Here is a 104,480-nt window from a genome sequence, read left to right on the forward strand (position 1 = left end):
TCTTTCTCGTATCCTTCGTAGTCTTGGTGTTGCAGGATTTGGATGACAGTTCATGGAGCTCTCTGTTTTGTCAGCTCATTTCCCTCAGGTTTGCAACACAGGTTAACATTATCCTTAAAGGTTCCTCTAATGAGTATTTAGCAGGGGAAAAGCTAAGCTCCCTGGCACCCTGTGTGTCTTAATTACATGAGTGTGTCACTGTGGTGACAGTGGTGTGGGGACTGACAAAGCGTGTGTCATTCCACAGTGTAGGGGAGACCTCTAATGAGCTTGTTTTTCTGTCTGGTTGCGTAGCTGTTGTCATTAATTGCGATGTGCTAGTAGCACAGATTACACTACGAAAAGTAAAAAAAAAAAAGTTTTGTTTGGATTATTCAAACAGTGAAATGGTGGTGAAATATCAGATAATCAACATCCAGAACGTTGCGTGGAGCTGTTACCCAGTTTAGATTTGTATGTTGATCTGTCTCTTTTTAACTTGGGTTTAACTTGCCAAAAATGTTTTGGAGCAGGTTAGTGTCGGAGACTGTTTCTAATCCTCCTAGTTAGTCCTCACCTCCCCTTCATGTTCACAGCTTATTAATGTCTGTTGGTGATGGTCTGTCCCAGTGTTTGATGACCAGATCAAAGGTTGCGCGACAGTTCATCTTCTGTGGACATCAGCAAACGACAGCAGGTGTGTTTTTGTGCCCGCAATCCACTGTAGTTCTGGTTTGTTAAAGAACTGGTTTAGACTGACAGCTGAATGAGGTCAGTGTCTATCGCATCAGTTTAACGAGCACAGCTGTTGGTGAATAAAATAGGCCCAAAAAATAAAATTGAAATTAGTTAAGTACACGTATAAAACTATAAAACACACCTTAATGAGTGTCATTTACTCTATCAACCCTTGCCATCGTCTGTGTAAAGTATACCATATACTGAATGTCTGACAGGTAATTCTGTTGCTTAGTGATGGTGACATCCTGGTAAAGAGCCTTGAAAAAAAATGTTTGACAAAGATTCAATAGATATATATCTGAAGGGCACACTCCTCACAGCATCTGTTTTAAAACATGCTCTTTTTGTGAAAATTTCCCTGGAATTAAAACCCCAATGATAGAGATTTTATATTTATTACTTTTATCTATAGGTGTGAACCAAAATCTTGGCGTATGCTTGTTGTCTGTATGGTAATGCTACATCAGCTGTTCCTAAACAACACACAAGCACACGCATTGAAATGATGTTTTTTACATAACCATTACTTTACAAGTAACTTATTCAAGTTCAATCTCTGAGCACATTTGTAAAAGTTAGCCTGTTTCGGATTCTCAGATAAGATGATTTTAGAGGGTTTTGAGATTAAGATAATTGAATGCTACTGTTAATAAAAATGGAAGTTTTCATTTTGATATCTTTTCTGATTTCAGCTATTTTCTCTCTTGCTAATGTTAACCACTGCTGTCATATTCCAGTGACAGTTTAAATCACCATGAGCTTCGCCTATATGATAGCCACTATATAAGCAAAATTACATGAGGGTGTGGTGTGGTAGGGTAGCTACGCTATCACACAGTTATAGACAGTACAACCTTGAGTGTGATATTGTTCCTTAATAGAAGTTTAAAAAATGGTGCTGGGGGGTGGTCTGGGGCAGCAGGGGGCAATACAGACAATCTGACAGGCCCTCCCAAGTGCTACTCAAATTTTGTTTTAAAATTGATTCTAATCAAATATATACTATATATATATATATATAGATGTCCAAGTGCAAGTGAATGTAACACGTTATGTCCTGCCAGCTGCTGTGCTGCAATGCTTTGTCACCACAAGCCAAGACTTTTTTATAAGTCACGCTCCATGTAGCCCTTGTTTTTTTGTTGAAATAATATTACTCATGCCTACTGATTTCCATGATCTCCAATTCCTTGAGTACGGTATCAGAGGTTTTCTGGTGTAATACGTGAATGGCTCTGCCTTTTTTGCACACATGCTGGTCGGAGCTGGTTTACTCCAAGGGGAATGTTGGTAAATCAGAAGCTGTCTGTTCCAGCTGTAACCCTCCTGGGCTGCAGACGGCTTTTGCAGACAGCTTTTGGACCTGGCTGAATTTTGCTCAGGCTTTTGATAAAAGATTTTATTTGACCATTAGAGGGTTAGGGTTGATGATTGACAGTACAACTGTAGATCTGAGCTTTAGATAGAGGTTGCTCAAAGTCAATAACATGTCATAAGCACTTACAGTTTGCTAAATCATATTACCTGCTTACATCTAATTGTATGATATCTTTAAAAAAACGAATATGTTACTAACACAACAAACTCTATTTTCAGATTTATTAAACTAAGTGGTTGTTGACAGTTCCACAGTAAACTTGTTGTTGTTTGTCATCACATTTAAATAATCAACAAATAAAAAATCTATTTACTAATTATTGTGGGAAAACCTAACTCAATTTATTGTCACACCAGCTTTCAGACTACCTTGATCAGAGTTAGCCTGGGGATTTTTCTGAACTTTACACACCTGACACACTGCAATGTGATAAAAGTTCAGGATATTGGACAGGATGGATCATTAAAGACAAACATGATTTATTATTATGACAGCATTCATATTTTCAGTCTGTGATAAAATCCCTTTCATCATGACTGAAATTTTTTATGCTTTTTTTGAAAAGAAAATTACGTCTTTTATGACTTTAGCTGGTAGCTTGCAGAGGATCATTCCAGGAAAAATCTCATTGGCTCTTAAAAGCAAACTGGACGTTGGCTGGGGTAATCGACCCTTTAATGTATTTTTGTGTTATAGTGAACAAATACGATATCATTCATTTTGTGGGAATCATAAATATCCACATTTAAGAACAAAACTTGTATTGTTTTGGTGAAAAAAAAATAGATTGAAACAAATTTGGATTTAGTTGATAAATTGAATGTAGTGCTTTCGTCTCGTTGTGATTTTATGTTTTTTTTTGTATGCTTCAAGCCATTTTGTATTTTTAATTATTCTATAGATGGAAAAAAACACTAATTGTATGGAGGACTGTAGCAGCCATGTGAAATGAGACATGTCAACAAATATGCTGTTGGGAATAAATTTAAAGAGAAAATGTGAAAGAGAAATGATCCAGAAATAAATATATTGATACAGAAATAATTGCATTTTGCAAAAAAAGTAGGTGAAAAATGCAAAGAAAAAAGTTATTGAAGTAAATGCTGAGTTAATGCTATTATATAAATATATAAATAGATGAAAAAATAAATTGTTAGATGAATAAAGTTGAAAATAAAACAACACAATAAATAGATAAAGTTAACACGCTATTAAATGAAAGTTAAAGCTGAAAGTTAAGGCAGAAATATAATTTTATGTCGCATTTTAAACGTGTTAATTCCTCAGTTAAACTTTTAGATTCTTTTTGAAGCTGTTATTGATATATTCACTTATTATTTTAAATTTTGGCCATTTCAGTTCTCCATAAATTGTGCTCATCGGATCATGAGTTACAAAGCATGAAAAGCTGCTATCCTAGATCAACGTTAGCACCAAGGTGTGTGAATGAGGAGAGGGGGGCAAACTCTATTTGATGAGCTAACGAGCACTTTGCCTGAGGCACCATGACACCTTTACTTTAACTGTGGTAGACGACAAAATATATCAGAGGCAGGTGGATTTCATAATCGTCAAGCTAGTTGTGCTGATATTTTGCTTTTAGCAAGGAAAGGACAAAGTACTGGATGTTTCCATTTGTCTTACATGTACCTTCTAAGGCTTTTAACAGAGTGCTTTGTGAAAAGCGTCTGTTGCAACCTTTACGGGGCAAAACATAAAGCTGTGGAACACCACGCAAACATCATGACAGTAAAAGCAGAAGCACCCTCTTTCAGTTAAGTGTATTATATAATCTCCACTCTAACGATTCTAACCCCCAAAATGCATTATTAAACAAGGAGCTTTGAATATGCTGTAATGCACTTTGACCATGATATAAACTGTGTTTACAGCGAACACAGCTTTACCGCATTCCTTCTCTCAATTACACATTATTCACAGAATATAATGACAATGGTGACATGACTCTTCAGTAATATGATTAATCAAACTGACACCTCTGAGACATCAAGAGGTTGTTCATATAACAGTTTAAAAGCACATTGTAACCTGTCACAGTTTTATGTTTTGATAATCTTGTTTCAGGTCTTCTTTTTTTGTTTTCAGGTTTCTGGTCATGTTTTTCTCCCTGTCACTTAGTCTCACTCATGTCACCTGTTTTATTGTCATCAGCTGCACTCACTCACTAATCACCCTCCTCAGTATTTAGTCTCCCAGTTGGTTCATGTTCATTGTGGAATCCTCACCTATCCTTCATGCCACAGTTAAATCAAGTTGCCGTTCGCATTGTCTTGTTTTTGTATTGCTTTGTTATTTCATAGTTTAGTATTTTTGAGATCTGGCTCTGCCGCGCCTTTTGTTCTTGCTCCGCTTTTTTTGTTGATAAATCTTGTTATTTTGAAAGAACTGCACCTGGGTCCTACCTCCTTCCTGACATAACCAGTCCGAACCCCACAAACCAAGTCTGCTGACAATATTCCCCCACATACCCTCATTGATTTAGAAGCTACCCTGGAACAGGCAGCCACTTTATGTTGCACAGTGACACACAGTGTTGCAAAATTGGGATCCTCGTAAATTGCTACATACAGAATAAAAGGCCAAGGCGAGCAAAGTGCCAAAAGGTGAGAAAAGAAAGAGCTCCACCTATAGCTCATAAATAAAATGAGTGTCACTTTAATTACCTAACAAGTGTAAAATGCGACTCAAAGTGTCTCTGCTGCAAAAAGATGGATGTCCTGTTTATGATCTGACTCCATCTCCTTAAACTCTGTAACTGCAACATTACATCAGTTATGCATTTGTTACTGTTTACAGTGTTTTATGGTTTGTCTTTATTTTGTTATGTCATTCTTCAACACTTTAAGGGTTAATCGGTGATTGCTCAGCTCCAGTGTTAGATCCCTGTGTTACTGCAGTGGTTTCATGCAGATCTCAGATTATCATGTGGCATTTATTACAATCTGATCTATCCAGTTTTGACCAAGTTGTTTATCAGAGACATGTAGGTGTGACCAAATTAAGATGACACTGAGAAAACAATTTATGCATTTGGCAGGTCTAAATTTTTAATGTTGAACAATATATACATATACAGTATATGTATTATTTTTATTATATATTTTAAAAATATGTTTATTATTTTTCGTCCATTCTGTGTATTTTTCCATAATCACTTCATCATACCAGTCATGGTCAGGATCAACACAGAGACAAATGACTATGCATACTCACACTTACTCATAAGGTCAAAGTATAATCAGTAATCAACCTAAATTACCAGAACTCCTGCCCAGTTGATATTTGAACCAGGAAACTTGCTGCTGTGACACAACAGTGCTAACCACCATACCATGTGAAGCCCTCGACTTTTCTATATTCAATGTTTTTTTTTTTTTTTTTTCTTAACTCACAATTCCCGAACTCTTGATGTGGGTTAACAACACAGCTTTATCTTTGGCAGATTCTGGATTTCTCTAGTCTAATAGTCTGGTGCTCGGTAAATCCATCACTTAAGATACCTGCCCCTATGCAGCCCCATAGCAGATTCACAATAAAGGCTCAAAAACTGTTCAGATACAACGTTTTCTTCACCCACAGACACAGCTGAAGTTTTGATAGATCAGCACGTCAATGTCATATCTCTCTATTTGTAGTCCTACACGATGACGTTCACTTTCTACGTGTTTCTGTATTTTTGGCCACAAATGCTCATGAGTGGGTCTGAGGAGCTGTTGGAAGGTGCTAAATCATGGATATCAGTGAATTAGCAGGTTTCTTTTGTGCAAGAGTCCTCTGGTTTGAGACTCATTCTGCGGGACATTAATTCTTAGACAACTATCATTATCATTTTATGCTTCCCTCACCCATCCTCATTCCTCACATTTCTACTGTGCTCTCATCTACAACTGGTTGCCATTTGGGCATTTAAATGGTTAGGGTTAGAATAAATGTACACGGTCAGGTCTACCTGTCATAAAATACATGGTTAGATAGCCATAAAAATATATATGTTTATGGTTTGGACAATTTTCAACTCATGCCTCACTATTACCATTATGTAACATGAGCGCTGCCCATTCGAAAACAGAAGCCTAGAATTATGTTACCATCATGTAATTTCTAACCAATGATGATGTCTTGGACAAGTGAATGCATGTATGTATTACATGACTTGTGGTGAGATTCTGCGACCCTTGTTGAATTATGAGGATTTAAATAATAACTAGTTATTATTATTTCCCCTGGGAATAATTGAAACGCTAATTATGTAAGACCATCATTTCTAGTAGACTGGGTTGTTTATAAAAAAAACTATTAATGTGAGGGTATTGTAATGCCCCTGTGCTTTGTAGCCTCATTGTGTTAATTATATCATGCTGATTGTTATGGTGTGAAAAGAAAGTATTGCTCAGTATTAGTTCAAATCATAAAAAATTCTGCATGGGGAGTAAAAGTAATTTGGATTGTTTTTTTAAAAACATCAATAAACCAATCAAGCAAGCGTGAGCAGCTTAAACCAGATGGTTACAGATGCTTTGAGCTGTACATGAATGAAGAATTGAATTAAAAGACTTTTTATCATTAGATTTTTCCACATGCTGTTGAAAGCTCATTTAATGAATTTGGGAGAAGGTCAAGTCAGAAGCCTTCATAAAGAGCACCCGCGGACACCGATTTTTGGGGGTGGGGGGACAATGAAACGTGGAAGAATTTCATATCTAAATGTCAGCTGGTGCTTATAAGCAGAGCTTTAATCATGATGATCTGGTGTATGCTTACATGTGTTTGTGTGTGTAAACATTAGGAGATGTGCAGTGGTAAAATTAAATGTGATTTTATTAAGCTTAAAGGAAAGATTCTTCATAGATAACATGTCCTTGCTCCAGCCTTTATAAATCAACAGCCATTGAAAAGAAAAACACATACAGACGCACACACTTTTGAACCACACTCTCACAAATAGAGCCATTCAAATGGAGGGAGATTTTTTTTTTTCAAAAAAGAACACTGTATGCTCACAATGACCTTCGTCTCTCTGTGCCAGAGCAAATAACTCATGCGAAATGAAAAGCAGTGGCATTGATTTAATGACTATGTCTCACTAAACACACACTATCACTCTCTTCCTATCTCTGTTTCACCTTTTTTTTATGTGTGATTGCATGATTTCCGTGTCAGTTTTTGTATGTTTGAGACTAAGGGAGCAAAACTAGAACAGACTCCAATTGGTCTGTGACATAGCAACTCTGACCTTTGAATGCTTTTGCGCTTAATTTCTGACAGTAGAAGGAGCCACATTCATTTTAACACTTCTAGAGATGTCCTCTTCTAACCATCCCCGCCACCCACTACACACACCTACTGTACCTCTTTGGGAGGAGAGATGAGGAGAGAGAGCTGGAAGGGAGGGGTGGAGAAACATTGAGAGGAGAAAAACAAATCAAAGAGCCATGAGCTGCTTGAAATTAGCTTGTTGAGGTGTGAGAAACGGAGAGAGGGAGAGAAAAGATAAGCACAACAAAAGCACAGGGTGGAGAAGGACTTCAGAGAAATTATCTTGCTTCTTTTTTTTGTAACGAGAAGTGGCGAGTCTATGACAGTTCTCCTCCAGAGCGCAGCATTAACCAGAGTCAGAGGACTACATTTTTCCTTCTCTCCACAAGGAGAGTTACCCTAACGGAGCTGAGACAAGACACCACACGTGACAAGAAGCATTAAAACGAGATTAAAAGGGAGCAAGGGGCGACCGGAGGGTGCCAAAGAGATGGAAGCTAACTCCAAAAAGCATCGATTTAGGAAAGGTCGGAGTGCCACCTTCAGCATTGACGGCTTTAACATCACCATAGGTAAGAATCTGAACAGCAAGCAGAGCATGAGGAAAGTGTGTTTGCATGTGAGCTAAATGCAACAAAGTATGTGTGAGAGGAGCAGAACACATGAGTGAGACAGAGCGTGTGGCTGTGCAATGAAGCTTGCAGCACCAACACAACATCGTTAAACACATCACATTTCAGCCTCTCTGCACAACTTGACACTTTAGTCCATTTAGCTGAAGTTAGTGCTTGTCTCAGTACTGCAACTACACCATGGAAACAAGGGGACTTCAGACTAAAGCTGGTTGTGGCTGACGTCATCAAGAATTCATTCAATTGTCTTGACAACCAGAGTTGATGAAGTTGTGTGCCACTTTAGCGCTCTCACAGGGGAAAGTGATGGAACACTGTTAAAAATAAACTGATCTAAAGATTTCCCGTGCTGTCTGCATAAGGACAATTGTGTCCTGAAAATTGGCTGTAGTTAACGTGAACTGTAGTTTGGCAACTCTGTTATGCAAACAGCAGTGTGCAAGTTGTGATGATAAACAAAATGTGCTGACGTTGTTGGAGGCAGTTCTGTTTGATGGAATTAGAAAGTGTGCTAAACTTCGACTAAAAGTCTCACCTTTGTTCATGGTACAAAATGAAAACCAATTTTAATAACTTGTAATAATCACTTTTGAAATTTTTTTTTCAAGTGTAACTCAGCACTGGATCAGATAAGGCTGAATACTGTGGCTTTACTTTTGGCGACACCCCTATCTGTGTTGCACGACAGTGTTTTGATATAGTTGACGGTAAACACTGTTTGTAGCTTGAAAGTCAACCTGAGACAACTTAAAAGTTGAAAAATTTGTCTGGATGCATTAAGGCAGTAAGTTGATTGCTACTGGTTATGATGAATATTTTAAAAACCGTATTGTGCAGTTCATTAAAGCTGCAAAAATCTGTAATATGTTAAGAGCAGAGCATATGACAGCGTCTTGTGACAGCGGTTCCCCACAGAGATCAATCCGCTGACAATTATCACCCAATTTTAACACAAGAGTTATTGTAGCCTTACATTGTATTTGCATCTTTTTAGCTAATTATGTTGGTTTTACAGCCTGCAGCTTCTTGTTATCATCAACACATTCTAATCTCACAACAGCAGAATAAAAGCATTTTTTTTTCAATGACAGCCTGGACCTAAACAAATATGAGTATAATTGAAGGCAGTATAAAGCAGGAATGTAGTTGGCTGTTTCTTTGTTTACTTAGATTGAGATAGCTAAATAACTGGTTAGTTATAGAACTAGGCACCAAAACTATTTTTCTTAGGTTTAGGAAACGACATGGATGTAGTTAAGATATTACAAAACTTCTATGTTACTAGGCAAAGTTTTCTCATGCGCAACAATCTTCTCCTTCGTTTTTCCTGGTTACCTGGGTGTCATGTCCCATTGACTGTGATGAGTGTACCGCTTTCTGTCTTTGGACAGCTTTCATATACTTAGTCAAACGACAGTTTGCCAATGTAAATATCAGGGGGTTACTCGAACAAATGACTTGGTTTGTTATTTCTCTGGTGAGATCAGACAAAGTTTTGCTTCATTCTTTGGGCTATCGTCAGTCTCTCTTTTGAACGCAGCAGGCAGCTCTTTGCAGTAAACAAGGTCAACTAAGCTTACGCAACCCACCTAACAACAAACAGTAAAATAGAATAGTGAAATAGGGAAAGTAAGGCAGATTTTTTTTTTAAGAGTACACAGAACTCTAACGGCCTGGAGCTTTTTTCAAGGAGCAAAAAGATTATTTCAACCAAAGGCCTTTTGCATTTCCACTACTTATAGGATATAAGTAAGCTTATTAAGTCTGGGGAGGTAAGCAAGGTATCTCCTTGTTGTATTCTGCGGGGGGTTGTCATGCTGGTCAACAAGAAAGTGCACTTTAGCTACATCAATTCATGATCTGTTAATGTTTCACATTTCTATAGGTCGTTGATGTTTTTTTGTGTTGAATTTGAAAGTTGTATTTTCAAACAGTAAAAACTATTCCTGTGGTACAACTTAAAGCTAACAGATTTCCAAGCAATACTAGCAAATAGTAGAATGAACGTTAGATTTGCTGTAATAGTTGTCAAAAGGTTTGTGATTACATCAGGTTAATTTAGAAAAAAAAAAAGTTTTTTACTAACCTCTCCCTTGGGTATATTCACAATATGTGAATATACCGTGTGTGGCCACATTTTCATCATGGCTTCAAGTAACATTATACGAAACAAGAGAAATAAATAGCTAGTGGTCAGCTTCCCAATCACTGCTCTCTAAACTTTGCATTTGTTTGTCTTGTGATCAGTAGCCTCCCAATCATTTCCAGTATTAAGCTGTTCCACAATGGTCTGCGATCTGTATTCGTTACATCATTTTTCAGAGACTGTTTTGTACTTAGAAACAAAGTGAATCAGTTTATCAGACGCCATTGTGGATAATGACTTGCGTGCATGGTATATGTATCGAAAACATTAGTGACTGAGATTGGTGATGGAAAACAAAAGAAAAGAAATGCAGAAAGCTGAACCTCTTCCAAAAACTGAAATGACAACAAAAGCTCTACAGTCAGTAAGTATGACTGGCATATTGCTAACGCCGGTTTATTTTTTTTAATGTGACAATATTGGATGGAAAATATGAAGTTGGTGTGCAAATGCCTTTACCTCGCTTGCATTTCTTTGCAAGAGACAGATGTGAGCTGGCACACACTACCTATGAATCTGGAATTTTTCTAAAGTCTGGCAGCTTTCATCGAGATTTCTCTGTCAGTGTGTTTGGAAGTCTCCCCAAGGCAACCTCTTGGTGTTGGCCTGGTAGCTACAAAATTAACAAACAAGCTTTAGCATGACATTTGCTTAAAAAAAACATTCCTCTTGGTTAAACTATGGGTCAGATTTCATTTTAAGAAAGAAGAAAGTTTTAGGATTTTCAGGGACATAGGACAAATCAGGAAGAGAAATGTAATAAATGATGCATTTAAAAAGGCATTAAAAGCTGTTTTCAAATATTTTTTTATTTTTTTCCCAGAAAATCCACTTTGTATTTCCTGCTTACAAGGCTTACAAAGCCTCTTATATTTTAAAACAACCTTATTCACACGTGCCCATGCCATGGCCATACTCCATATATGCATAGATGTTGTCATGGTAACCCACAAGTGTCACAATCAATTGCTCAATGGTCCTATGTTTCAGACTGCACAGCATCACCTCCTCTGATGCGTGACTCCTAAGCAGTGGTGCCTCATTGCCTGGCTTCACTCGTTGTGTTTTCTCCTCTGTTAAACTTTAAACCTCAACTATAGCTGGCAGCCTCTGCTTGGTTTCCAACTGAGGTGTTTTGTCATGTGTTAGGCTTATTAGTGCTGCTGATGTTACAAGGCTCATGCAAAGAAAAGCAGCTTCAGCTTTTCAGGTCTTATCTAGAAGTAAAGGACATCTGGGCTTTTTTTAATGCAGATTTAGGATTTTAATGTTGCTGTTAAGACCACTTTATTTTTTTTTAATCTAAATTCATACTTCTGTTAGGTTATGTCTGAGTTTGTTTCTATGTAAAAAGGAGCTTTTTCCTCTGTGCCATTTTTTGAACAAAGCATGATCCTGTTGAAAGAAAAGTTGTCATTACTGACTGTCTGTTTTCTTTTTTTTTTGCAATAGCTGTTGTAAAGACTGTTGACACTTGACATGTGGGTCTTTGTCTTTCCCTAGATGAATTATCTCCCAGCATTTCTTTGTAAAAATCTGAAGTGAACATATTCATGTATACCGTAAAAAAAGTTATCTATTTTACTAAGTTCCTTTCGTTGACAATCTAATTCAAACAATGGAGACCATCATTTCAATTTCTTCTAGTTCTGTTTTATTCATATTGCCCAAATTCCCAACAAAGCACAAGTGATCTTAAGGCACCTTTAAGTAAAGACGTTATTTCTCTGTAGTAAACCAAAATCTATCTGAAGAAAGCACATAATCAGTGAGAAACTATTAACAGTATAACTTGTTTTATGAGTATTTGAAATAAATATTTTACTTTTCTCCTGTATTTGAGTAGCTTGAATATATTTCTAGTTTTTTATATATGTATATATATGTACATATACATAGATATGTATTTATACTTATCATTTATGTATTTTTCAATTTTGAAGATCTATTCCTTTGTGCATTGTTTGGAACAAGCAAGTGTCTTTGAATGTCTACCAGGAAAAAGTGTTTGAAAATGTGCTTTAAATATCAAATAAGCCTTGCATGGTCAGATATCTTTCTCGCTCTGATTAAATAGCCTTCATAACGGATATTGTTGGCAAGATGGTGGTGAGTTGTGTGAACTCTGACAGAGGCTCTGTTTGCAGAAGTTGCACAAAGGCTTTCTAGCGACTTAAGGACAGAATGCAGTTGCTGGAATTGGAGCTCAGGGACAAGGATAAGTTACTTCATGTAAGACAACTTCATGTCCGCAGCTCTCACACAATCTGAATATTTACAAAAATCATTCGCTTTACAACTTGTGACCTCCTCTGTAATGTCCCCGAACCCAATCTTGGATACCGCTACCACTCTTCCATCGTTAGCTTCAACCGATGCCGGATCTGAAACCATGCCAGCTGTCGGCATAGATAGTTCAGTGAATGTAGAAAGCGATTGGCCCGACCGGTGCAGATCTGGAGGCCTGCCACCCAGGACCAGTCACGACCCAGCTGGAGGCTGAGTGCATTCGGGCAGGAGCTAAACCCAAGACTCGGGTATTTACCTCTACACCTAATCCTCCACTATCCTGGTCTAAGTTAGTTTGAGCCGTCAGAGGCGTAGGAGTGCGATGACGACACAACCTTACCTGGAACTTTCTAATCGCTATTCACCTCTATCTGAGGCGCCAAGCCAACCTTCTGACACCCACTGACCTCGCCCTCGGTGGGCCAGGCAATTATACTTTTGCTTACAAGGAATGTTTCCCGAACTTCATATCACCGTCACCTGAAACTGAACTCACAGTTTACTCATGACAAAGCCCTCTTCCCAGTGCCGCAAGTTCCTGATGGAAGCTGTCACCTGCAGATGCTCCACAGGTTCTGCTCCATCTGAGACAACAATTACCTCTCTGGCTATCAAGCCTCCAACCGGTGCTCTTCATTCACACCCACAGTCGGTAAGCAATTTGTCTGTTCAGCGTATTCTAGCTCCTTCGAATCACCCTAAGAAAGGACAGCTGCCTCAACCTTAACCACTTTTCCTACCATCGACTCTGAATATTGGAGATTCTATAATTAGGAGCCTACATTATTTCATGCAATTATCCACTGTTATTGTGGTGCAGCTGCTTAAGACATGTTGAACAAGCTTCAGGATTTGTTGCCATCTCTTCCTTCTTCCATTTTGCCAGAACAAATGACACTTCCCTTCAACAGTCTGAGGTGACTAAATCTCATTTTACCCAACTGCTGAATTATCTGAAACATTGTGGGGAATAGTTTTTTTCTCTCTGGTCCCCTCCCTGCACTGGCTTGCTTCAGCAGACTTCTCAGTATTCACACCTGGCTGCAGTCCTACCGTAGAACACATAATGTGGACTTCATTGACCATTTTAATCTGTTCTGGAACCATTGGCCTTGTTTTAACAGACAGTATACTCTTAAACAAACAAGACAGAGGGATGATGATGGGCAATATGTAGCATACAGTGCTCACTCACTCATATGACTGAATACCTAGGTCCCACACCTCCTGTTCTGATCGACACTCCTCCTGTGGTTCCAATGGTATATTCTGAACAGAACACTGATGATTTGAAGAACTTTCCTTATCTTATCCTTTTAATTAAACTTTCTGTATTCCTGTGGTTATCTCCAGTAGACACCCTGTAAAGCAGCCGAGGCAACACATATAATATTATTAATGTGAATATTCAGTCAAATATTTACTTAAAGCAAAATCTGAAGACAATCGGATGGGGACTTCTAAACACAAGATCCCTTTCCTCTAAGTCCCTAGTCATAGATAAACTTATTACAGAACATAACAGCTCTCTAACAGAAACATGGCTTCTTGAAGATAACTATGTTACCATAAATTAATCCACTCACACCAATTTACATATAGCTCGTAGCACTGGTGGGAGGAAGAGTTGCACCATAGCGAAATCATGTATTAATTTAAGATTAACATACCAAGCCCTCAATGGCCCAGGTCCTAATTATCGCAAAGATCTCATTATTCACTATCACCCTACAAGATCACTCCGCTCTCACCATTCTGGTCTATTTGTTGACCAGAATTAATCATTAGGACTAGAATGTGAGGCAGAGATTTTAGTTTCCAAGCTCCCCTCCTATGAAACCAACTACCCGCTTGGGTGCTGAACACTGTTACCCTCTCTGTTTTTAAACTGAAGCTCAAAACTTACCTCTTTGGAAGAGTCTATTTTTAATTATTGCTAATGTTTTAATGTGCCTGGGATCTATTCCTTTTAATATACCTTTGTTTTTTTTTCTTTATACACTTACAACTATTTATTCACTTATTGATTCATGTATTTATTGTTGTTTTTTTTTTACCTCTTGCTTTTATTGAGTTTTCTTAAATTATCTTTTTACTATGGCTGTCTTGCCTTGATTTTGTTTTTTTCTTGTAAAACACTTTGGGCTACACTTGTGTTTAAAAGGTGCCATATAAATAAAGTTGAAGTTTAAATAGTTCCACAGAGACAGTGTAGTTGGTCACAGTTATACGCATTTTTGATTTCCACTGTTGCCTTATGTACTAGTATAACCCCACTCTTGGTAATTCTTGGTAATGAAAATTCTCCTCTCTTAGTTGTTGTCTCGTCTGTCTCTGGTTTGGAATAGAGAACAACTAATCGCAGAATTACACAGAATTAAACATCAGTGGGTACATAGACTTTACACACACACATAAACACACACAAACTACTTCTGTTTCCATGGTGAAACCATAATCCTGTTTTTTTTTTTTTTTTATTCATTTTTTTTAAAAAAGAAAACATTTTGTTGCTGTCGTTGCTGGATCTTACATTCCCCATACTGTAACCCCATCAATAGTTTTCCCTCTGTCTTTTTGTTAGACCCTCTGTGCCTGGTGAATTAGCACGTATTTCAAACTCCATGCCTCTATTTTGCTATACATGACAATACAGCATCATGGCGTGGAGTAGACCTTGTCCTTACCTGACACTCAGAGTAAGCTCACCTCTGTAAAAGGATGCTGTAAAAGGCTCACTGTGATCCTCATCTTTCCATCTGTGTGGCTTTGCACAGTAATAGTATACTGAGCATCCACTAACCATTACTCCAGTAACTACAGTCATCTGAGTATATGCACAACCCACTAATGTCCACATTGCAGCTTTTCAACTTGGCTCTCTTCAAAATGAATCCATTCTGTGTAACTCCAGTTCTCAAACAACTGCAGCAGGAGACTGTTATCTTGTTAACTTGGCCCTTCGGTTCACAGAGCATAACTCTGGTACTGTGCGTAAGTGCATAGCGCTTTAGTATCTGCAGTGCCACGTTTCCTCTTTGCTCTGCGCAAAATGAAGCCTGTTCTTCTTCATCAAATTTTTATTGAAAATTTGAGTAAGCAGCTCCAATTGCTTTCTGCAGATTTTGGCATCAAGTGAAGATGCATTTTTGTGATGAGGGCAGAACACTTAGATAGATACCAGAGCTAGATGTCGAGGGTGATTTGTCTGATGCGTTGTAGGCCAGTTCAAAATCCTAGAGTGTTAGGGGTATTGTTGTCCTAAATATAGGATTTCAGGCCAACAGCAAAATAAATTCTGAGCTGAAAAATTATAAAAACTTGTTGAACAGTGTCACGTCACATTCAAGTAAAATATGGCATGTAATCTGAATGGGGAAAAAGAAAAAACAAAAATTTGTTGAAAACTTTAATGACAGACAAAAGCTCTGGAGTGAGAGTGTGCAAGTATGATTGACATAATGTGACATTGGATTTTTTTTTTTTCAGCGTTAACATGTTATAACTAACATTGGATGAAAAATATGGACTTGGCGTGGAAAGGCCTTTACCCTTCAAGGCATCACTTTGTAAGAGACCTATAAGACGCAAGAGATGTATAAGCTGAAGTACACAACAGGAAATATATTGTTATGAATGCCATTAGCCACACATTGTCTACACTGATAAATTTCAACCTGTTCTCATGTTTATAAGCGATACATTTTTTTACTTTAATACAAATGTCGTAATTTGCTTTAACCTGCAGTTTTACCACAGAGATAGGGGTTTAACTTCAGTAAGGGACTGGTATTGCTGGACTTGTTTTGCTTTCTCTTTGCATTTGAAGCCCTTTTTTGTGTAGGTTTATGCAACAAAACTATTGGGTTAGGCTATTACTGTAGCATTTTATGTTCTCACTTGTTGTTTGGTTAGGTTTAGGAAACAAAACTCAGCCATGTGTCAGAGCAAGTTATGAAATTAGACTACATTGAGTGAAAGAGGCATGTAATGAGTTAAAATTACATGTTGGTACCACAATGCTTTTTCACATATGTCTTAGAAGCTGTTTCTGATGCACATCAAATGTGTCACGAAAGTACATAGACGACATGTAGGCTCGAAGTTTCCCTTTGCTGAACCACCTTTATGCTGGCAAGCAAGATCAAAATAGAGGTGAAACAAGCTATGAGTCTAGGGGCAAACCAACAGCCACCTCTGACCAACAACACTGCTGTCTTTCAGCTGAGCCTCCTTTGTTCAGCATGTATGTGTCACCAAAGATGAACAGCGGCTTGGTTAAAGAAGATGTCCTTTTTTGCTGATATGTGAACATTACTACAGAAAGCAACAAGTGTCTCCTTATCTGACTTTGTTGACAGGGTAAAGAACTTCAATTAACACGCACTTCTTTCACAGTAGAAAAAAAATATTTTTCCTGAAACAAAACAAAAACAGACTGAAAGCAAAAAATTACTTACCTACCCTTACCAAAAGGCAACTGATGATGAAAGTAATCATAGCCTAAAGAAAGCAATAAATGATAGGCCAGTGGAACAATGCTTACAATTAGCAAACAAACCATGGTCTCTTTATTAGGAGTCTTGTATTTGTTCTGCCTGCTGCTATCTTTTTACTGCCCCCACAAGTGAGGCCATGCTCATTTAATGTATTTCTATGAGTTCAGCTTGATTGCTTTGGTCCTTTGCTTCTGCTGCCAGTTATGAGAGATGGTGAGCAATGAGGGAAAAGCCTATCTCTCATAGAAAAGTGTTTGTTGGCGGAATGAGGCATCACGTTCAAAAAAGTACAGATCTGTCCCAAAATTGTGGTCAATTGTACAAAAATAGACATTGAGAGTATTCAGGAAATGTACTGACTTTAGTCACCCATTTAAGGCAGCATTGCTGTTGTCGTTAAGACGACCTTCTTATGTTTGTATCAGCCATATGGTCGAGGTGCTGCATTTCCAGCTTGAATTGAAAAAGTCATCTGGTGTATGCACTGTTTAATGATGTCCAGACTCTGCTTACATAGCACTCTACCAGTATGATCTGTTGTGTAGTAGGGCAGACTCACAGTTAAACGAGCAAACACTAATTTCCTTTATGAAGATGGGAAACGGCATGTTGATTTCAGGCCTTTGTGGAAGCATAACAGAAACCCATCCTGTAGGAGAGCATTGGGGCTATTACACAATGTTGTAATGGGATGTGCAGTAATGTAGAAGATGCTGTTATGACAATGTTTTCACAAGCTAATATTTCTTGTAAACTAACCTATGAGTGCCAATTATGATATGTGCATCTTTGATATACTTTCTGTAGTCACATTCAATGATTCTTCACTTGAATAAAGAGTTTATTTGGTTGCCACTGCAGAAATTCTCTACTGCAGCTAGTAGGGTGTTTTTATGTAAGGTGACAAAAGAAACCATGAATTCCAAACTCTCAGTTGATTAAACTGGACAAGCTTTCGGTTTCACAACAAGAATTCGTTCAAATAAAGTCAGGTAAGGCAATTCCAATCAAGGCCATTTTACTTCAGTAGGTAGAAAATGCTTTTAAACATACCTTCAGGAAACAGCAGCAGCAGTGGAAGCTCAAAGTCTACATACCCCACATATTGCACCTCTTGAGTGTCCAGTACCAGTTATGCAAACTGGAGCCCACTCATTCAGCACTTCACTAGACTTATGCGACATAAAAAGATGGTAAATCAGTAGGATTTTATACTATGATGTATTTCAATGTCCAAAATGCTTTCTTGGAAGCAAATATTAAAGATTAAGCTAAAACATATGAAACTAGCAAGACATCTTTGTCTGTGTAGTCAGGCCTACTCCCTATTTTTCTTTAAGTTACACTTGTGTTACTCTTCAGTATTTATGTTTTTCTGTCTTTATCCTTAATTTATTTATATCATTAGTCTTCCAGTATTATTAGCTATTTCTAAGTGAATCATATGAAATGGCCTGATTAAGAGCGGGATTTTGAATAAAATCCATCACACATACTAGGTGATTGGGTCACACTTTGTGACATATGAAAGCATATATCTCCCTCGCTTTAACCTTTACCTGACAAAAACAATGCTAAATACAGTAACAGCAAATTCACTTCAATGAGTTATTGTAACTGCTCCAGGCTCAACAAGAGTGACCTCAACATACTTTATTGACTTAAAAAGAACTGGACTTTTGTAATAAAAAATAAAAAAATAAAACACACACTTAAGGTGAATGTTTCATGAATTCAAGCTTTCTAAATCTCCAATCTTGGCAACTGTTTTAGAATAACTTGGAACACTGACCTTTGTTGCTAAACTTGTTCATCTTCCATGAGCTACTAATTGATGTATAAGATCTTAGCATAATCCCATTAACGCTTTGATCCTCAATCAGACGCCGCTTGTTTGCTGTCCTCATGATTTTATTTTATTAATTCAACAATTTGATGTATCTCAAAATGCATATAAATGTCCTGTTCTCTCAAATTATAATACAACTATGCAATTTTTTAAAAACAAAACAAATACTTCAGTTCAATCAGTCCTCTATGGTCCATAAACCCAAACTGTTCCACTGAGACATAAACTGTCTGACATCTCCCACCCCTCCAACTGCCTTCCTGAAATTACCCAGGAGGAGGTAGTGGACATCATCAGGAGGGTGAAACCTTCCACCTGGGTTTTGGACTCCTTTCCAACCACTACAGTAAAAGCACACATCTCTGGATTAAGTCCCTGATCACCTCTGTTATCAACCACTCTCTTCAAGCTGGTCATGTTCCTCTTGCTTTAAAAAGTGCCATAATTATTCCACTTGTCAAATAAAAGCCCACTCTTGACCCAGATGTCCAATCAAACTACAGGCCAATGTCGAATCTCAAATTCAGAATCAAAGTACTGGAGATAATAGTTGCTACCTTCAAACAAAACAACCTATTTGTTTTTAATTTATAATGCACTAACATTTTTATAATGTACAGTGCATTAAATGTGTTATTATTATTGTGATTACATAGCTATTTTTTATTATTTTGCATGCATATGTCGCGATGTGTTCATAAGATTTGAGTGTCAGGATATCTGCTTTGAGAAATATGTTTTCATCATTTGTTGCTCTATATCATATCACCCATCACAGAAGCATCAGCATTGTTCACTGAAGCTACTGAAAGTAAGCAGCTGGGTGTAACATACCGTTGCTCAGCTGAGTGCAGGAAATCGTCGAACAGCGTTTATATCGAGATGCATCTTAGGTCTGTCCAAAATTTTAATCACGCAAAACTGGACAAAACAATCAAATGTATTTGTTTCAGCGATTCATATTGTGGTATGACACCAATATCAATTAGATATAGGCTTTGAATCATTTCTAAATCATAGTGTTTTGGTTTTATTTACATTTTACACCATCATTTTGGAAACAACGTTGTCTAAAGATACCTCTTTGTAATTTTTGAGCTCCATCACATCCTGATTATTCAGGCAGGTCACATGAATTAGTTGCAGTAAAATGGAAAATGAAGCTTCTCACTTTAGCCTGCTTTGCCTTCATCAGCACATTAATGCAGTAGAACAACTTTTTTTGTTCACAAACTCACCTTCATTTACTGTAAAACTGTCCTGGTTTCATGAGTACAGCCAATTAAACTGAAAACCTGCCCATGTCATAATGGCCTTCGCAAAGGAACCTGTCTTGTTAAAACCCAGAGCCCGGGAGTTCTGTGATGTTCTTTTCTGATGAGCTGCAGAGTTTATATGCAGCATTGGCCACACAACTGCAAAAAAAAAGTGATCCAGTGAAAAGCAGACTTCTCTCATTGGCTGATGCACCTGATGATATTTCACTCATACCTCAACCTCTTTGATTACAAATGTTAATACAGCACATAATTACATAATGTCCATAAATTGCAGCTTTATTTATTTTTATTTAGCACTATTCAGAAAGGCTGTATTAACTGTAATAATCTCTATAAATTGTTTAATATATGTTTCATCAATTCTGCATTGACCATTCCTTTGCTTGGTAGTGCTTGAATTCATCATGAGGCCCCCCTTAAACTCATTGTTCCTGCTGTTATAAATGAAATTAGGGGATTAATGAGTAACTGAAAAAAATTACAATAAGTAAGATAGGATATTACTGTATGTCAGTGGAGGGGTTTCCAAGATTAACTTTAGTTGACACCCAGAGGTGTTTCTCATATTCTTATTAAGGTCTAAGTTAAACAAATAAATATATAGTATCTCGTGAACATGCTCAGGTGCTACAGCCATCTAGAAAACATGACTGTTAACATTTTCTCTTCAGATCGCCAGTGCTGACATCACAGAAACAAGCTCACAGTGAAGCACTTGCCAGGCCCACAGAATTGGGTCTTTGTGTCACGATGCCTCTGCAGAACACCCAGTGCTGCTCTTAACAAAATAGACTCTCTTCACCATCACCATGACACAAAATAAGCTGCAGAGGTTCTCGCGATGATAGAAAACAAAATATTCTTTTTCAAACTTTCTCTTCTTTCGGGGAAAATTTCAAGACTTTCAGGTTTTCTCTATAGTGTTATATTTCATAGTCAGCATCTAGTGGCCAAAAGAGTAGCTACATAATAAGACACTGAAACACTTAGTTCAATTTTTATGGGCTGTTCTATATTTTGCTGGGATGTGGAGTACCTGATGGACTATTTCATTTTATCTCAGCATCCAGAATGTTCCATGAGCAGGCCACACGACAAAGTTCAACAAGTTGTCCCTTTAATGCACCTCTGCACACTACTTCAACGGCTGTTGCCATACTTGTGTTGTTATGCTGGTATTTTCATCTTGTCACTTTCCACTCTGGTTTAACATTGCTGTAGACTGACTGGGCACTTATATGAACATTGTCCACCCGTTTTACATAGGCTGTATAGTCACTCACAAATTCCTACTGAATGCTTGGTGAGTTTTATGTAGATGACTATACGACATACTTGTAATTATGCACCGAGTCAATGCCTTTATGCATCTTTGTGATGTACCAAGTGTATTTCTGCACACATATATATAACAGCTAAATTATTGACAAAAAAGTGAGGGCAGGAGTGAAGAGTCACATTTAAATGACTTGTGCTGCACATAGTGAATTGAATGTAACATCAATTATTGGAACGTAATTCAAATCACACGTTCATTTGTGACAATTCTTTGTTAATTAAGGGGCAGATAGAACTGATAGATGTTTTTAATTTGCTTTCCTTTTGGAAAATGAAATGATTAATTTTCATATTTCAGAAGCACTTTTGTGCATTTTTCAACAAATTTATGTATAAATATAAGCAATAAAGAACAAAACAACAGCAAAGATGCCACATGCTCATGAAATATTTGAAAGCATGGTTAAATGCTGGGTATTTTGATTATGGTATTCACTATAAACAGTTTTATATGCTGGAATTGTTTGATTCTTTGTTATTTTAACTTTTTTTTCCCCTCTAGTTGCAAATGAAGATGGAGAGAGTTCCACCAGACCCCAGGCCAATTTTGCACGTAAGTGTAATAAGCACTAGGAGTTTTACTTCATAGTCCGCACACTTAATCCTGTCATCTCAAATCAATTCACCTTTCAGATGAAATCATCAAAGGGCCTTTTTACCCTGTCATAATGAGATATTAGCTGCAGGAATTTATGGCCACCTCATTAAAAGAGAGACCAAAGGACATTAAAATAAATATCTTACTGGAGGTTTTAAAAATGAATCTCTATTGTCATAAAAATTAAGTTTAAATTTAAACATATGATATATTTACAGTAACTGATTCTGAAACTGAGGTTTGTGAGCTGATAAAATTCATTTGGCCAGATTAAAATGCAACCAACTTAATAGTAGTTTTAAAGGTATATGACCACTTATTATCCACATGGGGGCAGCATTACCCAAGCATTAAATAATCACCCTCACTTGCATTGATTCTGAAAACGGTTTACTTCCTGTGAAGGCACAACTACTATTTCTGTGTACTAGAGTATTGAACTACCACCTGGCAAATAAACAACATCATGTATGTAGGCCATGTATCATGGCACTGTATAGAATAACTACATACCGTGACTTATGTTGATCTATTATCATTGTTGTTTGTTTGTTTTTGAAGGCTCAAAGTCCCAGAGTGCTTTGTGGAATGCCATCACGGCAGGGATGGGGATCAAAGGCAAAGAGCAGAAGGCCCCCCTGAATGACCCACGGAGTCCTGAGGAGATTCTGGCCGACGATCTTCCTGCAGCAGATGAACCAGATGCCACAGAGAAAACTGCCATCAGGTTTGCTGCTGTCACGCTGCCTCAGTGATAATGCCAAAAAGCAGCTACTGCTTAGTGTTTGCTTAACATCATGAAGTGAATCAAGTGTCAGGCTGCAATGAGACATCGGCCGTGTATATCTCATATTCTCACAGAGAAAGAATTTATGCTCTGTCAATTTACCTTTTCAGTAGTAGCATTCAGTACAGGGTGGAAACAAGCCAGCGTGTACAACTATACACCAATCTCTATTTGCTTTGTATTTGTGGATAAGCATTAGCGTGATTTTCCAGTCTGCAAGATTTAATGCTGATCCTTTGATTGCTGTTCTTGAACAAAATAGTAATTGGTCTGACATTTAGCTTTCTATATTCACTCTCGCACATGGTGGTAATTGCTATGTATGGCTGCTAACCTCAAGGGACTTGGCCATGATTGATTCCACCTTGATAAAGGGGGACTTCAAACCAGCATTAGCATAACCATGTTGTCTTTTAACGCCGGATTCCAATTAACCTTGATGGCTCCAGAGGATGTTACAAATGCCACTGGTAGGAGAAATTGTCAGAGGATACCAAAATTATGCCCAGTACTCCATAACAAAGTTACATTGTGTCTAGAAATGTGTTTTCTGTTTATTTCTAAAGAGATTACCAATTTATGGTATGCTTGATATGAGAATTTGGAAATCCCATCTTACTGTTGTTTGTCCATTTAGATTTTTTTTCTTCCTCTTTGGTTCTTCTCAACGCTATCTATCTCAGATAACAGTGTTGTTGTCCTTGGCCATAGTGAATCCCCAGAGCATAGATCCCTTTTTTCCAGACTTGGGTGGTGACAAGTAGAAAGTGATTTTCCACTTGGCTGGACACAGCCTATTTCCTTATTTAAAGGCTATAGAGTGACGTTTGAAAGGAAAACACAGCAAGAGCAAGACAGCTAGAGGCACCCTCCTCGAAAATAACAGTCAATTTGTCCATGAAGACATATACTTTTTTCAGTGTCATATATAGTTTGATCAGCATAGCAAAGCACCAGTACAAAAATCAATGCAGAAGTCTTCAGTCTTTATTTTTGCAATCATTTGTCTGATAAAATAATGTTTTCTATTCTCACACCTCAAATAATGGTCATCTTTTTGTCAGGGGTATCCTACAAAAGCCAGGGGATGTCTTCAGTCACGTCAGCAGTGGTTAATAGAGGGCAAATCCACTGGAATTGCAGTATTGAATGAATGATAAATAGCGAGATTATGGTACAGAGTGATTAAACCAGCAGTAATCCATAAAATGATGTAACCACAGTGTCACCTCTGCGGCCTGAGTTCGCCGTTATCCTCCAGTCAATGATGATTAGATTTGATTGGTGAATGGAGGATGATCGCATGACTTGTAACAGGGAGTTAAAGGGGAACTCCGTTTTTTTTTTTTTAAACCTAGACCTTATTTCTGCCATGAAATACGTTTATCTACTCACCGAGTAGTTTGGCGAAAGTTATTCATTCGCCTTAAAGTATTGGTGAAATAAAGACAGATAATACCTTATTTAGAGGTTGCATCGTCCCTGCCCTATTCACTCCGTTATATGGCTATACACCGATCGCGAGTTTTCTAAATAGCTTCCGAACAGTTCGCCAAACTGTTCTCGGTGAGTAGATAAATGTATTTCATGCCAGAAATAAGGTCTAGGTTTAAAAATACCGGAGTTCCCCTTTAAAGCAAATGGGAGTTAATGGGAGTTAAAGCAAAGGAAAAAATTACTCTCATACACAGGAACAGCGAGAATGTTTCAAGCTTTTTTGTCCTTGATTTTTTTTTTAGTTCAACTGAACGTATGAACTGAATTCGCCACTAAAATGTTCTGCTGAAAAACTAAAATGAAGTGCACGCTTAGTCACACGGGGAGGCACTAAAATACAATATGGAGACAGTACGGTTTAAACACACGCTGACTCGTCTGTGTGGTCGGCCTCACAATGTTGCTGCTTCTCATTGAGGATGCCTTATGCATTTAAAAGCACTGCCTAGCATCTGAATGGGTTACATTGTGCTGTCGTGCAGATGGTGAAGCCTGTAAAGTTTTTTGATGAAGATTGCATCAAGCTTACTGTTTGGTCACTATTATACCCAAAGTCAGCAAGCTGGTACTTGTAGTTGTTGTTTCTTTATGTACCTAGTTGTTACTGAAACAAGTATCTGCCATAACAATAAAAGCACTTACAGGGGGAATGAAGAACACTGAACTTCTCATTAAATCACCCTGCACCCCAGTGGTCCCTGCCAATATCCAGTGCCAAACATCTTAGGACTCTCCCAAAGGAACAGTGTTCATACCCTGATCAGGTCAGAACTGCTTTGGCAACAAGAGAGAGAGCGACACAATCAGCATGGTTATGTGGACAATCGAGTCAAGCTATGGTTACATCTCGACTCGGCCATTTACTTGGTACACAGTTCTTGTCCCAGTATACACACGGAATCAAGTCATTGACTGAAGTACATTCATCCCTGCAACACTGTGGGCTGTGTCAGAAAATCTGCAAGACATTCTGTTGCTGTATAGTTAAATTCACTGTAGAGTTGACACAGGGTCTTAATTGGCACCTTTTCAGTCACCATTTCTGGCATGTTTGGACATCTGACACAGAAGGAGAACAGCTTTGTAGGGAATTCAGCTGTATTAATTTACACCTATGTCTGACCGTTTTTACGAAAATGTTTCCAAATTGGAACTTTAGAATAATCAAGCATATACTTGCTTTCTTAAATAAGGGCAATGACATCAACTTTAGCCTTATCATCAGATTCACATATCATTAGATTCCAGTCTAATTAATAAAATGTACTGCTGATGGCAGAACCTATGGTATGTAACAATGTTTTGATTGCATTTTTGTTTTATTGGGAACCAATTCACCATGATGCAGTCGCATCATTAACATTCCTTGCATTGACATTCATTGATAATTTAATTAGACCTAAGAAGAAAATTAAACCAGATGTAATGACTTATGGAAACTAATTCACAAACAATGAAAATATATGATTTCTTTTCAAACAGAATCACCGAACTCAGTGCCGCCACATGGAAGTGCAGTTTATGCACATGTGCAGCTGAAACTCACTCTCTCCTCTGTGGTCTGCAGAGAGATTTATCTGATGGTTAATTGGATGCTGTGTGCTGCTGTGAACTGTGCAGTTGATTAAGGCTGCTGTCTCCATTGTGGCAGCCCACAGTCTCTGAAGCTGACCCCTCCTTTGGCAGTAGCAGTGGGTTCACAGACCCCCACCAACATCCCCTGTGAAGCAACAAGTTCCATCACTAGCCTCACTAGCCCGTTAATGAGCCTCCACTGGCCAGAGTGACTGGAAGCAGACAGGAAAATGGCAGAGCCATTGATCTAAATGATTAAGGCATGACCTCACAGTTATGACATTAAGATGTCTCACTGCTGTATGACACACGACACCACATATTTTTAGATATAATTTTAAACAGTATGGTACAGTATCTTTGTGTGTCAGAATGGTTTGTGTTCTTAACAGCTGAAAAAACAAAACAAAATAAAGAATGATAGAATGAGCTGTGCAAAATCATTATCCGAAATCACTCCTGACAGCCTATTTCTTTACTTTATTATCCAAAATATGGATCAATATAAGCATTATAAGTTCTTTCAAGCTTGGTTATTACAAACAAACAAGAACAAAAAATGTTTTAGATAAAGGGTTTAAAGGTTTTTTACACTGACATCTCCTGTTATAAGATCAACCAGTTTTCTCTAATGGCATTCACCAACAGGCTGAGCATACATTAGGGCGATTTCTTTGAAACTGCCCTCCCCTTGCTTCATTTCCCATGACCTTATTCTGTAATAGTGTATTCACTTTGCTCACATAACAGCTTTTAAATACACTATGTGGGTTCTGTGTAGATTATAATCCACTTGCCCACCACATAAGTACTCCTCTCTTTGCAGGCTTTGCCTCTGCTTTGAACATATCCCATTGTTGGATTAATATGCTAATAGGATCAGAGCAGATATGGACTAGAAGGCATGTAGGTGGGAAGCAAATTATTTAGTCTGCACATGATAAATTTGTTGTAATGTTTCTTACTTTGAGCTTGTTTGTTGCAGCCAGTGTAGCAGTAGTTCCTCTGCCTTGACCTTTGATGGAAAAACACTATCTATCATAGACTTCTATTTGTGAAGTCATAACTGTAATTTGCCAGTGACAAGGATGCAAGTTTTAACTCAAGTAAACTACAGAGATATTGTCGCATGCCTATGATTTTAGGCAAAGAATATACATTATTTAATATGCTAAAGCTAGTCATTTTTAAGTGCTTTACACAAGCTACCTCCATAAGAGCTTGTACCTTGTTTATGAACACTAAAGATTTCCAGTTTCTGCATGTAAGCTGTGTAAATTTCATACTAAATGACGACTTGCTTCCCAAAAAGTTGTGACGATACAGAATTGTGTTTATGTACACACGTCAAGGTGAGTGCAAAGAGATCTTCCACCTTGGATCTCTTATACACCAAACAACCAGCAAGAGGCAGCAGGACCGGCACTGCTGTGTCACCTTATGTTGCTAACAGTTATGAAAAAAAAACTTGCACTTAAACACAACGCAAAAAGGACTAGCAGCAGACTGCAGTGTTCAATCTAGGCCTGAGCATAGGGACATAACTTTTCAGTGCAGAATGAAGAAGGAGGCCTTGCATTATTCAATAAGGTAAAGCATGTAAACAGAACACTGTTGGTGGATATTGTTGAGGGTTTATTATTACCTTTTACTATACGTATTTATGCATTGTGCTTGTATAGAGTTAATACGCTCCTTTCTGAAGGAAACAAGCATTGACCCCACTGTGTGAAGGGTTAAAACAGGAAAGAGACTGAGTTGAGTGTGGAGAGAAACTGTTACGTGCTTACAGGGGGAGTCAAAACATGGGGGATGAAGCCTATTTTGGAAAATCCCCAGACACAGGGAGATAGGGAAGAGTTTTCCCACACAGGGAGAAGACATCTGACTGGAGCAGAGATGGGGTATGAGGCTGATATCGGACTAAGGACCAATCAGGAAAATCCAAATCTAAACCATGGCTTTTCCCCAACTTTTGGACCAATGATATTAACATCATGTTTGTATGGCAATATAAAAGTTTGTTTCGCAAAAGAGTGGTACCCTTTGTCTGCCTGGCAGAGAGAGGTCCACAGCGCTGTGTAACTTGAACCTTGAACCATTCAATAAATTCTGAGTTAGACTTGGAGTTTGTAATTCCTCTCTCAGACAAATATACAGATCATTGTTAGTTCTGTTTTTTTCTGCAACATAGTTCAAGCTCAGTTGGGTGTGTTTTAATGTGTTAAGACAGAAACTAGCTTTTCAATTTAAACCAACATGTCTAATACATTGTTTTGTAAAAACATGCTTCTATTAAGCATTTCGGCATCATGCACAGATAAATGATATAGTTAGTGTCACTTTAACATGTTATGTAATTCATTGACTCTGATTAACTAATGATTTAATCAGAGTGATCTATCTCATTGACTAATCTGAGGTAAAATAGTTGTTTATGATAAGTGGTTCCAATCAGTTGTTTGTGTGTTTGTGTCTTACAACACTTCATTTGAAAAAATAATCATTAAAGGCATTAAAAGAATGAAGAATCAAAATAAAATAAGATAAATAAAAATAGTGGCTCAGACACCAAAGGGTTAAATGGTGCAGTAACATCAAGCGAGAAGGACTCAGGTGGTAGAGTGATGGTGTGTTCTCGTGAAAGATACATCTTGGCCTCTTGTGCTCATGTGTGTATGATTGTTTGTATGAAAGAGAAAAAGCACCGCATGTATACAAAAAGGGGGAACTCTGTTGGAATGTGTGTGTGAATGACTGAATGATAGACGCATAGTAAAATCACTTTATTGAACCTAGCTAATGTCAAAAAACATCAAATGTGTGGTTGATTTAGTAAAACACATTTTCATGCCATGAGAGAGTTTAAGTCATAGTTTTGATATTGACAATGACACACTGAGGTTTGACAAAATGAAACAAAAAAACTGTAAGTGTTACGCTTGGAAGTTGCATAACCTTTTTAGATTATGCAGTGTGCATTTGGCCTATGTAGTTGCCCTCCGAATAGATGTCATTTGTGTGTGATGTCATTAATGTACCTAGCTACTCTGTTGTTAGCTAGGCGTTGGTCTATATTTAGTAAGCTTGCAGAACCTACTCTTCTACCCCTAAGTGGAATAAGATAATGATGGCATACCAGGGGTTAGCGAAGAAAATTGAGTATTTGGCAAATCAAAATAGTTTAAATGGTATGTCAATGGATATATCAGGCAGCCTTATATGTGGCTGCAATGGGTGATAACTGTTGCTCTGAGCATGACTGTCAACAGTTACATCAGCTATGAACAAGCACATGCTGACCTTATAGTATGTCAACCCTCTGCATCTGTGAGGTTACAACAAGGACAACCAGTAGATGTGAAGCTGCACGAGATATGTACTAAGGCTATAACAACGGCCCTTTAACGTTGACTCTCAATACAATAGAGAAACAAAATGCCCAGTCGCATTAAAGAAAATCCTCCTGACATATACTGCATTCAAGTTGACAGACTTTCCACACATTTCCCTCAAAACTGCAAATGCTAATTTCATGCTGCGAAAAGCAAATAAAAGATTAGTGATCAATTATTTCTGTGAGCATCATCCTGTGAGGGCCATGAATATCTCTCAAAATTGTCTAGTCCATTGCATTGCTTTTGGCTGTTTCAGTCCAAGTAGAAGACAGAGCTGGCGCCCTACATGTAAGCGTTTGCTATATACAAACAGTATCAATCAAGGAAAAAATAATCATCATCTAATCAAACTCCCAATTCTGGCTGCAGTACCAATTTGAAACATTTTGACCACAGTTGTAAGAGAAGGCCTGTGTCCATGATCCCTCTCAAGTCTGACAGGTTTTGTAATAACCTCTTTATGTGCTGCATCACCTTTGACCTGTTAGGATCTGTCTTGGGGACTAGGTAATAGGACGTTTATTCAAATACATACAGTTTTATGGCCAAGTCCTCTCAATTTCTCCCACCCATCTTTGTATCTCCACTTCTTCCAATGCACAAAGAGAAATGAAGTATAGATGGTGGAATCATATTTTGTGATAGATGATCTCCACCAAAATGTGGTCATTACTGCAAAGGCGCTTGCTATTTTGATGCATAGCTATCCTTATCGACCGGCCTGGAAATTCAAATGAGATTTGAATTTTTCATGTACCTCCAAATGGCTGAGGCTGTTAATGTCTTGGTTCCGATATGTGAGCTTTGAGGGAGCTCGAGCACAGTGACAAGAATACCTCAGCACAGTGTAATTTCCAGCAGGACCTTCTGTCATAGTCATACAAATAATTCATTTTCATATGACTTGATTCATTGGGGTCTTTTTTTTTTTGTTAACACTTGTTCCAGTAATTAATCAGGAAATTACTCATTTTGATTTTCATTACCTGAAGGACACAATTAGTTTAAGCTCTTGTGTTGGTTCATCAGTGTAGAAGTTAAATATGATGTTTGCTATCAGTGTAAACGCTGTTCTGCTCTTGAAGACAATCACTTATGCAGACAAAATGTTACCCCTTTGCCACTGCCAAAGCAAAGCTCATAGCTTTTAACACTTTCTTCTTTCTTGCTTCTCTTCCTGTGGACTCTCTTGATGCTGTCTTTGCTGACGCATTTTGTGTTGTTCTTGTGCGGATGTGCTTCTATAAGGATAGCCTCCTCAGCCTGTTAATTGCTTTCAATTTTACAGTCAGATTACTATGCAACAATGAAGAAGGGTATGAAAATGAGCAGCAAGAAAAATGCCTGTACGAATTCCTAATATTTGATCACATATCCAACATTTGTGTAATGTTCTTTTTCTCCAGTCCAGTAGTACAAATAAGCATCGTGCTACAATGCTTTTTGAAATTTCATTTCAAAATGTGTTTATTTATAAGTTAGTAATTGAATTAAATGAATCTCTGAGATTTATTTAGGTGCAAAGGCTGAAGGCCACATCCCTCTCAATGACACTGCATATACTTAATTTCATGCATCAAAGATGTTTTTTCTTTTTCCAAGTAAATGTGGACAGCTATGAATATTTCATTTAACCCGTCTAGTAATTGTAATAGTATTCAAATTATTCAAAACTATGTGACACTTATTGAGCTCCCAGTAGCAGTAAAACTTGACTTTCGTTTTGTCACCTCAAAATGTCTTGTCCTACTAGCATTGATTAAGCTTCTAGAAAATGATTTCAGTTCATTAAAACCACATCATGAAGAACAAGACTCACTGTTGACACTGTGTGTCTTAAAGAGGTGGATACACCGAGGTTAGATTGACAGGAGAACGCACACTGCGAGCTGAATATTTAGTTTATGAGTGCAGAGACACAACTACGTGAGAAAAAAGACCAGAAAGAGTTCCTCACAGTGAAGTGAAGTGAAACAGGTGCAGACAGATGTCAACCTTCCCCATGACTATGCTGGTACATACTGTAGCTAATAAAGTGTTTCCGTATGCCAGTGTTAGACAAACCTTGTTCTTTGTTCTCAAACTGGGGGACATGAGTATGATTGAACTAGCAAATCTCCCCTGAATCACCCACTATCTTCAGTTTAAAACGTTCTCAATAAAAGAGAGATATAATCTGAGGTAATATAGGACAGTGTTTACCTATTTATAATGATCTATGAGCTATTTTAATCAGGCTTTACCTCTGTTTTGGCTTGGTTTGTTATGAAATTAGATTATGTTGCTTCTTGACTGTGACATGCAGTGGTTTTATAAGGTTGCATGATACACATTCAAGATATTAATGTTAAAAAAAAAAAATAAAAAACTGATGATTTCATACTTTGCTGTTTTTGTTCATTTAGTGCCAATTCAGGAAGTACAGTTTTATCCGGTGAGTTGGAAAAGCAAGGGTGAGGAGGTCAGAGTGGAGGATGGGCGTGTAGGTAGGATTTCTAACACTGCCTGTCCCTAATGGAAAAAAGTTTGTAAAACAGTGTCATCTGACCACCAGGGTTGAAATCTTTTGGGAAATGTTGAAATGGGGTTGGGGAGCTTTGTAATTTACCCCGAGCGTGATATATTATAAATACAAGTGCTGCTTTTAACCAACCAAACCAACTGGAAATCAGTAGAATATTGCCAAGTTTTAGGGAATTTAATTGCAAACAGACCTCCTGCCTCTACATACATACAGTGCCTGCATGTTTTTTTAGACAAAGGGCAGTCTGGTTATAACTGTGTTTTATTCCAACCTAATAATAAAACATTGTATTTTGCATCTGAAATTTACACAGGAGTTTAAGTGCATTATGTAAAACTAAATAGTTGAGTTTACCGTGACAGTTGAATGCATGGCATCTCTGTTTTCTCAGCATGAGGGTGTCCAGGCCTACATGTCTACTCCTGCGATATCTTGATTTACTGAGCACATGTGGAGGAAGAAAGACTGGATGGAAAAGAAGACAGTTATAGAGGCATATGGGCATATTGTAACTAGTGGTGCATGCTTTCAAGCAGTATTTCCAAGAGAGCCTTTATTTTGTTGTACAACTTGTGAGAGTAGTGGATTCTGGTTTTAGAAAGTTTCAGGGTATTATACTCTTGCATGGAAAATATTTTTGTCTTCCCTGTAATGTCCATGTTTCGGTATTAATTTGAATTGGTATCAATGACATGACACATCAGCTCAATGTGCTGAAAAAGCCGTTGCCCTTTTAAGATGTTTGTTATTGGCAAAAATGAATACATAAACTAGCTCTCAAATGGCGAACAGAGGTGACTCAGCCCCACATTGGTGTGTACTAACAAACATCAAGCCTGCAGATTCAGCTGAGTGACAACAACGTTGTCGCTTAGAGTTGCAAGGTCTGTGACGTTGGCTTGCCTCTACACAGTAGTAGCCTCTAACAGCAGCAGATTAACTTCATTCGGTCTCACATGACATCAACCTGCAACAAAGACACATCCATCTTGGCTTTAAATGGTATACGTGCAAAGGCCTCATGTGATGCAAACAGAAAAATTTGACGTTATTGTAGTTTCCCTTCAAGGTTACCTGTTATCTCGGCTCGTTACTTTAGATCTCCTGAGGCCAGCATACCTCCACAGAAAGGGAAGAGCAAAGTGATAAAGAAAACTTGGATATAAGACAGGCAGACAGGAAGAGAAAAAACTGAAAGACAGAGAGAAAGCGACATGGATGAGTGCTCCTTTGAGAACATCAGCAGGCTCATGGCACTCAGACAAACCTTTCTCCTCCCTCCTCGTGGAGGACACATCTCTGTAGATGAAAGCAGGAACCTCTTTGAGGTGGCACCCTGGCATTATCCCTGCATCCTCCATCAAGTAATTGAAAAACCTGAGAGTAAGGTAGGGGGCATGTGGTAAGGGGCTTGTGGCAGTGGGTGGGTTGGGAGGGTTGAGTCATCCTTACAAGTTTTTGACTTAAAAAAAAAAGACAAGAAGACAGCTCAATGACGTAGATGCTTAAAAACATTCAATCACCTGTATAGAATATACGGAGCATAAGAGACACCTTGTGTGATTTTAGAGTTTCTTGCAAGGCAGAGTGATGGAGAACATGTCAATTCAGGTAAATCTTGAAAAAATATTCTAATATACAATGTCCAGAGTACCCAGTACTTTGTACATACTGCAAATGAAGTTGCTTCCGTTATACAGTGGGTAGAAAATATGTCATGATGGCTGAAAGTGTCAGAAAAATCACCCTAAATATGAAACTTAGCTGGAAACTGCTGCACTGTCTTACAGAATGAAGATGAAAATACATTTCTCCACACAACTGCTAGTAAAACATCATATTTGGATACTAGGATGTGTTGTGTGTAAGAGAACCCAAGAGAAGGAGAAAATTGTATTTTATGCATTAAAGTGCATTTGGAAGGATTGAATATAGGCCGGTCCCAAATACACTCAGTGGATCAAAGTAATCTCTGTCAAATCAGTGTCACTGCTCTCTGCATGCTGTTTAATCCCCCTTGGCATGGCTTTTAATATGTTGTAGCGAAAATGTTTTATCTACGTTTCAGATTAATAGACAACAGATACAGAGTGGAAAATATCACATTTAACAGCAAATGTTTTTATGACTTTGAATATTCATCTAAACTTCTGAAAAGTCTTGCTTTGGTTCATGATGTTTACTTTTAAGTTGATAATGAAATAAGTGAAGAATAAAAAACACTGTATTTGTTAGAGAGTCTTTCACGTTTTAAGTCTTTTTCTTAACTAGTAAATTTGTTTATATAATACTGGGCCCTGTCATCTTCATCGTTTCTCCTCCTTAAAGTTTCGCCCTCTTGTCCCTCTGTATCCCCATTCGTTTTCCTCCCTCACCCCCTGCGGTTTCCCACTGGATGAAACAGAACATGGTTTCTCATTATCGGTCAGACTCCTCCCTCCCTTTGACGGGTGCTGTTTCTCCTCCCCTCCCTCTTGTGTGGAGAGCTCGGCAGTGAGCGTTAATCCTGGATTGCGCTGCCCTGCCGTCTGCATCCCGTTGTTGCTGGGAGAGCATGGCACGGCTCCAGGACCCCTGCGCTCACACAGGAGAGAAGTGAACGAGTAACAGAGAGAGAAAGAAACAAGAGAGGGAGAAGGGAAAGAGGTGCAGTTGGACTGTTTCACGACTGTCACAGCTGCTTGAGCACTGCACTGCACAGAGAGTTACTGAGTTTGACTCACACACACTCTCACAGTACAAGGGAGGAAAGAGAAGGATGGCAGGCGGTTTGTCGCAGCTGTGGGTGCAAATGTGAATGAGGAAATCTCTGTGATATTCTGGGTTTCACCACGTCGCAACCCTATCTCCTCTGTGTTGCGTCCAACAGGGATTAAACTTTTTTAAAAGATAATTTGCCATCTGTTGTTGTCTCATCTGGAACTCTTTCTGAAATGGAGTCCCCCACTAAAGAAATCGAGGAGTTTGAAAGTACGGCCCTGAAGTACCTCCAGCCGGAACAGATAGAGAAGATTTGGCTTAGGCTCCGGGGATTGTGAGTATAACCACTTTACTCTTTTCAACAAGTGTGTGACATAAAGTGAGTGTGTATGTTCAGTGAGTATGTTCATACTCAATCTTTTGATCTATGCTTTTAGAATTCATTTTGATATAATCTGCAGGAGTCTGATAACAGATATAGAAAGGATCATTGTTGTCATGCTGTTCAAGTTTCAGTTGCATGGTGGACATGTCAGTGTATAGGAGAGAGGAGGGAACACTGTTAGATTACCTGATAGAAAATGAACTAATGTCTAAATATGTGACAAGAACCCATAAAGATGCTGGAACTGCTCCAGCTAACAGATATATTTGAAGATTGCATAGCCTTAAAATATTTCTAAATGGCTTGTTTCCTTCAATTGAGATTCCGAAAGAAAAGGAAAGCCCACCATGGTTGAAGAATGTTCACACTTCAGCACAGATAATTTATTGATTCAAGTAAATTCAAGTCTTTAAACTCCTGCACACAATTTGTGTTATTTTCCTTCATACAGTATGTCTACTTCCTTTTTATATTTGATCTGATATGCAGCCGTGTCATTTGTTCCATAAATAATCCAAAAACCTCCATGAGCATCACATTTCTCATTTCTGCAAATTTCTTTAGCTCATATCTTTAGAGACACTCTTTTTAAGGGAACCATTTACACTTTTCTAAACTTCCATATGAAGATAACATAAAAGGCTCTCATATTTTCACACAAGTCCTCAAACCGAGATGAATAGAACCCATCTACACAAATTACTCCTGGTCATTTATGTATTTCCAAATGATCACAGAAAATCATCATTCCTTCCAGTCTGCAGTTTGCTGAATACCATACATGCAACCAAGGGTTCTGTTTGTTAAATCTTCTGTGGACCAATGAGGCTGAATAGTCGGAACATCCGTCTCTGAAGTGAGCACATAGATAAAGTTGTCTCTTGTAGCAAGATGTGACCGTAAGTCATTCATCCAAAGAGTGATTAAAGCAGAATAAAGTGACTCTTTTCGAATGACCAAGTTAGAATCCTGACCTTAATCCAATAGAAGGGTTATGGAAGGGCCTGAAGCCAACAGTTCATGTAAGGAAACCTGCTAATATCTCAGAGATGAAGGTGCTCTGTGTGAGCTAAATTTCCTCCTCAACAGTTCCAGAAATGTCTAGTTGCAGTAAGTGACTGCATAAGGCAGTCACATGAGATAGCAAAGTTTCTCTTATTTAGCCGCTCACGCATTTGTAATCGCGGATCATTTCCCGAATAAATAAATAATCAAGCATATTATGTTTCTGTCATTTGTTTAATTGAGTTCCCTTTGTCCACTTTTAGGACTGATGTAAATGTTTTTAATCAAATTCGTACTGAAACTCTGAAAAAATGTAAATTCAAAAAATTCCAAGCACTCCTGTAATACCTGAGAACATTCAATGACCAATCAGCAGTGTTATAACCTTTCTCCTGACACATGTAAGTTGAAGAGTGACTTCTTTTATTATCCATTTTCCATTTTCATCATTCTTACACAGCAGGGGGAGGAGTCCGCACTGTTGCTAGGAGGGTTGGATTATGGTAGAAAATTCTTTAATGTTGTTATGGGAGGTCTGAATGAAATGCAGCTTCCTTCTTCACCGCAGACGACAACTCAGTGAATTAACATGGGCAGAACTGACATGATTTTTTTTTTTTTGCATTACTCCCCTTAGTTTATGACTTTCATACTATGATGTATATCTTAATGTTGTAGAATTTTCCTCAGTCTTTCATTAGCCTATGTTTATCTCTGTCTTGTCCACCATCATCCACTGTCACATTTTATTTCCTCGGATGATGTCATTGTCTCTTCAATTTGGTCACCATAATATCAATCTGTCTTTTTGGAAATTGATGAATAGTGAGTCAGATGACTGTTACGGGAGCTTTTTTAAATTTATTTATTTATTTTTAAATAAGAGATATGCTTTAGTTTGCTGGTTGCTCAGAGGGCTTCTGTTGCATGTCAGAGATCACATCAGTCCTTAATCTCACAAAGAGCCTCTGTGTTAAAGAAGGCAGCCTCCACACATGATGTGACACTCTGCATGTTGTGTGTTCAACAGGAAGACATCAACATTATGCAGTGTGTATGGGTGTTGAGATGGGAGAAAGTTTATCTATATGTGATAATGTTGATGATAGAGATTGGATGTGTGTTTGAAGAGTGTATATGACGGCTTGGTTATGTGCTGCCAGCTTAACCTTGGAGATTTGTTTGGCAGCTGTATGATTTGTGCGCGAGTGTGGCTATCACAACACAATCTCTGGCATAGTGTGCTCCAGAGAGTACACCAATCATTCATAGACAGGTAGAGCATTTAATTTGGAGAGTTCTCTCTTTTGCTCAACCTTGAAGTGAAGCAGTCTGGTGGCATTGTTCATGAACAATGTGTTTGTCTTTCATTACTTCTCATGAAAAATATTCCCATTCACAGCTTCTTTCCATAATGGAATTTGTTGAATTATTGCATTAATTGATCATCTGTTCACAACAGAGAGCATGCTTAAGGTTAGAGCACTGTGGAGTCTTTACAAATCTGTCTGATGGATAAAGAACCTACTCAGTTAAATGAAAAGAAAGTCAACAGTTGTGGAAAGTTATGTACAATGCAAGTACATCAGCTGAACTGAACTATATTCCAGAACAAGTTTGAGACACTCTTTAATCTGACTTTTTTTTTTCATTGCCACTTTTTATTCATCTAAAAACAATAAGTAACTGATGATGTGAGATTTGTTGTTGTAGATTTTTTATTTATAACAAATATTTCATAAACAGTGTTTACAGAACAGACAGGATTCCTACACAGAGTTGAAAAGTATGGAAAGGTATGGAATTTATTTTCAGTATTTTTTAGGTCTAGATAAAGATGGAAAAAAGACAGTGGGGAAAAACTATTTGTGTTTGACTATTTTTCCTTATTCTGTTTTCTAAAGGGGCGAAAAAGAGAATTATAAAGATTAAATTGATCTGAAAACCAGATTGCTTTTGACATAAATTATTCCCAGTATATAAGATGGACGCAGTCATTTAATATTTATTTGGATTGTCTGTTTTAAAGCATTGACTTTAGTAATTTTGCCATCATCATATTGGTTTTTGACACTGCATGTTTTGAGTTTCTGAGAATCCAGAGGCACCATAGACATCTGTGGGATAGGTAAAGTTTTGGTTCAGTCAAAACATCCCCACTACCACACGTGAGTTTGAAATGTTGTGCATTTAAGACATACAAGAGGTACTTTTTAAGATTAATGTACTGATAATTTACTATCTGTTAGCAAGCTGTCATTGACAATTAAAACCAGCCCTAAAGCATACACAACTTCACTGTCTATTTTGCATTAATTGGGCCCATATTTTTACAAAATTAACCTCATGTTGTGTTTCAGAAGATGTGAAACTAGTGAATAAGATCATAAACTTAGTAAGAAAATAGGTAACTTGAATGGACAGCTTGAAAGTCAACAGAACCCCATCTTCTAGAAAAAAATAGAGGTGCGACCCTTAGGTTCCCAATATCAGATGCCCTCATCTCCCTGACAACGCTTTCAGATCCTGTCCATGAAAATCAGATACAGAAACGGTGACAAGGGGCAGCCCTGGCAAAGACCGACATGTAAACAACTTTGATGAAGAATGCGGGGACAACACTTGCTTTGGTCATACAAGGACCGAATATCTTGCAAAAGCAACCTTGGATGGGACCTGCCTTCCCTTTGAGTCGTCAAAGGGTTCGCCAGAACATCCTTGAAGCCAACCGAAAGTCATTCTCAATGTCCTCACGGATTTCCTCAAATTCCTGCATTTTAGCTCCAGCAACCACCAACACTGCAGCCCTTTAGCCACTCGATACCTGTTAGCAGCTTCAGGTGACCGGGGTTGGAGGACCTGTTGAGTAGGCATCAGGTTATTTGGATTATAGATTATATAGCATGAAATAGTGAAAACATTAGAAAATGCTGTTTGTTTAATAAACACAGCAATCGAGATGCAGTCTATGACAGTAAATCTGTTAAGTTATTCAGTTGTTTACCCAAGTCTGCTCCCTTTTTTTACAGCCAACTTTAGTCATTTTGGTTATATATGATATTAAAAAAAAGGGTCATACCTAATGAAAAATTAAAAAGGTGTAACACTCACATAGCTTATTTAAATACATTTCCTTGAATGCCTTTACTTGAAGGACATAGTCCAGATATCCAGATATTCACTTGTAATGGATTGACTACATTATAGTATTATACTTTTTACTTGAGTAAAGGATCTCAATATGTCTCCCACCACAGTACAAGAAAACAAAGTTAATGTTAGTCCTCTAGCCAGTAATTTGAAAAGGAAATACTGCTCATTTCAAGGTTATATTACCCTTATGATGTACAATTTAACTGTGACCCTTGTACTGTATGATGATTCGTGGAATTCTCTGAGCAGTTTCAACCAGTGTCCTCACTGTGCCGAGGACACTGAATGCAAGGAGAAGATCTCTATTGATGACCCCCAAAGCAAGCTCAGTAAAGGAGCAAAAGATTGGACAAAGATTAGGAGGAGAGGAGAGCAGTGAAGAAGGTATTAATACCTCTGTTTCTCTGTTACTTTCCAGTATCCCCACACTCACCTACCCCTTGTACTATTCGTACACTAATCTTAAAATTCATCCTTCCTTCCCTTTTGTTTTCTGTCTCCAAATAAGACAACCATCTGACTGCGACACTTCATCTAGTTTTAATTTGAATTGCTTGATGGGCCGCAGATGATTGATTTATTCTCCTTTTTCACCACAGGGGAGCTCTTAACATTTCTCTTTGGGGGACAGCCTCCTTAAGCTTGCAGTTTTACTCTGTGCTTTAAAAGGTTGATACAGAAAATGACTGAGAAACAAATCAAGTTAAGTGCTGTGACTTCTACCTGACTTGAATTTAAATCCCGTCTCCAGTCCGTAGAACAGTTGTGGATACAACCCCCTCAACTCCCCAATCCCCCACCCACCTCCTCCTCACTTTACTGAGTACCTTAAATATGCACGTAAGGGTGTATGTAGGAACTAAGCTTTTAGAGCTACACTGTTATCACTTCGGGGATGTGTGGGCGTGTTTTAGGCCAAATGTTAGGGTAAGTGATAGTACTTTAGGTGTGTTAATGTGAGGTTGTGTAGGTTTCACAGTGTGTGAGCGTGTGTTTAGTGGTAAAGTCAGTTTGATGTCAGGAGGTGGAGTGCTGTGTATGCTAGTGTGTGCATATGTTATTTGCATATCATCATGCCTTTTAAACCCCTCACCTGCATGACTGAATATAAGCATTTGTCTTTTCAGAATTCACTGTTTGAATTCAACTTAGTAATATGACAACTGTAGAATGGGAGGAAACAAACCATTTAAATGTTCTTATGTATTTGCAAATAACTGCTTTAATTTCAAACTGGTAATCCATCAGAACTCTCTTTTACATATCTCTCTAATCTTATCCTAAATCGCTTTCATTTCGTGAGGTTTTCTTGTGAAATTGTTCATAGTTGGATCCACTGAACCTTTGCTAAATTGTTCTTTTAATCTCAGTAAAAGCCTAAATTGCACAATAAGGTGTAGGTTTGTGAGATTTTGATTGCTCTATTCGTGCCACAAGCTGTGCTCATTTGCAAAGCTTTCATTAAATAGGTAAGCCATGTTGTTGATGCAATACTAATTTAGTTAGAAAGTTTACTGGTTTATTCTGACCCTGCTTTTGTTCTTCAATCATGCAGATTAAGAGATTTAATGCCTCAGTCAAACGGGTTTTATTTTTTTCACCATGAGAAAAAGGCAGACTTTCTGCACTGAAGTTAAACTACAGGACAGGAGCACTTTTCTTGGCAATGATTTGTTCCTTCAGGGTAAAGTATGACAAAGTTAGTCACTAAAACAAATTTTCATGTTTTAGTCTGAATTAGGTAATATAGGTGGTTCGTGCATGACCCTGATGTTTGTTTGTCAGTATCCTCACATGTTTGTTTTTTCTGACAGGCGCAAATACAAGAAGACGTCCCAGAGGTAAGACTTGCAGCTGGGACTCTGGACCTCCTCCTTTTCCAGCTTTTTCCTCTCATTTCTCCTTCTTGTTCATACCCAAGCCTCATCTTCTGTCCTTGTCCTTGATTCTTGATATTCTACCTTTGCTACATCACTGGACCTTGTGGACCTCCTGCAGTTTTGTTTTCTTTCATCATTCTTCACAGTTACGTTTCCTGGAAAGCACTTTGAAAGTCTGTTTAAGTGCAATTTCAATAAAAATAGATTATTGTCATCAACTGTACCCATCTAATTCCATTCCTGAGATCCACATATCATATCTGCAAAAAGAAAAACATGCTGTCATACTCATTTGAATTCAAAAATACTCTTTTCACTCTCCCTTTCTCTAATGTGTTGATTCAAGGGTCAGCCTTGTTGTCATTACCAGCTAAATAACACCGTAATGAATAGAAATTATGGTGAAACAATTTACTGTAAACAACATACAGCACAGAAAAGCCTGACAAATAACTCCAGTGAACTTGTTATCGTCCTTAATTATGAAACTTTCATTTGTTTTGTTCTGTTGGAGATACTCTGGGGAAATCAGGTCCCCGTTAAGTGGGAACTTGGAATTCATTTATTTACAAGGGTGAAAGCAGGAATTAATTAATGTCATTGAACATAGTCATGTGTAAAGGAAACATCTTTCAGGTTGACGTATCAGTACATGATTTAAAAAAATCACTTGGTTTTTACAAGGTCTTAAAATGAGGTAAATACAACCTCAATTTAACAACTACAAATGACATATATTAGTGTTGTTATAATCATTGTTTGTTGTTATTATTATTGTTATTATTCATTTAGTAAGAGCTAAGCTACGACGCAGAAGCAGTGTGTTGATTTATGAGCTTGTAGAACCACCTCTATAACATGAGGTAATTGTTTTCTGCAGAATATTATCACTCCTTTTTTTTCATTGTTGTGGAGGAATTTTGGATGACAGTTGACTGTCACCAAAAACTGAATTAGGTTTATCTTTTTATTTTCTCAACTTGTAAAATACTTTTACGTGATTAGAAGTTTAAGACCTCTGGCAGAAAGTTTCAGGTGATGCTTAACTTGAATGTGTGCAGCTAAATTTGAAGTTTCAGCCTCATCGTGGTTAGTAGAACGTGTTAGTTGGTCTCCTGGCACTCTCCAACTTTGCATCAAAAGGTTGCCTCTTGGTTTCCAAGGTTTTCGATAACAACTATATTCTTTGTTGCAAAGAAATATATTCAACCAAGGCACCTATTTGTAAGAATCATTAGTCATCATCAGTAACAATCATTTTTTTTTCTTTCTCTTTGATATTTTACCTGCAAAAAACTACAGAAAGTCACCAGGCGTATTACTAATATGCTTCCTTCTTAACACTACAGACTGTTAAATCCTAGCATACACGACTCCTTTTTGCACAAGCAAAATCCATGTTTCATGTAAAGAATGCATTGGCACGAATAGGAAAACTGTTACTACTCCACAGAATGGAGAACACTACACAAAATGTGTTGATGAAAACATCTCTAAAACGGTTTCATGGCATTTTCGTGCAAACTGTGGGATTGCCGTACAGTTAGAGTAACTGAACTGAATGCTGCTCATGCACTTATTGACACAGTGTGCGATCGTTCAGAGCGCTATAGAAGCAGCTGTTGGAAACTCATTCGCTTTCCCTGTCACTGTCTCTCTATGTCTCTCGCTCTCTCTGCTGGGTGGATGAGTTCCTGTGTGGAGGAGCCAGGTGATTGACAGCTCCATATGTGTCTGTGTAATTACGGCCGGGCTAATTGGCAGAGAGGAACACTGGGACATTGTCATTACTGACACACCAGGACAACCCCTCACACATGCAGATGGAGGGAGAGATGGCCCTCTTCACAGAGGGAGGCATGGAGCAATAGGAGAGGAGTATTAGTCAGAGTGTATACTTGTGTTTGTGTAGAGAGGGGGTTAAAAGGGATGGAAGAAAGGCTGTAAAACAGCAAGATAGTCCGTGTGGGATTGTATATTCTATGTGAAACCGGTGGTGGTAATAGGACATAGTTTGTTTTTATCTAAGTTATAAGTTATTTATGGTTCACATGGTCTCTCTTGTGTTTTGCTCTTCTTTTTCAACTACTGACAGGTTGTTAAGCTCCACCTCCCTTAGCTACTGTTGCTACGACTGTCAGGTTCACCCTCCGAGCACAACATATGTGTAGTTGACAATGTTAACAATGATATATTACCATTTTAATTTTCTTTGCAATTTTCTGAAAAGTCAGTTTGAGTCAGATAGGTTAAAGAATAGGTTTTAAAGATTGGATAGGTTTGTTTGCTCTGCTTTTATTGGCTGCACCTAGCCTGCTGGGTTAGCCAACATTAGATCTTTGAATCCTTTGAATATGCTGCTTTTGGCTTTTACATTTATGAATACACTGATATCTATGTGCTTTTTTGGTTATTAATTTTTACCTTAAGGACTGTATTATACCGTCATGGAGGTATCTGTCCATGGTGCGCTTAGCGCGCCCGAGATGGCTTTTTCCCTTTTTCTTTTTGCTCATCACTGGACGGATATGCTGTGCTCTAAGAAGCTAACAACATATAATCTCTGGATATGATGCTATGCTTTGATAGGATGCTGATTGATTGAAAGTTAGCTACAGCTGGCAAGAACCAGGAGCGCGAAACAACAATTAATTTCCTAACAAAGAGGACAAAGTGCCGTAAGTAGAGCAATCAATGTTCAGCTCTTTAAGGCAGTCCAACTTTCCACCACTTAAAGTGTCCATCGTAGTAGATTTGTTTAGCCTTCGTATTATATTTACAATGGCAAAAAATGATGCGATCACTTTTTCCATGTTTTCTTGTTTTACATTATTGCTTGCATGCATTGCATCAATAGAAAACGTCTCTTTTAAATACTGCACCTTGCACACTGCCAAAGCCTCTTTGCTAATTAAACAAAGTGTCACTATAAAATGCGTTACCATCTTGACAAATCTGTGTGAAGACTTGTGCTTCCTAATGTGCTGGAAAGTTGTTTGAATGTATTCATTTTTCATAACGAAAAAATAACACTTTTTTTTTGTTAACCAAACAGGCATTAATCACCAACTTACTGTGATTTTTTTTTTTTTCAAGTAGAGCACAAATGCATTTTATTTTTATCTCCTGACCACCTCGGCGCTGCTCTAAATTAAACAGGCTTTTACTCAAGTCTGTAAATATGCTTCAGTGGTCACTTCGTGTTGTCAGCTCCTCTGTTCGAGTCAAGCCTCCAACCATAAATAGCCTTATGTAGTCAGCCCAGTTGCTAACTCTATTGAGTGTATATTTATACAGGATGTTTTAGGCTCATTTCTCTCTCCCAGAGCTGCTGTGTTTGTTCAGATTTCAGCTATGGAATATTTGATCCAGATTTTCTAACACTTTGAGCAGTGTTTCTAACTGTGACTGAAGTATTTAGCTGCAGTGTCTACGTTTGTGTCAATAATTGCGTTTGCACTCTTTACTTTCCCCTGCGTTTCTGGTGTCCCCGAACCTTATTGCTGAGCAAAGCTTTTGGTCCTCTCAACTTAAGATAAATCCATGTCAAGTCACAGGTTCTTAAGGACTTAGAGAGAAGTGACACATACTTTAATGTCACAAGTTTAACTCAGGTTAGGACACAAATACAGGACTATAGATAGAGGCGAAGACTGGCAGTTGGTTTTTGAAGCTTTGAAAAGAAAGACTGAGAGTGCTTACTTACTGACAGACTAACCAAAAAGAACAACAGAACATGAAAAAACAATGACAAACAACAAAGAACAAAGGAAAACCTGCAGTATATGTACAGAGGGAGTGGTTTGAAAATGAGCGGCAGGTGAGGCAATTGGCAAGGAAAACCAGGTGTGACACAGAAAGTGTAAAACCAATGGAAGTGAGCAAAACAACAGGATCCTCCAAAATAAAACAGGAAATGACGAGACATTGACAACAAGGAAAATCCCAATAGCCACACAAAATCCCATTAACCATAACAACTTCGGTGAAAGCTTTGTTCAAAAGCTTTGTCCTTTCCAGTTCTTTTTCCTATTATTCAGAAAATCCCATTATTATTTTAATCTCCATCACTTAGCATAATAATAAGTGACATTTGATTCTCTAAATACCAAGTGGTAGGCAGTTCTCTTTTTCTACAGTATAAACAGCAAAACAGCTGTAAGATAAGAGGTGAATATTCTTTTCTTTAACTGGAGGTAGCAGCGGAAGAAATGTCCAGCCACGGGAATTCATATTTCACAAACAAACAATAAGAAAGTCTTGTGTATTTTTCATGGATGTCAGGCTTTATTAAACCTTGGAACAATTTACATTACCCTGATGTAAAACTTAGAGGACGTGTTCATTAGGAAAATAGATATATTTGTAGATTATTTGTCTCTGACTATGTTTTGGTGAACAGGAATTTCAAGAATTATTTACAATGTCCTCTCCAGATCTGTATGCCAGCGTCTACTCTTTTGGAGAGAACAGCCAGAAAGTAAAACTGAACGGTTAAACAATTTGATAAGAAAACAAAAAAAAAAAGGAAATTCAGGTAATGTTACATTTTAAAGATTTATATTGTTTCTTATTTTATTTTTTTTACTTTCAACATTTTCAACATCTTGCAATATTAACTGTGATCATTGTTCATGTAGGTACAACTGAATTCATAGAACTAATATAGTCTTTGAGGTACTTCAGTGGTTTTTCAGTTTTAAAATCTAGATATTATAAGACTGACAGGCTGGAATAGTTTTAAGCAGCAAATTGACATTTACTCTTAATAGGCTGCTTTTCTGATATGTTTTAGTTGTTTGACAAAAGAAACAGAAAAATATGTGAATTACAGAAGCTTTATTTATAATTTGGCTATATAAATATACTCTCATACTACAGTTTATAAAAATAAAAAAAGATGTCTTTCGCCCAGTGGCAGCTGGGATACGCTCGACCCCTCCACCAACCCTGAAATGGATTAAGCGTGTACAGAAAATGGAAGGATGGATTAGAAAAGACTGGACTTTGGAGCATGTGTGGAGTGCCTAGGCCCATTTAAGTCTAGTTGAGTGTACACTTAACATGCAGAAGTGATTTGAACCCTAACCACATTATCTGGATGTGTTAGTCTCGGCTTCAGAGGCTTGTTTCGTGCAATTTTGGTTGGATGAAAATGTTCACATGCATTTTAAAACGTTTTTTTTTCCTAGTCATGTAAACATCCTTACTATCCTCAATGGTCCATTGAATGTGTAGGTGGGTCAGTGACACAAGCTCGACCTCAGCGCCTGTTGAAAAATGTGAATGTCCCATGAACGGTTTATAAGCCAGGAACTTCCCATCAGTCAGTCAGATCTGAAAAAGCCTCCTGGTCAAAGTAGTACAACGGTAACGCTGTTTAAGAAAAAAAAAAATGTAATGAAAGATAAAAGAAGAAATTGGCACATGTCGAGGAAAAGAAGAGCAAGAGTAACGGAGAAGAGGACAGACATCATCAGGCTGAAAGTAACAAGGGACAATTGAACTCTTTGTTTAATGTCAGTAATTGGGTACCAAATCCACGCTTTGGGTGCTTTTCAAGAATATCCCATTATATGCCATTAACCTGAGCCCCTCTGTGCTCATTCTGTGGTTCAAAGCCATTTATCAAGCACCAGCAACTGGGCTATTTACTGAAAATGATTCATTTGGGGAGCGCTGTTATTGGTTTCATGTTTGGAATACTTACAGCAACAAATACAATTAGATTTCATAAAGCCAATAATTGTAGAAGCAGAGAAACAATGAAGATGATGATAATGGGCTGAGGCAATGAATCTCTAATGGAGGTAAATTACACTGATGATCACTTAAAGGTGGATTTGGTAACTTTGGTTTTAAAAAATATTGTTAGTTTTATCAGATGAGGCGTTTTCCTCCACCCAACAGGAAGGGGAAAAAAACGCTTCTTCATCAGCTGTTCCCTGTTGATTATTACTTCCTACTTATATATATATATATATATATATATATATATATATATATATATATATATATATATATATATATAAAAAAATTATAAAGAAAATGAATTAACAATACTCTAATTTTGATCTCAGTGCTGATAGTGTGCAGACGTGGCACAATAACACAGCTGCTTTTACCAAAACGGAACAGGATAATATTAGTGCCTCATTTTTGATATTATATATTTTCTGAACAGATACAGTTGTTATAAATACGCAAGTGAGTATTTAGTATACAAGTACCTAATTACTGAGATCTTACAGCAGTTGTTCTTACATGACTAAAAATCCTCATTTTGTGTCTAACACCACAAAATGCAGCAACAAACCTGTTTTTTGTGTAATTACTGAAACACTTGGCTATCCTTTGGTTATAAGGTTGCTTCTTTTTTGTTTATTTTATTGTATTATTGATGTCTCAGTTGCTTTTTCTGAAGATCTTTCTCCTCACTTCCTTCACCTAATCACCTATTCTCTCCAACTACCTGATGATTACAGGGGTAATTACCTGACTCAAACAAATCTCTGAGCTTGGACTAATTGCATTCTTCTCAGCCAATCCTTTTCTTGTTCGTCCTCCCTTTTCCCCTCTCTGTGTTTCGCATCAGGTGCTCCTTTCTTTTCTGAGGTAAACGCCTCAGTTAGCATGATTCATACACCATCACAGTTCACTAATCCTAGCAGATGCTCAGAGGGACCCTTGAGATTGTGTATCTGTGCATGTGCACAAACTAAAAACCAAAAACATACATATTGCTTGATGTAATATGAAATAATTGTAATTGTACACACAAATACATGTACAAAATGTATTTGTATGGACATGAAGTTAGATGAATTTTCTGAAAGATTCTAATATGTTTTGCCTTTAGTTTTGCCCAGCAACTCCACATATTGATTCAAGTACAATTACAAATTGATTGTTGTTGTCCTAATAGAGACTGTATCTGTTAGTGTAAGTGCTGTCTTTACATTTTACTACAGAAAAGGGCTTCTACAATGATTATTTCGCCCCTGTTTGCCTTCCTCAGAAAGACATTATTGAGCTAAGTGCATTGCTATTCTGAAGATGGATTACAAAGCCTAAATGATAGGCTTTTATCCTAAGTTGAGGCTGCGGCAGAGATGAACACGTCACTGCCTTTCATGGTGCCAGCTTGCCAGGCTTCCCCTTCCTGCGGTGTGCAGGAGATAAAATTGCAGATTTATGGTGCAGATTGTTCCTTTTAATCTGGTTGTTTGTACCCACCCATCCTCTAACCATCCCACCTCTACACTTGTTCCTGCTGGCTGTTTATCTAAACGGTAGATGAGCAGAGATGCGTTGCTATTTGTTAGTGTCTCTTTGTGTATTTTTAGAGAGTGAAAATATTTGGTCACAGTAGAGGATAATGTGAAGAGAGACCATGTGCATCCTCTAGTGATTTGTATGCTGAATGTGTGTACTCATGGGTGATGCCCTGCAGCTATCTGTGCGTGTGTGTGTTTGAGAGAGAGACAGAGAGAGAGTCGTGTGGGTCTTTCTTTCCATTCAGCCATCTCCTCATTTATCTCTAAATGACCCAGTCATTCCAGCTCCAGTGGAAGTTGTAGCTGAGATTTAGCATATCCAAATACCTGCTGTGACACACAGACTCTCTCATAAACTGTGTTAAAAAATGTGTCTTGAAACTTGCCTCTTCTTGCACAAAAACATTAGATGGAGAATGTCATATTTGTTTAATTTATTTCTGTGAGGTTGGAGTAATTTGGAGTTTGCCAGTGCCAAGGAGCTGCATGCTAAGGAGAATTTGAGTACTATGGGAAAGAGATTGTGGCAGTCTCAGATGATTAGTGTTTCAAAATTATTTACAAACATTTGACTAAATTCCTGATGGTGGGAGTATATCAGGTTACCTTACAGGTAAATTCAGACATACAATAATAGGAGTGAGTAAGATGTTGTGGAACAAATATGCTGTTCGCCACCACTGGATGAAAGTCATGCAGATAATTGCTTGATTAGTGATGTGGCGCTGTGGGGCTTGTTGCTGCTTTGCTCTGTTTCTAAACTGGACTGTGATGGATTAGGCAATGTAAAATGAAACATGCTGTCACTTGTTGTAAAAGCTCTTTTCTTGAATATAGAATTGTGCAATTGCTTTTGTGTCTCTGCAAATATTTAGATTTATGCGTGTGTAGTAAAGCATAAATTAGTTTTCAAGTGTGTTAGCATGTGACTAAACAGTATACCAGTGTCTTCTGTGATGTTATTCTAAGAGGAAAGCAGGAAATCCTTCCAGCGAGGCACTTAGGAATCTGCTTCATGTCACATTTTTTTTCAACACTCTCTTGGACATGCTTGACTAAACATCCTTTCCAGAAAATAAACTGTCAGTACAGTAGGTCACTGTTATACAAATACATTTATGAAGACTGAGACTGAGTGTCTTACGTGCATGGTTTGCTTTAGTGATCATATCTGTGATGCATGTTAACTTTCTCAGGCAATTTCAGTTTATGCTCTGACCAGATCTGTAAACGAAGAATTGATTGATACAATAAACAGAAGAGGAACACACACGCAACACTTGCATAATCAGAATGGATTTTAGTCATCGTCAAGAAGTATGAGGATTTTCCTGCATTACAGATCATACAGAGCATTGTACAGATGCAACGTATATTGGTTTGAAACACTAACGTATACTTTAGTTGTATCTCATGTTAGATTATCTGGGTTTAATTTTTATACATTTTCAACTGTTATTTTCTTTGGGGATTCAATTCACTAAGTATGTGCAGAACAATTCTCTTTACTGTTCCTTAACCCTTCCAATTAGAGTTATTGTATTATATGTAGTCCGTATGAACGCATGTTCAGTCATACTATTATACCTCACTATAATTTAGCTATGAGCAGATATTAGAGCAAGTGTTTATCAGTGAGGAGGTCTACCACAGCATGCTGTTCATTAGCGAAGTTTCTCATCAAACTGGCTGCATCTAAATGAGGCCTCCTTTCCCAGTTCAATAATCTGAAGTAAATGAGTGGCTCTTAGGGTTGCAGCAAAGACATGACAATGAAGTGGCGTCTCCACTGAGCTCAACGATCTTCTCGTCTCTGCTGTTTGTTCCTGCCGAATATAATGAGGCATAATTGAGTCATAAATGGCATGCTGATCTTGGTAACCATGGTGTTTGATGGAGACACATAGTGTTTTGAGATGGCTTGAAGAGGTAGTTTGATTTTGGTGGAATTTTCTTTTGATAATAATTCATTTTATGGTCGTGTCTATAATGCACAGTTATGGTAGTCATAAGACACTGAAATGCATTTGCTGTACAAGGCTTTACAACATTGAAATTGTGTGTGATCCATTTATTGTTAAAAACCTTAAACTTGTAATCCACTGAATTTGGGGTCTGAGGAGTCTCTTTGGAAACTAAAATCTGTTTAATTTCTCTGCACTGTTGGCTGTTCTCAGAGGCTGATGTGAATGTTCAGTTACCATCAATGCACAGATAAGTGTACACTCATGAGCACATACGGCACTTATTTTATATAAATATTATAAATATATATGTGTGTGTGTGTGGGTGTGTGTTTGTGATATGCAGTGTTTTCCTCTACAGTCACGTACCAGTCAGAACACTGAAGAGTTAAATGAATAAAAAGTCAAAAACCTTTTCTAGTTTGAAATGCTAATATGTATTAAACCCAGAAAAAAAACTAAAAGAAATGACTAGAATAAATAAGCCATGGAAAATAAAAAAGTGTGACAGAGCATTGGTTTATGTTAAAGGTTATGCAAAGCAGTAGTGGCTGGCTCCCTTTGCAAGGAAAAGTTTTGGCATCCTGGTCATCCACCCTCTGCCATCCAGACTTTAGTGACTGCCCAAATATAGGTTGTCACCTCATGTTCTAACCTCCTGGTGACTTCTTTCCTGAACATAGAATTACTCCCTTATAGACGAAGCATGTGCTTGTGTTGTGTTATTATGTTTTGACTGTGATTATTGTTTGAGGTGAGGGGGGCGGGGTTATCACCTCTAATCAGGAAACAAGCCTTTTAGATCACATTTTAATTTGTAGAATTAGTTGATGCAAATACTTTAGCTTCTGCAAATCTGATATTTAGCACAGAAAAGGATGCCTTACATTTAGTTTTTTCCTAGAATCTGAAGTACTGTCGTGTTTAGTGCAATGATAAGGACTCTAAATGGGCTTCTAAACATATTGGTTGAAGGCAAAAGTCTGAATTTTCCTGACACAAAAGAATGTGATAGCAAAGCTATTAGTGGATGCACACTCAACTTAATGTAACACCATGCTGACCCATACTGGAGCCTGTGTTTGCTTTGAAAATGGATTTAAAGGATGTTTGAAACATGCCTTGCTTTGCATATATGTCATGATCACATTGCATAATTTGCGCAGATTTATAAGCTCCACTTCAATGCTGCAAGTCTCCCCCTCTACTACATCCCAACGGTGATACATTGGATTCAGATATGGTGACGTCAGAGTCCTCTGAGCTTTCCTCAGTTTGTGGTGGTGTTCATAAAAGCAGCATAAAATGGCTAGAAAATTATGTACTGGAAGCAGCCATGTAAGTAGTAGTCACCTTTGACCAAAAAAAAAGAAAAGGAAACATGTGCATAGTCAGCCACAATACTTACAGGCAAACCAAAGGCCAAATGCCTACCGGGAAAAATGAACACCATTACCCTAAATCCCCCAAACAGAACTGTTTGGGTCAATGCTTTCATGCTTGTGCATTCAATTCTGAGCTGATACAACTGGCAACATCTGCAGAAAGAGGCGATTCATCAGACCAGTCAAAGTTTTCCACTTCTAACAAAGTGCCTGTTGGGTCAGAGAAGCTGATCCCAATCTCAAGTCCAGCCAAACAAAATGAAAGCCCAAACACACACTTCCAAAAATTATAACTGCTGTATAGATGTCAGGAAATTCTACCCTGCTTATCTGTAACTGCCCGTCTGTTTCTTAAATGATGATGGAGGACAGCACAGTGTATCCTGCAATACACCCTCTTATAAAGTGAGGATGAAAATTAAATCAGCAGAAAGAAAAGTAATCATAACCATACACACAGCCCACACAAATGTAAAGATGTGACTCTTTAGTTGAAGATGCTGCCTAAATTCTACTTGTATAAGAGCATATATGTGCATATGTATAATGCAAGTCTGTACTATTTCCCCTTTTTTGCACTGATGTGGCCATCATTATTGTCATGATAATGTTGCTTTTGTCAAAAATGAGCCATCTGTATGTACCCACAAATGCCAGACACATTATCAGGAGGCATTCTTGTGTGCATGTGCTCTCTGAGTGGATTTGTTTCACTCTATTTAACCCAACATAAAATGGTAACAGTTTAGAAAAGTGAATCTGTTTATCCACAGAATGAATACTAGGAAAAGATTGTTGTGGGAGGAAGCAGAGTCAGAGCACTGCAAAACTTTCCCACTTTTCTGGTTTCAGACAGCTGTCTTAAGAAATAAATCGTTTCAGCAGTGGGGAGAAGGGGTCTTTTTCTTCTTTGAATGATAATACATCAAAAAATGTATTTCTGCTTGGATTATTTAATTTATTCTGTGTTGCTGAGATCCAATAATGTGAGTCACAATATAGAGTTGTAAATGTTTCGTTGCGTACAGAATATTTATATGAGTACTTTCTTTTTATGTGTGTCTCGGTAAATCCCGAAGCTCAGCCTTTTTTTAGATATATCTAGTATTCATATTTTAGCAGGGACCATATCGGCTGCTGAAAAGTAGAAATTTCCATTCTTGAGCTGCCATTCACTCCAGATAAAGGATGCAGTATCAAGGTGTTTTCTATGCATGTGGGTATACAAAATCTGTGTTTTCGTGGACTGTGTGAAGTGGTGCATTGCCAAACAAAGTGCATTCTGATGTCCTTGTTTGTTCTCTGGATGAAGGACAGACCGGTGATGACCTCAGTCACCACAGTGCACCACTTTTCAGCTTTTATTGATCTGTCCGAGTACTTTTGTGCTCATATGTGTGCCGAGGACAATTACAGAGTCAAATGTTATCACGACTCTTGCTTCTCTTTTTATTTCCCATTGTTTCCCTTTCTTTGTGTTTTAGAATTAACAAGATTTTGTCTTGCATGGCTTTCAGTGATCTGTTTACCAATAACATCCATCGAGGTAATTCATCTTAAAAGAATGGAACGCTGCATTTTGAATTCAGCCTTTGTGTTTGTGTTGTTACAACTAACACTAAGGCAGCTATAGTAGCTTTTACTATAGTCATTGTTATTGCTGTCGCTGAGAGTCAAACAGATACTCTCATTGAAAGTGCTACATTCACTGTTTATATCTTTAACCATTCACAATTTGACTTTGTCACCCTTTGTCTTTGTCTCTTAAATGCAACTCTTCTTAATACAGTCCACCAAGGATATTCATATCTGCTCCTCACAGGGCTTCAAGGTCTCCCACAAGAAATGAACAAACATATTTAAGTCAACCATGAAAGGACAGAGAAAGTCGATTGTGATGTGCCGTTCCTTCAACAGTTTCCTTCCATTTTTCATGTTCTTCTGTCAGGGTCATTGTTAGTCTTGTTGTTGTTTGTGTGTTTTGCCAAGGTGTAATGGAAAATACACATTTTTATTGTTTATTACAGCAATGAAGTCAGGTTGTGTTTGCATTTTCAACCAGATATATTTGATAGCAGTTATTGTCAAAACTAGCTCTCCCCCACATACATTCGTCTGAAAATGTATGAAAAGTCTGTTATGGAAAAGTACATTTCTCATTGTTATCAAATTGAAAGTACAAGTTCAAGCACTAAAAACGCAATAGCATCTAAAAATAAAACAAAAATAAATATATAAAAAGTAGAAAAAAAGATAAGGTGCATTCAAGCCAAAACATTGCAATGAAAAGATTGCACCTGTGTCTACTAACGTGAGCCAGCACTCGACTCTAACATGGTCTGTCATCAGTGATTCTGCCAGCTTAAGTGAGATTACACTAAAATTAGCCCTCTGCCTGTTTATTTAAGCTTCAGGGAGTAAAAAGCTTCAGGACTCCTAAAACATACGAGCATAAGCCCCTTGAAAGAGACAGACACTGCTCTGATTCAGCAGCTCCGATGCTCTATTCAAAAGCACACACTGGGATAGTATGATGCCAGCTCTGTTTGGTTTAAGGTGAACAAGTAAAGTTCAAATGACAGCAGCATAATGAACACAGAATTCACAGGAGGGGGAAAAAGGTAGATGTGCCTCTTAACATATCATTGTAATTATATATCAGCTATATAACAGGTTCCCCTTCCCATGCCCCACGGTAATTTGGTCCACTTCCCAGAATCCCTCATTACTACACACAGCTCTTAGTACAAGTATCTCTGGGAGTGTGACAGTTGTGGTTTAACCCCAACAAGTAGCCCCTTTATGCATAAAGAGAAAACATTGTCTGTTATAGACATTTTTCTTTACTTCTACTACTCAATAGAATAAAAGTATATATTACTTACCAGATTGCATTTTGTCTGCTCATAACTCTCTGTTCACACAAAACAGATGTGTGTCCTTGATGCATGTCCATGCACTAGAGCACTGTGTGACCCTTAAAACCATGCGCAGCTGACTTGTTTTGAAGAACACTGATCTTTGCTACGCCTGAAATTGCCTTGAGCAAGTGCCTTCTTTTACTTTCACACTTTTGCTAAAATGAATGCACACAACGTAAAATGGAACCAAGAAATCCAAGATAACGCCATTCAAGGAAGCGAGAAAAAGATATGAGGAGAAGAGACGAGATTGGAGTAAATGTTGGACTGGATTTTTTTGAAGGTTGCAAACTACCAAGACTTAAGCACGAGAAGAACCTATTTGAATGTTTGTCTGAAATTGGACTAGGATGGCTAACTGAAGTGGAGTGAGCACAAAGAAAAAACAGGCTGCAAGACAGATGCCAGCTTATTATGTCACTTGTTGCTATTATTATTCTTGCATTAGTATTTCAAGCAAGCCAGATAAGACATAAGCTTTTAACATTTTAAATTTTTTGTTTGACTTAATTACCTTTGTGAACAGCAAAATGCCGTAGCAGAAACATAATGGCCCGAAGCATAGAGAGTCTACAACGAGCAAGTTTACAGACATTGCCGGCAGTGCATCAATGGGCAAATCCTTAAATCAGTTCAGGAAAATATTTGAATGAGTGTTTGGTGACAAAGTTGCATCACAAATCGCAAAAAGAGCAGTAATTCAGTGAAAGATACTTTAGCCAAGGAATGAAGTTGCAGTTGTTCAGAGCCATTTACATTTTTTAATTTTTTTTCGCTTGCATAGATAATGTCCATGCTTTTTTTTTTCCCCTCAGTGAAGGACATGAGTTGAGTTGGTCCACAGATAATGTACAAAATATCATTCATGTTTCAGCTTCTAGTAATGGTTAGTCACTCTCACTTGCAACCTATCACTATCTGTCAATGAAGCAGGCTTTTTATAAGAAATAATTTAATTTGAGTTAATCTAATTTACTACAAAGTGGGGAAATTACCTCAGATCTAACTGGAACCTGCCAATACACATCAGGAATTGTCCTCTATTTTGTGTGAGCTACCTTTTTTGCTCTCCATAGTCTCACCTTTTCCCAAGTCACCCTTTGTTTCCACAGCATAAGAAAAGCTTTTCTCAGATCTCAGTTGCCCTAAAATTGTTGTTATTTCTCATATATAATATGCTGTGTAACCATCAAGCTGGAAAAAAATCCCTGTTGAAATTAAGAGCTTAGACGTGTCCTTTGGCAGTGACAGCGCCTGCTGCTTGCATCCATTATGGCATTGGCTAATCAGTGCAGGGAAGACTCCTAAAAATAACATCTAAAACCAGTGTGAAACCAGAGTCTTACACAGTTAATCCATCTTAATAATATTCTTAGACCAGTAAGTAGTTTGAAGTGTTAAACATCAACAGATCCAATTTCCAAATGTGTCAGTGTTCTATTTTTGGTTGGAAAGCTACTTTTGTAACCATTATAGTTCTGGGCTTAGCATGAATATTCTGTTCAGCATCAATGTAGTGAAATTAATGTTTTTATACACATTTGACCTTGTATGCCCGAAATCTCTCTCTTTTTTTTCATTAAAGAAGCAGAGAGGGGTCAAGTAATTTGCTCAGGGACACCTTGGCAGCAGTAAAGTAAGAAGGAACCCCCTTTTTCCCATGCTGTGATCCATGGAGTCAGTTACCAGCTGGGATTTGAAGAAGTGAAACATATACTTTGGAATTACTTTTGCAAACTCTGCCGCTTCCCTCAGCTTCACAATTTTATGAGGGGTGTGTGTGAGTGTGTGTATACTTATTGCATGTGTGTCATTGTGTGTGTTTGTGGCTGACAGAGACACACAGAAAGCCTTCTTAATCTCCCCACGATATGACTCATCTGACATGGGAATTCAATGAGCTTTGAAAATCTGGTCTTAACTTATTAGATTATAGTAATTGAATTACTGGCATTTAATGACCATGTTTTGAACTGGGGACATGGCAGACAACTCTGAATAAACAGACAAAATACAACCAAAACATAGACCCATTTTACATAAAAAAATATTTTGAAGCTTGATTGTCACCTCTTTTCCTCTTTTAGAACTTGTAAAAGTAGTTGAGGTCGTACACTATATTTGAAAATAATTCGTAGTCTTGTGATTTATGGGAGCAGTTTGGTTTGTGTTGTCACCCTGTGGGATACAGGAGGGCATAGACCTAAGTAACTCTGACAAGAGCCAAATCGATATGGCCAGACGACCGAGTCAAAACATTAGACAAAACGAGACTAGAAGGGTGGACAGGGATGGGTTTTCATGCGTACCACAAGGCACAGTCAAAGGTATAGCAGTCTATGAACTCAGAGTTCCGAGTGGTTTGAGCCGCCTGCAAAGGGCCAGCAGGTATTCTTCCCCATTCTTCTCATCTTAAAACATGGATGAGACATTTGATATGATTAATGTCTGAATTTCTGTGGTTCCCCTGCGCTTCCGTATTTAGATTTGTTTGGGTGATGGTAAAAAGGTTTCATATAAGTAAACACAGTTTACAATTTGCTTAAACAAAGTCCACTTTTAAGTGCAAACAACAGAGGCTAAGAGAAGTTTTGGCTGCAGTTGCTCATTTTGATGTCATTTTCTTTAGATCATGAGTTGATTATTCTATTATATCATGATAACAAAGCTTATTCGCTATTATAGCAATTCCATTTATCTTGTTTTCTCCCAGAAAAATCAACCTTTTTTTTCTTGAGGTCACAACATATAGTAAGATGTTATCAAGAGAAAACAAGCAACAAGCTCTGCTTTCTCAAGATCACAAGGTGATTATAGTTGGCTTCGACATGAGGAGCTCCTGTGTTTACAATCCATTGTTCATTATTGCTTCCGTGACATTTAGGGATCATCTATAAGATTAAGTAAAGACCTGTGTGACTGTAAAGAGTTTATTAAATGTATGCCTGTGAGCACAGTTGCTGGCATCTGTGGTCATAGATAAGAGTTTAACCTTCTTTATTTCAGCCAAGAGTTGCCCTTCAGATGATCCCACTGCTCGTGATGATGGGGGAACTTAATTTTACTAGCCTGAACTAACAAAATATATTCACCTGTTGTATCAAGAAAACAAGCCTATAATATAATATAGAGATAATTCAATTGTGATCATGAGAAAATTATATTAAAAATGTTTTTCTAGCATTGCCTCCTTTTAGATTCTGTACAAAAGAACTAAAACATGAGTGAGAAGTTGTTCCTCATTCATTCATGTTAGTTTAGTCTTTATTCTGGTGTTTTCTGTGACAACAGTGATTGCTATTCAAAAAAGTCTCCTACATTTAAAACTTGTGTTTAGGAAGATGTTAAAAGTTCTGCTCTCTACCAGTTCCTGCTCAGACTGATATCTATTAATGAAGTAAAAGTGAAATACATCACTTGAAAAGGATGTCGTATGCATGAACTTTATTTTATAACTAAATATTAATTCAATTAAGTGAGCCATTAATGTGCTCATACAGCAAGTTTGTTCTTTTTAACTAAATCCTATCCTACTTGGGAAAATATAGTGGTTAGCTGACAAGCTTACGTTCATGTCACACTATCTAACTAAAATGGTTGAGGAGGAAGTTAGCGCAGCTCAAACTATGCAGCTCAACCACTCAGTAATGGAAGATTTTTTAAACATTCCCAAGCCATCAAATCATTGTCTGTGCAAATTCCAAATCTGTAAAATGTCACAATAAATGACCTTGTAATCTGATTTATAAGAAAGAGGCCTTAAAATATATAAATGTTTTCAATGTTGTAATCCTCTTTCCTGTAGCTGGCGCTAAACATTGCTGTATATGTGATCAGATACAGATATACATGAGAGCGTACCCACAGAAATGTTGTGTTGTCATAAGGTTATAGTTTTGCTGTCTACCATGTTCAGAGCTGAAGGTTTTCAGTGCAGATCAGACCTTTCTGTGGTTGAAGTATGTAAGTATGCCAAATGTTATCCATCACTGGCCACTTATTATTCAACATTTATAATTATTTTAAATTGTTTATGATAGACACTAATTAAATTTTTTTACAGGGGACTACTAAGAGCATTAAGTCAACCTGAGACATTGTTTTCCACCAACTTGTGAAGCTGCCAACTAATGAAATCTCACGTTGACAGTTTTTATTTCAGTTTCCAAGGTAGTCTAAGAACCATTGTGTTAAAGATCCATCTGTTGCTCTTTGAATTTCAAGTGATACTGAATGAGCTGAATACTAAAGAGCTTGAAATATTGACAGGTGTCCAAGCAAAGTTTCTTTATCTTAACATTTTATCACAGTACACCTTGATTTACAATTATGAGTCATCAGCTACAGCTCAAACTTTGTCTGCAGTTTAAAAGGTGCTATTTAGTGTGTCAGTAAATAGCTCGAGCCATGTGATGCATTTTAATCTGCCCGATTACATAATTTATGGACTGCATCTTGTTATGGATTATTTTCCAGCACTGACACGTCATGGGAGCAAGCACATTTATTATTGCCACAAGTACTAGGGGTATGGTTGCTGGAAGGAAATGAAGGAGATTGTTTTTATCTTTATAATCACTGACAACAGAAAATTCATGGGAAAAAAATGTATTTGTTGATAAAGAGATGGTTCATTGTTTGTTCATACTGCTGAGACACAAAGAAATAGGGTACATTTAGGACGGGAGGTTCACATGTTGTAGATATATTGTGGTGTGAGTTGCTGCAGTGGCAGGACAGTTACAGATTCAGACTGAGGTCAATTAGTACAGATGGGTTGTTTTGTGTCAGGCCACTGAACTTTGATTATGCACCAAGGTTTCTGTAATTCCAAATGTCTGTCTGTTGCATTTTTACAGACGTGACTTTCTGTGAGGTAGATGCAGCTGCTCCACTCTGCTGGCTTTGCTAATCAAGTATAACAGAAAGAACAAAACAGGCATATTATCTGGGTGCTGCGTTTTCAGCTTCTTATGCAAATATGAAGTACAGGTTTCTTCATGGTGGTGATTTTAGATCAGCATGTTAGTCTCAGGGTTTGATAAATTAAGAAAATACAGATAAAGTCAAAGATCATGTTTTGTGTAATAAAGAACAGCAAGTTATTTTGATATGACACATACAAATTTGGTATTTGTGGCATATTGCTGAATTTGCTGAGAGGATTTCCAAATCTTTCAAGAAGCCACTATTTTGACTTTCACTTGAAATAGTATGTAAAATAATTATGTGTTTCCTTTATGATAAGGCGACCATACAGTTGCAGATTGTTCTGTTATGAAAGCTATTTCCCTGCGATACAGCTACTGATTTCAGGTGTTTTCAAAGCGAGACACAGATGCAGTTTATCTGCCAGAGTATTTTTTTTCACCACCAGCACAGTGTCAGACAGACAGTTGATACTCGTAGTTTTTGATAAAGCTACCTCGATGAGTTTGAATATTTTTGGATGATCACACCTTACAGCACCTTTGTACTAAAAAAGGGACCCGCTTGTTAAAATTTAGACATTTGTGTCTCCACCACTACCAGTTTTAAATCGACATTGGAATAGAAATTTAAAAAAACAGTAGACAAACAAACAATAGTTGTACAGTCATTGTTGAGCCCATTAAATCCTTAATCACGTGATCCCAAGGTGGTGTTTATGTTCCGTCGAGCACACGTTTTTATCACGAGTTTGTTTGTTTGCTTGCATTTAACCTCATCTCCCTTGCTACCATTTCTTAAACTAATGCTAATTAATGGAATGAGTCAGGGACTGGCAATGTTAATTAGCCATGTCTGCTTTTCTAGTTTCATGCATGTTTTGTGGATGTTATCATTATAAGTAATTGTGTTCATTACTGCTGGCCTGAATATGTCAAAACGTTGCAGCTTCGACTGTTGCCATGGTAATCAATGTCAAAATCTCTATGCAAATGCTGCACGTTTTTTTTCTTTCTTAATTATTATGCATGCTTTACAAGAGAACTCATGATCTTAGAACTCATCATCTGACAATCATTACACACGTTTCATTACACATCAGCGATATTTTTTGTTTGTTTATCTCAGGCTAGAACATTTAATATTGCTGTGTAGTCATCACGTGGGACCAGTGACCACCTGATGGTTACTGAGTTTGGTATTTCTCTGACATAGTATTTACTGTCATCATGTAAAGCTGCTTGCATGCAGAATGAATACGCTTTGTTAAGCTGTTTTGTTTTATTTCCCTACAGAGCAAATTATTTCCTAGAACCAGCAAATTGCTTACTGGGATTAAAGGAAATGTAGTTTGGATTTAGAGAGGCTTTTGATTCTCGGAGTTGCAACACAAATACGAGTACACTTGCTCATTAAGTCACGAATAAGAGTACAACTATTTCACCCACGCTTACCGTTTATGTGCATCAAATGCAAAACGCGTTTTCTTTAAAATGCAATGCAAACATACAGCTTCAAATCTGCTAAGTCTAACGACTTCTGTGTCATTTTTTAAAGTGCTGGACTGGAATATCGTGGTGTCTTTTTCCTTATATGTTACTGCTGAGGAACGCCACAGTCACCACTGTGTCGACAGAGGTTTGTAGGTAGTTTGGCTGAACGTCTCCGATTGCTCTTGATTTGCCAAAGATGGAGTAGTCTTTTTATTTCTGTGAATGAACAGCCACTGATGAGGGTTTTTTGTTACTGAGGAAAGCCTCCCCTCTTATGAACTTAATCATGTTTATGTCTGCAAAGTTTTGCATGAATTAAGATTCTTGGTCTGCATTGAGAATACATAAATAGTTAAGAAAGACAGTAAAAGTCCATATGGCAGATGAATGCTCAGCCTTTTAAAATGATGACTTGGCTGCCAATATATCAGACACCCACCCTTTGCTGCTGCCAAATGGTTCATTGCCTCTCACTGACTCAATGTATGCATGCTGGAAATTGCTGAAGCTGGTTTTCTCATGGCTTTATGTCCACATAGGTATGACCACTGAGTGCAAGTGCATTTGAATTAGTGCTAACCTGATCCTATAGCTTTTCTTATTACGAACTGAATTTTCTAAAGTGAGTCATATATCTGTCAAGTTTCTCCAGTCTGCTTATTTTTTCAGACCTCTCAGAGTCTTTTGTCCAGTGTTTGAAGATATTCTCAAGGCTCATATCATTTGTGTACTTTATTGCCTCCTGGTCTCCTTTCTGTTCCATTCACATTCCTGTGACTCAAAAATCAGTCACAACAAAACATTTTGAGGAATGTCTTAATTCCAGAAATGCACTTGGAGACTGGTCGCACATCTTATTAATCTACACTGGTTTTGATCAAAAGCTCAGAAAAAGTGATGCAGTATTTTGATACTGGACGCGACCACCCTCTCAGTCCTCATTACCGTCCGTGCCTCCTCCACTTGTATCGCAGGTGAGTCGGCCTACGGCATAAGAAGGAGAATCAAAGAGATGTAAAAATCAGGAAATGTGATGATAGGCCGGATTTCATGAGAACAAAGCATTTAGATTATCTCAAAGAACTGAACCAACGGTTATTCTTTATCTAATTTTGAAATAAGGTTTTTCCAGAAGAGTATAAGAGACTTTCCTTGTTTGATGTGGCTGCCGAAGGTGTTAGTGATGTGAAAGGTGAAATATTATCTCTGTGTACAAACTGTGCTAATAATCTGTCCTTTGTAGTTTTAATGGCCTGAACATTTTATTCTGCATTTCAGCTTTGTTCATAGAAAATAAGACAAAGCAAAAAGCAGCTCAAAAATCCCTTTTTTGTTGGTTTGTAGAAAAGATTGATGCTGACCAGTAAATATGTTAGTGTCTATTTATCAAATGAGTCGTAATTTGTTTTGTGTCTGAAGTAATGATCGCTTGGGTCTTTGTGCTACTCTAAAAAGAAAACCTATAAATTAATTTTACCTTCTTTAATATGAACAAAGGACTTTGATTCAGAGCATTGTCTATCTTTCCCCCTCGCTCTTTGTTTCCATTGCTCATGGCGTTACTGAGAATGTTTTACTTCATCTTGTGTGTTTGATTGGCAGACTTTGACATGAGTGGGCTGCTTTCAGCCAGCCACTGATCTTTTTTAAGGTTTCTTCTGTCCCACGCCATTCTTGTCACATCTGTCATCTGCAAACTCCCACAGGACAGGCTTTGTTTAGAACCGATATTAGACCTTTTTGAAGGAGTTACCAATCTCGCTCAGGGAGTGCTTACTTGCAGTATAACAATACTTGCACATTTATTTTGAGCCATTAGGAGCAGCAAAAGCATTCAAAGTGAACCTGCTGTAGCTGTTCTCACTTGAGATTGAATAGCCACCAACGCTCACTGTGGGTGTCACAATAACGTTTGTATTTGCATAAAATTTAGGCATTTAGCTCACATTCCGTACCAGCACACAAAAACAAGGGGAAGGAGGACCTCAAGGGAATTTTAAAAGGGTTTGCCGGCGTGTTCTCTCTGTCGTTGAAATATATCAAAACCCAAATTCAGAACTTCTGAATGTAGAGCAAGGCATTTAATTTCTGATTTTTCCTTTCTCTTAATGCATTCTTTATAATTGGTTGGTCTTTTTCCATGCAAACCATATACTCCCCGTATATGTCATAAGATTTAGCACAATGTGAAAATCAACTTAGAACTTGTTTACAAAGCAGTCACGGTTCTTTATTTTGTCAAATGTTAAACTGCAAGACTGGCTTAAGAAAGGAAACTATGTATCAGAAAAGATGATCCAAATGTTTAAATGCCGTAGTAAATGCCGTAAATGTTTAAAGTAGTTGCCGTAAGCACATACATTTTTTTTTAATATCCTGAACAAAATTATCTTTTTAAAAATAATTTACATCTATTATGATTGAAAAAACAGACAGGTTTAAACTCTTTATAGCCAGTTGCGAGTATTTCTCTTCTTGCTTGCAGAAGTATAAGAATGTACAATGTACACCTAATTTTACAAAAAAATACCAACAAAAGTTTGGATGCTGTGTATAATGTAAATCAAAACAGAATGCAGTGACTAGCAAATCTGATAAACCAATGTGTAATTCATAATAAAATGTAGAAAACATTTGTAGCAACACGTCTTTAAAAACTGGAACAGGACCATGTTGATCACTGTGTATCATCTCGTCAACTTCTAACAACGGTCTCTACACATCTGACACCTGAGGAGACCAGTTGCTGGAACTCTGGCAGAGGAACGTTGTCCCATTCTTGTATGATGTGGGATTCTAGCTGCTCAACAGTCCTGGGTCTTCTTTATTGTATATTGCATTTCATGATGTGCTAAATGTTTTTGAAAGGTCTGGACTGTAGTATTCAAGTATTGCAAGGCCATCATTGAGAAAGATGTTGTGTGGATGGAAGCAAATGCTGCTCTAAAACCTGTATATACCTTTGACCATTGATAGTGCCTTTCCAGATGTGCAAATTGCCATTTCCATAGGTATTAATTCACCCCCACACCATCAGAGATACAGGCTATTGAACTGATAACCGAGAACAAGCTGGATGGTCATTTTCCTCTAGTCTGAAGAATGAGGGGTCAATGATTTCCAAAACAAATTTCAGATTTTGATGACTCTGACCTTTTTACCTCAGTCCATTTCTGATTGAGCTTTGGACCAGAGAAAATTTTTTACTGAACATGTTCACATACGGCTTCTTCTTTGCATGATAGAACTTTAACCTGTCTTTGTGGATGGCACAGTGAACTGTGTTCACAAGCAGTGATTTCTGGAGGCGTTCCTGAACTCATGCTGGGATTTCCATGACAGAATCATATCTGTTTTTAATGCAATGATGCCCGAGGGCCCGAAGATCACAGACATGAATATATATTTCTGGACTTGTCGCTAGCACGCAGAGATATTTTCCGATTCTTTTAAGGATATTATGTACTGAAGATGATGGAATATTCAAAGTTTTTGAAATTTTACATTAAGTGAAATTATTCTGAAATTGCTCCATAAATTGTAGATAGTTTTTTCCAGATTGCTGAATCTCTTCCCATCTTAGCCTCTGAGACTCTACCTCTCTAAGGTGCTCTTTTCATATCCATATGTTGCCAATTAACTAAATTAGCTGCTACATGTTCTTCCATTGTTTTGTTCTTTTTATTAGTAACAATTACTTGTCCTGCCTTTTGATGATCGCGTCCCAACTATTTTGAGATGTCTTGCCACCATTAAATTCAAGATTAGTCCATATTTTTCATTATGTATAAAAATGTCTCACTGTCAACATGTGACATGTTTTCTATGTTCTATCTTTGATAAAATATTGGTTTAGGACATTTGCAAATCATTGCACTCTGTTGTTTGTACAAAGCATCCAAGCATTTTTGGAATTGGGGATGTGCATTTTGCATGCTTTTACGTGTTGTTAATTTACAGTGAGAAAATTTGGTGCCTGCCTGACCATTTGAGTAACTAGAGGGAATGCATCGTTTTATTTCTTTAGGGGAAAGACAGGTATGGCTTTGATACCCCTCTCTATGTTGTCAGTGGTTGCCTCAATCAGGTGGTTATATTTCAGTAGATGGTGTAAATCCGGTTTGCATTGTCAGCATCTGACAGTAACAAGTAATAAAATGATGGCAGATATTTGGACCCTATTAGTTGGTTTGGTCTAGCCCCTCACAGCACACTTTGGCTGTCTCTGAGAATTGAACAATGCCCACTGAATCTAGCAAAACTTCACATAAGTATAAACTGTGATTGTACAATAGTTGATATGACAAAATGATTTGGTTAGTTAACTTTGTAATACCACCCACCTAACATCCCTTCACTGACAGCATTCAGCTGACTTTTTCAAAGGAACTTAATATGGCTTCCATGTTGAGTATAATGTGGCTGTGTTTAGTACTTTGCAGGTTTCATTCAACTTTCAATTTTTTTTAATCAAATATCAAAATGAAGACACTGCAATCACTGAAAATACAAATATATGAAATACAAATAAACAGTCATTTTTCATTCAGTTGCAGCCTACTTCTTAATCAACAGATTTGTATGTTGCAGAAGAAAACCAATAGCTTGTAAAACAGAACTGTCAAAAACTGTGATGTCTCCACAATCAATAAAACACTGCTGTGAGCGAAACACACAATTGTTCTTTGTTGTTTTGAGACCTCAATTCCATATTAAACCATGATTCTGATTGCTCTGTCACCCCATCTGTCTCTTCAAACACTAGATGTCTCTGGACTTGGGTATTTTATTGATGAGTCTTGTTTCTGCTGGAGTCAAAAATCACAGTGGAGGCTGCAGAATATGTGGTACCACAGCTTAACTGAGTCATCATGTTTTTACAGGCCTTGTTCAGCTTATCAGCCCAAAAACCTGTGTGTTTCCTGAAAGTACGCTAATCTCCCTGGTTGATTACATTGACCCCAGGCCATTGATTACTCACCGTCAAGGCTAGAATGTCATTGGAACACAGGCGGTGACCAATTTTCGCATCCTGGCACTGCTCTCATTCCCTCTCTGCTCAACCTGCTCCATTTATCCCCTCCTCTTTCTACTGTGTGGAAAATTGGCTTTGGCTGTAACTTCTCAAAGCTGAAATTAACTTGTTTTTATGATAGTCAGGGTTGTATATATTTCTTGTTTTTTTTCCAGTATATATTTACTGAGTAGAAATAAATTACAATTCTTAGAGGAGGGAGAAAGCTGTTGCTACGTTACCCTCCACTGTTTAATTTCCTTCTATGTCACGTTCACTTCTGGCAATCATAACAGCTGTCGTGCAGTTCAGCACTGTGGAGCTCCACTGTACACTGCCAGGCAGCTCTAGTTTTATACCAGATTGCTACCGTCCTTTAATTTCTTTTCCATTCTTCTCTCTGAGCTGGTCAGTTGAGGGCATAGAACGAGAGGCAATAAGAACAGAGGAAAACACTCTCAACCTGAATTCCAACTCTAATCTCCTCTCTGCTCTCTCCTCACCCTCTCAAGGAAAACAAATAAATCTCATCTTCAAATGTGGAAGCAGACAGCTGGAGGCTCGTGTTTTTGCTTCTCTCTGTCACTGGCCTTCTTAACCCAGCGGCAACTCCAATTTGACATTTTCTGTAAATAATAAGGAAAATTCATGGTATATTTTTGGGGGATTTTGATAATATTGGATATTTTTTTCTTCTTCTTTTTTTTTTATGTTTATTGTGCAGGGCAGGGTTCGAGGCTGTTACAGGATCATTTGTAGTTTATTCATGAATTAACACTTGCTCACATATGAGATTTACCAAACCAGGGAAATGAGCGTGTGGTCACATAGAGGAAATGGAGCAGATAAGCTAAAATGTTCACAACTCTCTGGCTCTGTTCAGAGAGAGATTGTTTATTGGGTCTGCATGTATTAATTGATTTAATCTTTTACCTGTGTGTCACTAAGAGCTTTGTTTAACTACGTTCAAACATGACATTCTTTTTTTATGGTTCAGACTGAGATAGCACACATAAATGAAGAAGTTATATGGAGGCAAAATTTATTAAAAAGGGAAATATTTTGGACTTCCATAATAGTCATCTATCATCACAGTCTGCCGTCCACTCCTAGGATATCGTAAACTGTTTTGTTATACTGGAAAATGTAAGTATATGAATGTAAACCTGCCAGTCCATCTCAGCTTCCTAATAAACACCATCAGTCAGTTGTTAATGTCAACACAAGGTTTGCAGCAGATACAAAGCTATATGGATTTATATCTACAGTAAGTTCAGAGATGATTTCACCTTTCAGGGGAAATGTGTGACACATCTTTCCACCTGTAAATTCAGGCACCTTTTCCAACAACTGCAAAAGTTACCTGCCAATTAAAAATGGGCAGTTGTTTGAATTAGTCAGTTGTTTTTTTTTCATTTTTTCTCTTTGCCGGTGGAAATATTTCTTTAGAATATTTTCAAGATTGTTTTTAAATCCTCTGCCAGAAGACATCTTTATCTGAAGGGCTCAGAAAGCTATTAAGATCTTGACGTGATAATGGCACACACTTTCAGAGCAAAGAGAACAGTCGGAGGTTTAGATAAGACAGACTCCACCTTTCACGTTATAAAGGTTTAATCCTTGGACCTAATTTGGAAAACCTGTTTTTGATTTCATGGATTTTAAAGTGTGATTAAGATAAAGGACAAGCTGACCTTTTTTTATGAGACCAATCTGTTTACTGCTTGTTTATTTGTGTTGCTTTTAGCATTAGTTTTATGTTTAATTTGCTTCTGTATGCCAGTTTTATCTATTTAAGCTGTTTATAACATGAGCCAAAGTCTGATTGTTAAAATCTGTCGAAAAAAATCAACAATATCCATGATATACTTTTTCACATGACTGTATACGCCTGTTTTATGGCCCTCAGAGCACCAGCTCAATCCAATACCCTCTCCATATCTTTCCACCATTTTCAACAATCTCTCATGTATATGTATAAGCAATACTCTGAGGAGAGTAGTTTGAGCAAAATTTCCTTTAAACCAACAGTCTCTGTATACATTTATGTTAATATTCTCTCACCAGAGCCAGACTTTACATTTATATTTCAGTTGATGCTGTGGCATTATTCAGTATCACTGCTGCACTGTATGTGTCTTGATGCCAAATACTTTCTTAAAGTCGATTTAATATAATTGAAGAACATTTTTACTTAATGAAGACAAAGATAGAGTTACATCTGCAAAAAAGGTTGTCTTTACAGCTTTAGTCATGGCAAGAAGAGGTAAATCTACTTCTTCTGTGCACTGGTGAAAACTTACTTTGCTTTTATATTACGCTGTTTTGTTGTAGTCCATTGAAATAAATAGAGAAAATGATTTCACGGTCAAGTGTTCGGCCAAAGCAGATTACAAGGCTGTTAGTCCACAATCCCTGCTTTTCTTCATCTAAAACTGGATTTTTCAGTTGGCTCTGTGCCCAGGAGTTACTTTGGCCCTAACCTGTGATATTAACCCAGCATGTTTTCTCCATGGGCAAAGACAGCAGGTGAAGTAAGTATATTTTGTTTCAGCTGGCAGACATTTACAATACGTCTTGGCACTCAGCTCATCACCAGTTTGTCCCTCTGTTTTTTAAAAACATGGCTTAACAGTGCTCTGCGTCAACCGAGTTAATTTGTGAATGGATGCATCAAATGTTGCCTAGCATTTTGCGATGTAAAACATTATTTCTATAAATTATTACCTTCGTCATCTTGTAAAAAAGAAACCTTCATTTTCAATATAAAACCCAACAATATCTACTAAATACCTTTTTTCATTGAGCAAAAAATTGATTGGACATTCAACTTAAGTCTTTTGTTAGACAAATAGACAGGACATAATGTTATGGGGTTTTTTTTCTATTCTTTTCAACATCGCCTTTGAATACAAGTACAGCAAACCAGCACTGCTGCTCTAAAAGATGCTAAGTAAAGGCAAATGACCAACAAAGAAAAAAATCAAGAATATGCAATGAATTGTGAACTGTGAAAATGTGTTCAAGTAGGAATTTTTTCTGTTTTTGTGTTCAAGCAGGGAAGGTTACTGGCACACAGCTGTTCTTAATAACCATCATTAGTGCCATCCAAATCACATGCATAATGATTCTAGAGTTGCAGCTTAGCCTTTATCCATTCACTTTCATTTGATTCTTAAACTAGCTGTCCATTGCCTTAGAGAGATATCAGCATGTGAAGCAACTGTTGTAATTGTCAAAGGAGGAGATTTATGTTGAGGGTGCAAATTCTTCTGCTATCTTTCATCATCAGAACGTTTGTCTTTCACAATCCTATTTAGGCTGGTCACATGACTTACAATACAATGTGCACTGATTCTTACTCTTTAGAGGATTAAACCTGGCTACTGGAACCACAAATTTGAGTTTTGTGTTTTTCGCTGAGTGACAAGCAGAAGAATTAGGAGATGGATTTCTCTCTTAAGGTTACATAACAATGATTTTGGTGATCCCTCTTTTTGTTCAGTTTGTGACATTTTATCTCTGAAAATTGCTACTCAGTAAATGGCACCAGATTTTGTATATTTTTCACAGGATCTGTAGGCAATGTATTCAAACAAGCAGAGTGATCCCCTGACTTCCACTTTTACAACAAGTGTGCAGGGCTCTGAAGTGTCATGCACTAAGTGCGAAACTCACGCAATTCACACTTTTCAAACACCATCACACCTTTTCTTCTGCAGTGAAAAACAAATTCACAACTGATGATGTTGTTGCATACAGTAGAAAGAGAATACTTGACACCTAATGTTGCCAACTTGGCCATTTTATTGCCAGATATAACTACTTTTCAGACACCCACAGGGGCTATTTATCTTTTATTTTTATTTTTTATTTATTCATTCATTCAACACAAGACCGGCAACACATTGACCATCATGCATTGCAGCCTTGATGAACTGTGGTAATGCATTAACTGTGGTGGTAACGCATTAACAGCTAACATTCACAGCTTGTTATTTTGTTACCTGTTGAGCATGTCCACATCTCACCTGAGAAGTGGCTCATCTCTTATTCTGTCTGGGTCACAGGACAGAGACAGTGCTTGTGAGATTACAGCAATACTTAAATTAAATTATGGGTGGGTACATTTGTTCTATGAAGATTTATATCCATGTCATGGAAAGAGATATATTATGTACAACATGTTCTCAACTGAAACCTATAAACTTGTGCTGTCCGTCACCTCAGATTTTGCCAGCTTATGTTTATGTGACATATGATTGTGAATATCCTGTTCGGAATTTTGAAGTTGTTTTGCATTCAAAAAGTGTCTGAAATGCTTCAGCAGCTGGCTCCCTCAACCCCATAATGAGACATCTATATAGTGAAAACTACAGAGGGAGTGAGGGAGTGCAGAATCCAAACACAACCTTGGTCTTAACAAGCTGCTTCTTAACACAATTTCAGACTTGTTTGATGTCTGACAGCAGAAACAATAGAATATGTGGATACAATCATTTAGCATATAGTATATGTGAACACAGACAAAACAACAGAAGTAAACGGATGCACAGGACTGGCAAGAAGAAGAATACAACATCTATGTGATGTTTTTCCCTGGAAATTGGTCATGTTTTTCATGGAATGGATCTTATTAGCTGCCTGAATGTTCCTCTTGCATCATTACAAGTTCAGACATCTTATTTTTTAATATATTTCGAACACACTCTACACTCTTCATGTTGGTGTGTGTGATTCCAGGTCAAAATGAGTTAGTTCAATATTTTAGTTCAGAATATTTGTTTTATGACAAATTATCAGCAGAATATTCTACTTTTCCATCAGTCTCAGGTGTACTCTGTCTAGTGCTAAATAGCAGTTTTTAACATGCTGACTCACAAAACGAAGTTATGTATGCTAGCATGCTAGCATGCATATGAGCAGATGCCTCATAGTACATCTGTGATCAAAATCAGTCTCAGAGAGCTTTGATTTAGCTTTTCAGCTCTTATTTTGCATGGATATGAAAATTTGGATTTTTGTGGTTGCTTTGCAAAGGAGCTAAAATGCCCCAATTTTCATAATTTCCCTCCTGACATTAAGCAGCCAGATTATGTCGTGGTTAGCAGATATACACTAACTACACGCTATGTGACTCATATATAGGAGTCACTCCCTATATGAGTTTTTGAGAGTTTCTTTCAATATTTGAAAGGTATGCAAGAATGGTGAAGTATAGAAATGTTTGTAATCTGATTCTTGTAAAGGGTGCTGAATTAAAAAAAAAGCCAACACAACTTTGGTCCTAAAAGTATATAGGCCTATATCCTGAGACATATTTTCACAAACAGTGGTAGCTTTGGTAGCCTTTTTTACTTGGAAAGTGAAATTGCATCTGCTCTTAGGGAATGTGAACGATGAGGAAGTCTCCCACTGCTCTTTTTAATAATTCAGCAGAGTGTAGCCTCTCTGGGCATTCACTGTGAAAGGGATCGTATGACCTACGGCACAGCAGCAAGTGGTACTGTGCGAGGTGGAAATGTGCAAAAGTGAAGTAGTCTCTTTATTACTGTTTTGGAGCTTTGAGAATTGTATGAATACTTCATTAAGCTTGTTATTTTACATTTTCAAGTAAAATAGTATTGAAATTTAATACAAAGAATATTTTGTTCCACTTTTTCAGTAATTTATGATATTGTGACACATTATGAGCCACATAATGTTGTCACATCGCTTATATGTTAAGCTTATTAAAACTCTTCTTCAAGGGAATGCATTTCTTTGTAGGGCCAACTATTCACAAGTTTCTATAAAAATAAAGTAATGAAACGTCATAAAATTCACTTTAGAAATGATTGTTGCAGTACTCAAAATCTGATAAAATGGGACCCAACCAGTAAAGGGTAAAATAACCTAGTTTAATGGCTTTTGACAATATTAATGTTAATATTGTCAAAAGCCATGGAGTAAGAGTACGTGGATTTGAAATATTACAGATATTCAAAATAGCCAAAATATTCAGCTGAGTCAAAGCAGAGCCAACAGACACCAAAGAAGTGCGACTTTTGGAACAGAGAAAGCTTTTAAACAGCAGACGTTTTTACTTACAGCTGGAAAAGCACAGGTAGAACTAAAAATGTCAACGATTGCTCACTTCTGATTAAGTGTCGACGTAGTGATCCAGCATGTAATATACCAACACTATGCAGCTGTACATGGAAGGCATGTTGGAAGGCAGTTTTTTTTTATGTTATTGATTTCACTTGAAAAATCAGAGTTCCTCTCTGGAGAAAGGCCACCCTGTTGCACCCGTGGGAACTGTTGAAGAGTCAAATAAATCACATCCTGTTGTTTTTTTCTAAGCACTCTCATCTCTTAGGGAAATATGTTAGAAGAATATTGGAAGAGTTAGAAAAAGACAGCTAAGTTGCATTGAGAATCCAACCACACTTTGTTGTAATGTGGATCTGCAATAGTGAATCCATCTATTTAGAAAATCCTCCACAAAGACTTTAGCCACTCTGTGCTTATCACATTGTCTGATAAACATTTTATTATACACATTATATTAGTAAAGTAGTATATAATGTGAAATATTACTTCATTGTCTTGGTTGGTAATTCCGAAAGGTAATGAAAAAATAGACTGTCCTCCACCATTATTTAAAAAAATAAGTGATCGTTAATAAGTGTGAGAGCATCTGCATGTGAACAGTAAAAATGTCATCCATGACATTTCACCTTGTAAAATTAATGTTTTTTAGCACTAACCATTATCCATTTCTAAGCCTAACCAAGTGTTGTGACAGCCTAAAGCCAACCAGGAAATTACAAAGCTTTGTCATAATGCAACCATGATAACCAGTGTAATAGTACAGTTGCGTTGTGAAAAAGAATATATTTCAGGTCAAACCATGCTTGTTTTTCTAATTGTACTAAAGTAGATGTTACTGCCTGAATTCAAAGAGGAAGAAAGAAAAGTTTTTTAGTGAGATGTTATTGTGCTGTTGATGGAACAGTCTTACATCTCATACGGTCCTATGGTTGAAGGTGGCACATTGAGCTGCTCCATCCAACCAACCCTCCCCCCTCCTTATGTGGACTTTGTGGCTTGTTAAATGATAGACTTGACAACAATGTCAACTCTGATGTGGCAACGCTTATAAGAGCTTCCCCTCGTGTTGTTTGTACTTTACTGGATGGAATTATAAGGGTATTTATTGTAACTGAGGATATGAACAAATAACAGGTATGACCATTTCAGTTGGAGGACTTGAGAACAGGTCACAAAAAGGAGAGATGTTGTTACAGGCTCACCCTGCTGTCCTCATTTGTATTTATGACTCACAGTTAATGTTACTGCATAAAATGATCAAGCGCCCTTTTAAATGTTGTGGGACTGAAGCATCTCCTTTTCTTCCATAAAGGATGGTTCAGTGTTTTCCAGGCTAAAGGAGATAATGAGAAAAACACTGAAGCTCCCTTTCTTAGCATTTAAGAATTCAACCAGCTGTCCTCAAAGCTGCTGCTTGGATGCTTTGGGGTAATTTCTTTCATTTAGGAACCTTCCAAAGCAACAAAGACTATTTGACTGAAGCAAAGTTCAGAACTGCGCTGCACTAGAAAGATAACATTGTTCCCTTTTAGTGATTTATGGACGTGACAATGTGTCCCACCCTAAATCAACTTTTTTAACTAAAATGTGTCAGTTTAACAAAGAAAATACTTGTATCGACCTTACCTGTCAGTTCACAATTTGACAATAATGACAAATAAGAAGAGGAGAAAAAAGAACAAGAAGAGTAGTTTGCTGTATCAGAATTATTTATCATGTCAAGAAGAGAAGGGTGTAATCTCATTTGTTCAATGACTCCTGGATCTCTGTTTTAGATTACGATGTCTGGTGAAGCAACTGGAGAGAGGAGAGGCTTCCCTCAGTGACCTCAAGAAAAACCTTGAGTATGCCGCTTCTGTGCTGGAATCCGTTTACATCGAGGAGACAAGGTAAAAAAAAAAAAAAAAAAAGAGTAACTCTGTACAGTTGAAAAAGTTTTGACTTGCTTCATTTATTGTGAACAACAGAGCAGCACTCATGATGGCCAGACTTTGCAAAATTGATGACTGTTACAATGGCAATTGATTTGAATAATGAGTCACACAGACTCACCTATGTGAGAATTGCAGTTCAACATAATGTTCAACCCAAAACTTGAGCTGCATTAATTGAAACACAGTAACTCACCTCCCTCCACACTGCACAATGAAACATTTGTTAGGACCAATACGGATTGATAACAGTCAAGGTTAACCATATTTTGAGACAATACATAAAAGATGTTCCAATCTATAACGAGATTGATATTATGTATCAACAGGGAAGCTGTAACTCAAAAGCCATGTTAGCGTTGGCTTTGTATTTGAGATACTTCCATTGTGGTTTACAATGTAGTTCTGGTCTAGAGTATTTGTCAGACTGTGTCCCAGATCATGAATCACTGTCCAGAACATGACTGAATGCTGTAATGACACTGATGTTGAGTAAAGTTCATGTAGCTTGCCAGCCCAAACATCTGTTAAGTACAAGAAAAGGCAACAGAATTTAATTCACAAATTCAGACCTTTTCAATGTCATAATTTTAATTAGTAAAAGACAGAAAATTCAATATTTGAAATAAATCACTTGATTCTGACTTTTATGTCATTCTCAACAAACGTATGTTTCAACCTTGCTCACTGGCCAAATTAAGTAAAGATTGATGGATGACTTATAAAGAGTTAGCATCTTATTGTGCTTAAAGGGTAATTGAAATCAAAGTTTAGGGGACGGAATGCAAAAATAAACATTGTAATCTTCAGCTGCAAAAGTAACGAAAACCTGCAAGACTCCTCAAGCATGCTCTGTCCTGATAAATCGTACACCCTTCAGGTCGGGCACCAAAACATTTAAGGCTCCAATACACTCCCATTCAAAAAAACTAATAATGAATCTAATAAAATACCCAGTTTTTATCTCAAGACGTGATGGTGTCATTTTCTAATTCCCTTCTTCTGATCAGTATGCTGGGAATCAAAATTAAATGAATATTGGACCTCAGGATATGTATTTATTATACATAAGTATCATTCTCCAGCTCAACTGTTTGGTCCAAATATGGTCACTTCTTGCTCCAAAAACACTGGTTTAAAAATGTCATTTTACAAACAAATAAGTGATGTCAGGGTGGTTTCACCCATCTCTTATATACAGTCTGTGAGCACCACCCAAAGACTCGTGATTGCAGCAGCTACAGACCATCAGTTCAGCATCATAAAGTTCCCCCAACCACCAACTGACCAACTGTTGTGGAAAGACTTCCCAAAAGCAAAAAAAGAAAATTGGTCAAATTTGCTCCACCTCTATCAGCTGCAATATGAAAGCACTGCTTACACGTTATTGCATAAATGACCATGACAATGACTGGAGCCATTTAAAACATTGTACATAATAACCACATAATTTTGCAGAAGTTTGTACATATCAAAAACGCAGTCAAAACACAGAAACACTGGACTCAAATTCAACAGAATCGATGCTCTGTAACAGCTGGATGTATAAATAACTTTTTTTTTTTAATTATTAGGGGCTTATTTCCATTACATTCCAGTTAATATAGGTTTATTTGTGGTTAAACCAGTGTTTCTCAATTCCAGTCCTCATGACCCACTGCCCTGCATGTTTTCGATGTTTCCCTCCTCCAAGACACCTGATTCAAATGATCAGCTTGTCATCAAGCTCTGCAGTGGCCTGATAAGGAGCCGGAATTAAGAAACCCTGCGGTTAAACCTAAAAGCTACCCTGACAGCTTTTAGTTCCTTTAGTTAAGTTTTTTTCTTTTCTTTATGTGGTATCACTACTTTTTCTTTGATAAACTTTCTTAATACGTGTTTTCTTAATTTTTGCACCACCGAATGTCTGCGTGGCAAACATGGGCAGATGGTATGTACACTTGACAAGACCTCATCTTTAATGACAGACAGCAAAACAAAACAGGCTGTTTGTCACTGTGTTCTCACATTTAAAGACTGTTTGTGAACTTCCTGACCTTCTACTGAAGTTAGAAATGAAAAGGAACTTGGCAAAGGTCCTGGAAACATTGCTCTCATGGCAAAATATTGTTAACACATGGTAAAGATTAGAAAATAATTGAAATGTCAATAGTGGAATGATGGTCCAGAATCTGAGCTATAACCAGGCTTATAGAATTATGTAAACCTCTCATCATCTAGATCCAAACAGATTAGGGTCAGTAATGACCTGACCACTCCAGGATTGAGGATGACAAACCAGCCTGTGCAGAATCCATGAAGCAACCTCATTATCAGTGGAATGTGAATGCTTTCTCTTTGCCATAAGAACATGTTTTCGATTCAGAGACTTTGCTTTTCATCCCTCACGCCTACATAGTCATAGAGAATCATTTCACACAATTGGATTTGTATTCAGAATTCTGGTGTTTCTGAGATGTTTCAATATTACATAATAGGTGATATTTGATGAGCAGGTCTAGGATTTGTGTTTTATCCCCTGTGGAAGATTTCAGTTACCCCTTAGTCTTTGAATGTTTTGTCATGTACTTATCATGTTCCTACTTCCAGGCGATTGGTGGACACAGAGGATGAGCTCAGTGACATCCAGTCTGAGTCGGTGCCTTCGGAGGTGCGGGACTGGCTGGCCTCCACCTTTACCAGACAGATGGGCCTGATGTTGCGACGAAATGAAGAAAAACCTCGCTTCCGCAGCATCGTCCACGCTGTTCAGGCTGGCATATTTGTAGAGAGGTAAATTGTGCAACATGGAAAAAACATATTCACAGCCACAGAGCATGCAGTCCCAGATCGTCAATTATTTATGTGGACTGTTACATTTAACTTTCACCCTCTGAAGTTGCCAATCCATCACTTGTGAACCAAAATTAGAGTTGCCTACAGCAGTCAACACCTTTAATTTGTTCCTGCATAACAAATGAACAAGGATAGGGCTTTTGCACATTGCAATGATTTGTCCCTGAGTACACTTTAAAATCATTACATAAATGACATTTTGAAACCAACTGAGTATATTTTTGTTTGATGGGCAAACAAATTCTGTTGAGTCTTGTAACTTGTTTGCTTTAAGTGCATTCTACTGCTTTTATTTACTCTGCTTTATGTCGATATTTTTATTTTATTGTAGTCGCTTATTTGTCAATTTGCCACCTACACCTCAAAAATGACAAACAACTATATGTAGAGTCTATGGAGCTCTGCATAGTTTGCATTTGACAAATAGGTGGTATAGCTTACAAAAGAAAATCTAAACAAGAATTTCAGTGGCAAGAGAGACGTGGAAAAAACCAACTGCCATAGATTGATTGTTGTAACCACAGCGGTGTTTGAAAATTTGGAAACCCTCTAGAAGTATCTTGCCTAGAACTACTCTAATTACATAAGCGATACAGAAATATTATATTTGGTCATTTATTTTTTGAGGAAAATTATCTCATTTTACATATATGAAAATGGCAAAGTGAGTAACTCTTTACTTTCAGTTTCTTATGTGATACCCTTTTCCCTGCAACTGAACATTTCTGGTAACTATTAATCGGCCCTGCACAATGGGGAATGGTTAGCCAATGCTTCTGAATTCAATAGCTTTATCTTTAAGATATCGATTAGTTTCCTTATGGTATCTGCTTACCTCTGAGACCTCCACAGCCTTCATAGTGGTTAAAGGTCAGGACTTTCAGCAGGTAACTCCAAAACATTCCCTTCATTCCTCGTTAAGGAATTTTTTGATCACTTGAGGTCACTGAGGGAATGTGCTTAAGTTTGTTGTCTTGCTGTATGACTCAGTCCGCAGAATTCACTGATATAATTCAAAACTCATTGTTCTTTCAAACGGTAAGCCCTCTGAAGGCTCCAGAGGATGTAACAAAGGAGGATTAAACTGTGATGCTAAACCATCCCCATGTTCCACAGATGGGAATCAGGGAATAAAGTATTTTAATTTCTCCAAACATAAGTCATATCATTTACATTTCAAAGTTTTGTCTCATGCATCTACAAAAGTTTTTCATAAACTCTGTATTTTCTATTGTATACATTCTAGGTGATGTCATTGTAAACTGATAATAAGTCATACGTCTAAAATCAACGTATGTGTGCACCAAAGCTGGTGGCCAAAAGCTGGTGGCGGCCTGGTATCAAAAATTATAAAATGTTTCACGCTGTTTAAAAACTGATGTGGTCCTTGAAGATTTCTGTTTTGGAAGTGTACGTGTGCACTCTCTGCTCCGTGCAGTTTCACCTGAGTTGACTATATATCATCACAGCCTTGGTGAGCCTGGCTAAGCACAATCATTCAGAACGTTACAAACGGCCCTCTCTCCAAGGCTGTGCTTTATGAAACAATAACATGCAGCATGCTTTTGTTTATATGAGTAAGCCTCAAACATGTAAGCTATAATCTTGCTTAATCTGTCTTTTCAGAGGGCACTCTGTTGGTTCAATGAAAAAAAAAAAGATTGGAAAAGGGAGGATGAGAGTCACTAGGTGGAATAGTGTGGAGTCTGAGTGTTGCACGGTTATTTAAATGTAAAAGGATATCCACCTTCCCTGATAAAAGTCAGCACTTTTCTTAACAATGTTTCCCAGTCCTTTACAAGAAGAGATGTCAATGGAAACCTATACTGGCATAGTATGAGATTTTCCTGTTTTTCACAAATGATTTATATATAGGGGAACACAGAAGCAAAGTCCAATGACTCCAATGATATCATTTGAAATGACACACCCTGTTTTGCAGTTTGAGACTGAGTTAAACAAATATGTTTTCTATCCCTTGTGTATGATAAAGCCTGGAAACCTTTTCCACTGGAAAAAACTTTCAACAGCATTTACCTCCTCTCAACTTAACCTTTCTAGCATAGTTTCACACTGAGTTGTGTTGATCTGAAGGTTTAGTCATGGTGGGGAACCTTCCAGGCTGTGGTTTGGGGCTGGTGTGGTAACCTCTGGTGTTTACACTCAGCAGTGCTCTGCATTTGATGTTTTTATCTCATCCAAACAGGATGTACCGACGTACCTCCAATATGGTGGGACTCAGCTACCCTGCGTCTGTCATATCTGTGCTTAAGGTATTAATGTGTGCGCACACATGAAAGCAGAAATAAAAATAAAAATAGAAACACAAACGAACACACATTAATTAGAAACTGGCTCAGCACCATCCTTTTAAAAAGTATATTTTGTATTAAAATCTCGTTTTTTTCTTTTCTTTTCCACACAGAATGTTGACAAGTGGTCATTTGATGTGTTTGCTCTGAATGAGGCCAGCGGGGATCACGCATTGAAATTCATATTCTATGAGTTGCTCACCAGATATGATCTCATTAGTCGCTTCAAGGTAAAGTCCAAAGGTTATAACATACTGCATCACTGGTTGTTGATACACTTTTGTCGATGTCATTAAAACAGACACAGGGAAGAACCTTCAATGTGCCTGATTTGACAGGAAAACTCTTTTCAGTCCCTTAAGACCAAGATTATGTTGTTGTATTTCCACAATGATAATTTTATGAAGAAGCCTGGACATACTTCATTTCCCCTGATAGTTGTGCTGCTCATTTTCCTCTTTTTCTACTAGCTAAGACTGATCCACATGAAGTAGCAGTATCTGGTAGCAAATAACACGAGCAATGAAGCGGATGTGAATATGGAATTATTGTCTGCAGTAGCCAAAACGATTCACGATGCATGATTTTATGACCCCAATTTCAGATGCTGCACATATTTAGACTGCATGTGGTCATCACAACAAATCACTAGCTGGATTGGTGAGGTTTCTGACTGTTTGCAATGTTTGTAGCTCATTTGGTGTTGTTTTGTTTGGTGTCAGATCCCAATCTCTGCGGTGGTGTCATTTGTGGAGGCCTTAGAAGTTGGATATAGCAAACACAAAAACCCCTACCACAACCTGATCCACGCTGCTGATGTCACACAGACTGTACACTACCTGCTACTCAAGACTGGCATGGTGGTGAGTGGAATACACAGGTTATATGGCATGATGTATTTCTGGTCTCTCTGCATCTACAGAAACATTTTGGGTGTGTTGGTTAAGTTCTAAGGACAGAGGCTTAGTTTGTGAAATCAAAGAGGTATTTAGAACATTTTTGTCAGCTGACATGTGCCAGATTAATTGTAGCTTTGCCTGACATGCCGCTCTTAAATATGGAATTTTTTTTTTTCATCTTGGAGAATCCATCAGCCATCCTTTCGTGAAATGAAGATGCGCCCTTTACTCTAAAATAAAACTACTGTTAAAATCCAATTTTTCTCAGAGTAGGCTTGAGAACATCATCCCGCATTTTAAGACTGCAGATATGAGTGGAAATATTTGGACACTGACAATTTAAGTAATTTTGGATGGTTACAACCATATTCATGTTAGATTCGTTTAAATCTAGATGTGTATCTCTATAATTACACTTGTCAATATATATATTTTATAATATTATTGGCTTAAAATGCAGACTGAATTTGAAGGTATTTACATCAACATTAGATCTCATTTCAGCCCCTGAAGAGATGCTTCTACACCCTTTAATTTGTATGTGATTTCCATCAATTTAAAACTGAAAGACTACACTTTGAGCCCATATTCATCATAAAACTTGAATATGTTTTGATAAGCTGCTAGAATAAGAAAAACTGTCAGTTTTAACATATTTCTGAACCAAAGTGTTTGTGTTCAGATGTGGGAGTTTTCTGAAATCAAATATTTTGTATCGCTTAATCTCTCACAATAAGATTACTTCAATTCCACTTCAAATCATGTTGTTTTATTCATTCTATGCATGCGATAACCTATATTTCTCTACTTATGGGAGTGACTTCTGGGCATCTGTGAAACAACATTCATTTAGAAAATAATTAAAAAAAAACTCCAATAGTCTGTGTTCAAAGTCTCCAACTACCCAACCAGAAGGCTGCCCCCGCTCGCACTGTTTTTATTTAATCACCTTAATAAGGTGGCTGCGACAGCTGTCGACATGGTGTGTTTCTTCGGGCTGTGCCTTGCAGAGTAAACCACATTAATGCCACAACCACAGGCTCCTGGGAGAGCAGGAGAACAGCATCTATCATTTCGCAAGCCCTCCAGACTCCATTAAATCAACAATCAACAGGTCATTCATAAAGCCGGCCCATAAGGAAATACAGAGCGGTGGATCGGCCATCTTGTCCCCACCCAGTCTTTAATAACTCCCCCACCACCCACTGTTGATTAGTCACCAATATTGACTGGGCTTCCTGAGCTAAATCCCCTCTCTGAGCACACTCAGATGGATGCACATCTCAGAGTAAATTGCCCACTCACTGTTGTTTGTTGATGCTGCATACACTCACATATGAACCATGTCCTGATAAATAAAAGCACATGCAGACGTTAAAAAAATATTTTGGTTCCAACTTCATAGATATTTTCTTTATGTATGTGATGGTAAACTGATTATCTTCTGGTTTCGGACTGTTGGTCTGATAAAAGAAGGCATGTGAGGACATTGATAGATTCTATAAATAAGATTACTAGATCAGTTCCCAGTAAAATGGGACATGACTTTTGTATTTATATTTGGTGATATTAACAAATCAGACTGAGAGGTTGTCTTGGGGAAAAAGGAAGGAGGGTGTTAAAGGAACAGCGTCAAATCTGATTCTCAACAGCGCTTATCGTACCTTCCTTTTTGCTTTTCTAATCTTTCCTCGATCTCCTTCTCCCCATTTGTTTCCTTTCATCACTGGTGGTAATGGATTCCTCATGCTAAACTCTCCTCTGCACCCTTTCTGTCACGTTCTTCCCCAACAACTTTATGCCACGATGTGCTATTCCCTGTATTGTCCTTCACTGGCTTCTCATTTCTCTTGTCTAATCTCCATCCACTCTGTCATCTCATGTTCATTACTTTACCATACTGTTTTCCTGTCAATGTCTCTTACTTTTCCATCTCGTTACCTCCCTCTGCACAATTCTCTTCCCTCTCTGATATGTTGCTCTTGATATTCCCTTCCAACTACTTATCTTTACCTCCCCCTGCTTCCTCTCACCCTCTTCACTTCCCTCTCATCTTTTTTTTCTTTGCCTCCAGCACTGGTTGACTGAACTTGAGATCTTTGCCATGATCTTTGCTGCAGCGGTGCACGACTACGAGCACACAGGGACCACAAACAACTTCCACATCCAGACAAGGTAATGGATGATAAAATCAAAAATGCATGGCACTGACTCACCCGATCAATGTTTTCATTTACAACACGGGGGCTTTACGATCGCCTGCAGTGCAGTAATGACAGAATGAGTGTGCAGATGAACTCCAAACTCCCCCAAAAATGTGTCCTTTATTCCAAATCCCATATGACTCAAACCTAAAAGTTGGGGAGACCACAAACTTTTTTTCAAGTACATACATATTGTATATTCTGTACAATTGTTCTGTTATACATTTTACAATCTAGGACCATTTTCTTCAGCCTCTTAGTAAAAACTGAGAGATACTTTTAATTTAAAAATACTTTCTTAAACTTTAATGTTTCCAAAGAGGCACATTTTAAATAAAGATTATTAGGCCCTTATCTATTTTTTTTTTTTTTTAATTTTGTTTCTCAAGAGGCAGGATTTTTACAAAAATTCAAATGGACAACTAAGATCAACAAACAAGAGTCATGATTTTATATTTGGCATGTGAGACTTGATCCACTTTTAAGTTTTTGCAAGAAGGACAAGGACACATCTGAAGTTAAGCTGAATTAAACAGTAGCAAAACCTTCAGTAGTTTGAACATTCTAGTGAGTCTTGCATGTATACAAAAGTAAAAAAAAGAAAAAAAATTCAAATAGCAGACTACAGATTTCTAGACTTGCAGGGCATGCCAAACTGCTGCACCCATATGTACTGTTTCGTTCTCTCAGGTCAGCAGATTGGAGGCTTTTACTTGTTCCAAAAACTGAGGCAAACTCAGAGGTGACTGAGCTTTTGCACCCAAAACTGTGGAATAATTTGCCAATGCACGTTAGCCAGGCTCCTTCACCTATGGATGTTAAATCTCATTTGAAAGCACACTTTTACTCCCTGGCCCTCGACCCAGTGTGAGATGTTGACAGTGACCTTATTTGACTTTTATGTGCTCTTTTATTATTAGTTCTTCTTCTTCTGCACTTTGGTCAGCTTTGCTGTTGTTGTTAAAGCGTTTTCTAAATAAAGTGGTGTGGTATGGTATATTTTTCTCTTTTGTCAGTATAAACCTGCAAGAGCCTGTTTTGCTCTCTTAATCTGACAGGTCAGACACAGCTATCCTGTATAATGACCGCTCAGTGTTGGAGAGTCATCATGTCAGCGCAGCTTACCGCCTGCTGCAGGACGACGATGAAATGAACATCCTCTACAATCTCTCTAAGGATGACTGGAGGTCAGTTATGCAGTTACTTGAACAAACAGATGATAAGAGGCAAAAAGATGGATGAAAGAGCTGAGGAGGGAATTAAAAACCCAAATGTATAAATATCATGTTGGAACAGTCAGAGACGGGTTGGCAGGCAGGCATGAAACAAGGTATGTCTCACAGGGTATGCTGATTCAAAGCCCAAAGTAAAATCATCCCTCATTTCTGCAGGTTAAATGTACTGAAATATCAGCATAATTGGTCGACCTTCAGGGTTCAGTAACTCTATGCTAAATTAAGCTATTATACGGAGGCACATCACAGAAGACAGCTGGAATCCAGTTTCTTATATCATAAGCTGGCACTAATCAAAGCAGATATTATAAATAGCTCTTAATTTACCTTTTTGAAATAATTCAACCTTTAGTACCTGCAAGTTTGACAGTTTATTACATTATTTTATGGCTCATGTTTTCCTCTCCTTTGTTTTCATCTAGAGAGCTGCGGGCTCTGGTTGTGGAGATGGTGTTGGCCACAGATATGTCCTGCCATTTCCAGCAGGTTAAAGCCATGAAGAACTTCTTACAGCAACCTGAAGGGTCAGTTGTCTTTCCTTCACTGCTATCTACAAATCCTGCCCTGAACTCTGTGATTAATGTCTCCATTAATCTGCTATCAGACACAAATTACTAACCACTGGCCATTTAATACCCAATTAAACCTGCCCCGAAGCAGGTAATCGGAGGAACACAATAAACAGTCATTTTCATATGTGACAGCTCTTATGAAACAAACAAAGGATGGTTTTTGGTGCTCCAGTTCTGCTCACTCAAGATAAGATTTAGAAAAAAAAATCAGCATGTTGTTGCCAAAAGTTGCCAAAGGTCATGCATCATAAAGTACAGGTATGCAGCAGGGTATAACTACAGACCCTCTCAGGAACAAACAGTTTATTTTCCAGCCTGTGCTAGAGGTACTGTCAGTTGCAGAGTTATGGTGTGGTCACATTACATTTGGCAGGGTGAAATTTATTTTGCTGTGGAAAAACAGCCAAGGTTGGAAGGTTTTCTGATGTGCTGGAGTTTTGCTACAGCTGATAAGTGAATAGAAAACATTGAACTGCATATATATTGCACAGTTTTTGCTTTTTTCTTTTTTCAAAAATCTCAATGCATTTATATCTATTAGCATCCAAATAAGTGAAATCACAATAGTTTACTTTATCTTACAGTACCAGTTGCAAGTTCAGCTGTACAAAGAAATGATTACGTTTCTGTGATATTGCTGTATGACTTTCAAGTCCAGGATGAACGCTACCTTTTGTTTTTATTGGAACCATTTATTTATGTTGATGCAGAAAGCCTTCTGTTTCCCATTTCATAGAAGACGCCTATGAAAATGTAAAAATATACAAATCTATCCCAATATAGCCATCCAAAGAAGACCGAAAATGTGTCAAATTAGAGCAAAATAGAATGTACTTCCAATAAGAAATTTCAAAGTATGAGTTGAAGATGAACTATATATTCTGCTTTTCTCTCTCCTATTTTGAGCTCATAAGACTATAACAGATTTCACTGGCAGGTCTCGAGGCCATATCATAGACAATATATTATGATAAAAAAAAAGAATGGATGTAGCTTCAGGGTCTGAAAAGTAAATGGGATCATGAAAGAGCAATAAGCCTGAATACTTTGTAATCGCATCAACTGGTTGCAAAAAGCAGCCCAGCTTTTAAGGGCTCAATGGCAAAATGGGGGTACTTCTCACTGGATTTTAGTTATTTTACCTCTGTAAACATGTTCCCAGTAAGTTAACCATCTTGGTCATTAGTTTTGAGTCAGTGAAGTCTTAGTATGAGTTTCATGCAGTAAATTATGCTCCCATGTACATTGAAGTAAATGATAAAGCATGTTATGCCTCACCAGTACTGGACTTGGACCATAAACTGGGCTTGCATTTGCAACAGACCTACTTTACACCAGCTCTGCCAAAATGTAAACAACAACAACCAAAAAGCTTCGGAGACAGAGTGGACACTCAAATAACACCCACTGTAATTTCTACAGTCTCCAATGTATGCCACCAACAATTTAACCCAATTTAAGTGCTAGCTTGGCCGCCCCTTTGTCACATGACCTTCACAGTGTGGATGGTAGCAGTCCCACAAGAGCCTCCCACTGTGCAAGCGTATGGCTCATAGCCTGCATTTAAAAGATGGAAGCTATGAGCCTTGCCCTTTTTAATTAAATATGTTGTTTTGCAGTATGTTTTCTTCAGAAAAACATGCAGAAAAAAAGTGTTTGTTATTTGTTATGATGCATCATCACACCTATAATAAGATTACGTAATTAATTCTGAAATAGTCCATGATGATATTCTCCATATCTGATACCTCTAGTTAGTTTAGATGGAGGACAGCTCCAGTGGGTTTCTTTTGAATATTCTCACTTTGGCTCAGAAAAAGAAAGTACTGCTTTGGCAAGACTAAACACTAGCTAAACAATAAAGCAGAGGCATGTTACTTCCTCTTGCTTTGAAAATTTTTACATATTCTTAAAGAAATTGTGGTGTTGCTATCTTTGAGCACTTCCTCACAGAACTTCCTTGTTACACATTTTGAGCCCACCGCCATTCCTGAGCGACTTATCGCTGCTGTGCATGCAGACGCAGACGTGCAGCTGCCGAATAGACATGAAAGAGCTATCAAGCAGACTATCATATGACACGATGAGTCATACTGCTGATGTAGCTGCAGCACAGAGAGAAGCAGGCTGCAAGGAACTTGTTGACCTTCAGGGTATTCTTTTCATTGTGCTAGTGCCTAACACTCATCGCCATCTGAAAACTGCTTAAACAGCACCAATGTGCAGACAAGTAGCTTCCCAAGAATATATATTGGAATCAATTATATTATGCTTCCTGGATATGTGAATATACATCAAAAACAAAAAGTGCTGACTACTAGGTAATCATCACTCTACAGTACGCACACATGCACATAAATAAGAAATTGCAGTCTGCAGCTGCGATGCTGAATAGACTCTAATGTGAAGTAATTCAAACCAGTATGCTGCAGGCATGCTTAGAGTGCACTTCACGAGTCAATCTGCCACAAATGGAACGAGGGGAAATGTGAGCTTGTCATTCTCACCTCTTTTTAACCTTGTGCTGTGTGTTCATGTGTGCATTTCCGTGTATGTGTGGCTTATCTGACTCTTTCGGCACTGCTCTGTGTTTGTCCCTTCATGCATCAGTCCATTTAACAAGATATTTTGACATGGTTATCAGGTGATCTCTTGCACACCATTTCTGATGAGGAGGACCGATGCATCTTCACACTGTGTTAGAATAAACCTAATCGAGGCAGTATTAACAAAGAGGATTTTTGGATCTTGTGTTTTGAGTTGTCATTTGAGCTCAAGCATTTGTAAGCATATGCTAATCAGTTTCTGTATTTACTTCCAATGGATAATGATTAGTAGAGTCTTTTTTGCATTTTTAGCTTGTAGATCTACACAATAGACCATGCCTAGATGATGAAACAAACCTCATGAATGTATCTGTGCTTCACTTCTTGTTACGAGAGCAGAATTGAAAAAGTTCTATGTCTTCAAGAACCAAAACGTTCAGTTGGCTTCAGTTTTTGCACTCAGAAATACCATAAAAATGTGCACTAACAAGCACAACTGATCCAATCCACTGTTGCACCAAAGTTATTAAGAATATCTGCAAGCCACAGTTTTGAACTGATTGGAAAGTTTCTTCAACACCATGAATACGAACTAGCTGTAGTTTAAGACAATCCTACATACACCAGCCCGTTACTGGAGCAAAATTTCTCTGTGTGGGTAATATTAGCATAAAGCCATTTAGTAAGAAGAGATCAATTTAAGGGATAAGTGATCCAAAAGCAGTCAGAGTAACGGATGGGGGCGTAAAACATACAATGTATTGTAGCCATGCGGTAATACATCCTAACGACAGAGCTCATGTACAGGAGGTTACAATACTGAAAGAAAATTGTGTCACACCAATTTCAAATGTTGTATTATACTCATCTTGCACAGTCAATTGTCATGGAAAGATTGCTTTGCACACTTGAGCAGCTGTGCCACATTTCTTTTCAGCCTCTTTATGTGACCCACAGTTTTTAGGGACTGTGGGACTTAAAAAGTCTCACAGGTATTTATTTTTTCTTCCATAATCCTGCTTCTGAGATGTTTTTGCAGTATTTTCACAACATATTTTTAGTCAGAATTTTTGCCAACTCGGAACTGAAGGCTGCCACGATTTTCAATATGTGGTTATCATGACCAGAAGCATTCACAATATCATTGTGATGTCGAAAGACAACTTGGAAAAAATATCTTCCTGTCAGAAAAAAATTCACCTTTGTTTTTAATTGGTTGTTCTATGAACTACACACATAATAGGAGTTGGAGGTGGTCATAGCTGTCAAAAAAAAAAAACAATTTGCAACCAGTAACACTGATTGTGAATTTTCCCATTGTGGGACAATAAAGGAAAATCTAATCTTATCAATTTATGTCAAATGGCAGTATCATCATATTTTTATTATTAACACAGTATTGGTATTTCTTATTCTTTATTCTCATGTTTATTCTCCTTACCAGTATATTGTCACTCCTCTAGACTGAACTTGACAGACACAACTAAACTGACTCCAAATGTTCTCTCATAACTACAAATGCAAAGTTGATTTAATTTCATCTTTCTACGGTTCTTCCTAAACCAACTGCATCGGTAATGATTTAGGGATGCATATTGCATAATCTGCATAATCTTGTTCAAACTAATGAAAGTCTTTGTTGGTCCTCTTACAATAACAGCTTGTTCTGTCAGAAATGTAACCCACTGTTAGTCAATGTAAATAACAAGGCATTTACAAATCCAGCCTACTTAACTCTCTGATTGTGTGTCTGCTCTAGCATTGACAAGCCCAAAGCTCTCTCCCTGCTGCTGCACACAGCAGACATCAGCCATCCAGCCAAAAGTTGGGACCTCCACCACCGCTGGACCACCTCCTTGCTCGAGGAGTTCTTCAGACAGGTAAGTGGATTTTCACCTGACAGCTCCACCGTGTGCTTCACTGGTAGTTTGGCTTGGGCGTATGTAGAGATAACATGGCATGCTTTTCAGCTAACCATGATACAGCTGTGCTCAGCTCAGCAGTGCTGTTATAAATGATGTGTCTGTCCTTAATTTGGTAGCATTTAGGCTAAATATTGAAAATGTGTTTTCAGTGTTGGATAAAGTTCATTAAAATAAAAATAATTTCTCCTACATCAGTTTGGGGGATAGTCATGGGAATACAAATCACAATGTTGTCATGATACAGTAACGGGTACAACTTTTTGTGTCTTCGAATCAACTTCATTGCATTTAATATAAACCCAAGGGATGCAGGCATTTCTGCATTTTGTAAAATCGGGAACTGAGAATTCTAACTAAAAAAGTTTTGCAAAAAGATCTGTATCTTGCTAAATGTAAGATCTCAGCTACTTAACAGTGTGTGGTTGTTGTCTGATTCTTCTGTTCATGATGCCACATACATTTTCTTTAGACAAATCTGGTCTGCAGGAAGGCCAGTCAAGCACACACACTTACACACACCCACACACACACACACACACACCCACACATGCACTCTGTGCCAGTGAAGTCAGGCTGTTGTAAGTTATGCAGAATCAGGTCTGGTATTGTCCTGCTGAAAAAAACTGCTTAACTCCTGGGAAAGTATGTCGACTTGATGGTTGCAGATGTCTCTCCAAAATTCCAAAATGACAGGCCTCTGCATCAAATGTGCTGGTTGCCCAGGCCACATGCACCGATGCACCTGAATAACCTCACAGATACTGGCGTTGCATCATTGGCTTATTAAAGCGTGGATGATCTTTCTCATCTTTAGTATGCAGAGCCTGACGTGACAGGGATTTTTCAAGGTACTCCCAAGCCCATGTGATTATATTGATTGCAGAGGTATGGTAATTTCTCATTTCCTGTAGATTTGAAGGTCAAATTCATCAAACGATGGTTTCCAGCACTGGCCTTTGTTCACTGAGATTTCCACGACTACCTGAATCTTTAACATTTTACATTTTAGACGATAAAAGGCCAAAATGGTTCTTTTGTTTTTTCACTGATCTTTTACTCTCTGAACAAATTAGGCACATAATGGTGAGCCATGGGCATCCTTGCTTGGAAAAGACTTAACCTGTGATGGATTCTTCTTTTATATCCAATCCTGATGCCCTCACCTTTTGGCAACGTATCTGCTGTTTGAAGATCAGAGAACATTGTTGTTTGGTTGTTCAACAAATATTTCTGTCTTTCTTTGCATCTATTTAATCTGTTAAGTGTATTGTTGGGCTATGAAATTCTATATTTTATATTTTATTTCTGATAAGAGGATGTTGTTCAGTGAAGACACAGAAAATTGAAATTTACATTTCACCGCATTATAGAAAACTTCTTATTCCAGTTGTGCTTTTTGTAAGCCAAATAACTTATTAGCAGCTCCTGATCACAGTTTATCAATGAAGCAACTTCCACTGGGTTTCTTTGATACTGACTGAAACTTGAGCTTGAATAACTCTCAGACAAGTTCAGCTGGAGTACTAAAGAAGTTCTCTAGGAAAGCTTTGTAAGAGCATTCCAAGGAATTTGATACTTATAACTGTGCAAAGTTTGTTTAATACACTGGTAATCTGGAAATATCCCAAGCTGCCTCCATGGGTTAAAGATGTTTGATTTTTTTTTTTGGGGGGGTATTTTTTGCTATTTCAACACAGCCCTCAAAATGACAAGTATGAAAACAGAAGTAGAGTTGTGTCAGGGAGGTGAGAGGAAAAGATTAATGATGGGCTTGCTCCATTTGAGGGTCTCAATAAACAATGCCATCAAGCATGCTTGTAAAGTCGGGCCTGTAACCTGAAACACCTAAATGAAATGTCAATATTATTGGTATCTATATCGTGGCTGTGTTGTAGTTTCACAAACAATTGCACACGTTTGAAGTGCAGTTTTGTCAACTAGGTAGACATATTTGCTAGATTTGACAAGCTGTAGTAATTTCTACTGAAACGTTATGAGGAATTATATGAGGAAATATCATTATTTATATATAAAAACAAAACAGTCAATTTATCTTTCAATTTTAGTTACCTTTTTTACAGAGTTGGAGTAAAACATCAATAATGACAACACAATGATATCGGTGACTAACCGCTTTACTAAGTGCAAATAACTATATGCAGTGACACGCCTAAACATATGATCAAAAACAAAAAGCAGGCACCATGGAAGGGTAAAATGTGGAATATGTTCTCTTTAATAAAACAATGCATTCTGCCTTAAATAATAGATGGTGTATTTTAAATGTCATCAAGGAGGACAGAGGTTGAGATGGTGCCACATTGCTTTTATCTCTTCCGTTATTAATCCACAAGGTTCTCATTATCAGGGCTATTGTCATTGTGACTGCTTTCACAAGACCTTTGTCTCCCGGGATGTGGATTGCCAATAAATAGCTTCAGCAAAGAACATTGCCTCTCAATTGCGCATCTCATCAGTTTTTGACAAATAGGAAGAGAAAATTGAACACATTTTTGGCTTGAAAGCACTGTGGGAGGGGCCCAGACAAATCCAGAGTCTGGTGATACAACTGTGAGCACATGGGGCTTAGTGTGAGTTTGTTTGAAATGTGTGTGGATGCCCAAACGGTACACTGTTTTTTGTTTTTTATTTTTCTGTAATGCTGTACCTATTGGGCGAAACCAAATGATTTTGACTGAGGAAGTTGTTATGTTTCCAGGGGGACAAAGAAGCTGAACTCGGGCTGCCATTCTCTCCTCTCTGCGATAGAAAGTCCACCATGGTGGCACAGTCCCAAATAGGTGAGTGGCTTCTCCAGCTACACTTACATCATTTACAACATTCACAAGTTACACTTGAGAAAGAGGCCTTTTATAAAATAAACATCTAGCATGGAAAGGAATTTTGCAAGAAAGGTGGTCAAAATGGAGACTGGTGGGTAATTATGCAAAACACCTGCAGATATTTATTTCTGGTAAGGAGGGCAGTGCCTGATTCTGAAGCCAAGGCTTTAATTATATTTTATACTGGGAGATATTACATCTGTTGATATTTTTGTTGCATGAATGATTGAATAATTAACTTTTCCTACCGGCTGTGTTCAGATGTATCACCTCTCGAGTCGCTGCTTTAAAGGGTCAATCTTTTTTGAAGTGCGTCAGAAAACCCCAGCAATCTCCACAAAATGTGCTTATTTTTTCAAGAAATTAAGCCATGCCATTAACACTTAATTGTAAAGCATATATCATGCTTCCTATGGTTGAGAATGTAGACATGCTGACATTATCTTTGCTTGATATCTTTGTCACCAGGGTTCATAGACTTCATCGTGGTGCCCACTTTCACCGTGCTGACAGACATGATGGAGCGGATTGTTACGCCACTCATTGACGAGGCCTCCCACTCAGGTCTGGCTGGATTTAGACGCTCAAGGTAAGCTGTGGTGCTTTCTCGTAAAGTTGATTTATGAGAGAAAAGTTTGGCTCTTTATATGCTGCTATGAAGCATAGCTGAGCAGATGGAAGTGGGTGAAGGTATGTAAATCAGAATAGATTTTAATCAACCAGTCTGGTTAATCAAGGATGGAAAATTTAATGTTTTCTACCCTTCACCTCTCATACCTTTCTGAACAACTGCTCGCTCAGTGACACGATTAAACCACAACAGGTTCTCTGCAACAACAACAGCATGTCTAATGGAAGTATTGAGAACAGCAGATGAGCCTCCCATGAGTAATCCATTTCTCTGCGTGGAAATGTCTCTACGTTTCATCTGGCAGAGCCACACACCTTGAAATTGACATTTCAGAGATGCAAGTCCAGTTCACCTCACCGTCCCTGATCAACAATGGACCTTAAAGCTGCATTGGCTTACACAATACCTTCTTGAGTTACAAAAGGAAGTGATTTTGTCTCCAGTGGTTTAATCATTCGGCTCAATACCTTTTCTCCAGCTTTGTGCTAAATTAGGCATGTGCAAGGTTTTGAAAGCAGCAGTACATTACACTTGCTATAGTGTTGTGTATATTTAAGCCTCCCAGAATAAGATAGTTTAGATGAGTTTTCTTTCATGTAAAGTGAGTTTAAATGGAAAAAAGCAGGACATTCTGGTTCTGCATCTTCTCTGGCTCCTATCAGTCCCACCAGCCTTTAACAGGCAAACCGGGTGTAAACACCACATAGTTTTGCCGCAGCTGTAAACACCCGGGTACTTATGGCTTTCCTTTGAATGTTCATTCATGATATTTATTTCTGGTTTCAATCATCTGTAACTATGTCAGCCTGCTTCTCTTTACGCTGCGGTCTTTCTTTCATTCATGCAGCTGATTCTGACAGCTCGTTTTTTTTTTAGCCCAAACAGGAAAAATGACTTTAGTTTTACTGTAGGGATACCAGCTTCAGTCAGTTGATATGCCCACTATTCTGGTCTAAACGGAACTACTAGTACCAGAATGACATACCATTTTGTTCAGGCATTCTTGGTTTCCAGGGTTTTTCCAGGGCTTTGTTTTTTTTTTGTATGAGATTGTGACAACATTTGAAATCTTTTACTGAAATGTTTCAGCAGTAGTTAGAAAAGCCGTCAGCATGTTTTGCTATATGTTTTGTGACCCCTTAAATGGATTCTATCACTAATTAGCGCTGCGATTGAACAAAGTTGGAGGAATTAAGAGATGTATTAAAGATAAAGTAGATGCAATATAGTGCCTTCTATTCACATTAAACATGTTGGATCCTACATTTTCTATAATGCAAATTAATGTGATGTAAAAATGATGCATCCTGATAAATTAAGAAAATCTTAAAAAATCTGAAAGAAGAGATATTTGACATGTTTAAGAAATCTCTCATGTGGTAGTTTCAGTCCAACAGTTGGTAAATCAAAGTTTTGCCAAAGCCAGTCGAGGAAATAGCAAAAACATCTTTCATGGATTATTGAAAGCCTTCCGTGTTGGTGCTTACTATGAACACATACTCTCCAATTCTGATGCTACAAGAATCTACACTCACTTCTTCAATCCTTTGATCCATGTTTTCTTTTTGTGTGTTCAGAGTTTCTGGTCTTTTGCATGGTTTGGTTTAATCAAAGTTTCTTTGATTTACTCTGTTTTGCATTCTTAGTTGGTGGTGTTTTTGGCTCCTTAGTTGCTCTCCTTTCAGTGTTCTTAGTTGGTATTTTATTTGAGCCTTTCCCTTGTATTGTGTTTTAGACTCTGGTTCCAGTCATTACTCTCAGTTATCCCCAGTTCCCCAATTTGGTTCTCAGCTCCACTTTCACACCTGTCTCCACTCAATCAGCCACAGCAGAAATCACTTCCTCATTAGTTCCCCTCTGTATATATTCCCCTTGATTATTCTCAGTCCTGGTCAGATCCTTGTCATTATCACCATTCCGTCATCTACTTTAGCTCTGTTTTCTAGTTCCTTAATGCTCTGTTTTTTTCTCCATGTCAGGTTGTTTTTGGCTTCCGAATTCAGCCTTGCTTTCCTTTTCTTTTTAAAAAATCCTTAGGACTCATCTGTTGCTTCCGTATTCCTACCTCCTGCATTTGGGTCCTCCATACCATCCACCACAAACACTGTGACAGTTGCATTGTTGGCTGTCATCTTACCTATGACCTGTTTAAAGTAGCCAGTGTGATGCTCTTACTGATCTGAAACTATTGTACCTCGACTACAGTCCCGTAGATTGCGATCTGTTGTTTTTTATAAATTTCATAAGAGTCCAGTCGAGTAACCACGGCAGTATCTTTCCGTAAACTTTTAGAGCCTTCTAAATCACGCTCCAGAAGGGGAATTTTACAAAGTCTAAATCTGTGGGCTGCAGAGCAAGCTGCAGTCCCTGCCACTCATGATTTGAAAGCTTTGTGGGATGTAAACAGGAAGTTTATTGTTACCATGGAGTCAGTGAGTTATGTTGTACATTTTGTCTAAATAACATCTTTAAATGTATGTCGTATTAGGTTTTGACTGTAGCTTTATGAAATATGCTCACAGATCAATGGACAACAATCACTAGATTAATTAGATACTAAACAAAACTGAAAATTGTGATGATTCTCAGGGTAGTTAAGGTGTCATAATTTATCCTGTTCATACTGCAAATGTCACTCATTAAACTGGTTTCACATATGGAATTGTGACAAGTAAACTGTGCTTTATGCATAAACAAATCAACTTTTCAGTGGTTGACATTGTCAGATCAAGTTTTTGATGTATGGTATAAAATATTTTTAAATCTTATTCTATTGACATCAGCCAAAGCTTTAATTTAAGGTGTGATTACAAATAGAACATTTTAAAAAAGACATGAGTGCTGATGTTAGTATTCATTATAAATCACTGTGTGTGAGAAGCCACGCAGAGCTGCTTGTTTGACTCTAAACTCGCAGTCTGAAGTTTTAACTCCATTTTGCCATCTTTTTTTGTCTCTGCAGTCTGAACAGTATTAGCTCAGATGAAACCAAGAGGCACAGTGTCAAGAGCATGGGCTCCGATAGCAGCTCGTCAGGCCAAAGCTCTCTACTGTCAGTGGACATGAAGAACTTCAAGGCCTTATGGAATGAGGAGGTTTATCAGAACAGGGAGAGATGGAAAGCCCAGGCTGCTAAAGGTACAGTACATCCTGTAATACTGGTGATGGTTGACATTTGAGGCTATAGTAAAACTGATCTGTCTGAGCAGATTGTAACTTCAGACTGTGGAAAAAATGAGGTGGTCTCAAGGTCTGCACTGATCCTAGTTTACTCAGATAGGGATTTAACCAATATTTTTACAGTGGTTAAGCATCTTTCGGGTTGTTTTTTCCAACAATCAACGATCGTTTTGGTTTCCTCTTGTGAACAGAAGTGTCATTTTATTTTCACAGCAGGCAGCAGTTTTCAGTCCGCACGCATTAAATTGGCAATAAGCTGGTGATGATAGTGGAGTTTTTAGCAGCAAGATACTTCTTTCAGTAGTTGAGGAAGGCCCAAAATAGCTAAAAGGGAGTTTTGTACTTAGAAAAATAATGGTGTGAATAAACAACTTCTAAGTCGATCGTGAAACCTCAGAGTAATGCACTTACAGTCATTTTCAGTTTAATCATAACTGTACAAGGGGAGAGAGAATTTGGTTCTTTTTTTAGTTCTTCAAGACATTTCACCTATCTCCCACCAGTCCTTCTGACTAAAAATCAGTCCACAGCTTGTTTTGACTGCCACCAAGTGGTCAAAAACGTTTAAGCCTCAGCAGAGTTTTAAAAAACCTGTGAGTGAGCAGCTCCCTCAACTTTCACTGATTAAGACTAAGACATCAATAACTAATGTACATTAAGACACTCTTGCTGAACTGCCTCTATGCCCCATGTGACCTCAGAGGCAGAGGAGAGAGCTAAAAAGGAAGCAGAGGAGCGAGCTCAGCAGGAAGAGGCCATGGAGCCCCAAGAGGTCCACACCGAGTCAGAGCACCCCGAACCAAAGGAGGACAAACTGGAGAGGGAGACACCCAAGTCAGCAGAGGTCAGCAGACTACTAGATAGTAACTCAGGGGAACCAGAACATGGAGCGCTGCCCGGGAGCACCACGCACCAGAATTCCCTGCTGCAGAACGGTACATAATCTCGTTGCATGACCTGTTTGCAGGAGATGGGACAAAAGTTGTTGTCTCTACATGTGCAATGAAGGCATTGTACCTCGACACACATGCACGTTGTAGCTAAGTGGGCATGAAAGCTACACTGAACTTTTTTTATTTTTTTTAGTTTAGATTTAGGTAATCTGCCAATGTTTTGTGCTAATTCACCTGATGAGTACCAGTTACCTCTGTGTTGACAGCCTACTCTATCTACAGCTATGCATTGTGCCTATACTAGCTAAGGATGTAATGGCAGGTGGGACTGGATCTTACCTTCATTATTGAAAAATGTGATCGTCATTTTCCCAACTAATCTCTTAAAACTCCGAAAACAGTATCATACTGAAAGGGGAGAGTTGACATCCTCATAGGTCTTGTTTAAACAAAGAAATAGTATCAAAAATTTAAATCTATTCCTCATATTTAAATGTTTGGCATGGCTGAACCTTGTGAAAAGCTAGAACTAATACATATGTGGAACTTCTTTTTTTCTACTATTCTGCAATCCAAATAGGCATGGACTGTCTTAAGCTTACCGTTTAGCTATAATACAGAGATTGTGTAGATTTGTTTTGTGAATTGACATTTTTAAACCAATGTTGAAATTAGCCGCACAAGTAAGTTCTCTCTTTTTTTTAACATGTGTGATTTTTCTAAACGAACAAATGTTTGTCACTTGTCCACATTCTGTCATGTCACTCCTCTTTTTTGGCGGTAACACATATTGTATCAGTGTGTTCTATCTCTTTTGAAAGGAAATGGTGAAGCAACAGCAAACCTGTTGGAGGGTTGCCACTTCGCTTCAGATGACTTACTGTCAATACAAAGCTTGTACATTTAAATGAACAAATAATTCCTTAGCAGAGTCTCTGGGGATAAACATTGTTGTTCCTAAGAAGATTCTAAAAAAAACTGTGCAGTGCACATGTTTCCTGCCAATGAATTTATCTTCAAATTCAGCATGACAAATAAAACAAGCACTGTTTTTGCAGGAGAGTTGTCAGGAGGAGCTGAATCTCCAGACAGCGAAGAGAATAAGAACAAAGAAATGAGTGGTGAGTTTAATTCCGTAGCCTTAAATGACTGACAGAAAATCGAACCAGAGACTCTGTGTCATGACTTCAGGAAAAAATCTATGTTTGTGTGGAAAAAATCTCCCATAAAAGTATGAATAGGAAATCTTATTATTAAAAAATCTATATTGCCTGTATAAAGATGATCACTTTTAAGATGCATAATATTATAAATTGTTAATAATTCTTTTGTGCTTCATCTAAGCAGAGGAAGTGATGGAATAACCAAGCTGGGGAGCATCATGGCCACACTGTGGGCCTGCTGTTGTCGACCTGAACCTGCTGTTAAATCCTATGAGGGACCTCTATTTTGAAAGGAAGGCCATTAGCTGGACTGTGTTGCCCTCTACAGGTCACTGAGAAACTGACACCTTTGCTTCCATTGTTTCTTTACTTCATTGTCCAACCTTTATTGCTTTTGCTTTGGTTTTACAACATTTATCATGTTTTTACAGTGTATGCAGAGTTATGTGCATTACTCCCTCCCTCCTGCTTACTGATGAAGACTATTAAGAGGAGTTAATTACCTTAAAATGGCACAGAGGTAGAGGGGAGCCTTTAGCAGGTAGCTGTTTCTATTAGTGTGTTTTTTTTTTTTCTTTTCTTAATCATTATTTTACTTCACTGTATGTTGTATGTTTAGCTCAATCACAGACATGTAGCTGTCGTGAAAGTCCTACTATAATCTTTGCAGCAATTACTAACATTTATATGTTTAGATGATTAATCAAATGTGTTATTCATTTATTTTGGTTCCTGCAAATGAATCATATAAATGTAGATCTGTGTGGACTGTAGAATAGATTAAGAGGGACTTTTACAACTGCTGCACAGCATGTACAATATATATGTATGTACAGTACGGTGTGGTTAAATCCACAAATCCTTAGCTCTGCTATCTTATCAACTCCCCGAACGAACCCATTTTCATGTAGAAATCTTGTTGCTGTGCGTTGGGAGCCTCTCATGTTTGCTGAAACTGGGACATGTTTACTGTCTAATCGCTTCTCTCAGACATTGTGCAGCTCCAATGCATTTGTGTTCCTTGCAGCCAGGTACATGTTGTTTTTTGTGAGTGTTTCTGTCCTCTTCACTATAAATATTAAAAGTTTGTACATCTATGGATAGGAGGTGGAGCAGTAATCCATCCAAAGTAACAGGAATATTTTTGGGGGGGGATATAACGTAGGTGTAAATTAGAGATGAGCTTTTGCAATTGAAACATATCACACAGGTAAATGCATTCAAGTTTTTGTAAGACATGTTTTTTGTTGATTTTTAAAAAAAATTGTTTTGCATTCATTATGTCCTTTATGATTCATGCACTAGATGTGTCTAATATCGTCACACTATGTATTCTTCTTGATGCCTTCTAATGTGTGTTTAAGCTGTAGCAAAAGTCAACATTGTTGCTGAATTAGAGGGAAATCTCTCTCTGTTTAATTTTTTTTATTTTTGCAGTGCAGTTTTGTCACAGCAGTTTCACCTTTTCGGCACAATGTTTTTTCAACGTGTTTACAGTACGCTCATACATCTCTTAGCTGGCCGGACCCGTCATGCTTCTGTGGTGCATCTGAGGCTCCAAGTCTGAACTGTACCTGCTTCTTAGTTGTTTGCCAGGTTTTTAAGGCTTGTAATGTCGTGTATAGATGATCCAATTTTTGCTTATTGTTGATATGTAACATAACAAACCCCTGCAATGCTGGCTCAGCTTTCACTGTGTACCTAATATATGTGATTGGATGGAAAGAAAGGAAGCTTTTTGGCAGTATTTGCAAAATGATTGACTTTTTTTTTTTTTGTTTTTCCTGAAACCATAAACTTTTATTTTTCCTTGTGTTCTTTTGGTATGAAAATCCAACCATTTATTATACTGACATTAAGCTCTTGGAAGACTTAAAGCTTATTCTAAGGTATATTATAGATGTGTACAGCTGAGCATACTCGTACATATAGTGATATGTATAGTGTAAATGGGATTGAAAAAGGCTAAACACTTAAAACCTAAAATTGATATGAAATTGTAGGAAACAGAGATTGCTTTTTAGCCTTTTTGTTTTAATACTCTTCCGATTATTTTATTTTTATTTTTTTTTATTGCAACAGGATAATGGTTAAAACCACATGCTACTTTCTACCTAAAATATACAGTCAGTGGTTAGCAAGCCATCTGGCTGAATGTGTGCCTCTATCTGTACTTTCCATGTCACACCTTCCAACTGTACGAAATTTAGTGATGTCATTTGAACCTGCTCTGATCCAGGGGCAGTCAAACAAACTAGTTAATATCCTCTGACCTTGTTTCACGCGAAAGAGTCAACAGAAACTGTTTGTTAAGCAGTTTATGTTGCAGAGTATAGTATTTATAATGATACATTTTGTGCTATATTTGGCTCATTTTCATTTAGAGAACTCTTTGTTCAGTGCTGTTTTGTGTATGTATTTTATTAGTTTAACTGTACAGTGTGCTCCTTTTTGATGCTCAGAGGATAGTTTTTGTGAGCACGCTGTCCTTTTTTTGTTTTAATTTTGTCTCTCCTCTTTGTCTTTCATCTATTTGTCATGTTTTGCCCCCACCAGCTTTGAAGTCAGAAAAGTTAAAGTGGTTTAAAAATGTAATTTAAAGTGCAACTATCTTTAAACATTAGACTTTAAACATCTTCAAAATAGACTGCCTAACACCTGGTAAAGCAGAATATATTTTCTTTACCAAGACATGTACAGTCTTGTAGTTTGCTCTACCTTCCACTTGCTACTGTGATAGCCTACTGTATGAGCATTTAAAAGGACTTTATACCGACCATAATAGGAAGCATAGCTGTATTGCTGACTTGTAAAGAACATGGTGTTTTGTAATGGTTACTGTTGAATGCTTTGTTTTCTTGTTTAGTCAGAATCACCCTGTAACGACTGATTTTAACTGTTCTAGTGACTGAGAGTAGATGGATGTAAAGCGTGTGTGTGTGCGTGTGTGTATCTGCCACTAAATACTTCATGTGCATTTTTGATCTCCTCACTGTGACTACTTGCTCTGTTGATGAGTGTGCTGAAGTGTGTGTGTTTGTGAGAGAAAGGGGGATAAACAGAAAGTGGACTCTATGAAGCTGCCTGAACAATTTGTTTAATCTGATAACCCAACAAGCTGATACCACTGATATGTTTGCTTTTATAAAAACTGTAGCACTCAGTATTATGTGGGTGAAGTAACAAAGACACGGATGACACATTTGAAAAAAACAAATAAGACAAATTCGCAGACAGCTGGTTGATTATCATCCACTACATCCCAGAGTCGAGAGAATGACTGGGAGTGAATGTGTGTGTTTGCATGAGTGTGCATGCATGTGTGTGTCACTGTACCGTGTCGGCCAGGCGGCCGCGTGTGCCACCCTGCTCTGTGACTGCACAGCCGTATCAATAAATCTGGACTCAAAGGGCTCAGATCACGTGTGCCTGTCTTCATTTCTGCACAACCACAGTGTGACACGCTTAAAGGGACCTTCCCCTATTTTTATACAAAAGGATAGTCTTTGAGCCTGGAGTCTAAAAAAATACAGTCACCAGATGAGCTGCAGATAAACTGGGTTATTTGCAGCTCAAAACAAGGATGTGGAGTTTTAGAGACAACTAAGAGGAATTTTGAGACCTGGTGAATCTAAAGCTGTAGTAAAAATGTTTTCAAGCCTCATGACAGAATAAACACTCATGAGAGCTTTGAAACTGAAAAAATTGCTATAATGTCCTACAGAAATGTATTTCTCATTGCATTCAGTTATCAAATTTTTTGAGACGGTAATATCCATGAATCGTGAGAAAAATGTGCCTTATTGAAGCATCCTGATAAAAGGTGTGTAAACTTCTTGCAGGAACACGACAATTTAGTTTTTTGCTCAAGTAATCGCTTTTACAACTTTTATATAAACAGGACAAACAGTCACAGCAGTAAAACGTTCACTGTTCACTAGTTGTGATAAGATGTCACCACATCGCCACAGTTCCCATTAAAAGTTAAAAAAGATAAACTTAAGTGTCAAAAGCAGAAAATTGTCATTTTTGCGGAAACATTTAAAAAAAAGTTTTGCTCTGATTGAATCATCATTACTGTAGTGGTGGGACCCAGCAGTTTGACAGCATTAACCTTGAGGACACAAACTGGATCATCTTCAACTCTTCTAATTAATCTCTCCCATTTCATGCACATGGAAAACTTCAGGTTTCACTGGTTCTTTCTTGTTTGTATTGCCTCTAATGTTAGTGGTAAAATGATGCACTCCCTGTTTTAGTGATTCAGTCCTGCTCTGCTGATGTCTGACAGGTCGGTTGTCAGCACAAAACTGGCACTTCTGGGTCCTGTTTTAACTCGCCTTTGTTAATTCTGACCCAGCTGTTTGAGTCTTTAAAATCTGTTAGGAGGTGCTATTTTGTACTTGAACTTTAAATGAAAAAGACAAACTGAGAGGAGATTCCAAACCATGATTTGCATTAGTTTGGCAGATCATGTAATTGTGCTAAAAAGAGTTGGATGTCCCTGCATCATTCAGTGTGCTTCAGTGCTTCTACACTTTGGTGAGCTAGCTTAGACAGACGATAAATCACTGAAACAGTATTGTTGGCGAGCTGGTAGATCATACACCTGTGGATGTTGTCAGACATCAAGTTCTACTGAGTTCTGTAGGTAAGCCTGACTGGACATGCAGAAGACTTTTAAGTGGTAAACATAAACCTGCTATTAAAATGCATTAAAGAAAACAACAAACCAAGTCTGACTTCTGACAAAACACATCTCAGAAAATACAACTGTGTTTGTGTTCGTGGGTTTGAGCTCCCCGAAAGGCTGATGTGGCCTCTGAAACTTTTTTCGTGTTTACAGCGTATTTTTTTTTCATAGAAATAAAAAGCAGGAAAGATCCTTTTTCTCTTTCTAGAATAAACCAAATTATACATATATTTTTACAACTATTGGAAGCCTGCAGTTTGCGTGACAAATCAACTCCAACATGAGCATGACTCACAGTAACTGATCCACTAGATGTCTCTGTTAGACCTTAAATCACACCAAAGCCCCTCAAACAACACAGCTCGCAGCCTCTGAGGGCCTGTGGCTCTGAAAAGATCAACGAACCAAAAGTATACTGTATCGCCCTCCCAAAACAGTCTACAACGTATAGCTCTTTATTTCCATGTAGGAAACTCACAAACATTAGACACAGAGTGCATATTCATCACCAGTAGCATGCATATTCATAGGCAGGTTGATGGAGCTTGTTGAGGGATGTGTATGACTTCTCAGCGCAGTGCTGAGTGCCGGAGCAGAAGGCGAATGTTAATTCAATTATACGGCAGCTGTTCCTTGGTGCCCATGGCCACTGTGTTTGCACTAGAACAGAAATCTTGTATTAGGTCCCTCGCCATAAAAGACCATTGCCAGGCATGAGAATGGGGATTGCCTGTAACCAAAAGCTATCAACAGTATTTTAAAGGGCTTTTAATGCTTATTTCTGGCCTTATTGGCGTATTTGGTGCAGCAGCAAAGTAAGATTTATGAGGCGTTTTTTGTTGTTGTTTTGGCTCACTTTTGATTTACAGAGCTGTTGTTTTTTGTCGTTACTCTATTAAGTCAGCTTGATACCCAAATGTGCAAATGAGTTTCTTTGCTGTATTAACTCCAGTCAAGGTTGGCTGGAAAGAGAATGCATCCTATGGTGACTGCTCCATCATGTTGTCTTTTTTTGCTCTTTGTATGCTTGCTGTGGAGTCATGCTCGTGACCTTTAAGCATAAATGAGGCAACTTGTGTCCCATTCTGTATATCTAAATGTTTTTCTGTACGTGGCAAGTAAAGAGAGGAAAACAAGATTATTTAGATTTAGAAACAGCAAACAACTTGCTTACATCTGTGTGTGTGTGTGTGTGTTTCTGTGTTCATGCTCCACCCTACCTCCTGTCCCAGGCTTGGGCTGAGCTCCAGTACTGCTTGATGGAGGATGAGTGGGAGGATGCAGGGGGAGAGGGTGCGAAGGCATCCACCAGCCTGTCCCTTCATTACCCGGCTCCCTGAGACTTGCTCTGTGTGATTTAATCACTGAGCCACTGGCAGGTAAAACTGCTCTGATCTTACCTGGACCTGCTAATCGGCTTGCTTTTCCTTCATCAAAAGGACAGCAAACACACCTGCAGAATGGCGCGCTTGGCTGCACATAATGTATGTCAAATACAATTTTAAATGTATTTTCTAAAATAAATTTAGAGCTATTTAGACTAAAAAAAAGCTACATATTACAAGACTGACCTGGATGTTCTATTTGAATATCTAATTAAAGTTTAGTATCTTTGGATTTTTGGATCACAGTTTTTTATATACTGATCTAAACTAAGGCTGAAAAATCAAATACACAAGTTTAGTATCTTTGGATTTTCTTTGGATTTTTGGATCACAGTTGGATCACAGTTTTTTATATACTGATCTAAACTAAGGCTGAAAAATCAAATACACAAGTTCAGAGAATTTAAGAAAGCAAAAAAAAAAAAAAACAGGAATCAGTAACAAAGCCTAACATGACAAAAATATTTCAGAAAAAAATGAAGAAGACACAACAACAAAACCATTAGCACAAAAAAGGGTCATGAAACAAGAACAACACAAATGTAAAAAAAAAAAAACAACAGAAAGCAGAAACAATAAATGCAATGTTTCAGAAAAAAAGTGTGTTTGTTTTTCAGTTGTGTGTAATATGTTCGTCTTTTCTAAAGTTAGAGTATGTGACTTTGGTCTTTTAGAACGATCACTGCTAAGGAGCAGGATTTCACCAGAAGAGATGTGTGTTTATCAAATGATTCATTTGTAGTGCAGCTTATCAGATGACAACTGGAGGGAGAAAAACTCAGTAACTGAACTGAATTTTAACTGAACGATCATTGAGAAAAACAGTCGACTGACATTAACATAAACATACTCATAATTTTGAGCTTACTCCTGAAACTACATTTAAAGTTTACACCATACGGTTAGCTTGTTTTTTGGTAAAAAACTTGAATTCCTTTCACATGTACATTCTGCTCAGAATACACATCATGGACAAAAGTCGCAAATTCTCTGCAGTGAAGAAAAGCAACACCTTTATTTACTCTTGTTTCGGCTCTTTAAATATTTTCACTTATTTTGTGATTTTGCATCTTTGCTGCTGAATGCAGTTACTTTGTGGGGGGGGTGGTTTTGCTTTCCAAGAGCTTTAATTATTGTTGTTAGCTGGCTGTTTGTTTTTAGCTACTGCCAGTGCAGGCTACTGCTCCTGCTTCTTCTTCTTCTTCTTCTCCTTCTGTTAGCTCCAGAGCTGACTAGACACTATG

The 104,480-nt window shown here is 37.8% G+C and overlaps 1 protein-coding gene across 6 annotated transcripts; it reads left to right on the plus strand.

Moving 5' to 3' along the window:
* Positions 1 to 21,913: 21,913 nt before the first annotated feature.
* Positions 21,914 to 100,568, plus strand: pde1cb (phosphodiesterase 1C, calmodulin-dependent b). 6 transcript variants are annotated; one of them, XM_072364236.1, is made up of 17 exons: positions 21,914 to 21,961; positions 22,568 to 22,733; positions 73,765 to 73,878; positions 76,510 to 76,692; positions 78,962 to 79,028; positions 79,181 to 79,297; positions 79,790 to 79,930; positions 82,041 to 82,141; positions 83,229 to 83,357; positions 83,828 to 83,929; positions 88,283 to 88,403; positions 91,168 to 91,249; positions 91,760 to 91,880; positions 94,885 to 95,060; positions 95,804 to 96,037; positions 97,054 to 97,116; positions 97,340 to 100,568. In XM_072364236.1, the coding sequence occupies exons 2-17, from the start codon at positions 22,612 to 22,614 to the stop codon at positions 97,357 to 97,359; spliced, it is 1,893 nt and encodes a 630-aa protein (XP_072220337.1). In that variant the 5' UTR covers positions 21,914 to 21,961; positions 22,568 to 22,611; the 3' UTR covers positions 97,360 to 100,568. The 6 variants fall into 6 exon arrangements, with proteins under 6 accessions (XP_072220337.1, XP_072220340.1, XP_072220339.1 ...); XM_072364239.1 differs by lacking the exons at positions 21,914 to 21,961; positions 22,568 to 22,733 and adding exons at positions 34,274 to 34,821; positions 40,845 to 40,871 and having other exon boundaries at positions 95,804 to 95,946; XM_072364238.1 differs by lacking the exons at positions 21,914 to 21,961; positions 22,568 to 22,733 and adding exons at positions 34,275 to 34,821; positions 40,845 to 40,871 and having other exon boundaries at positions 95,804 to 95,946; positions 97,343 to 100,568.
* Positions 100,569 to 104,480: the final 3,912 nt, after the last annotated feature.

Source organism: Leuresthes tenuis, unplaced genomic scaffold (assembly GCF_036924035.1).
Source record: "Leuresthes tenuis unplaced genomic scaffold, fLeuTen1.0.hap1 SCAF_14, whole genome shotgun sequence".
Lineage (NCBI taxonomy): Eukaryota > Metazoa > Chordata > Actinopteri > Atheriniformes > Atherinopsidae > Leuresthes > Leuresthes tenuis.

Bases quoted from the DNA above. Each gene is read 5' to 3' on its own strand.
- pde1cb (XM_072364234.1), top strand. From the start codon at position 34,721: ATGGAGTCCCCCACTAAAGAAATCGAGGAGTTTGAAAGTACGGCCCTG. The intron at 83,358-83,827 runs GTCAGTTATGCA...GTTTTCATCTAG, and splicing joins CTCTCTAAGGATGACTGGAG to AGAGCTGCGGGCTCTGGTTG. The intron at 83,930-88,282 runs GTCAGTTGTCTT...TGTCTGCTCTAG, and splicing joins TTCTTACAGCAACCTGAAGG to CATTGACAAGCCCAAAGCTC.